General features: G+C 43.7%; 1 protein-coding gene across 2 annotated transcripts; it reads left to right on the top strand.

Moving 5' to 3' along the window:
- The first annotated feature begins 21,126 nt into the window (after positions 1 to 21,126).
- On the top strand, positions 21,127 to 115,019 carry LOC135248552 (noelin-2-like). Of its 2 annotated transcripts, none has more exons than XM_064323331.1 (6): positions 21,127 to 21,628; positions 74,617 to 74,766; positions 93,129 to 93,284; positions 100,169 to 100,388; positions 100,879 to 100,985; positions 114,003 to 115,017. In XM_064323331.1, the coding sequence occupies exons 1-6, from the start codon at positions 21,572 to 21,574 to the stop codon at positions 114,675 to 114,677; spliced, it is 1,365 nt and encodes a 454-aa protein (XP_064179401.1). In that variant the 5' UTR covers positions 21,127 to 21,571; the 3' UTR covers positions 114,678 to 115,017. The 2 variants fall into 2 exon arrangements, with proteins under 2 accessions (XP_064179401.1, XP_064179400.1); XM_064323330.1 differs by lacking the exon at positions 21,127 to 21,628 and adding an exon at positions 54,572 to 55,006 and having other exon boundaries at positions 114,003 to 115,019.
- Positions 115,020 to 142,054: the final 27,035 nt, after the last annotated feature.

Here is a 142,054-nt window from a genome sequence, read left to right as displayed (position 1 = left end):
CAGCATTAGAATGTTCAGTTCAGAACATTCTAATTGCAAATTGCTGATCTTCGGTCTACGGAAGTGTGTCCACACCTGCAGGTTCAAATCCACTGTGGGGTAGTGTTGATTGAAACAAGATGGGTAAAGCATGTCCAGAAAAAAAAAGCTTTGGGTAGGTCTTGATTAGCTTTCTGCTAATCAAATGTATAAACATTATGCATGCAAATCTTCCTTCCATCGCTCAACACTCATCCGTAGTGTGTCTTTGCTAACACGGGCACATGCTCATTTTCACCTTAAAGGTCCGGCTTTAACTTAATTCAGCAATACATTAAATCAAAACATCTGACGTTGCCTGCGAAGAATAAAAAGCAAAGTCTTGCATTTAAATTAAGGTCAAATGGTGTTTGACTCCAGGCTGTAGTCTCAGTTAATGCAACAGTGATTTAAATGTATGCAGTATCGGTGTGGATAATGCATATGTTTGTTTAAGGGCAGCACGGTGGTGCGGTGGATAGCACTGTCGCCTCACAGGAAGAAGGTTTGAGTTTGCATGTCTCCCCGTGTCTGCGTGGGTTTCCTCCGAGCACTCTGGTTTCCCCCACAGTTCAAAGACATGCAGGTAGGCTAATTGGAGACTATAAATTGCCCGTAGGTGTGAGCGTGTGAGTGAATGGTGTGTGAGCCCTGCGATAGACTGGCAGCCACACACACACACACACTCACACAGGGGAACCAGGATGGAAGTAAATGTCAGAGCAATTAGTCCCTTTCTGATAGATAAACTGGCTGGCTGAGGATTAAGAAGCAGGAAGAAACATAGAAAGAGCAGAGAGAGAAGAAGGGAGGGCAGAAGTCAGAAAGGAGGGAGGAAAGAGTGAGAGAGAGAGAGAGAACAGTAAGAGAGGAGTTAAAAGGAGAGGTTGTGTGTGTGTGAGACAGAAAGAGAGTAAGGTGGTTCAGTGGTTTAGTGGTTATGCAGTATTTTAGTGGTGGCAGAGGAGGCCAGTTCTCTCTCCTGTATTTTTAATAATTCAACAAATCTGCCTGAATCAGCCCCACTGAGCCTTCCACTCCACTGCTGCATATATACACCTCTACACACACACTGTGCACACACACACGCACACACACACACACACACACACACACACACACACACACATACACTCTCTCTCTCTCTCTCTCTCTCTCTCTCTCTCTGCAGAGAGATTCACAGTTTGGGAACAAAGGTTTAATGGAAAGAAAGGAGGAACTAATTGCAATTAGACACAAGAAGGTGAGCGTGCGGAGTGAAGGGGCGGAGTGACTCATCACAGAAAGAGAAGAGTTAATGAGAAACAGCACGTGAGGAAGGGGTTAATTATACCTAGGAAGCAGCAGGCAACAGCAGGGTTTGTGGTGGCCGTTGTACGCACAGACGCCCGACATCTGCTCATTAGTTGGGGCTCCTGCGCTCCTCCCTAGCTTCCCTCTCTTCAAAGAGTTCCAACCCTGACCTCCCCAAAATTACCACATGAAACAGGGCGCAGGTTTTTCAGGTTCCAAAAAACGCAAGCCCTCCATCACAGTTCCCCTGTCCCTTCCCCATCCTCCACCCCCTCCCTCGCTTCTTTTGATTCTAATCAAGCCCCCTGGCCTCATATTTTAATTACCTCCTCACCATGATTCTAATTAATTAATCCGTCTCTGATTTCAGTGAATTCCATGATTGACAAATGCACAATATTTTATCAACACCACCCCAAATCTTCAATTGGCCTAATGCAGGGGGTTTCCATGCACCCCGTCCCAGGCTCAAAGGCATCCAGGGGATCACCATCGTAAGTTAAAAAGGTCATATTTAAATAATATATATATATATATATATATACATTTTTTTTAAAAACTTTTTTACCCAAATTTATGTTTAGTAATTGCACATCAAGTCTGTCAGCGGACGCCCTGTTGAATCCATAACAGATCCAAAGTTAAAAGCAGGACTGATCTACCTATTGATTAAAACGTGATTACACTTTATTATGTATGTCGTCGCCTTCAGCCATACAAAGCATACAGACCGGTCAAGTTCCAGCTCAGTCAGGCTCAGGCAACACAGGTCTGGTAGCGGAGAAAGGGCTGCACCAAACGGCTTGACTGATGAAGCAGGAACGGGTGGTGGACCAAGTGAGCTGGACACATAGATGCAATTTCTCCACCGTACAACTGAGATGTTCAGTAAAGGAAAACAAAATCAAATCTTGGTCTTCTTCTTCTTCTTCTTCTTGTGTTTTTTCTTCTTCTTCTTTTTTAAGATTTAATTGGTCTCCTACCAATAACCTATTGACACTACAAAATAACCATTTGATAAATAAGCACATATATATATATAAACTGTATATACATTTATAAAGGTCTTCTTCGGCGGGCACTGGGGCGGGGCATTTTGTTGAGATCAAGTGCTAATTGTCTCCGGAATTTCCATAATGGAGCGGTGAAAAGATACCGGAAAATAAAGGCTAAGAGAGGGAATAATAATGGAGTTCCGCTGTCCTCCAGCCCCCCCCCCCCTCCCCACCCCTTACGCAATTTGCATTTAAATCCCACTTCCCCCTCCGTCTTGACGTGCTCCTTTTAGGCCTCGCCGTCTTTCGCTGTCATCGTCGCTACTCTCTCATCTCCCGACGGCGCAGCCCGCTGTCTGTTTTAGCGGCCGTCTGACAGGCCGCGCGCCGCTTAATGAACCGGTTCTGGTTGCCAGGAGCTCGCGGAATCGCGTTCCAGGTGGGGTCTTACCGCTTCGTCCGAGAGCGACGGGCTAAACTACGATCTCTTCAGCGGATGCTCCCTGCTCTATTAAAAGCAGACCGTGGCAAAGTATCAAAATTTCCCAACCTGTTAAACTGTTACAACGCAGCGCATATACATCAGATAGACACAAATAGCCTAAGGTACTCTTTTAATGCTTAAAATATTGTTTTCAAATACTATATTAGAAATAAATAAAAACATAAATACAGCAAAAACAAAAATAAAAGTTATAATAAGGAACACATTCAGAATGAGGGTATGAAATATGGAGATATTAATTGGTGTTAATAATAGATATAAATGGGCCCACTTCACTCCTCATTTATGGCTGATGTGACATGACTCAAAGCACACAGACAACATTGAGTGCAGTGGTGCTTACTACCAGATACCATGAATACAAAAACACAACATTGTGCACAAGAACATGCAAAAAGCCTGTCTGTCTGATTGACTTACTTGTCTGTATGATACTTTCACCTGTGTCTGATAGGTTTACCATTACCAGCTTAACCCATTTAGCCATCAGTTTAACACCGAAAACCTGTCGGTCTGACGCATTTACTCATCTATCTAGTAGCTTAACCTGTCTGACACATTATCCATCTGCGATAGCTTTACCTGTCTAGCATAGATACCATCTGTCTGATACCATTACTTGTCTGACACAGATATCTATTTGTCTGATAGCTTTACCTGTCTGACAAAGATACCCATCTGTCTGATAGCTTACCTGTCTGACACAGATACCCATCTGTCTGATAGCTTTACCTGTCTGACACAGATACCCATCTGTCAGATAGCTTTACCTGTCTGACACAGATACCTATTTGTCTGATAGCTTACCTGTCTGACACAGATACCCATCTGTCTGATACCTATTTGTCTGATAGCTTTACCTGTCTGACACAGATACCCATCTGTCTGATAGCTTTACCTGTCTGACACAGATACCTATTTGTCTGATAGCTTTACCTGTCTGACACAGATACCCATCTGTCTGATAGCTTACCTGTCTGACACAGATACCCATCTGTCTGATAGCTTTACCTGTCTGACAGATTTAACCATCTTTAGCTTAATCTGTCTGACATGTGCATTGTACACATTTTATATCTTTGCCCATCTGACACCTTATTCAGTCTGTAAATTACCTGTGCGCACTAAACTCCTTAACTGTGCCTTCCGGGTTTACAAAGAAGGTCTGAAGCGCCACTTAGACCAGGATTTTTGACATTAATATGTAGTTTTTTTTTCTTTTATTCCCACTTTTGAAAGAGCAAAGGCAATTTTGTCTGCCACCGGAGGAGACGCTTGGCTACACTACATAATTGCTGTGTAGCAGTGGAATCAGATACGTTCCTTTTCTAATGAAGGCCCGCGGAGACTGAAAGGAGGAGGGCGAGGGAGGGAGGGAGAGAAAGAGAGAGAGAGAAAGGGAGGCAGGGATAGAGAGAGAAAGAGAAAAAAATTATACATGCCACAGTAGAGAGGCAGCATAAAATCTCTTAACACCGGTTAATTGAAATGGATTTTTCCAGAATTCATTTCTATTAGTACCACATTATTACCTGCTAATATCTCTATTGGTATTTCTATTGTTGCTATAATTAGTCAAAAAATTTCAACAAACCATTCCAATGTCCATAAAATCAAAAACACAGGCCGAGCTAATAGGTATTGTAAAATATGCCCCATCAGAAAAGGACTTAAAAGTAGTGGAAATTGAGACGATGAGAAAGAGAGAGAAAGATAGTGTGTGTGAAGAAGAGAGAGGATGGTGTGTGTGTGAGGAAGAAAAAGGAACGTGTGTGTGTGTTTGTGGGTGTGTGTGTGTGTGCGTGGGTGTGTGTGGATGTTTGTGTGCGTGTGTGTGTGTGTGTTTGTGTTTGTGGGTGTGTGGATGTTTGTATGTGGGTGTGTGCGCGTGGTTGTGTGTGTGTTATTAATTGCACTTAAGTTGGTGATAATGACTTGCTTTTCGGCATTTACCCTGACGATTCCCAGGATGAATGCGCTGATGTGTAATTATTGTGTAATTAGTGTGTGGGGTGTGAAAAACTGCCTAATGGAACTGGAGAAATCTAAATACTAAATAAATTACAGAAAAACAGCCTAATGGGCAACTCTTTCATGATAGAGAGATTTTCTGACAAAGGGGCTTGCTATAATTTCCTCTCTCTCTATTTCTTCGTCTCCATCTCTCCTTCTCTCTCTCCCTGTCCCTGTTCATCTCTCTCTCTCTCCCTCTCCCTACCCATCTCTGTCTCTCTCCCTCTCCATCTCTCTCTCTCTCTCTTTCTCTTTCTGTGTTTCCGAGCATTAAGAACCAACAGCCACAGTGACCATCCAGAGCCAGAGGTTGAGTTCTCCGGTCTAAGGCTCGGGCCGACCTTGGGTTTCAGCTGGGTTTGTCCCAATGTGTTCTCTGTCGTGACTCTCAAACCCTCTCTGCCAGTCATTGTCTATTTGTATCCAGGTCTTCTTTTTTTTTTTTTTTTTACAGGAAGGATTTCGGATTCCTGTGAGGATTTATCCACAATAAACATTTTTGCTGTGGAGAGCCTGGTCTGTCTCCAGACTACACATGTAGTACAGTAAAGTGCCACAGGAAACAGAACATAAAATATCACTGATGCACTGCTATTAACCTTCGTGATGCAGAGAGAAACAGCAGTGAGAGTGTTATTAATGAGCATAGGGGGTTATTAAGGGTCGTAGGTGCAGGAGGTGCGGTGTGGGCTCTTAGGGCTCCAGCAGTTTGCTGTGTTCTGTGCAGGTGACACACTCCACTGAGCTCTGATTGAGCTGCTGGAGCAGAGAGTCCAGCTTTAGGTGTGGTGTAAGACCGCTATCTTCTATCTGAACCTACATGCCATATCAGACACTCACACATGTTCAGACACAACACACACACACACTCACTACACACATGTACAGACACACACCCCAACAATGTAATCAGACACACACACACACACACATACACACATGTAATCAGACACACACACACACACACACTCACATACACACATGTAATCAGACACACACACACACACACATACACACATGTAATCAGACACACACACACACACACACACACATACACACATGTAATCAGACACACACAGACACCCGCATGCACACACGCACACACACACTCACATACACATGTGTAATCACACGCACGCACATACGCACACACTCACATGCACACGTGTAATCACACACACAGACACACACATGCACGCACACACACACACACACACTCATACACACACGCACACACGCACACACGCACACGCTCCCTTCAGCGGACAGTGGACAGCACAGAAGATGCGGAAGGAGGAAGGGCACTGTATTCAGCTGACTGCAGCTCAGGAGTGGTTCAGCCAGCACTCTAAAGTACGTTGGTAGCACTGATTAAGGTCGCGAGGGTTCGGTGTTGACGATAATGACCAGCCACAATGGGCCAGACTGCCATAATCTCTCCAATCTGCCTCATTATGCAAAGCTGTGCATTACCCCTGCCCCACTCTCCCCTCTCTCTGTTTCCATGGGGAAATGTGCATTGGGGAGCAGAGGCACGGTCACACCACTAGTGTCCTTAAAGACACACCCACAGTGTTCCTATAGCACATATGTGTCCTAAACAACCCACGGCTAGTCACACACTAGCCTAAGACACACTTCCATGCACACAGTGTCTAAGCACACCCACAGTCCAAGTCACACTGGCCCCAAAACACACCACATCAAGTCACACCACATCCCTAAAGCACACACCACACGTGTTCACTAGTCAGACAGGGGCAGTGCCTAAAGGAAACAGGTAGCACCTGTAATTAGCCACATGCCTCCAGCCAGTGTTCTATGTTGTGCCCTAAAGGATGTTCTGTCACACTGTGTCCCTAGAACACGTTCTTGTTACTGGGCTAAGACACACACATAGTCCACTGATCTGCCCGTTAATGTCCTAACTGGCCTAAGCCAAAGTGTTTCCCTCCCATCCTGCGCCACCTCCCTGTGTTCCATAAGTACATATAGGTGCAAAAGCCACACACGTGTCACACCACTAGTGTCCTAAGACACACCACAGTTCCTATATCACATGGCCAAAGCACACCCACAGTGTTTTTCCACCACTAGTCCTAACGCCTTTATAGTCACAACCTAAAGACACACCCACAGTGTTCCTATAGTCACACCACTAGTGTCCCTAAAGACATACCCACAGTGTTCATGCATTCATATTGCGATTGTCCCTAAAGTCACTCTCCCACAGTCCCTGTTGTTACATCGCAATGGTCCTTGAAGACACATCAGCAGTGAAACAGCAAGAAGCATCTTCAGTCTCCCTAAACCCACATGTCTGGGACCATATAGACCTGCTCTAAAACAAACCTGCAGGCACCAGACACAGAGAAAGACCCCCCCCCCCCCACCAAAACCCAAGCTGTTCTTGAGCTCAGCTATGTAATCGTTTGTTGTGTGTTGCTGTTTGTAACTGTTGCTTTGGCAACACTGTCTACATTCAAGCCAGTGAAGAATCATTAAGCCAGAAATCGGTTTTCTCTTCCTCTCTGTCTCTGTCTCTTGCTTTCTCTTTCACACACACTCCCAGTCCATCTCATTCTATTTATCTCTCTCTCTCACTCTCTCTCTCTCTCTCTCAAATTTTAAATTTCTTCACTGACTTGACAAGTACACATACTTAACTTTTAATAAAATACTTTGATCATGAGCATTGCTTCCTGTCACTCTCTCTCTCTGTTACACCATCACTTACAGGACAGTGAGAGGCACTGTGTGTTTCTCCCAAAGGGATTGTTATTTTATCCCTTTTTGTCTAATTCTATAACAATAGTTTTATTGAAAAAAAAATGTTTTTAATGATCTTTTTCTCCACCAATCTCTCTCTGTTTCTTTATCTCTTTCTCTATCAGTTTACTTCTGCTTTGATCAACCTCCCTCCATGCCTTATGTTTCTCCAACTGAAACTGGATATTTGTATTCCTTTGAATGAAATAAAATGAACCTTGCTGGAGGCTGTATTCGGGGGATGTACAGAATCAGTGACCATGGAATGAACTTTTGGGTGGTGATTTTAAAAATGTGAACAGTGGGCGAGTCCATTATCCAGCTGATCTATTCGTGTATCTATATTTCGACCAGCCCCATCTGTAGATCATTGGGAAAGTGAAGGTATAGTTTTTTAGAAAGGCATCCTACAATTGGTTGGTGCTAATTGGTTTTAGCCAGTGTTAGCTTGTATGTCTACACCTGAGTTGGCTTGAATTACCAAATTAGACTGCACTGCATTTAGACAAAATTATGATTCATAAGAGATTATGATTCATAGCTACCTATTTTTTTATTAGCAAATCACATTTTTGAAAGTTGGGCACACTTACCTCTCACAGTTTGATCAGACTCAGCCATTTGGTTATGAGCAGTCTGGTCAAACTCATAGCGCTGTAAGGTTATGAGCAGCCTGGTCAGGCTCATAGTGCTGTAAGGTTATGAGCAGCCTGGTCAGGCTCATAGTGCTGTAAGGTTATGAGCAGCCTGGTCAGGCTCATAGTGCTGTAAGGTTATGAGCAGCCTGGTCAGGCTCATAGTGCTGTAAGGTTATGAGCAGCCTGGTCAGGCTCATAGTGCTGTAAGGTTATGAGCAGCCTGGTCAGGCTCATAGTGCTGTAAGGTTATGAGCAGCCTGGTCAGGCTCATAGTGCTAAAAGGTTATGAGCAGCCTGGTCAGGCTCATAGTGCTGTAAGGTTATGAGCAGCCTGGTCAGGCTCATAGTGCTATAAGGTTATGAGCAGCCTGGTCAGGCTCATAGTGCTGTAAGGTTATGAGCAGCCTGGTCAGGCTCATAGTGCTATAAGGCTATGAGAAGCCTGGTCACGCTCATAGTGCTGTAAGGTTATGAGCAGCTTGGTCAGGTTCATAGTGCTGTAAGGTTATGAGCAGCCTGGTCAGGCTCATAGTGCTATAAGGCTATGAGCAGCCTGGTCACGCTCATAGTGCTGTAAGGTTATGAGAGCCTGGTCAGCTCATAGTGCTGTAAGGTTATGAGCAGCTGGTCAGGTATAGGCTGTAAGGTTATGAGCAGCCTGGTCAGGCTCATAGTGCTGTAAGGTTATGGGCAGCCTGGTCAGGCTCATAGTGCTGTAAGGTTATGAGCAGCCTGGTCAGGCTCATAGTGCTGTAAGGTCATGAGCAGCCTGGTCAGGCTCATAGTGCTATAAGGCTATGAGCAGCCTGGTCAGGCTCATAGTGCTGTAAGGTCATGAGCAGCCTGGTCAGGCTCATAGTGCTATAAGGCTATGAGCAGCCTGGTCACGCTCATAGTGCTGTAAGGTTATGAGCAGCTTGGTCAGGTCCATAGTGCTGTAAGGTTATGAGCAGCCTGATCAGGGTCATAGTACAACATGGTTATTAACCTGAAAACTGAGGCTTTGAACAGTATACTACCAAAATGAAATTTGGCTATTTGAAGAGAGTAAAATGACATACCAAAGCTCCCTACACACGAGAGCTCCCTGCAGCATCTGCAGAGAATATAAAACTATATATATTAGGGAACTATCTGTGCCCAAATAACAGGCATATTTTTTTATAGGCATTTGAACGGAAAACAATTATGAAACTCTGACTCTAGCCATTTCACTCTGTTTCCAATTTCGAGCTGCTTTATTGATATCACATTACACTGCACTGCCAAAGCCAGCCAGCAAACCAGCGACTAAAAACAGCAGCAAAACAACCACACTTTTATTATTACTCAGAAACAGGTGAAAGACACTCCTTCAGTCAATTCTGCCACACCTATTATACATTACATTACAGGCATTTAGCAGACACTTTTATCCAGAGCAACTTATACAGCTTTTTACATAGCATTTACATTGCACCCATTTATGCAGCTGGATATATACTGGATATATCCTCTCACTCAAATTCAAATTCAAATGCTTTACTGGCATGACAAGACATTTCTTATATTGCCAAAGCACGAACATATACAAAGTAATGAACATATACAAGGAACACACAAACAAATCCAGACAAACGGTTTACAGACAAATAGAGGCCTATCCTAATATGCTCACTGGTTGTCCCTCTGTTTATGGCAAGCTGTTACGTAGTTTGCGACTAGTCCAATGCATTTTCTGTGATCGCCTAATAAATATGGTAGCTTTTGGAGGTCATTTAAAGTTTCAAATTCTGGGCATATTTTTATTCCCTCCCTCTTTTTCACTCTTTCCTTTCCGTACTTTCCTTTCTTTCTTAAAGCCCAATCCTCTCACCCTATCTTTTTATTTTATTCCCTCCCTCTTTCTCACTCTGTCCTCCTGTCCCTTTCTTTCCTTCTTACAGCCCCCTCCTCTTTCTCTCTCTCTCTCTCTCTCTCTCTCTCTCTCTCTCTCTCTTTCCCTCCAGCTCTCTCTCTCCCTCCCTCCCTCTCTCTCGTCTTTTAGGTAATTCAGCCCTATTGTGTTTGCCGTAGATTGGTTTCCCCTTTTCTTTCCTCTCCTCTTTTGACTCATTTCAGTCATGCCTTTCATCCCGGTTCCCTTTCTCCGGCGGCGGCGGCGGAGGCGCACACAAAAGGAGGGAGTGGAGGAGCGGTGGAGGAGGTGCGCCGCACGCCATTATCCCCCGCCCGCCATTACCGCAAACCTGAGCGTGATTGCTCTGCTGCTTTTCAGAGCGTTTCTTTTCTTTCGCCATTTTTCTCCCTCTTTTCGCCAGCCTGCGCTGCATTGTGGGAACATGGAGAAAGAACTATGGGGTCCGCAAACACACGGCTAAAGAACTCGTCCAGTTCAGCTTAATGCATGCTTTCATCTGGGTGCCCTAAAATGTCATACTGAGAGAAAATGTCTATATATATATAATTTTTTTTGACATGATCCTGAATCTCAGAATGTCTACAAGTCATTTCTTAAAAACACATTGTGTTGTGCTTTTTAAGACATTACATCTTGTATGCTTCTCTGTTGCCTCATAGGCAGAACAATTGTATGATATTTACATGATTGTTGTTCTATTGAAGAACTGTTCCTCAAAATGCATCCATCAATCGCTCTTTAAATTTAAGATGTACTCGTCACTAAATCTATTTCTGATACTGTCCTTCAGAGAATTTCAAATTTTATTTTGCCCAGTCATTCAAATATGGTGGACAGTGTGGGGCCGATGGATAGTGGATTCTCTGTGTGGAGTTTGCATGTTCTCTCCATGTGCACATGGATTTTCTCCAGGTACTCCTACTTCCTCCCACAGTTCAAAGACTTGCAGGCTTGGCTCTTGGACAGTCTAAATTGCAGGTATGAGTTTGTGAGTGAATGAGTGTATGTGTGAGTGGTGTGTGTGCCCTGTGATGGATTGGTGACCTGTTCAGGGTGTATACCTGCCTCTCACCCAATGCATGGTAAGATAGGCTCCAGCCCCCCCCCCCCCCCCCCCCCCCCCCCGTTGGTTAGATGGAAGGTTAGACTCAAATATGTCAAATGTGACATCTAATCTCTCTTGGCATTTCTTTAGAAAAAAGGTTTATTTAGTGATTTTTGGCTGTCCGTTGGTTCATTGTTCATTTTCTGACACAAACTGGGCAGCCATCTGTGGCACACACAGCCCAGACCGCGAGTGAAAAATAAGACCTGGAGATTACTTTACCGTACTTTCTGACTGCTTTACCACATGCTGAGACTACTTTACTACACTCTCAGATTACATTACCACATTCTGAGACTACTTACACTTAGATTAACCATCTAGACTACTTACCACTCTAGATTACATTACCACATTCTGAGACTACTTTACCACACTTTCAGATTATTTAACCACACTCTCAGACTACTTTACCACACTCTCAGATTACATTACCACATTCTGAGACTACTTTACCACACTTTCAGATTATTTAACCACACTCTCAGACTACTTTACCACACTCTCAGATTACTTTACCACATTTTCAGATTACTTTACCACACTCTCAGACTACTTTACCAGACTCACAGATTACTTTACCTCACTCTCAGATTATTTTACCACACTCTCAGATTATTTACCACACTCTCAGACTACTTTACCACACTCTCAGATTACTTTACCACACTCTCAGACTACTTTACCACTCACTCAGACTTCTCTGGGGGAGGAGGGGGTTCCAAATTCAGACCTGAACTGGACAGGACAGTACTGTCAGTCTGAGGGGGAGGGGGGGCATGTAGTAAGTGCTGGTACTCATCTTCCATATGTATTTGGATTTCGGGGGGTGGGAGGGAGAGTTTCTTACATGTACCCTGAGCATTCCAGCAGGGGGTAGAGGTTGTTCAAAACCAAATGTTCCTGGGCTACATCTCTGCTTGTTATGTTATTGTACGCATTTGAAATAAATGTATTACTTGCCTGTAAAGTACTACAAATGGAAACCTCTCAGGTTTATCTGCATGAATTTGAGGGGGAAAAAGATAAATTATAGGCCAAGAGAACACATTGGAACCATATGGTTTTTTTTTTCCTTTGATGAATATGTTTCCTGGAATATTTTTTTTTTCCATTGCGTTCAATCACCAGTCATGATTGTATTTGTGATGTCACACATTTAGGGTTAATCACTTGATCTTTGATGCTGAGGGCTGGACTGGTGATGAGGGGCTGTTGCTATGACAAATATTCTGGCTTTGATGATTAGTTTTGGTCTGCATTTTGCTTTAGGTTATTTGGGTGTGTGCCTGTGTTTGTGTGTGTGTGTGTGTGTATGTGAGTGAGTGTGTATTGGTTCTGAGGTGTTACTGAATGATGACAGTGCTGACTTGTGTATATTCAGTCCGTGTCTCTGGCCGTCCTCCAGAGATATGAGATATTATATATCATTCAGGCACATGAATATTTCATCTCTGCATGCAGGAGAGGCTGGAGTTTCCTCAGTGGAGGAAACACTTCCTTTATTAATCATTCACATAAATGCTGGCCTGAGTCTGGTTTGTCCGCAGGCCAGCCCCCTCCGCCCCCCCCCCCCCCCCCCCCGCCCCACACCCCCCTCTCCCCCGTGCACCCCTGAACAAGGACGTCGCACTCGATTCGGATGCCCATCCTCTCTCTCCTTGCCTCACAAACGCCCCGAACCAGTCGGCAATGGAGTGCCGTTGGCATGGCGATCGCGGCTGCAGGTACTGGTCTTTGCACCAGCCTTCCAGAAAAATGCATCTGACAGGCCCTGGGTTTCCAGGAGGGGGGCCCGCCTACCCTCTCCTGAGGGTGGCTTATCGCCGCAGTGACAGACCCCCCCTTCCCCCCTCCAGGTTGGGTACCGCCCACCCTCCTGCCCCCCTCCCCCCCTTGAGGTGAGGGTTTCAGTTTCTGCTGAATGCTGAATGAATCTGGAGCCAGCTCTTATTTTTCTCCGGCTGTCTGACAGCCATGCGCACCGCAGGCCCGCTCCAATCTGTTTTGTGCGCAGCGTGATTCGGCCCCACACTGTCCTGCCCAATGGGCTGCCAGTCCAGAAACGCTGGTCCAAAAAAAAACAAAAACAAACAAAAAAAACGATAGCAGACATCTGTGGCTCAGAAATACATATTTTCCGCATTTGAAAAATCCACCAATAACTGAAAGTGTGTTGCCACGATTGAGGAAAAAATTGGGATGGAGGTTGGGGTGGGGGTGGGGGGGGGGGGGTGATTATGGTTTTCCACCTCGTAAAAAGTATTTAACAAAAATGTTCCCACCCCCCCCCCTCTTTCTCAAGTGTCTAGTCTGATAGAAACAGCAGCCCATGGCTCTTCAAAAATAGTGCTCATGAGAAGACGGGGCTGGGGGGCATTTTGGGGATACTTGTGACCTCTGTCGATCAGGCCGCGGGAGCCCCCCCTCGGAGCCGAAAGTGCACTGCTTCAGTAGGCGACTGGTAGGTGTACCTGGCGAAATCTGGCAACGCAGCCGAACTGGGTGGGAGGAGCTGGCAGGGAGTGTCCACTGGGTGGGATCCCTCGAAAGAGGCGGCTCACTGGTCTCAGCCGGTCCTTCACGTCTGTATTCGGAGACTTTACTGGTGCACCATGGGACGCGGTCAGTCCCAGCAGCCATGCCAGCTGTGCGTGTTTGGGAAACACCGCTGTTGAGGGACAAAATAGTAGCCTTCAGTGTGAGTACATTCTTGCGTCTTTGCTATTCGTACCTCTGAAAGTACAATTATGTACCCAAAACTATGACTGAAATGTACCTTTTAGGTCAATAGAGTGCCTTCTTTGCATTTGTTAAAAGTGCAAAAGTGTGTACGGAAACATTCTTATACCATACCACAATTTCTGAGCGTGTATGATGTGGTAGAATGATGAACAGAGAACATGAGTTAATGAGTTTTATTCGTTGGAATCACACTCCGGCTCTGTTTGATCATTGCCCGCGGTTGCTATGGCTCCTTTGTCAACGCAATTTCCTCGACTCAATATCATCAATGAAATTTCATTATCTCTAAGCGACTTGCTTGAATAATCAACTCATACATTTTTTTTTTTTTTAAACAGTCGAGGGTTAACAGGATCCGTCTCTAGTCCGCACTTTGTGATTCTTCGCTGCTTTGAAGACAAAATAACCAGCTGCCCAGGTGGCAGTTTGATCTTCAGTGTGCCATTTTAATCTTCCCAGCTGAACGTACGCGGAATGTTCTGAGGCTGGCGTGCATCGCTTCATCTCTCTCTCAGACGAGTAGCTACTGTATTTTAACGCTGGATTCACTGAATCTGCGCTCCTGCGCTCAGACTGAAAGCTCCTTTCACACCAGCTGGGAAGGCCAGGATTTATTTGAACAAATATGTTGGCTGTACCTCAAAATTATTGCTTATATTGTCAAAAGCACAAAGTTTGTATGGATGTTTCGGGTCCCGCGTGCAGGCGAACGCTCATAAATCATCTCTGAGCTGATGACTGTGCAGTAAAGCCACTCTGCACCCTGATTTATCTCCGTGCTTGCCACAGACGGGGACAGAGAGAGGGAGGGAAGGAGTGAGAGAGAGAGAAAGGGAGGAGGGGAATGATAGAAGACGGGTGTGAGAAAAGGAAAGCAGAAAGCAGGGGGTAAGAGAGGGATGGAGTAAGAGAGAGAAGGAGGGAGCTGTGATCCTTACAGTACGATGTCACAGCTAAAGAACCGTGTGTGATTCAACATTCCGCCATTTCAGTTCAGTTATTCATCTCTCATTTCTCTCACCTGTATTGGCTAGTGCGACTGTGTGGACGGGAAAGGGACCAGTCCCATTAGATAAAGCACACGGCTATGCACGGTGACCTCAAAGGGAGACCGGCCAACCAATGAGCATTCAGATCTGAGTACATCTGACCAATCACAACGCCTGACTCGGAAAGCACACGCTGTCTACAGCGAAGCTTTGAGTGTGAGTGCCTGAGCTGCCTGTTTGAAGGTAAATGAAAACGATGTGCTGGAAAAAAACCGTGCATTCCACTCGTCCTGAGATACGTTTAGTGAAACTGGTGACGTGGCCCAAAAATGATAGTGTTTCAAATTGTTACACGTGTTGAAAGTTTTGTATAAACAAAAGGCAATGCTAAAAATACCAATTCAGTGCGTTCAGCATTAATGGCTGTAGGACTGAAAGCACACCACCTCCCAGTGCAAAACAACAGCCATTATATTGGCGGCACTTATTTTACTTACAGTATCTTACTCATTACTCCGGTCTCCTTTGAGACTAGAATCTCTTTTTCAATAGGGTGATTGTATCAGACCTGGGTCAAACACGTATTTGTTTTGGATTCAAACACTTTTATACGCTTTACTGATCTTGTCTGGAGTATACTCTCAAAAAGTGCAAACCCGGCCTTCTGGTAATATTGGCAGGCTCAATTGCACCAGGGAAGATCAATAGAGAAAAGAGCAGTATTGGAATCCAAAACAAATACGTATTTGACCCAGGTCTGGATTGCAATAATGTGCCTTCAAGAACATGTGATGACAACTCAGTGTTATTAACCAATCATAGGTTTTATCATGCAGAAAAAACTCTTCTGATTGGGTCTCACGGATCAGTGGTTGACATAATGAGGTATCATCAGCGATTTAGGGGTCCGTGAAGCCTGCCGCTTACATTCATACAGATACCTATTGCATCTGCCCACCGGTCAGACCCATTGTGTGACCGTCTCTGAGGGGATAAAAAAAAACACATCAAGAACGCAGAGAAAAATGTGGAAAAGCGGTGTAGTGAAGTATAACGGGCACGGGAAAATGGGCTTACAACTCAAACCCTGCTGGTCTGATTCCCAGCTGGGGTGCTGCCCTTGTACCCCTCGAGAAGGTACTTGACCTGATCTGGTCCAGTAAATCTCTGGCTGCATTAAGAGATCGCTTGTGGAAAAAAACGTATTCCGTGCCAGTCACTCTGGATGAGAGCGTCCGCTGAACGCACGGAGGAGATGATCTGAGACATGACGGCACAGGGCCGAGGCGTCTGACAGATAATTACCCAGTCCAGATTCTTTTCAGCGCGTTCTTATTTCGACTAATCTGGATTTATGAACGACCGGGGACTGCCGAGCACAGAAGGCTTGACGCCGCGCGGTTTGATCGTGCCGGAAGACGCGAGCTTTGTCATCTACGAGGCGCAGGACGGAGGGGGAGGAGAGAGAGAGGGCGGACGCTTCGCTGATGAGAGGAGGTGCTAATTAAACCTGTCCTGACACACTGTGGCCATGAGCGGTGGTGTGAAGAGAGTGTGGCAGGGGGAGGGAGGGGGGGGGCATCTCATGGGAGTGTGGTCTTTCAATTTCCTGGTCTGGGTTAACCGCCGCCACCCCCACACCCGCCCACCCCACCACCCCCCCCCCCCACCTGTGACCCAACACTGATGCGCCTTGAGCCTTCTGATAATAAATGGATGCCATGCATCACGCCCAACTGAGCATGACATTCTGGCAGTCTGGTGCTTTTTTAAGGGAATCCGGATCTTGAAATTAGTGAAATGTACTATATGAATGCAAAACATTTTTATTATGCTAATGATGATGATAATTATTTTTTTTAATTAATTTATCAATAATAATAATAATAATAATAATAATAATAATATATAACCTACAGGGTCCAAGTTAAACTACACGGTCATTTCCTGCACTTGGAACTGTACTTCCCTCTAGAGTTTCCAACACACTTCTTCCTGGTTTTAGTTATACACTTTATTGTATGTCACTCTGGATAAGAGCGTCTGCCAAATTCCTGTAATGTAATAATAATAATAATAATAATAATAATGCTCGAAAGAGATTCACACATTATTCTTTTACTTGCATCTCATATTTTTGTTCCATAATTTTCTGCATTATTATGCTAAATTAATTCAGATGAGCAAGTGCTTGAGGTGCCCACTGTTTCACCCATTATACATGAAGATCAAGTTGTCATGGAAAGGAGCTAAGAGGTAGCAGAATACAAAGGGACATTATCTCTTGCTGATGAAAAAAGAATAAAAGAAGCATCATTTCTGGTGAAGGGTGAAGCGAGCAGCTGGGGTCAGTATTTTTCATGTTTAGAATAGACTGGCCTATGGTTTAGTATGGGGGGTGCACTGTGGAGTCTTTTGTGTCTTAGTTAACAAAGAGGAAGAACAATAATCTGTGCTGCAGATTCAAAATGACCTGAGGCAATTAGAGCAGACAGTCAAAAACCCATGTACAGACATCTCTCTCTCTCTCTCTCTCTCTCTCTCACACACACACACACACACACACACACATGCATACATGCACACACACACAAACACTCATACACACACCCACATTTCCTCTCGCTCACAGGCACACACACGCACACACACACAAACACACACACACACCCACATTTCCTCTCGCTCACAGGCACACACACGCACACACACACAAACACACACACACACCCACATTTCCTCTCACTCACATGCACACACACGCACACACACACACAAACACACACAGACATATGTCTGAATGCAGAGTTAATGATCTTTCTCAGAGGAAAAGCTTGCCGTTCTCACCCCACACACATTCCATGACACTTCCACAGGACCAGGCTCACACACCCTCTCACACTTCTAATAGTGTGACTCACACTCCTGCCACCTTTAAGCGGCATTCACTTCCTGTGTGTTGTGTCTGATAAACAACAACTGAAGCCTTTAAGTGCTATCCACTTCCTGTATGCTGTATCTGATAAGTGACTGGAGCCTTTAAATGAGGTTCACTTCCTGTGTGTTGTGTCTGATAAATGACTGGAGCATATAAGCGAGGTTCACTTCCTGTGCGGTGTATCTGATAAATGACTGGAGCCTTTAAGTGAGGTTCACTTCCTGTGTGCTGTATCTGATAAATGACTGGAGCCTTTAAGTGAGGTTCACTTCCTGTGTGCTGTACGTGATAAATGACAACTGAAGCCTTTAAGTGGCATACACCTCCTGATAATTTACCACATTTTTCAGACATGTCACCCTGTAATAAATATAAACAGTAAAAAAAATATTTTATGAAGAATCACCAATTCTCCCACTTTGTGTTTAAAACAATAAAGTGATGAAAAAGATAGCAGAAATGTTACTCATTGTGAAGCCAAAGAAAAGATCTGCATATTTGCAAAAGTTAAACAAAAGCATTTCTTCCTTGCTTACCTGGTGCTGTGTGATGCATTTTAAATGTAGTCGCAAGTATGAAGTATTTGGCAGAGAGGCACTGATGCAATGGGGCCATGGTGGGAAGGGTCACAGAGGGCTCTTTCTCCCCAATGGATGCTGCCAGCTTTTCTACTTGGCATCCAAAACTGGGAAAGTATTCAGGACCTTGGACAGCGGACAGGCTCACCTTCCAGGTAATCAGCTCCTACCATACGAAAGGAAACTGGATTCCTTCAGTGCTGGGACAGCTTCAGCACCATGGACAGGGGGCAGCATCACTTTCCAGCTAATCTGCCCAGAGGGGATACAGTAAGGCCATCAGCACTGGGATGGCATCAGCACCCCGGATAGCGACAATTACACACTGCTTGGGTTGATTGGTAAGAATTGCAGGCGTCGTTTGTTCCCTCTGGCAAGCCTATTCAAATAAGCACAGCCTTCTCTGCCTGCCAACACATTATAACTACTGTCCCCCCCCCCTTCCCCAAAGAACAGTGAATACGACAGCTGAGGGTTGTCACATCCCTCTTCTTATCCAGTCCCAGCCTGTTCCCGTAACTACACTAGAGACTGTGCCACAAGTGGCTACATATTTCATTTAATAACCCTCCTGTACCGAAGGCAAATATCAAAAGTAGGGATTGAAAATAATAAAGCGACACTTTACTGGGATTAAAAGTAACATTCAGCAGACTTTCTTATCTAGAGCGATTTACACGGCTTATGTTTTCACATGTAATCCATTTACAGCGCTGGATGTGTACTGCAGAAATTCAGGTTAAGTCCCTTTTTCTCAAGGGTGCCACAGTAGCGGCCCCGTCTGGGAATGGAACCCGGGACCAATGAGTCACACGTTCAGTTCCCCAGTCACTGTACTACGCCGTAACACAGGTCACAGAATGTGCAGCCGGTCCGTTTGCAGCACAGAAGAAACAGACACATGCAGCTTGAGATCAACAGGGCGGCAGTGTAGCACAATGGTTCGGATCCCAGGTAAGACACTGCCGTCACACTTCTGATGCTCCTCCTGGCCTGGTTGCTGCTCTCTCCTCTTTTTCTTTCATTTGTAGGTGAATATGGGAGGGGTCGGCTTATGAGATGATGCAGTGCACCTGCGAGAGCTACCTGTGGCTATAAGCCCCCTTTTCTTCAGAACTGTGCTCTCTCTCTCCCGTTGAGCTGTTGGCCTGTGTGCTATGTGTTGCTGTATTCTGCTTGGTTTCTGGTAAATAAACATTATGATTTGAAACACAGTTGTACCTCTTGACTCCCTCCTTTGTTAAGGACTTATACGTTCCTAACAGTATCTTTGAGCAAGGTGCTCAGTATATATCCAGCTGTATAAATGGATACTATGTAAAAAGTTTAGTTGGTTTCTTTTCATAAGAGCATCTGCTAAATGTGTGTAATGCAATGTAATAAACAAACATACAACTGGGAGGTTGACTTTTATACAGAGCCATGATAAACCATATTCAGAGGACCTGCTGCCATGTCACGTGAGATATTTATGTGCTGAGATATGTCTGTGCTGCTGCCATATTTACACACGAGATATGTCTGTGCTGAGATATATCTGTGCGATGCCAGTGCTGGCCCTGGGTTAGAAGACGTCCTGTTGGGTTGGCCATTGCTGTCTGTAGCGCTGAAGCACACGCTGTGAGTTGTGTCTGCGCTGTCCATGGTGCTGAAGATGTTCTGCGACTTTTGGGGGCAGTGCTGTCTGCGGCGTCGTAGTAGTTGAGGCGTGAAGGGCTGGAATTCGGAACAGTCGGCGAGTGGGAACGTCTGTTAAAATGGCTGACATCATCCCCCGAAGCTTGAAGCAGGGTGCGGCTGGGTCTCTGGGCTGGTGACCTTGGTCTTTACCTCAGCAAGTTAAATATGTTTCTGCATCTGTTGGTTCCATCAGAGTTGTGAATGATATGTGTATTTCAATGTAACAGTAAACATTATTATTATTATTATTATTATTATTATTATTATTGTTGTTGTTGTTGTTGTTGTAGCCATTATGTTCAACATTCACCAGGATTTATGATTCTTTTATTCTTGTTTTTTTTTAAACCAAAAACAATAGATAATGTATTCTGCTACCTCTTAGCTCCTTCTCATGACAACTTAATCTTCATGTGTAATTGGTGAAACCATGGTCATTTGAATTCATTTAGCATAATAAGTCAGAAAATTATGGAAGAAAAATAAAATCTCAGATTACACTCACATTATTTTTAATCATAATTTAAATGAAAATGTCCAGTGGCATATCTTACATTGATAATAATAATAATAATAATAATAATAATAATAATAATAATAATAATAATAATAATAATAATAATGAACTGTTCAAGTAAGCGTAGGAAATGAACGAACGGAAAAATCTCGCCATCATTCTGACAATCAATCTCTCACGTCTCATGGTAATCAGGATTTCCGTACAAACCAAAGACAGGGCACAGCAAGCACTGTGTGATTACAATGCTCCACCACACTCACAGAGAGAGAGAGAGAGAGAGAGAGAGAGAGAGGGAGGGAGAGAGAGAGAGAGAGAGAGAGAGAGAGAGAGAGAGAGAGAGAGAGCTTCTGTTCTGCTTGAGTCGCCTACTGTATGTGCTGCCCCTAGCGCCGGAAACGGGCAAGTGCACCACCGAGACGTGCATGATCACCTTCCAACCTCTGCGATTGTCCCTCCCCCGCCCCCTCCCTTTTCTCCTTTCATCTATCGTTTAAATCCCACCTCTGGCGGTGGGTCCTCTGTGTCAACCTACGGTTTCTTGGAATAATCTTAAATTTCCCCAGATAACACTCTTCGAGTGAAGACCCTCTTGGCTCCGCGCCTCTTGGCAGCCTACGCTACGGTGGACATTCAGAGCACATGTAGCCTATCGGCGCACCGAGACATAGTCACAGTAGGCAGCGGCTGTAAATGGAATTATTGTAGTAGACCGTTGGGTTATGTCGTTCGTCGTGCACATCCGGCAGAGACTTCATAGAATCCCACTCGGATCTGCGGCTGCGGGACCGGAAAATTTGATTTAAGAAAACCCTCTCTTTACAGGGTTTTACTGACGGAGGATCCAAAGAGGCGCCGGGACAGGCTAAAGTGCTGTCATTTAGAAGAATGCATCTTTTTAGTGCCATCTTCCTCCTGCTAATGTTAGCTGTCGTCCCCTTTGAGGTAAGGCTTGCACACTCCGTTATTACAATGCTGAGACCGCGGAAAATCGCAAGGAGACCCACGCGGATTGCGTGACAACAGTCGCTGTCTATCAGAGGAGTAGAAAACACAATATGATGGCGCTCTTCTGGGGTTTGTCAATGCTAACGTTCTAACTACTCTGCAGTAGACTACGGGTTAAGAAATTATAGGCTGCATTGTATCTTGTGTGAACGTGTAATTGCGCTCGGGAGTCGCGACCTGACTCGTAATATGTGTGCCAATGCTGTCCTGCTCGCGAGAGAGCGATTGCCTAAACATGCAGATTTGATCACTCCGTGACGAGCGCGATCAGAGAGCGGGGATTCAGCAGACATGCAGCCGCTCCGGCGCTCGTGGGAGAGAAAGTTAAAAGGGAAAGCAAGGACAACCTCCTCGAGGCTTTAGCGGAAATATGGAGCAGAGGTAAACAAGCATGTCCTCGACCTCTTGCAGTGTAGCTACTGTAGTATTAGCTACACTGTACTGTAGCCTATTGTTGATTTCGGCAAGGGGCCAAGCTGGCAGCGCGTGTATAAAACATACTGAGCGCACGTGTTACGGCTAAAACAAGCATTTGATGCAGTTAAAGAGTGCTGCTAGAGCAAAAAAACAAAAACAAAAAAAAAACAAGCTGGAGGCACAGTTTTGAGGTTGTACTCCGCTGGGCTCTGGCCTTTTTTCAACAAAGAAAGGAATCATATTCCACTTCTAACCTGACCTGTGTGGAAATTCTTAAAACATGTTTCATGTGGCAGGAAACCATTCCATTTAGCATGAGTGACCCCCCCTCCCCCCATTTGGAGAAATCGCACATAGTCCTTTCAATTATTCATTGCCTCCATCGAGTAGCGGTCTCTGTCACGTTCTCTGTTTCTCCTCTCATCACACGTCTTCGTCCGTAATTGGCCTTGAGGGACAATTTGTCGTAAGTGCTGCCAAGTGAAATATTTATGCGAGATGTCGCAAACCCATCTCTGAACGTAACGCGGGAAGCATGAAGGATTAATGAATTCCATTTCTGCCCGTGAACTCAAACAACCAGTTGCAGCGAGTGTTTGTAGCACACGCATCTCTGGCGTGGCGTGTATTAAAAATTTACTCTCTCGAGGAGACGCCCGTGCACTTAAAACTTTCGTTGCCTGTTTGTCAAGTTGGTTGGTTTGTGGATACTCCCAGCATGGATGGACTCGACTCGTGCTCTCTCTCTCTCTCTCTCTCTCTCTCTCGCACTGTTTTGGCAGAGATGCACACGGGCACTGTGAAATACATTATACATCAGCAGATGTAGCGAGCGCAGGTGTCTCTTCCAGGCAGGCTGGGTTTTCAGCTGTGCTGTGGCTCTCTGCTCTTTTATTAGCAGGATAAGGCAGCTATATTTATTTATTTTATTTTTTTCTTCTTCTTAAAATCAAGCCACAGTCTTGCAGAACTTGTGTGGTATAGGTTTTTACCCCAGAGCCGTGTTCAAATACAGTTTGGCAGATATGACTTAAGATGCCAGGCGCCACAACCAGGGGTGCTGTGAGGGGTGGGGAGTTAAGATGATTCCTGACTGACAGGGGCCCTCAAAAAATATTAGAACACAAGGTTTTCTGGGGTGGTGGGGCCCAATGTGAGGCCTTTTCACAGTGATGCCTCTACCTTCTGTGTCATCTGTGTCAATAATAATAATGATAATGATAATAATAATAGCAGCAACAACCAAAAAACAATAATAATACATATAATAACACTACTACTACTACTACTACTACTACTAATAATAATAATAATAATAATAATAATAATAATAATAATAATGATAATAACTGTTAGAGTTGATAATAATAACAATAATCATAAAACCAAGCAATACAACAGTGTGCGTCACACCAGAGGTGCTTGGTCGCCTAATGATATGCAGATTTCTGGGGTTCATGGGAACTGGAGTCCTCTAATGCAGTGGCTCTTAATTCCTCAATTTAATGACTCACCTACCTGGAATAGCCCTGCCCTTGACCTTGGCCATGCCCCCTTTGCCCCAAATAGACCAATGAGTACCAAGGGGATTAGAAGGGCCTAAAAATTCTTGTTGCTTTTAAATTAATTTCATGAGTGTTTAATGACGTGATGGATAGACTTTTACTGTGTGAATGTTGAGCTGTGAAATGGAGCTTTCATTGATCTCTTGAGTGTTGATGGGGTGTGGTGGGGGGAATCTGTCGTCAAATCGCAGTTAATCGCATCATATCGTGATTGATCATTATTAACCGTATCATATCATTCTAAATTGAGAGAAATCATATCATATTACATCGCACAGGGGCAGCAGTGTTGGATAATGGGTAAGAAACTGGCATTGCAACCTAAAGTTCACAGGTGCGATTCCCAGGTGGGACACTGCTTTTGTACCCTTGAGCAAGGTACTTAACCTGCATTGCTTCTGTATACTGTATGAATGGGTGCAATGTAAATGCTATGTAAGTTGTGTAAGTCACTCTGGATAAGGTAAAATAACCAAATGGCAGTAATATAATGTAATGCGTTGTATCGGTCAGAGTATCACTATCGTGTTGTGTTAGTTGCACCCCTAGTTTTTGCACAGTTGAGATGTGCAACACCTAAAAGGGCAGCCGGAGCCCCTGGGTATCTGTGGAAAACCGGCAGGCCCTGGCATGCACTGGGTCACCTAGCACCGCCAAAGGGGCTAGTGTTCCAAGGGGCTATCAAACCGGCCGCGAGACCAGTCTTTTGTGTGTGTGTGTGTGCATGTGTGTGTGTGTGTATGTACGTGTGTGCGTGTGAGTGTATGTGAGTGCGTGTGTGCCAATTTCGTGTAACCAGCACTTGTTACAGGGCTGCTCATCCCTGTTCCTGGAGATCTACCGTCCTGTAGGTTTTCATTTCAGCTCATATTTTGGCACACCTGACTCTACTAATTAGCAGCTCAATGTGATCTCTAGCTGTTGAATGAGGTGTGTTGATGTGTTTCAGATTAGGGAGGGCTCCGAGTTTTACTCAGTGCAGTTATCTAGCCAACTCAATAATCCTGCATCGTGAATCAGGGTCCTGATTGGCTACAGCAGTAGATCTCAACCCTTGTCCTGACGGGCTTCAGGTCTGCTGGTTTTCATTGGTGCTCAGAATATAATTAATCAGTTGAAGGGTTTGACTGCGCAGGTAACTCACCTCACCTGGTTTTTTGTGTCTAAATCGGTTGCTTATTTTAAGCTGAAAAGGAAAGACCCCGAGACTCTGCAGGCTCTGAGAAACATTCACACCTCACCCCTTTTCCTCTGGGCCTAATTTGCCTGCTGACTGAAAGGAAAGGTACACAAAAGCCTGCAGACACTGTGTCCCTCCAGGACTGGAGTTAAACCTGCAGACGCTGTGGCCCTCCAGGACTGGAGTTAAACCTGCAGACACCGCGGCCCTCCAGGACTGGAGTTAAACCTGCAGACACTGCGGCCCTCCAGGACTAGAGTTAAACCCGCAGACACTGTGGCCCTCCAGGACTTGAGTTAAACCTGCAGACACTGTGGCCCTCCAGTACTGGAGTTATACCTATAGACACTGCGGGCCTCCAGGAGTGGAGTTAAATCTGCAGACACTGTGGCCCTCAGGACTGGAGTTAAAGCTGCAGACACTGTGGCCCTCAGGACTGAAGTTAAACCTGCAGACACTGCGGCCCTCCAGGACTGGAGTTAAACCTGCAGACACTGCGGCCCTCAGGACTGGAGTTAAACCTGCAGACACTGTGGCCCTCCAGGACTGGAGTTAAACCTGCAGACACTGTGGCCCTCCGGTACTGGAGTTATACCTATAGACACTGCCGGCCTCCAGGAGTGGAGTTAAACCTGCAGATGCTGTGGCCCTCCAGTACTGGAGTTAAACCCACAGACACTGCGGCCCTCCAGGACTGGAGTTAACCCTGCAGATGCTGTGGCCCTCCAGGACTGGAGTTAAACCCACAGACACTGCAGCCCTCCAGGACTGGAGTTAATCCTGCAGATGCTGTGGCCCTCCAGGACTGGAGTTAGAGATCACTGCTCTGTTTCCTGGTGTACAGCGGGTCCTGCACAGTGGTTTCAAATCCATTTCGCACATATAGGGTTTGGAGCTGGTGTTTGCTGTCGCCATGGTTCCCCACTCATAGCTTGGATGCTTGCACCTGTGGACTGCGTGTGTGTGTGTGTGTTGGTGTGTGTGTGTCTGTGTGTGTGAGAGAGAGAGAGAATGAGAGAGAGAGAGAGAGAGAGAGAGAGAGGGGAGAGAGAGAGAGAGATAATGTGTGCTGGTAATTGAGTATTTGTGTTTGAATGTGGTGTCTGTGTGCTTGTGTGCATATGTGAGTGTGTGTGTGTGTATGTGTCAGAGAGAGAGAGAGAGATAATGCTTGTAGGTAATTGAGTATTCATGTTTGAATGTGGTTTGTGTGTGTGTGTGCGTGATAATGTGTGCAGATAATTGCATATTTGTGTTTGCATGTAGTGCGCGTGCATGTGTGTGCATGCATGATATTGTGTGCAGATATTTGAGTATTTGTGTATGTGTGTGTGTGCGCGCTTATGTGTATGTGCGTGTTTGCACGTAGTGCGTGTGTGCATGCGTTTGTGTGTGTGCGTGATACTGTGTGCAGATGACTGAGTATTTGTGCATGTGTTTTTGTGCGTGTGTGCGCACGCGCGCGTGTGTGTGTGTGTCTGTGTGTGGACTGGGCGGGAAGGGGTGCTGTGTTCGTTGTGTTTTTATGAAACCAGCATAATTAGCGGCTTCGTCGTGAGCAGCTGCTGTGAGCCCTCTTGTTATTTGCGTGTGTACTGGTGCGTGGGCACTGAGCTAATGGGGAAAAATGGGCATCCGCTGCAGTCCAAACACAAGCAAGTTAGAAAGAGAGAGAGCTGTGTTTAGAGGAGAGGAGGAGAGGAAAGGAGAGGAGAGGTGGAGAAGGTAGAGGGGACAGCTGGACCAGTCTGGTTAAGACTGGTTGGGCAGTTACAGTTATCTTTTAAAGGCCTTCGTGCGAAACAGTCAGCGCTTTCAACCTGTGTGAGTGAAACAGGAAGTATGCGAGTACAGGACACTAAACAGGAAGTACGTGAGCAACACTGCACTGCTATCTTTCAACCTGTGTCAGTGAACAGGAAGTATGTGAGTACGGGACATTAAACAGGAAGTAAGTGAGCAGCACAGCCATAGACATGCATATATAACTAGACAGGAAAGCACGCCCTCAGCCAACCTATGTGGTCAAGCCCCGGAAGTAAGCTGGTACTGCACGTCTTAGTTGTTGAGCGCAAAACATTGAGCTCCCCGTTAAAATGAATGGGGAATATCAGCCTTTTGAAGGCAAAATAAAACTTCCCCAATGGTATTTTGAAACCCAATTAACGATTGTTACCTTACATATGAAAAGCAGATTGAAAAATATGCATTATGTAATAAAATATGGACATTTAAAAACATATTTTCCCAAGACTTCTGGGCCAAAACAACCATTGTTTCAGAAACTCCTGCACATAATGAAATTTATGATCACAAAAAATGGACCAATTAGGTTTTCTTTGGTTGTTAAATCGCCTTGGACTTCTACATTGAATTCAATGGGCAGCAAGCTCTTTTGCCTTCTACAGTTTATGAACATGCGCAGTAGAGGCCGTTTCCCTATACTTCCTTGGCTGCACTGACTGACCACTCCTACCCTCTCCAGTTCCTATGTATTCTCAATGAGTACTGCACTGCTCTCTTTCAATATGTGTGAGTGAAACAGGAAGTATATGAGCAGCACTGTACTGCTATCCATACGTCTGTGTGAGTGAAACAGGAATAATGCGAGTGTAGGACATTAAACAGGAAGTACAGTATGTGAGTAGCACTTCACTTATCTTTACGCATGTGTGAATGAAACAGGATGTATGTGAGTACAGGACACTAAACAGGAAGTATGTGAGCAGCACTGTACTGCTATCTTTATGCCTATGTGTGGCTGAGACAGGAAGTCCAAAGAGTTTTAAACCACTTTAAACCTGAGGAATGGATTGTCACAAGATCAGAGCAGAAGCCCCCCCCCCCCAAAAAAAACACACCAGCATCACAGCTGCAAAGAGAGAACAAACACACACATGGGCACACACACACATGCGCGCGTGCGCACACACACACACACATACACACACACAGTGTAGGCAGGATACAGTGCCCTTAAGTCAGTATGGAGTGTAAATTACTCTGTCTGCTGAGATCACAGAAAGCTTAATATTTTTACCCAGGCTAGAGCCATTCACACTTTGAATCAACAGTCTGGGCAATGAATAAGTGGAAAAGTATGGATTTTTAAAGCACTGTGTTTTCCATTACCCTGTTGTCAACACTGGCGGCTAAGGAGCATGGTTCAGGCCGATTCTTAAAAATAGCCACCTCTCCTCCTTTCAGCACCCCTTTTCATATTGGTGTTTTTTTTCTTTTTGCAATGTGTTGTAGACCATGTCTCACTAATAGCAGACTGCAGCTCTTTCTCCTCAGTACAACAAAAGCAGCTTCCAACAACGCCCGCTAAAAACCCTCTATGCACATCACCTCAGTCTTTCAGGAGAAAAGTAGCATCCTTTGTAACCTATACCTCAATGAAGGCAGTGACTGCAGTGTGTGGTTAATGCCTTAATGGGCAGTATTGGTAATGTGTGATTAATGCTGTAATGGGCAGTATCTGTAATGTGTGATTAATGCTGTAATGGGCAGTATCTGTAATGTGTGATTAATGCTGTAATGGGCAGTATCTGTAATGTGTGATTAATGCTGTAATGGGCAGTATCTGTAATGTGTGATTAATGCTGTAATGGGCAGTATCTGTAATGTGTGATTAAGGCTGTAATGGGCAGTATCTGTAATGTGTGATTAAGGCTGTAATGGGCAGTATTGGTAATGTGTGATTAATGCTGTAATGGGCAGTATCTGTATTGTGTGATTAATGCTGTAATGGGCAGTATCTGTAATATGTGATTAAGGCTGTAATGGGCAGTATCTGTAGTGTGTGATTAAGGCTGTAATGGGCAGTATCTGTAATGCCATGTGGTGTAAATGTGCAGTCTGTGTAATACATTAGTCTCGTAAATGATCTCTGTTTAACGGGCCCAGTCCATGTTTTTATTTTTTTCAGAAAAAGCACTGTCTGTCCACAAAAGAAAGTGTCTGCCTACATTCCACCCCCCAACCTCCCTGACACCACCTCCCCCAACCTCCAAACAACCAGCCCCCCCCACCCCCACCCCCCATTTGTTACGTCCAGTTCTTCTCAGTGGAGCTGTGTTAGAGGGCTTGAAGGCCGCGTTGGAAACTGCTCAGATTTACAGACGTGTGAATCATCCTGATGGCTCCTCGCACTCATTAACCCCAGCCTAACAGCCCATCTGCATGCAGGGAAGAAAGGCTGGCACGTCAGCCTGGCACGGCGTGGACAAACAGCAAAACCTCTCTCTCTCTCACCAGCTCCTATGGTGTTCCCAGGCTACAAAACACCGAGTTCAACTACCTTTAATTTTACGTGTATATGTACACTACATTCACAAAAGTATGTGGACATCTGTACATCACACCCATAGGTACTTGTTGAACATCTCATTCCAAATTCATGGGCATTAATATGGAGTTGGACCTCTCCCCCCCTTTGCTGCTGTAACAGGCTCCACTCTTCTGGGAAGGCTTTCCAGTAGATTTTGGAACATGGCTGCAGGGATTCTCGTCCAGCATTGCACATGGTGATCTTATGCTTGTGTATGGCCATGGAAAGCCATTTCACAAAGCTCTTGATCAGTTCTGGTGCTGATGTTATTTCTGGGATTCCAGAGTTTAGCGTTGCAGCCGATGATTTCCATGCGCTACACGCTTCAGCGCTCGGCGGTCCCATTTTGAGCGCTTGTGTGGCCTGCCGCTTCACGGCTGAGCGGTTGCTCCTATACTAGTCCTCTTCGCAATAGCAGCACTCGCACTTGACAGCTGTTGCCCTAGCAGGGCATAAATCTGATGAACTGACTTGCTGGAAAGGTGGCATCCTATGACAGTGCCACGTTGAAAGTCACTTGAACTCTTCAGTACAGTCCATTCTACTGCCAATGTTTGTCTATGGAGATTGCATCGACGTATGCTTGATTTTATGCACCTAATGTCAATGGGTATGGCTGAAATAGCTGAAACCACTAATTAGAAGTTGTGTCCACGTACTTTTGCAAATGTAGTATATATATATATATATATATATATATATATATATATATATTGTATTTCCAAAAGTATGTGGACACCCCTTCTAATTAATGGTTTCAGCTATATATATATATCAAAACAGAAAAGTCAAAACTACTGTGGTGACATGTAAAACTTGGGGATAGAATATCTATGACAAAGATAAGTCCTTTTTTACTTTATCGTTTTAATCACTTTGCAATCTCGTGTAGCTACACATTTTGTGGGTGGGAGATGCTCGAAAATAAGAATCTGAGTGGAGTGGCGTGATCTTCTCCTGTGGGTGCGTGGTCATTTCCGACTGAAGGTCAGGTGCTTTTTTAAGGCTTGGCGCACTCTAAATTCTCAACTGCTTTTTCAGGAGCTGTCAGAGCCTCTTCTTGGCCCAGTGATCAAAACATCCGTACCAAGGACAGTGTGTCGGAAGATGTAAAATTCAGTTTGAAAAATTGCAAAATGATTCGGCCTTGCATAGTAATGACTCAGTATTCCACAGAGAGGACAAGCAGAGGAGAGTGTTTGGTTTTTGCCTTTGTTAACCCTTTAATTTGTGAGGTCAAAAATATGTGGTTAGAATGTTCTTAACCTGAACATTCTAGTGCGGATACGACAATCACTGCTGGTAATTAAAAGCAATGGATGTCTAGAAAACTGACTTGTAATTTTGAAAAAGCAAACTAACAAAAAATACCATTCCATTATAAAAACATTCAAAGGGTTAAACCACACCTCCCCAAAGAACTGCACGTACTCACAGATTTTTTCTAAAGTGTGCAATTGCTGCAAATTTTTCTTCGTATAATTTCAGGTTTTGCATATGTTTTAGATTTGCCCAGACAGTCTTTGTGTGCTAGGAAGGAGCATTTACATAGCCCACTTACAGAAGTTTCTGAACAACAGCCGACTTTGCAATGGCTGGTACAGGGGCAGTCGGGGGTTTCTGGTTAAAAGCAAGCAAATTCACTTCAAGAACTCTAAAGTGAGGTGGAAAGACTCGGGTGCGGAGTGATGAATTGTTGACTTGGGGTGGGGAGCCGGGGTTCCGCAATGTATTTCCATTTTAAAAATATACCTATTTCACTGTCTAAGCCCACTGGAAAGATCGAACCATTCGGAACCTAAGACTGGTCCACAAAGTGTCACTCACACTGCTGTGTAGAGGGTAGAATCTCCATTCATTTCAATTCAGTTAAACTCCCTCCCGAAAAGCTCCCTCAGGGCCAATTTAAACAGGACAATAACGAGTCTGGACGAGCACATATGCTCCTGATAAGTCCAGCCCTCCATTGTAGTGCGTTACTCTGATGCAGAACTGGGAAGTTCAGATGAGGCCTGCCATGAACACACTCCTGGCCCCCTGACCATAGAGACTGAACAGAGAGTGCTATTCGGGTGCAGCAGAGTGTGTGGCTAGGTCCCAGGACTGTACCTGCAGAGCGTCAACATGCCACCCATTGGAGAATAGAGAATGATGTCTGTTGGATATGCATAGAATGACATCTGCTTTGTTTGCATGGAAACATTACTACATTTGTCTGGGAGTAGCATTTGGGAAGGAAAACAGCTTGACCGTATGCAACTTTTTTTGTTGAATATAAGTAGTATGGCCTTCTGGAAGACGTAGTTGAAGAAACCGTCCTTCACATTATGCGTAGATAGGTGTATGTTGATTCCTGGTCTTAGTGTGCTTGTCTTTGAAATGTCACGACAGAGAAGAGCATCTACTAAATGAAAAGTGGAGTAAAGCAAAGTTAAGTGAGGATAGGAGAGTGAAGTCTTTTGAATCCCTTAGTGGGCGGAGTTACAGTGATCCGTCCGTTTTTGACCCATGTGTAGACCAATAAAAATATTTGGCCCTCAGCAGGAGAACAAAATGGTTGGTTCCAAATCCAAAAGACACTGGTACAGTAGCATGTAGAGTAGATCCTCCCCAGTTTGGGCTCCAAGAAGCTTCCATGTGGAATAGCCTGCCAGGTCACGTAGTCAAGGCAGAAACTCTGGAGACTTGATACGGTGTTAGATACTATCTGGTCCGTAGATAGTCAGGACACCGGTTAGGATTTAGTCAGGAATATGGTGAGCATTTTGGGCTGAATCATTGTCTTATGTTATGTTAGGTTAAGCTTCATTCTTTCATAACTGCAGTTGACAAATGAGCTGGAGTGTCAACCTCTCCCCAGTCACTGCTACTGCTTCCCCCCAGCAGGAGTCGCTGTTTCTTCCATGAAGATTTACTTTTGGCAGTTGTTAAATGTGACGTTATTGAAACATGCTTTTTTTTTTCCTGGGACAGCTTTTGATTATTACCTCTCAGTAGGACTCACTGTACCCTCCAGCATGCTGAAAAGCATTCAAAGGCATTCCTCTCCAAAGAGAGGCATGTGGACAATCTTTCCCAGCTTGTCTTTTTTTTTTGGCTATTCACGTTTACCAGGCAAGAATTTCAAACGGTTACATCACCTTCACAGCTGTCCCAGAATTCCTTTCCTTGAGAAATCGGCATGTTTGCAGGCATTTACTTCCACTAATTAATCTTGCTCAATTAGCTAATTGCCTCTATGCTGCAATGCAAGTTCACTTAGATTAGACCGCACTTAAATGTTTCATGTACTGAGACAGAGTCTTAAGCTGTCATTTGCTAGCTTATCAAGAAAAGATAAAATGCAACACCACGCACATGGTCACTTTGGACTCATTGACTCTTTAAGGTGTGCGATCACAGATGTGTGATTAGGATGCTGTTAATGGAACATTCTGATTCTGATGTAACATTCAGTACTGGTTATTGAAAGCAATGGAGTTTGAGAACACAGACTTAGAACTTGCAGAAAGGCCCCTCTTCAAAGGATAAAACAAGAGTGAACAGAATCTGGCATGGAATGGAGGTGCTCCCCGGTTTCCTTGGTTAGGGCTGGTAACACAGTGCTTACCCAGCTGAACGTGCCTTCAGCATAACCAAGCCATTCACAAGTTATCAGTCAAGTTATACTGATGCCAAAGAAACATTTAATCAATAAGCCGGATGGATTGCTCACTCTATTTATGGTAGTTCTTAAGCAGGCCAGGAGCACTGTACTAACAGGAGAAGTCGGTGTGGTCGGCTTGATGTATGGACAGGGCGTAAGTGTTGAAATGCACGTTTGTAAATAAATTAGCATTCCAGCTGAAAGTCAACAGCTTGGACGGATCACAACGATCTGGCAGCGTCAAACTTTCTGAGGTCGGGGGAAAAAAGTCAATGGCAATGCAAAACGCACAATGCCTCCCAAGCATGTGTGCTTGTGAACTGGAGCCAAAATGGCGGAGCCGTAGTCTGTTTATCAGGTGGCACAGAGGAGTAAACTGTGCAAAAAAGAGCAGAGAAACCTGTATTACATGTGAATTGCACAAATTCAAATAGATGTGTGCTTGTAATTGCATGTGTGTAAAACACTGATCATTCGTATATGATCTGTAAATATGATCTTCTGTTATAGTGCTTCATCTTATGTGTCTAAGATCTGCTAGTACTTACACTAATCTGTCTGATCTAGTGCTTCTTGTGATCTGTCGATATGATCTGCTAGTTCTTATTCTCATTTGTTTATATAATCTGCTAGTTCTTGTTCTAATCTATGGGTATGATCTGCTAGTTCCTACTCTGATCTGTTTATATAATCTGCTATTTCTTACTCTGATCTTTTGATATGATGCTCAGATTGGTGGATATGATCTACTGATGCTTACTCTGATCTGCAGATAAGCTGTGAATGGGCCAGTGGTCATGTGTCAGTGTGTTTTATTTGCTGATGAAGAGCAGAAGAAGGGAGGGAGGGAGAGGAGGAAAAAGCGAGAGATGAGGCTGAGAAGGTGGATGGGTACAACTTGTTCCCTGACCTCTGACCCCTCTGCTTGCGGGGCCTCTAATTGGTCGTTCTCATGTTGTACCCACTCCTCATTATTCTGGCCTGATTGGTTGGATTGGATGCTTTGAATGTGCTGGGATGTTGTTGCGGGAGAATGCAAATGTATGCTAATTTACTGTGTGATGTGAGGAAGAGATTCGCATGTTAATGACCTTCTTAATGAGTGCAGACAGTTCCTGATATATCTTACGCAGCCGCGTCGCATTCTGGAGCCCAAAGTCCTGGGTGTGTGTGTGTGTGTGTGTGTGTGTGTGTGCGTACATGCACAGTCAACCATGCAAAGGTTTCTAATAGACCTGCTATATTTCTGTTGTATAATGAATTTAAATGAACTGTCTGATTGTTTGTGTGTTACAATCAGCACCCCCGCCCAGCCCGGCTATTTGATTTGCATGTGTAGGTTCCACCAATTCAGTCCCACCAAGGATTTGTAGGATGCTAAGAATTGTGGGTAGAACTATATAATTCCTGGGGTTAAATAGACAGAAGGGAGATAAGAAACCTGTCTTCTCAGGACATCATTGTATTCCTTTAACCCTTTGAAGAAATGTTTTTGCATCTATGATAACAAGAACAGAATTCTTCTTGTAGTCTTCTTCTTGATTGCTTGGAGATTTAGTGAAAAAAATTCTCAGGGGTCTGCAGGAGTTAATTAGAGATATTTACCAGCATCTAGGATCTAGAGTTAAAGTATATCAGCTAATTATTTGACTCCTAATTTGGATAGGACAAGCATGTAATGTAGGGTTTATATTGCAGATTGTGTGTGATTATAGGGTAAGAATGACTGCCTTTCCCGTGCTTTGTGTGTGTGTGTGACGGGCGGGCGTTTGTGTGTTCGTATCGCGTTGTGATCTGTGTGCGGTGAGTCCTACCGGCTGACATCCCGGCTCATTGGCTGCAGCCTCAGATGGAGCTGGTCGGTCACCTCTGACCCTGCAGGGGTTGACTTGTTGTCATGGAAACGGGGTGTGGGGGGGGGGGTGTATCCTGAGGGCACAGCTCAGCTTTAGTGAGATGATGGGGAGAAGGAGGGAGGCGGAGGTGGTGACTGAACGTTGCTGTACCCCCCAGGCCCCCACGGGCACTCCTGGGGACGACCTGATCGCTGGGACTTCCTCTGACCTTCTTTAGGACATGCCATGCTGTTGTCTTTGGAATGCAACATTCCACAATAGTTCTAATTGATTTTTATTTTCATTCATCCTCATAATAGCTTTCATGATTGTCATACTCAGTTTCCTGGCCCTCGTCTGCAGTTTTCTTGTCTTTTGGTCTTTTAGTTTATATATTAACTCTACAAACATTTCCAAATGATATAACCCATGCCCTGGCACTCACAGCTTTCCATTTATTAATAATAAATATAGACAGTAAATATAAATATAGACAGTAAATGTAGGGTAATATGGTGAACCTGTGAAATTTGAAACAGCTGACAGTCATTTGTCTCAGTACTTTTGCTTAGTACTTTCGGATGTTTTATAAAACAATTAAAATAAAAAATACGCATGAAATCAATGCCAGCATTGTGAATTTTTGCCTCATAGTTGTTATATGATTTGCAATACAAGTTTTATTAGTACAGAGGACAAACAACCAGTATGACATAACTGTCGCAAAATGATTTAGCGTTTAACTGTATAATTGTCCACACTTATAGTAATCATGACTGCATCACGAAAGCCAAACTGAAGTTCATCAGCCAAGCAGGTGCAGAAAGGAGGATCAGGAAGTGTAAGACGTGGCAAAGGCTCAGCTCAGAAGACAGAGCCAATTAGGCTGCGGACAGGCCAGACTCAGGCCAGACTCAGGCCAGACTCAGGCCAGCGTTTATGTGAATGATTAATAAGGGAAGTGTTTCCTCCACTGAGGAAACTCCAGCCTCTCCTGCATGCAGAGATGAAATATTCATGTGCCTGAATGATATATAATATCTCATATCTCTGGAGGACGGCCAGAGACACGGACTGAATATACACAAGTCAGCACTGTCATCATTCAGTAACACCTCAGAACCAATACACACACACACGCACGCACACACACATACACACACACACACGCACATACACGCACTCACACACACACACATATGCACATACCCACGCACACACACACACACACTCACACACAGGCATGTATGTACGCACACAGGCACGCACGCACACACAGACAAACACAGACACATACACACACACACACATGCTCACACACTCAAACACACGCACACATGCACACGTGCACACACGCACACACACACTCGCATGCACGCACACACACACGCACGCACTCACACAGACAAACACACACACATACACGCACACTCACACACACACGCATGCTCACACACATAAACACACACACGCATGCACGCGCACACACACACACACACACATATACACACCAGCAACACCGGCATACACACATCCACGACAGAGAGCCAGTCCAGAGCACCTGTGTATCACCTGTCTGAACGCTGTAAGCAAGGCTGCCGCTGTGCCGTGCAAACGCTCAGGAATCAGCCTTCCACCGGAAAATACGCAGCTCCTTCCTCTCCTCAGACCCCGATTGATTGGCTGGATTCGGCACAGCGGGGCCCGGCTATCACGTCAGTGATGTCGGCCAGTCGCCGGGAGCTTGAGTGCCTTTTTTGTCATCGTTGCCAGTAATTGGTCTGGCGAGTACAGGTGTGAAACAGATCTATTAGATGGAGTGCTCGCTCTACTTTCCCGGAAAAAAGCTGCTATTCAAATGAATGGTCTGACAAACTGTTTTTTGTTTTTTGTTTTGTAATTGGTGATTGGATTGTGAAGAACTAATAATAGTAAATGCTATTCTTAATTGAATGGTACACATAATTTGAACAGCAGGTTTTTTGGAATGTCTTTTCAAAATTCTGAGTCAGTGCTCTAGAACATTGCTTTAAAAATGTTTTTTGCTAAGTATAGTAACCCGATTTTGGCAGAGTAACTTTGATTTGCAGCAAACCTGTGTTGGAGTCTGAAATCTGACCTCTCAGTCATTATTAAACCTGGCCCCTCAGTCACATTATTAACCTGGGTCCCTCAGTCTCATTAATGAACCTGGCCCCTCAGTCTCATTATTAAACCTGGCCCCGCAGTCTCATTAATGAACCTGGCCCCTCAGTCTCATTATTAACCCTGGCCCCTCAGTCTCATTAATGAACCTGGCCCCTCAGTCTCATTAATGAATGTGGCCCCTCAATCTCATTATTAAATCTGGCCCCTCAGTCTGATTATTAAACCTGGCCACTCAGTCACATTATTAACCTGGATCCCTCAGTCATTATTAAACTTGGCCCCTCAGTCTCATTATTAAACCTGGCCCCTCAGTCTCATTAATGAACCTGGACCCTCAGTCTCATTAATGAACGTGGCCCCTCAATCTCATTATTAAATCTGGCCCCTCAGTCTGATTATTAAACCTGGCCACTCAGTCACATTATTAACCTGGCCCCTCAGTCTCATTAATGAACCTGGCCCCTCAGTCATAATTAAACCGGGCCCATCCGTCATTATTAAACCTGACCCCTCAATCATATTATTAACTCGGGCCCCTCAGTCTCATTAATGAACCTGGCCCCTCAGTCATTATTTAACCTGGCCCTTTCTGACTCATTTGCTTAGTGAACTCCAGAGCTCTGCAGGATGTGTCCCTTTTTGACATTTCCACCTCCCAGAATCCCGAGCGGCGGACGAGGCTCCCTGCGGCTAACTGCCGCCCACAGAGTAGTGCGCCGGCCTTTAATCAGGAGATCTAGAGAGAAAGAACCTGGAAGAAAAAGAAAAGGGAGCAGGTTTTATAGGTCAAACCAGGCCATAAGCCCTGCTTATCCCTTTGAACAGTAGGTTGGCTCTTTGGAATGTTTTTTTTTTCTTTCTTTCTTTTTTTTTTAAACTGGAAGTCAGTGTTCTAGATCTCCTTTGCTTTCAGCTACCAGTCCCGATTGTGACATCAGCATTAGAATGTTCAGTTGAGAACATATTTGCGATCACTCTTTGAAGGGTTAAAGGGTATATAATACATGTGAAGTGGGGTCTGGAGACGAGACGGTGTTATTTGGCATGGCGGAGGGCCGAAGGAATGACAGGCGGGAACGTGCCCCGGCGAGCTGAATGATCGATGGCCACCGGCCTTCTGGCTTGTCCTGGGAGTGGTTCAACAGACCGTAGTCGTGGGAACGGAGAATGTGCAATTTGAGCGGGATATGAGGTAGAACGAGATTAGACAAGCAGGACCGGCGGGAATATTGAAATGGGATGGGAGCCATGTCAGGGGCCTGACCTGACAGACCCTACTGCAGGGCTTAATGAGCCGTGCAGGGCTACAGAGAGCGTGACAGGGAGGCGCCCCCTAGTGGCTCATTCAGATCAGGCACTACCGCCATTGTGCAGCAATCTGCTCTGCGCCAACCTGGGTCAGACACCTAATGTAGAGAAACCCAGAGGCTGGCAAAAAAAAAAAAAAAACCTGAAAACACTCCTGGAGATTCCCGTGAACATTTTCCCTGAAATATTCTGCCGAGCCAAAGCTTCTAAGCATGCGACAGAAGAGATTTCTCTTCACCAATAATGGAGGGGGGAAAAAGATTTTTTTTTCAGCGCTGACAGAAACCTGCAGCATGTTTGCCGCTGTGTAAAAGGTTAATTGCCTGACGCAGTTCTGGCCTCGCCACACGGATGTAATCCGGCGAAATCTGAGAGGAGGAGTGGTGTGCCTTCCTCTCTAATTGGCTCTGGCAGAGCTGGAGACACCCGGATCCCAGGGAGCCGCGGGCTCTGCTGGTTTGTGTTGTTGCTCTTCGCTTAATTGATCTATTAAAGCGGTGGAGTGCAGAGGTGACCCATCTCACTCGGTCTCTCGAGTCTAAATTGGTCGCTAAATATAAAAGGGGGACAGGTGGGCCCTTAGGCTTCCCGGGACTTGGTTTGAGGGCCCCCTCGACTGCAGCGCTAATTTGGAACAGCCTAGTAGTAACTCCCTGCAAACACAGCCGCATTCATGTGTGTGAACACCACTGGCGATTGGGGAGAATATCTACGGTTCTCTAAAACACGTGTCATCACCAGTCTGCTTCCTTTCACACTGCAGACTTTAGACATTTAAAAAGAATTGGAGATGTGGAATACCAAAAATACCGACAACGGCGTCCCATGAGGCGTTGCCATCAGTGGCGGTGCCAAGCAGAGGAGGCGGTGATGTCATCAGTGGCAGCTCAGAGGAGGCAGTGATGTCATCAGTGGCAGCTCTGAGGAGGCAGTGATGTCATCAGTGGGGGGTCTGAGGAGGCAGTGATGTCATCAGTGGCGGCTCCGAGGAGGCGGTGATGTCATCAGTGGCGGCTCTGAGGAGGCAGTGATGTCAGCAGTGGCGCCTCTGAGGAGGCAGTGATGTCATCAGTGGCAGCTCTGAGGAGGCAGTGCTGTCATCAGTGGGGGGTCTGAAGAGGCAGTGCTGTCATCAGTGGAGGGTCTGAGCAGAGGAGGCAGTGATGTCATCAGTGGCGGCTCTGAGGAGGCAGTGATGTCATCAGTGGCGGGTCTGAGGAGGCAGTGGTGGTGTAGAGAGAGGGGGCGTTTGGCTGAAAATGCGCCATTACCGCTGAATGCCTCGCGTTCTCTTGCAGGCTAGTGACGTCTGACCCATTGAAAGAAAGTGAGCAGAGATTGTATTCAGCCAGTGACCGGGCTTTCAAAGGCACCTGCATTCACTTTTCACCCTTTTCCGCAGGAACACGTCCAAGACACAATGTCGCCAAGGCAACATAACAAATAGTACCTGTGCCTGACAAAATCATTTTCATTTTCACAGAGAGAGAAAAGCTATACAGGGCTAGAAAAGAGGCACTGGCTGAACCCCTATTGTGATAATCACAGCTTCCTGTAGCCCTTTCTCACCAATAGTCTTTCTCTTTTGACACAATAACATGATAAAGCTTTATTGTTTGTTTCCATGGAAATTCATCAAACAGCTGTCGTGTTTTGGGGTGAGTTCTATTTCAGCGTAGCCAATTAAGTAACTAAATTGAAATTCAGTTCATTGATGGAATAAAAAATTCTAATAGAACATTATGCACAGATTTTAGTTCATGACTTGAAATTCATGAATTGAATTTAATTCACTCAGTTGAAATGGAATTGACCTCTACCCTGGCAACAGCAAGACCATACCACCTGTATTCTCTCAACATTTAAAATGATACTGAAGGAAATGCACATTACTCATTCTGTTCTTGGACATCGATATCTTTATCTGTCCAATCATCACAACTGAAGTCTACTGAAGTCGGCCTACAATAACCCTGTGGTGACATCGCTATAACAGTGCAAGTGTGACTGTAATATAATGCTATGGTAACACTGAGAGTGCAGCTGTAGCACTTTAGTGATGTCATGATTCTAAATTGGATAGTGCAGCTGTAGGTCTTTTGTGATTCCATGATTCTAAATGGGATAGTGCAGCTGCAGGCCTTTTGTGATGTCATGATTTCAAATTGGGCTAGTGCAGCTATAGGCCCTTTGTGATGTCATGATTTCTTAAAGAACTAGTGCTGCTATGGATCTTTTGTGATGTCATGATTTCTAAATGGTCTAGTGCAGCTGTAAATCTTTTGTGATATCATTATTACTAAAAGAACTAGTGCAGCTATGGATCTTTGGTGATGTCATGATTTCTAAAAGGTCTAGTGCAGCTGTAAATCTTTTGTGATATAATTATTACTAAAATAACTAGTGCAGCTATGGATCTTTTGTGATGTCATGATTTCTAAAAGGGCTAGTCCAGCTGTAGATCTTTTGTGATATAATTATTACTAAAATAACTAGTGCAGCTATGGATCTTTTGTGATGTCATGATTTCTAAAAGGGCTAGTCCAGCTGTAGATCTTTTGTGATATCATTATTACTAAAAGAACTAGTGCAGCTATGGATCTTTTGTGATGTCATGATTTCTAAAAGCGCTAGTGTAGCTGTAGGTCATTTGTGATATCATTATTACTAATTACTGAACTAGAGTGCGACAGTAGCCCTTTAATGATGTCGGGATTTCTTAGAGTGAACTCTCACCGTGCAGCATAATATCTAAAGTGTCGCCAGTTGTTTTGTGTATATGAGACCATCTTAACTCTTGGTCTACAGGAAGCACTGAGCGCATCAGACACTGTATCAAGTTTGGTCTCAAAGGACCACAGGTCCTCCGATTCTATGACAAATGAAAAATGATTCCATGCATCTGTGCAGAGTCAGTGCAAAATTGAATTTGAACTCATTCCCACCTGTGCCCTCCCGTTCCAGTCGCTGTCAGAGCTGAAATTAGTTTCCGCGGTTTATCTTATTAATCCCCGCTAAGAACTGCCAGCGACGAAGACAAGCTGCTATTTAAGAGTTTTATTTTCACAGTGTTTGGGCTTTCTTCTTAAATGGTTTCAGATCTCCCTGGAAACTTACGAGGGGTGTAGCCACCAAACGTTTCCTCACATTTGAAAGTCTTATTTTTGGTCACGGTGGGGGTAGCCGTTGGGAACTCAACTTTCCGACACGTAAAACAGAGAAAGAAATTTTCAGAAGAGGTGTCAGGCTTAAGCCAATAAAAATTTGTTTGTGTTAAAAATGAAAGCAATAACCTGTTTAACTGAAAGACTAACGAATGAAGAGCTCAGACAAAAGGAAGATCCAGGCAAGCTGTTTGCACAGGCATGTTCACCCGCGCGGGTGCCCAGATGCACAGTGAAGCGAGTTCGTCCTGTCCATCCGGTCTCTTCACACAGCCCCGGGAACACACACCTGCATGCCGTTTCTCATATTAGAAATAGAACAGGAGAATTTCTACCCAAAAACGGGTGGAGCTACAATTAACAGCCAATCAATCTCATTTCAAATCAGGGAGTAGTTACACCCAGTTCGAGTGACATGCAAGGGCATTATTTATATTACAAAGCAGGCCAAATAACCCCCCACAATAATATAGCATGATAATGAGAAAAATGATTTTATGTAGTAAAGATGAAGATTACATGCTGTGATTGGGATATACTGACCAGCAAGGCTGGGTGTTTATCACAGATTCCTTGGCTTTCCCCATTGTTTGGCATCTCCACGACTTCCTCAGTTTTTAATGCTTTCTGTGATTTCTCGACAATTTTGGATTGTGACTGCCAATCTTAACATTAGCCTGCAACCTTACTATGCATTTTCACAGTGGCCTACTGCAAAATTCTGGGAGAAACGAAGTGCGACAACATATGCAGATTCTGGAATGTGCTGGAATCAAGATGCTTGTCCTTGCCAGTTGTCACTGTCAGATGTTTGACAGCCCCTGTCAACAGTGTTGATGCCAAGCACTCCTTTGCCCCGCTAAAGTAACATCAGTGACAACAGGCACTCATCAAAGACTCAAGCACGGGGGTATTATTGTCTCAAAAAGATAATAAATGAATAGCCTGATATCTCAAAATATTGTGGTGGAATAATATTGATGTCTTTTATGATTAATGTTTTTTTCGTAATTGCAAGAGAGAACTTATGCAGATTTACATGCCATATTAAAATGCGTGCACTTAGGCTCCTGAGGCCTGTCAACACATTTTTGTGCCCTGTAGCGGACATGAGTCTCTGGTGTTCATCTGAAGAAACAAGTATTCTACTACTATCCAAATGTACACTGCACGGGACATTCAATCAAAACAAAATAAGTAATATTTCTTAACAATATTTTCATTGCAGGGTGTGTTTGTCATCCATGACACTAGTATTATATCAAGAGAGAAAAAAATCTAAACATTTAAACTTTTTTTCTGCTGAGTTTCAGAAGGATATACAAGGATTCACAGTAGGTGTATAAAAAATAAAATCTTGTCTTTGGTTGATGTTTCTCTGGTCCTTCCTGACAGACGCGTACGTTTATGTGCTGTTTCTTCACTGCTATCCCAGTTCTTTTGACTCGGTCTCCCTGGCTAAAGCAGGGGTGTCCAAGGAACACCATATCAACTATTTCTGGATTTCATGCAAACATCTGCTCTTAATGACTTAATTACCCCAATTATTTACTAATTGATATTTTATCTACATTTCATGATAGGTTCATGACTGACAGCTGAAGACTGTTTCTGTGTCCCACAGTTCTTACTGTGGTCTAAACTACAGTTTTAACCAGCACACAGTCCTGTGAAATCTCTTTGGTATGAATGTGTGTGAATGGTTTCAGATCTTTAGGCAAATTCAAATATTTATACAAAGGGTAAGCACAAAACACATATTTCAAATGTATTTAATTTATTTAAATGGCCATCTACCGATGTTATTATAAATGTATATATATTATGAAACTGTTTATTAATGCATTTAGAAATGTTAGCACATACACTTACTAAAAACTTACTAAAAAGTAATAGAGACATTTATTGACCATTTACTAGCCATCTGTAATGTATTTTCAGGCTCATCTGAGGTGGGTGTTTCCAAAGCTTTATAAATGATCTATTACTCCCAAAAAGATGGCCCGGGAAACATTTCATAGGTACTGAGCTGAAATACGCCATCTTATGATTATGAGTATTTATAAATTTATTATTATTATTATTATTATTATTATTATTATTAATAATAATAATAATAATAATAATAATAATAACTATTTACTGGCAATTTACTGGTAATTATGTGTAACTACTTTCTAGCTTATTAACAGTATATTATTAAATATTAATTATCAATAAATGGTTTGCAAGCTATTTATTGACGGCTTATAGATGCTTTATTAATGACGGATTATTATAAAGCATTACCCGCACAAGCCCTGCAGGAATGGAATTGACCACCATTGCGTGTGTGTGTGTGTGTGTGTGTCTGTGTATGTGTGGGTGTGTGTGTGTGTGTGTGTGTGTGTGTGTCTGTGTGTGTCTGTGTATGTGCGGGTGCGTGTGTGCGTGTGTGTGTGTGTGTGTGTGTGCATGTGTGCGTGTACGTGTGTGTGTGTGCGTGTGTGCGTGTGTGTGTGTGTGCATGTGTGTGTAATGAAAAAACAGTGGTGTCAGCACACCTTGGCTGGCAGCAGGTCTCACACAGTCTGGTTTATATGTGGCCCTGCTCACTTCTCCTGTTCTATGCTGAAGGCTTTTTTTTATTATTGGAGTAGGTGTACACTTACATTGTTGCAGTTCCCTCTGGGAGCATTGCTCTTTCAAAGACAAGACTTACTACTACAAGCTCTATTTGTGTTATAGAAACTTCTGAAACAAAGACGGAATATCCAAGATAATTTTTTAAAGCAAGTTCCCTGTCTGCAGAATGTGGAACGTGGAGCCTCAGTACTGGACTGTAACATATTCTGTGCCCTTGCTGGAGATAGGTAGTGGGGCTAGTTGAGGTTATAGGTGATGTGTGATGTGTCGTCGTCCGATTGCCATGAACCTCTCCCACAAACCAAGCCCTGCCGCAATATATATATATATATATATATATATATATATTGCGGCAGGGCTTGGTTTGGCTTGGTTTGGCTTGGAACTGCAACAATGTAAGTGTACACCTACTCCAATAATAAAAAAAAGCCATATATATATATATATATATATATATATATTGTGGGCAGGGCTTGGTTTGTGGGAGAGGTTAAGGGCAATCGGAGGACGACGCCAACTGGTAAAGTTGTCACACGCATCTGTAGTCCATCAATAATTAGTTTTTAAAGTGTGCTTTCTTCCCAGTAGGGGTCTGTGACTGAGGGATTCACAACCCGAGAGAGAGGACGTTACTAGCAAGGAAAAAGCTGTGTTGTAGTTTTATTTTTGTCTTTGTTATTTTAGTTTGTTGTGTTGGTTTATTATTTTTTACTCGGATCCCGTGAGGGTGAAAGGCAAAGTCATTTTATGTAATTTTGTAATGATCATGCTCTCTTTCTCTCTTATAAAATAAATACCGAAACATTCTGGAAATCTTACATCTCCCTGTGTCCATATCTGCACACACATATATTATATATAAATTTAGGCTCACAGACACTTCTTGTTCATTGTTTTAATTCCAGTCCAATGTGCTGGAATAGAGAGCTTAAAACCATTTAAAATTGTGACACTATCTCAATATTCTTGTAGTTAACTACATACAGTATACCTGTTATGTGCTGGAGACTTGAATGCCCCCTGCTGGTCATCTGTGCTTCTCTCTCTCACTCCCTGGGATTTGGAGCTTGGCCTTAATGAGCTGCTGATTGGCTGATTACCCTCACCTGCCCTGGCTCTACATAAGGCTCCTGCAGCTGAAGCAGAAAAGAGTTTCTGGTGGGTTTTTGAAAAAGGAAAAAAAAGAAAGAAAAAAAAAAAACACCTCCAGAGAAATCAAGAGCAGAGAGATGAAAAGGTAGCCCAGTACTTCCTTATCCAGCAGTTCCTCCATGGGGGTTTTTCCCTGAGATTATGGCTGATTGTGAACGTTTTACAGAGAATAAGAGGGAATAATAGCGCTTTGAATATCGGTGCAAATTTAGTACACTCATTCGTAGAAAAGGAATATTGAGGATTTGTTCAAATTCATACAGATGCATCAAAAAACCAGCAATAATAGAGTTAAGGTATCATTTGTTGTTCCAGAATATAAAGTCAATATATATGAAAAGATGAAGTGATAGCCTGTTTAGTTTTTGCAGGGAAGATGACTGCCATTTTACTGGCTTAGCAGTGGGTAGAGGCCAAGTAAGGCCACCCAGGGTGGTTGTGTGTTCTGATTCCAGGTCAGTGCCAATGTATCTAAGGTATAGATATACATTCAGAATGTAGAGAAGACATCTTACAAACATTGAACAGAATTCAAATGATGCGGTTAATTGTTTCTTATGGATTCCAGCACATGTGAGAGTTGAAGGTGTAGTGATGTTGCAGATAAATATGCTAAAAAGGCAATGGAGAGAATTTAGATTTGAGTTAAAATTTTAATGCAGCAGAAATGAAGAATTTGATTAAAGTTAAATTGAGGAATAAATGGCAAAACCAACAGAACAACAAAAAACAGAACTACATTTTATTAAGATTAAATAAAGTGTGGGAATGATGAGAAAGTTAGGAAGGAGTGGGAGAAGAGGAAACAATTATATCAACAAGAATGATATTTGGACATACAGGCCTAAATGATTCACTTTATCTAATGAACAAACACAACAGTGGGAGCTGTGATTACTGCCTTAAAAAAGAGACTGCTGAGTGTGTAATATTATCTTGCCCAACGTATAATTTAGAGAGAGAATCTGGGAGATACGGTAAGGGGGTAAATTATGAATTGAGAGTTGCGAAGTGTTACAAAGAAATCCAGGGGATAAATGTTATTCATTTATGTCTGAGTACTTTCAGTGTGGAGAAACATCATCTTATGGCCTGTCTCTGCCCACTTAACAATTTTAAAAGATGTGAATTGGAGTACATTTAGTCAACAACAAAAAAAACATGGAAAAATATCTTAATTCTCAGAAAATCGGTTGAATGTATCTCTTTATATTTCAATTCCTGGGTTTTTAAAGGGAATTTGCACACACACACACACACACACACACACACACATACACACACAAAAAATAGGTTTATTATTATTATTTTTATATTTATTTCTTGTAGTCAATTAATTATAAGTGCTGTAACCATGCATGTGGACATTTACAGTCACACTCCAATTCAAAAGGTAGTGTGCAGTTCAAAGCGAAGAAAAAAAAATAGCTTTAGTCCTGATATGGCCAGGCTGAGCACTCCATAGTTCCATAATTTAGTGTAGAGGTCTGCACTAAAAAAAGACAGTTCATCCTTCCTTTTAGACAAGCTTTCAGGACACACACTAAGCCTTCGTCTGAAGCTCTGAGCTGTCTTCCGGGGACATGTGTGGCTGGTAGCTCAGAGAAAACTCTGATGGTAAATGCAACAGCAGCTGTGCGGAAGAAGGAAATGAAATTATCTTTGTAAAATTGGGGAACCGAAGGCAAATTAACGCTGTCCACACGCCCCTCATTAAGTCCGGCTTCTGCCTCCTCGTTGCCAGGATGTTGGCTGCTTGTTGCTGCAACTACTTAGCCAACTGACATTTGGACAGCTGTGTTTACAGAGGACGGTGTAGTAACTGTCAGAGCGTGATTTTGCCCTGATCTTCAGCTGTGGGAAGGAGCGTTGCTGCCACCTAGGGGGATAGTGAATTACTACAGGTCTCTGCTTCCCGCTGTGGGAGTTTTAGGGAGAGTAGGTTCAACAGTGACGCAGACACGCAGCATGATGAATGTGCGCATGTGTGCGCATGTGTATGTGTGTGTGTGTGTGTGTGCGTGTGTGTGCGTGTGCGTGTGCAGCCAGTGTGTTCCGCACATTAACTTGATCCTGTAGCTGAACAGTCATTCATTTGTGGTCTGTGGTCTGAGTGACTGAAATCTAGAGACTGTGATGACCAGTGCATTGCAGTATTTTTTGGATCAGTTATCCATTTCTCAGTTGATTTTGAGGCACGTTTTGGATTGTTGTCTTGCTAAAAGATTTATTTGCGGCCATGTCTTGGTGAAAACTACTACAAACAAGTGAAGGAAAGAAACCTAGGCTTTTTTTCTGGCTACCCTCCCAAAAACCTTTTGCCACGGAGGTGGTGGCTTTTGTGTCCCCAAGATGCAGCCAAGTTTCTGTAGATCTCTGACTGCGATGCTTGTGTTTTGAATTGGCTGGCAGACCGTATGTCTTATTGCATGGGCTGTCCTCAACCTGGCCGGTTTATCACTTTATGCCACTTTACTGCTGTGGTTTTAACCTTTAGAGACCCTGTGGAAAGTGCTTTTTTTAAATTTTATTAACTGGTTTGTAACCATCTCCTGACTGACCTTTGAATGTCAACAACCTTTTGTCTTGTTTCTTCTGTGTCTTATTTGTCAATGTTGCATGGATTTCACACCGGTATTACCTCACTTTCATCCCCACCCACCACCCACCCACCCACCCACCCACCCACCACCACCACCACCACCACCACAACCTTTTTGCTATTTATTTAAAATAACTATTTGTGGTTCCCATTTTTTGAGGGCACAGTATAGCTCATTAGCTGTATCATTCACTTCTATATTACCTTTTTGTCCAGGGTGAGAATTATTTTGGTGCCGTCCGTCACTATTCTCATTCTTGTTGCTCCTGCCTCTCCTTTTATCCCACCAATCTGAACTCTTAGAATAATGTGGCTGTCAGGATGTGAGGCAGGACTCAGACGCGGAGGTTTGATCGTAAGTGATATTTATTCACTTTCCGATAGTAGGCGCAACACACCAGGGCAAAGGTCTTTCAGAACAGAGGCAGAGTCAACACCAGGAACAGGCAGAGATTCGGTACACAGGAAGTCAAAAACCAGGCAAGAGTATTAGCAGGTACACACAGGTAGTTTTACAAAATCCAGTAAGACAGAGAAACTGTTACAAACTGAAAAACAATGCTTGAACAGGCAGGGTATAAATAGACAGGGTAAACTGGGAACAGGTGTGTAACATGTGGATAGAACAATAGGGAACAGGTGAAAACAATGAGGAAGGGGAACATAGCACATGCACAGGTAATTAAACAAAGTGACTGCAGGAACCCTGCAAAACCATACATGGCCAGCAGGGGCATAACAACAAAAGTTCATGCAGGAGTCCTGACAGTGGCACTTGGAGATAAATCTTACAGGTATAACGATGATGATGATGGTTATTTATTTATTTATTTATTTATTTATTTATTAGTGTGGTTGCCTTAGGCAATCACACTATTATTATCGCACATATTATTTATTTATTTATTTATTATTCCACCCATTTTTCGCACCACATACACGTGCCATATGTCAAATTGACCGGCTTCTTTGGGAATCGATTGCTATTACTTTGTGGAATGTTTCGCAGCACAGTTTTTGAGAAATATGACTTTTTTTGGCCAATTTTTCCCATTGAAAATGAATGGGGCTGTGACGTCATACAAATGTGAATTATGAAGTTACAGCATTGGTCGGCTTTGCACACGTGATGCGGTCCGCTCTACGGTCTCACCAGCCAGGATAGGATATAGCTGAATGCGGAAGTGAACGCGATAAAACGGTATTCCAAATGAAAAATTACAAATGAAAACGCTGTTAGCAAGGTATATCAACAAACATATGGCTCAAATGCTTTATACCACAATTTAGATAAGACCTTGACGAAGACGTACATGCACGGATTGTGTTGTTCAAACGAGGTTTCCTGGCGACTTAGCCACCAGAAAGGATATAGCTGAATGCGGAAGTGAACGCGATAAAACGGTATTCCAAATACAAAATTACAAATGAAAACGCTGTCAGCTAGGTATATCAACAAACATATGGCTTAGGCATACCCAGAAGTTCTCAATAATAATAGTATTTCACAAGATATTACGCAAATTCATTGACGACGTTTCGTCAGGTCCAGCGTCTTTGAATGCCAGTGCTAACAAAGAGCGAATGCATTTCATGCGATGATGAGAAAACTTTCGGTTGACCTAAAAAAACGATATTCCAAAACCAAAAATAGACGTGCTGTTATACCTGGTTAGAAAGCTTATGCTCTCGTCTACTGAATAAACGAATTCTCAAACAAGCCAGACGGTACTAAAAAGGGCAACAACGCCGTCAACAAAACGTGTGCAGCAGCTTCTGGTCCGGTCTTACTCCAGAAAAAGACGTCAGTAATACCACACATGTTGCTTTGGGTGTTCTCTAACTTTGTAGTACAAACTGGCTTGATCTACACATCATCGATCTAATAGGTGACAGAATAAGCTTTCTAACAATGTATAATATGTCAAATTTTACTTTTGTAAACTTTTTACTTTTTACTTTTATATTCCAGCGTGTTGGAAACTTTGGTCTCTTTATAACTGCATTATGCATTCAGCCAGTGAAAGCAATGCTTTCTCACCCCAACGCGTTTGCACCCCTTGTTGCTTGTTGATGCACCCCTCGTTATAACAGAAGTTACTAGTACTGGCTACCAGCCGATGCTTATTCACAGAAGCTGTATGCAACTATTTTAACACATATTTCTTGCCTCATTTTCTTTCTTAGAAATTTGGGTCGGCTAACACGTAATATGCTATCCTCTGTCTATGAGTTGGTATCAGTAAGGTAACAGATTAAACTCTGAATTGCAGCCCAGTTAAAAGTTTTTAGTTGAATGGTAAAAATGAGCTGAACTTAACATAAAACCAATCAAATTAATCTCCCTAGCCCTGTCTTGCTTTTTAAAATGGTGCGGTCGTGCAGTGTCCCTCTGAACTGGCCAGCTAGCTTTATGATTCGCCGTCACTCGTCACAGCATACCGTGAGTAAATCGCTGATCTCAAGTATTGATGAAGGGTTAATTTAGCTCTGAATACGTGTGTTGCAAATGAACTCGTTGCCGTGATGTTATAGCATGTATACCATACTCTGTCTCTGCTTATACTACAGAAACTGTTCACTCCGTTCAGCACAAAGTCGACTTTGCGTTGGCGGCAACCACACTTCACAATTTCTGCAGGAATTGTCTAGTTATTATTATTATTATTATTGTAGTAGTGGTAGTAGTAGTAGCTGTAGAAGCTGTAGGCAGTAGTAGTAGCAGTAATAATAATAATAGAGGTGGTGCTAATAGCAGTAGTAGTAGCAGTAGTAGTAGTAGCAGTAGCTGTAGCAGTAGTAGGAGCAGTAATAGTAATAGTGGTGGTAGTAGTTGCAGTAGAAGTAGTAGCAGCAGTAGCTATAGTAGCAGCAGGCAGTTGTAGTAGGCAGTAATAGTAATAGTGGTGGTGGTAGTAGCAGTAGTAGCAGCTGTAGCAGTAGCAGCAGTAGCTGTAGTAGTAGCAGTAGTAGTGTGAGTGTTTATGTTTAATTAACATATTCACACTGAAGCATGCTGCCAGTCACTGTAACCCCTGACTGGCTGTAGAGGGTGTGCCAGTGTCTCTGGGATGGGGTGGCAAACGGAGGTTGATCGAAATGTTAGGTTACAAAACCAGTTCCTTACCCATTATACTATACACTGGCTCCCTCAACAACAAACACTAGGAGGTTGATGTACATCGCAATCCAAATCCATACCCCACTCAGCCATTAATGTGATTTATTTAAAAACACAGGGAAATTCTAGAACACCTCACCGTCTGTGTCGTTGGAAAAGAGGAAAGTCTAACGGACGCTGCAGTATCAGGGCGACATTACTGGGAATGAGCAGAGCGGGTGTGAAGCAGAAGGACTTTATTATTAAGTGCTCCATTAATTAAAGCCTAATTTATGTGACTGGATGCTAGCAGGACACATCATACAGCGGTGTTTATGATGCGTATTGATCTAACTTTATTAGGTGAGGCGTAAACGAGACCCTGACAGGACATTAAACATTTTTAACGTATTAAAAACTGTGAACATGTGTACCGGGTGCGAAATCACATTAGCTTTGGTCTGTGGCTCCAGGAGGTCGAGGTGAAGTACTGAGGATGTTCTGTTAACCATTATTTCTGCTTAAGAAACTCCAGTGTCATTTCCAAAGATCACTATGCTAAGGTCTACACTGGGCTGTACAGGGATAGATTCAAGCTAAGCCAGGTCTAAATTGGGCTGTACTGGGATAGATTCAGTCTAAAACAGGTCTAAACTGGGCTGTACAGGGATAGATTCAGTCTAAAACAGGTCTAAACTGGGCTGTACAGGGATAGATTCAAGCTAAACCAGGTGTAATCTCGGTTGTACAGAGACAGATTCAGGGTAAAACAGGTCTAATCTGGGCCATATACTGACAGATTCAGACTAAAGCAGATCTAAACTGGACTGTACGGGGACAGATTAAAGCTAAACCAGGTCTAAACTGAGCTGTACAGGGATAGATTCAAGCTAAAGCAGATCTAAACTGGACTGTACAGGGACAGATTCAGACTAAAACAGATGGAATCTGGGCTACCATGGAGACATTTCCAGGCTGATAATGTCAGTGATTTTTCTCTGTGTGAAAAATAGCATCTTATTGGGGAAGTTGGTCTTTTATGAACTTCAGTATTTGGAGAGCACTAGAAAGAATGGATTCTACAGTATATTTGCGGTTCTATTTTCATGCAAATATTTCATTTGCATTCGGAGATCAGTTTAATGATGGAAGCACCTCTTAACCTTCTTGCAGCAACATTATGCAGGTTAGAAAAGCTGTTCATTTTCTGAAAGCCAAAAAAGACTATCATTTGAGCCCACAGTATGAGTCTGCATTATCTCTGTACCTAAGGATCATTTGAGCTGCTTCAATGTAATAAAGTAGTGTGGAAGCCATATAAATATATAGTGTGTTGGGTTATTACTCTGTAATGCTCATTGTCTCATTGTCAGTTAGATGAGGGCGTTGGGCTAACGATCTGAAATACAGCCAGTTAGATGTTGAGGATGTTGGGTTGATTATCTAAAATGCTCATTGTCAGTTAGATACTCAGGGTGTTGGGTTAATAATCTTAAATACTCATTATCAGTTAGATGTTTAGGGTTTTGGGTTAATGATGTGAAGGTGTTGGGTCATTCATTGGATGGACGCAAGTCAGTAGGGCACATGCAACTCTGAGCCAGATGACATCACTCCCTGACCTCTGACCTCTGAAGTGTCACTGCTCCACGGTCGTAGTCACCAGACGTAAGACACCAGCAGATGTTTCCGCCTGAAAACTGATCCCAGATCAGTCTCACCGTGGTTCCCAGGTAATTTGAGCACAGAGTCAGAGCTGGCTGAGCTGATCCAGGACCACCTGTTCGCGTGAGCAGGGGGTGGAAGTGGGTGGCGTTAAAGTGCAGACAGTGTATGCAACCTGCATTGCATATGAAACGCACAACCGAACGTGCGTAGCTGAGCTATGTGCGTGTGAGATGCTGCCCATCCCTGGTGATGCACTCATTCGTCTGCACACACAAGGGCCTGCTCATCTGCCACACTGACGCTCTTCCCTCCGTTTGACTCTGACCAGGGGAGTGCTGTTTTCTCCACAGGAGTGGATGTGTGTGGATGGATCCATCCATCCATCCGTTAGCCAACCCGCTTCTTCCCGGTCAGGGGTTGGGGCCTGTCCCAGCACGCATTGGGCGAGGGGCAGTACAGGTCACCAGTCCACTGCAGTGTATGCTTAGATCTAAATGAGAAAGCCTCTTTAATTTCTCGTGTCTCGTATGAAGTGGTTGTAATCGGTAGTGAATGTGTATTCACTTGAGCCAAGGTCAGTGTCAGTCTGACATTCGTCTGTGATCCCAGTGAGCTGATCTGGATGAAGTATATGGGTGAAATGATTAAACTATTTTGATGGGGGAAAAGTTTTAAAACACTTTCCCGGATCCCTGAAAGTGACATTACCATTCATTGGGCACACTCATTTAAAAAATAAAATAGATGTTCTGTCACTTTAAAATGATCAGTGACCTGCAGGGATTTCTTTGCCGTCAAAAGAGTGAGAGTATTTCAGATAATTACCCAAACCAGATCTTTCAGTGAGCGTCAGTCAGTTGCCAGGTATCGGATTGCCTGGCGCAGTGAATGCTGGCGGCCACACGGGGGCAGTGTTGCCTCAGCTATCGCTCAGCATTGCGACTGCTTGGCTGCGCTGTGGATTGCTGCGGAGAAACTTGGGACGCTGTGAATCCATGGCTGTGGTGCAGGCTTGCTGCACGCACATCTACAAAACTAACCCTAATGCTTTCATACCACGGATATCCGAATGACTGAGAAACGCGTGGTCATGCAGGTGTGATTGGCTATAGTCTTTATTTCCTTTCTGTTGTTATGTAATTCAGTATCTACATCTCATGAGTTCAAATTTGTTGTGAGCAGCATCTCAATCTGTTACATGTGTCCCTCAAGTCAACAGCATCCCAGCATGCTGACACTGATAACTGCCAGCACAGACTAACACTGACACTGCTAACTGCCAGCACAGACTAACACTGACACTGCTAACTGACAAGCATGGTCTTACACGGACACTGATAACTGAGTGCATGGACTACAGTGACACTGGTCACTGTCAGCACACTGATTTTGGCACTGATATCTTATTCTTCAGACACGCACTGACATCAAACAGACACACACAGACACTGAGACCCCCCCCCCCCAAAGAACAGATACTGGCTCCCAGTTTGAGTATTCAGGATTCTTAACTGTACTCTGATCATTAATCCTGTGTGTGTGTGCGCACATGTGTGTGTGTGTGTGTGTGTGTGTGCGCATGTGTGTCTGCATATGTATGTGCATGTGTGTGTGTGTGTGTGTGTGTGTGTGCATGTGTGTGTGTGTATGTGTGCATGTGTGTGTGTGTGTATGTGCATGTGTGTGTGTGTGTAAGTGTGTGTATATATGTGTGTGTCTGACTGTAGGTGACCTGCAATATTGTTCGCAGCTCTCTGGCCCCATGGTGCTCTGTCTCTCCCCTGAACAACCTTATATTGAGGGTGCCTCTTTTTCCCTGCTACATCACATACAGATACACACACACACACACACACACACACACACGCACACACCCACACACACACGCCATGCTGTTAGGGTATTCATAATCCGAAATGTCACAGAGAAGGGAGGGGGGGATCGAAGTGAGAGAAGGGGGGGTGGAAGACAGTGAGAGGAGGGAGTAGAATGGAGAGAGGGAGGGATGTGTTTGAAAGAGAGCAGGAGAGAGGGAGGGGCCAGAGAGAGGGAAACAGCCAATGCCGAACCGCTGTGTCTTGTGAAAGAGAGCGAGCGAGCGTGAGCGAGGTAGGGAGAGAGAGACAGAGAGAGAGAGAGAGGATGCTGGCCTCAGTCTCTTCCCTATAAGAGTCATTCTCTCTCAGTCTTCGGGCTGACACAGAGCGCACGGGACTTCCCTGGCGGATTACAGTCACACCTCTCCTCTCCTCTCTCTCGTTCACTCCGTCACTGACCCCCTCATCCCTCGGTCCTTCTCTTCGCCAGCGGAGGAGCTTTCCCCCCCCTCCTCCTCCATTCCCGTCCCTGTCCCGGTCGCGGGGGGTGTTTGTTCGGGGGGCCCGGCGGTCGCCCTGCGCGGTGGGGTGCAGGGGGGGCGCGTGCGGAGATGACCGTCCCGTTGCTGAAGATCGGTGCGGTGCTGAGCACCATGGCCATGGTCACGAACTGGATGTCCCAGACTCTGCCCTCTTTAGTGGGGCTCAACGGCACCACCCTATCCAGCGGGGGCACGTCCGAAAAGATCGTGAGCGTGCGTACCACTTTCCTGCTGTATTTGGGGGGGGGGTGGGGGGGGCGGGGGGGGGCGGGGGCGGGGGTGGGGAGGGGGGGTTTGGCTTTCCGAGAGTTTTCGGTTGCTGGTTTTCTCTGTGATAGTAGCGAGTGTGCATGTAAGAGAGACAGAGAGGAGAAGGAGAGTTGGGGTCTGTGCACAGATATGCTAGTTCATATTTGTGCTTTGTGTGTGTGTTGGGTGATTGGGTCTGTACGCATACGTGTTTGTGTATGTGTGTGTGTGTGTGTGTGCATATGTGAGTATGTGTATGTTTGTGTGTGCATGTGTGAGTGTGTGTGTGTATGTGTGTGCATATGTGAGTATATGTGTGTGTGTATGTGCGTGCATATGTGAGTGGGTGTGTGTGTGATTGTGTGTGTGCGCGTGCGTGTGTGTGTATGTGTGTGTGAGAGAAAGATAGAGACAAAGAGAGAGAGAATCTGCATGTGTGTGTGCATGCGTGCGTGTGTGTGAGAGAGAGAGCGAGAGAGAGAATCCATATGTGTGTGTCTGTGTGTTTGAGTGTATATTTTGTTGAATATTTTATGACATGAGTCACCATTTATTTGTTCCATGCAGAAGCAGATTAACGTGGGAGGTTCAGTTCAGGTGCGTGGGCGGGTCAGTGTGGATGTACAGGTGGAGAGGAGGGCGGGAGGGGGCGTGTAGGTGGGCTCTGGCATAGGTGGCACCTGTACTTGAGTCCTCTTTATCCCTTTCCCTGACATGTCCATCATTTACCCAGACCCTGGTGTAACTCCGCCCATTTACACAGTCATATAGTCATAAAGCTGGAGTGTCCAGTCTGCCTTATCCGAAATGGGTGCAGGTTTTTGTTTTCGCCCAGCTCTAAGACATCTGATTCTACTTACCATGCTCTTGATTGAAGACCATCGTTAGTTAAATGTTGGAATTCAGTGTAATAGTGCTGGGCTGCAACAAAAACCTGCACTCACACTGCCCCTTTTTGGATAGGATTGGGCATCCCTGTTATGCATTATATGAACAGTCATTTTCAAATCTTGACTAACTCCCATCCTCTCTGATTCATTCCCATACAATGCCAACTTTTCACAGCCCATTCGCTCCAGATACGGATTCATTTAGGCACAGTTCTGATTCATTTCACTGTCACTGAATCGTTTTTCTCCAGCATCTGTTTCATCTGAGCTTCAGAGAATCGGTTCAATCCAGCATTTCATTTATTTGAAAATGACTGATCTGATTCATTACACTTTCTGATTCATTTCAAAATCCTTTAAATCAATTTACTTCAGGCCCATGTCCGAATCAGTGCACTTGCCTACTATTGAGTAGGCTTGTTGAGTACAGTGGATGAGAAGGTTGTTAAGTAGGACTTTTTTCTAGATGTAGTGTACCTAAAATCACTTTAAAAATGAAGCGCATACTGCCCATCATGTGCTAAAAATATGCACTAAACAGTACACAGTATACTTGTGCATTTACTTTGAGGATGCAGTCGTTAGGAGGCTGATTAGGACACAGCCCAGTATTTGATTCATTTCAACTCCACAGTGTTGATTCAGGCATTTCCTCTATATTTGTCCAGTATAGCAAACACATTCAGAACCTTTGGTAGAATTTCTTTAATGCCAACTTAATACAGCTTGGCTTGTGTTTTCAGAATGATAAGTGCTTAACACTGGAGTGTTGAAAATAAGTGTTGTAAAAACACACATTCTGTTATTTGCGTGTTGATATTAAAACAGTGTCATGTAGTGGCATCCAATCATAATATGACCACAGACTCAGGTTGAAATAAAACAAATTGGGCGTACCTCATTTGCATAGTTAACCTGAAATTGCATTGTGTCTTAATGGTTTTCTTTTTACTCTAAAGACTAATGCTAATTCTTTATTTGATTAGCTAGGTGCCACTGCACAAGGGGATATAATCACACCGTTCCTGTTATCTGGAAATGAAATAATGAAATTTAGTTAAGCCCCATAGGCCATGACAGTGGGACATTAGCCAAAACAATTAGTCATTTTGGCCAAAAACAAGCACATATCTTGTGTTGTGTTGCTGACTGCTGACACAGAACAATGGACAGGTTTCTCTTGATAAAGACAATCAGGCAGCCTGTAGAAATAAAGAATAAATTAAAATGTATTTTATTTAATTATGGACTATAGTGCTGACATTTGGGTGCAACATTGATTTTACTGAAAATCTAATTTTGGCCAGAGTCGGCCACAGTTGGCCATAACCGTAACACGAACTAAAGTTATTAAAAACTCGATCACTGAGGAGTGCTCAACAACTACGGACTCCATAAACCACCAAAAATGTACCAACGGAAGCCTTTAATTAATATCCAGTGGAAAATAAAGACAGAGCATTGTTTCTTTCATGTAGCCTTTAGTTCTGAGGTTTGCTGATGTCTCTGTGTGGATTATGCCTGCCTCTGTGCTCCAGATTTCCTTCTGCTTAAATAAGGCAGCTTTCAATCATGCAGCCAATGTCAGCCATTAATAAATCAGTCAATTAGACACAATTATACTTTTTTAACTCCTCTTTAGAATATTCACAAGTTCATATATATTCTCCCATCACTATTTTTTTATATCTAATGAATAACAGAAAGGTTGTTTATGATACCAAAGACAAAACATTGTTAAAGCCTGTTGGCTCATTAATGTTCAGCTAATAGGCTTCTCTCCTATGACATCACCCCCCCAACCCCCGGGGGGCGGAGCCTGACATGTTCAATAGCTATGAAGTGCAATGTGGCCAGTGAGCTGAGCAAACATAATGGTAGTTATCAATTGTTCTTTCTTGGCAATGGCAATGTTTGAAAAAAAAACAACAGTTTAAATATAGATTCTTGGCACATGTACAAAAATGACAGAGATAGAACCTTAAGCATCTCTGATGGCTCAAAAATGATGCTTCTCTTTTCGGTGTGTGGACAAAAAGGTCACTCTTGACTTGTGAATTTGTCTCCGAGGCACATTTCTGTAAGTACTGTTATGGCAGGCGCAGACTCTGGATGCGCTATCAAATGAAAAAGGGACCCTGATTTATGATTCTGAGACCAGTACGCCCAAAATTCATCGTGCAGCTTTGAGCTAAAGCGTTCCACTGAGAGCCCATCGGAATGATGTGGCACTTAGGGAAAAGGCCTATTGATTTCCTATTGAGCGTACGCGTGGATTCACTGGCACAACGAGACCGCGCAAGCCCGCTGCGCTATACTCTCAGCCGCCACAGCGCGCTCGCGTTAGCTCTTCAGTTCCAGATGAAGAACTGAGAAAATTTGCTGTTGTATTGTCTTGCGAATTACATTGCAGCGTGCTTTTTCAAACTGAATTGCATCTTGTGAAATTCTGAGGGGAAGGTGGTGAGGCGACATCCATATAGAATAGAATATAATAGAATGGAATGGAATAGAATAGAATAGAATAGAATAGAATAGAATAGAATAGAATAGAATAGAATAGAATTGAATTGAATTGAATTGAATTGAATGTGCTTTTTTGATCACCAGTGGGGAAATTCACTATGTCATCAGGCAACAGCTAGTTAATGTTCACGCACAATACAAAATAATATGGGCGCCAGCTAAAGTTTAACATCTCTGCTGGTAAATACAAATAAAGAGCATATCCTGTAAGATGAATATATAATTAGCTCAATGAATCAGAGCTTAAAAACCATCTTACACATGGGCTGAAAAAACAGCTTTATAGTTGTTCTCTTGAAAAATATCGACCCAGGCTCATTAAAATACAGATTTGTTAGATAATCATCCAGAAACACAAGAGGGCAGAATTTAAATGGTAAAATATCTTCCAAGGGTCTCATGGTTAGCATATTGAATCAAGAGGTTTCTTTTATTTGCATGTCTTAATAATAATAAATGTATTCATTTATTTATTTTTTGTTTGTGTGGTTGGGGGCAAGGGGCGGGGGGGGTGTTCCAGCTTGCTATAGTTAATTTAGAGTGCTTATCAGAGCAGTTCAAACTTTTCCTTTTAGACCTGACAGCTACGACCAGTTCCTTTCTTTACTTCTCTTTATTCCGAATTTTCACTGCTTGAGCGCCTCTAAGGCAACAGGAAATACAGCACAGTGAAAATAATCATTTCCCTTTAATGTGCTGCTGGGAAGTCGAGCAATAAAGAGCCAAGAATTATAGGGTTCTGCACAGTAAAATGTTAAATGTTCAATAAACTCTGCCAGAGAATATTTCACCATGACAGAGTATGTGTGATTCTAATTGGGCTCACGTGTACCCTACCAGAGTTCCATTAAAACTAAACATTTTACTATGCATGCAATTTTATTTATTTATTGACAATACGCATGGGAATGCACTTTTATAATATCTTTTTTAAAACATTCATAAGCATTGGTGCTGTACACAGTGTTCTATGCCGATATGGGACTTCATATCTCAAAGCTATAACATCGAGGACTCCACCAGCCTGAGCTCCCGTGAGATTGCATCACCGAAATGTCACAGATTAAAATCGTGTGCGTGTACGGAGCCATGCTGAACATGTGCTGGGTGTTCATTGAGAATTCCTCCGCTCCCTTGTAGCGCTGGTAAATGTCAGAAACCGCGAAGAGGCGCGCTGTGCGTGTCGCCCCGGTAACGCCGTTCGCTGCCTCCGTCGTGATGCTGTGCGGCATTTAGTGCCACATCCCATAGGCGTTAGCGGTTATGTAGTTCAATGTAGTCCTTACTGTGTTACTGTGAAGTATGGTCACTGAGAGAAGCAGAGTTGTGAGTGTTCCTGTTGAAGAGGGCGGGGCCTTTGTGGGTGTACTTGTTGAAGAGGGTGGGGCCTTTGTGGGTGTACTTGTTGAAGAAGGCGGGGCCTTTGTGGGTGTACTTGTTGAAGAGGGCGGGGCCTTTGTGCGTGTACTTGTTGAAGAAGGCGGGGCCTTTGTGGGTGTACTTGTTGAAGAGGGTGGGGTTTCGTAGGTGTGCACATTTAAGTGGATGGGGCCTTTGTGGGTGTACTTGTTGAAGAGGACGGGGCCTTTGTGGGTGTACTTGTTGAAGAGGGTGGGGCTTTGGGTGTACTTGTTGAAGAGGGTGGGGTTTTGTAGGTGTGCATATTTAAGAGGGTGGGGCCTTTGTGGGTGTACTTGTTGAAGAGGACGGTGTCTTTGTGGGTGTATTTGTGGAAAAGGGCAGCGCCTTTATGGGTGTACTTGTTGAAGAGGGTGGGGCCTTTGTGGGTGTACTTGTTGAAGAGGGTGGGGTTTTGTAGGTGTGCATATTTAAGAGGGTGGGGCCTTTGTGGGTGTACTTGTTGAAGAGGACGGGGTCTTTGTGGGTGTACTTGTTGAAGAGGGTGGGGTTTTGTAGGTGTGCATATTTAAGAGGGTGGGGCCTTTGTGGGTGTACTTGTTGAAGAGGGCGGGGCCTTTGTGGGTGTACTTGTTGAAGAGGGTGGGGTTTTGTAGGTGTGCATATTTAAGAGGGTGGGGCCTTTGTGGGTGTACTTGTTGAAGAGGACGGGGTCTTTGTGGGTGTTCCGGATCAGGCTGGATGCAGTACAGAATATTCTAGAGAGAAGGTAAAATTCTGAGCTTGCGTGGATAATACCTGTTCTCATTCTACTTCTTCAGGAAGAAGAAGAATGTTAATATGTTAATATATGCGCTTCATTTTTTAACTAAAGCGTAGTGAAAAGGCCCTAAAGGGAAGTGTAAACACATGTCGAGCGCAGCTCATAAAAAGAGATTAAGGGGATTAAAGCTGTCATAAAGGAGCTAAGTACTGTGTGTAGCTGCTTGGCATGCCCTGTGTCAGAGCTGCAGTCAGCGGGGCAGTCAGAGCTGCAGTCAGCAGGGCAGTCTGTGGGGCAGTCAGAGCTGCAGTCAGCAGGGCAGTCTGTGGGGCAGTCAGAGCTGCAGTCAGCAGGGCAGTCTGTGGGGCAGTCAGAGCTGCAGTCAGCAGGGCAGTCTGTGGGGCAGTCAGAGCTGCAGTCAGCAGGGCAGTCTGTGGGGCAGTCAGAGCTGCATTCAAAAGGTCCCCAAAAAGATAAATATTCCTCATCTTGCTATCCTTGTGAGGACATTTGGTTCCCACAAAGATAGTATTACAAGTTCACAACTTACAAATTACAACACTCACACGCACACACACATTAACCTCATGAAAATGTGTGCACTACTGTTTAAAATCATTGAGGGCTTTCCCGGTCGATATCCAGTTAAGCCCTTGAAAGCTGCCACACAAACTCTCTATATCTGCTCTGCATGTCAGTGATTCTGTGTGACACATCAGAGACTCTCTATCTCTCTCTCTCTCTCTCTCACATATAACACGTGGACATGTTTTTCATGCCATAGGTGGACGACCGGTGAAATTCAACTAATGTTTAAAGAACTAACTTTTTCCTTCAAAAACAGTTCAGCAGTGAGTTCAGCAGTCACAAAAATTATCGTACCAAACTTGCCAAACAGGCTTGTGATGAAAAAGAGTAACACTTGCAGAGAACAATGGAGCAAATTAGTGTGACTCGTGTGCCATGCAGTGTTAGCTCCAAAGATCATGGTTTTTTTTAATGGATGCTACGTGAAAAGGGGTATAAAATAAACTGTCCATGGCCAGTGCTGTGCAGCTTTAGCACAAGTAACCTCCTAGTCTTTCCGTGCTGGACTGTTCCCACATTAGCAGGTGGCCATTGTTCCAGTGTCAGATTATTAAAGATCAGCTTTCAAGTCGGCTAACGATCTTTGGTTACCAGAACGTTCCCAACGATTAAGAGATAAACGTCCCCACAAGTATGCATCTTCGTTTCTGGATGTATCTTGAATATCACAGCAGTGGTGTTGGTCTTAACCCTGCACGCATTGGGCGAGAGGCAGGTATACACCATGCCCATCGCAGTAGCCGCATTTTACTGTTACTCGGTTACTTTCACACCCCTGTACTCAAACCGCAGCCCCCGAGGTCTGAGAACTGCTGGTTTTCCACCCGGCCTTCACCTGGGAGTCTGGTGTGAAGACAGTCTGGCCAATCAGCAGCACTAATTGTTCAGTTAATTACCTGAGTGGGGAAAAAATCAGCACCAGATTTGGATTTCCGGTCCAGATTTGAGTATCCGTGGCCCAGAGTATCCCTGGTTGGTCGGCCTGTCGTTTGCACACACTGGGGATCTTTGAACACACACACACACACACACACACACACAGGGGATCTTTGCACACACACACACACACTGGGGATCACACACACACACACACGCACACACACACACTGGGAACTTTTGAATACACACACACACTGTGGACCTTTGAATAAGACGCGGAAACACCTTTCCTTCCCTCCGTGCTGGCACTGTGCCCACCATCTGCAGTGAGACCAGGGGATTACTCTCATGGATGGCGGATTCTTAAAGCCCCGCACAATAACAGCTGCTTGGCGGCCGGATTCCCCAAGGACCAAAACTCGCCTTGATATCTCGTACAACACAGCAGGATTTAGCAAAAAAAATAAAAAATAAAAATGCAAGCTGGTTGTAGGTTTAAAACAGCACTTCCTATTGTTTAGGAGGGTTTAGGACACTGTCATGTTTTAACATGGTTTTGCATGAAGAAGAAGGCATCAGGAGTTCGACACTGCCTTGTATGGAGATGATATTATCACCACCTTGAATGATATTTCAAAGAACTGGGTTTTCCACATTGGAGAGAATGCCATTTGGGAAGGGTGTTAGGTCTCATGTGGATAATGTTTTAGCTTTTAGATGCTGTGATATGGAGAAGGTGTTGGGTTGTAGATGCTGTGATATGGAGGGGGTGCTGGGTTTCAGATGCTGTGATATGGAGAGGGTGTTGGGTTTTAGATGTTGTGATATGGAGAAGGTGTTGGGTTTTAGATGTTGTGATATGGAGAGGGTGTTGGGTTTTAGATGCTGTGATATGGAGAAGGTGTTGGGTTTTAGATGTTGTGATATGGAGAAGGTGTTGGGTTTTAGATGTTGTGATATGGAGAGGGTGTTGAGTTTTATATGCTGTGATATGGAGAGGGTGTTGGGTTTTAGATGATGTGATATGAAGAGGTGTTGAGTTTTATATGCTGTGATATGGAGAGGGTGTTGGGTTTTAGATGATGTGATATGAAGAGGGTGTTGAGTTTTATATGCTGTGATATGGAGAGGGTGTTGGGTTTTAGATGATGTGATATGAAGAGGGTGTTGGGTTTTAGATGATGTGATATGGAGAGGGTGTTGGGTTTTAGATGCTGTAATATGGAGACGGTGTTGAGTTTTATATGCTGTGATATGGAGAGGGTGTTGGGTTTTAGATGATGTGATATGAAGAGGGTGTTGAGTTTTATATGCTGTGATATGAAGAGGGTGTTTGGGTTTTGGTTGCTGTCTCACGTGGACAATGTTTTTAGCTTTTCAACACTGTGTCACAGAGAGGAGATATTAAGTTTTAGAGATGACTGCAGAGATTGCAGCCCTCTCACTGAGGTCTCCACCTCTCCTTGGAGACTTGTTTGCAATGAGTGCTCTCACATTTCACATATCTACTAAAGCACTTATAACAATATTCATTTCCATAAAACCTATTGCCTGTGACATTTTGTCTCTGACCCTGGGGTAGTGTGACAAGCAGATTGTGTTAACCGCTCAGAACTCATTTCATTTCCATGGTAACAGCCACTGCCCCTCAGCATGCATGTGCATCCTCTCTCTTTCTTGCTCTCTTTCAGTCTCTTCCTCTGTTTCCCTCTCTTACACTCCCTCTCTTTTACTCCTTCTCTCTTTGTGTGCGTGTGTCTCTCTCTCACTCTTTCTCTCTCTATGTGTGTGTGTGTGTGTGTTTTTGTGTGTGTAGCGTGTGTGTGGGTCTTTCATGGTTTAATGGAGAAAGGTTTGTTCAAATCTACTGCAAAAACATATTGATATTAAGGTGCATCTGTTTCTCTCTACCAAACGATCAATTCTTTGCGGGTCGATCAAGTAAATCTTTTCTTTCAGAACCATTTAGGGTTTTCTTATAAAAAAACAAAAAACAGATTTTGTTGAGGGGCGATTGAGCAGTTGAAAGGCATTAGCTAGCCGAAATACATCCTGGGGCTAGTTCCCCGCACACAGGTGCTGCGCTAAGTCTTGGCTTGCAGGATCACAGGCCTACTGTGGATTGGATAGCGGGATGGCGGGTTTTGACGGACGGAGCGATAAAAGGATGGAGGGTGTCACACCTGTTTGCTCGAGCCGCCAGATACCTCTAAAGCAGGCCTGACCTGTGAAGAATGAATTAAGCTCCTCTCATCCCTCTGATCTGGCATCAGAACAATGGTCAGATATCGTCCACCCCACAATCCCCTCTCATCTTCTCATTGATCTGAGAGGTGGGGGTATGGGGGGTGGGGGGTATTAAGGCTTAGGGAGAGACAGAGAGCGAGAGGGGGGAGAGGGAGACAGAGGGGGAGTGAGAGAGAGAGAGAGAGAAGGAAAGAGGCAGAGAGAGAGGGGGAGCTAGAGACAGGGGTGAGAGACGGAGAGAGAGGGGGAGCGAGAGGGAGAAGGAGAGCAGGGCAGAGACAGAGAGAGAGGGGAGCAGGTGACAGATGGGACAGAGGGAGAGAGAGGGGAGATGTGAGAGACAGATAGGGAGATGGGAAGAGAGAGAAAGAGAGAGAGAGAAGGAGAGGGCAGGGAGGGAGAGAGTAGAGAGAGAATGGGGGGGGAGGGTCTAATCCAGCGTGATTATGCTACTGGTTGCCGGTGTGTGAAGTGTTGAACACCAAAGCTCAGTTCTCCCAGAAAATGAGACCCGTTCCTCCTCCTCTCCCCCCCCCCCCCATAGGTTATAGAGCCTTCCGGAAAGAGACGGGGGTGGGGGGGGGGGGCAGTAGGGAGGGCATGCTGAGGGAATCGATGATTTAATAAAGGCAGGTGCGGAGGTGTGCACTCCACGGTCTGTGGGCGGCTGGTTTGCCGCTTGCGTATGGATTTTGTGTTTGCGGCCGCTATCTGTGAGTTTCGGGAGCGTGGCGGGAGAATCCATACGTCTGATCAGCACTGGAGAGGAAGAATACAAATGGACCCCAGTCATACCCTACAGTTCATTTTTTGCTTTACTAAATGTGTGGAACATTCTCCTATATGCTGCTGCACAGTATCAGTATTGTTCATGGAGTCAGCAGCTAGACTGCTGTTCTTCTGCCATGTCTAAAGAAAGAAAACATCAACTAGTGAACGACCCGTGTTTCCACGGAAAGGCAGAACGTGAGGGAGCACATTTAGAAATGTGCTGTAAATATTAAGGAGTGTGGGTACATGGTGAATTGTTAGAGAATATTTGGGAGTGTGTGGGAATATTTCAGTGAAATAAATGTGGGAATATTTGTGAATGTGCAGGACTATTGGGTGTGTGTGGGAATATTTGGGAATGTGCTGGCGTATTTGGGAGTGTATGGGAATCTTTGGGAGGAAGTGGGAACATTTGTGAGTGTGTGGGATATTTGGGAGTTTGAGGGAGTATTTTGGATTGTGTTGGAAGAGGGAATATTTGGGGAACATGGGGAATATTTGGTGAAAATGTGGGAATATTTTGGAGTATGTGGAAATAATTGGGATTGTATGGGAACTGAGAATATTGGCTGAAATTTGGAAATATTTGGGTAAAATGTGGAAATATTTGGGTGAATTATGGGAATATTTGGAGGAAATGTGGGAATACTTTGTGGACATGGGGGAATATATTTTTGGGAAATGTGGGAATGTTTCTGAGTGGGTGGGGCTATTTGGGCATGTGCAAATATTTGGGGAGGTGTGGAAATATTTGCGGGACATGGGGAATATTTGGTGAAGCTGTGGGAATATTTTGGAGTATGTAGGAATAATTGGGAGTGTGTGGGAACTGTGAATATTTGAGTACAATGTGAGAAATATTTAGTGTGTGGGACTATTGGGGGCATGTTAGCCTAAAACAGTAACGCACCATATTACAGATAGTGATGTAATATTTTGGAGCATAGGAGAGTGTTGTGTTCTGTTGCCACTGTCAGTTTTGGAGTCTGAGAGAGAGAAAGCAGGAGGCAGCGACCTCAGACAGGATTATAAAACACGTTCATTATTCACAAGGCCTCAGGAGACACCATGTGTCTCCTAAAATATTTACATCAATCGTGGGTGAGGGAGGAAGAGGGAGGGAAAAGGGGAGAGCTGGAGAGAGACAGCCCTATAAATTATCATAGATTTTATAGTTTTTTTATTGGTATTGTATTGTTACTATTATTGTTTTTGTCTTAGCTTTGTTATTATTGTTTATATGTAATTCATATTGTTATATTGTTATATGTAATTCATATTGTTCCTGAGCTTCACTATTTGCTATTACTGTTCTTTTAATTGTCATTACAATACAATTATGGGAAATATAAATGACATTTTTGTCAGTATGTTAAGTAAAATATGCAAATGAGGTATTAAAATGGTAAAAAGTCGTGCTCAGCAGGAGATGGAGAAGGATTATGAAGTCAGGATGGAGGGAGAGAGAGAGAGAGAGCGAGAGAGAATCGAGCAAAAACGAGGGGATCATGGGAAGGGGGGCACTTCCTGCGGCCATGGCGCATTCGAGTCGCGCTGTCAGTGCGGATCAGCTGGTGAGGGAGGCGAGCGGGAAAACACCGCTCTGGAGGGGAGAGCCCGCCCACAACGCCCTAATGTCCTGTCCCGCGGAGCACAGAGCCAAAGAGAAACGACGTGACTAAGCACAGAGAGAGAGAGAGAGAGAGAGAGAGAGAGAGAGAGAGAGAGAGAGAGAGAGAGGAGAGAGAGGGAGGAGAGAGGGAGGGAGGAGGGAGGAGGAGAGGAGAGAGGGAGAGGGAGGGAGAGAGAGAGGGAGGGAGGGAGGGGGAGAGAGAGGGAGGGAGGGAGGGGGAGAGAGAGGGAGAGAGGGAGAGGGAGAGGGAGAAAGAGAGGTGGCAAGCTCTGGGGGAGAGATTACTTGTGTATGGATATATGCATGCCTACATGTTACCAAGATACATACATTCATTTTATATCATTGTAACATTGTTGTGTTTGTCAACATTGATACTGTGCTTTTCCACCAAAGCTTCAGAACGAGAGAGAGAGAATAAATGAGGGAAGGAGGGGGTAGGGAGGAGAGAGAAAAAGAACAGAGATAGAAAACGGGAGGGAGAGAGCCTGAAGTGAGTTAGAAAGGAATAATGGAAATGTCCCTGCTGACTGAGCCAAACAAGGTCTTGAGTAAAGAGGCTTTTGTGAGGCCCCAGTGCACTAAGACCATGCTTTCTCATACAAATGGGAGCATAAATCTCATACCTTAAAATACAGTTAGAGTTATTGTGACCTGTACATGCAGTTAGAGTTACTGTTACTGTGACCTGTACATGCAGTTAGAGTTACTGTGACCTGAACATGCAGTTAGAGTTACTGTGACCTGAACATGCAGTTAGATTTACTGTGACCTGAACATGCAGTTAGAGTTACTGTGACCTGAACATGCAGTTATAGTTACTGTGACTGTGACCTGTACATGCCGTTAGAGTTAGTGTGACTGTGACCTGTACATGCCGTTAGAGTTACTGTGACTGTGACCTGAACATGCAGTTAGAGTTACTGTGACTGTGACCTGTACATGCCGTTAGAGTTAGTGTGACTGTGACCTGTACATGCCGTTAGAGTTACTGTGACTGTGACCTGAACATGCAGTTAGAGTTACTGTAACCTGAACATGCAGTTAGAGTTACTGTGACCTGTACATGCAGTTAGAGTTACTGTGACTGTGACCTGAACATGCAGTTAGAGTTACTGTAACCTGAACATGCAGTTAGAGTTACTGTGACCTGAACATGCAGTTATAGTTACTGTGACTGTGACCTGTACATGCAGTTATAGTTAGTGTGACTGTGACCTGAAAATGCAGTTAGAGTTACTGTGACTGTGACCTGAAAATGCAGTTAGAGTTACTGTGACCTGGACATGCAGTTAGAGTTACTGTAACTGTGACCTGGACATGCAGTTAGAGTTACTGTGACTGTGACCTGGACATGCAGTTAGAGTTAGTGTGACTGTGACCTGAAAATGCAGTTAGAGTTACTGTGACCTGGACATGCAGTTAGAGTTACTGTGACTGTGACCTGTACATTCTGTTATAGTGACTGTGACCTGTACATTCTGTTATAATGACTGCCCTGTACATTCTGTTATAATGACTGTGACTGTGACCTGAACATGCAGTTATAGTTACTGTGACTGTGACCTGAACATGCAGTTATAGTTACTGTGACTGTGACCTGAACATGCAGTTATAGTTACTGTGACTGTGACCTGAACATGCAGTTAGAGTTAGTGTGACTGTGACCTGAACATGCAGTTAGAGTTAGTGTGACTGTGACCTGAAAATGCAGTTAGAGTTAGTGTGACTGTGACCTGTACATGCAGTTAGAGATACTGCAACTGTGACCTGTACTGTACATAAAACTTTATCCTATATTGTTACAGTAGAATAACTGAAATGAAGCTTGAAGATACTGAAAAAAATAAGGAACAGACATTAAACACACACTAAAGATTTCTGTCTAATTATTAACTAGTGAGGGAACCACAGATGCCTGTGTTAATCGCCATGTGTATAATCATTGAGCATTGAAAGCATCATATTGTTTCGCCACAGTTCTCTGTGGAGTCCAGTGATGTCCATGGCGCACTTGTGAATGCCGGTTTTCCTTGCAACACTAACTGAATCTCCAGATTTGCAAGGAGCTGTTAATTGTTATTAAATAGACTCGTTCAACCCTCTTCTGGGAGATGATTTATCCTCTCGAGGCCCTGTTCTGTCGGAAATAGCTGAGCATACCGTGAAGAATAGATGCCCCACATTCAGATCCCAGGACTGTTAATTAGTTCTCAGGCTGCTAATTCTGTAATTTCCTATAATGTTCTACATGGAGAGAAAAAAATAAAACCTTCTGTTACAGACTGAAGAGGGGAAGTCATTATGGTCTTAAATGCTTAAGGTGTGGAACCCTGGCCAATGAAGTGAATTCTGTTGAGAATAAATGTAACAGAGCTGAACAACAGAGAGACCTTTTTTAGATTTAATAGCATGCAAGTGATACTGTACCACAGAAAAAAACTAGTGTGGACTGGCATTAAATAGAAGACCAGGCAGTATGCAGCCAAAAATAAGTTTTGTTTTGTGCTCATATTAAGCCCGTATGCCGAAATAAGGAGTGCATTTTGACCAGAAGGCTAATGTAACTTTTGCCTGCTCCATGCCAGGCTAGTTCATATTGATATGATCAGCGACGTTCCCCTAACGTTTCTTACGGTGGTGCCTCGTGAGTGACAAGAAATTTGAGGAAACTGCGACTCACGACATGGCATTCAGAGGCTGCTGTCATTTCAACGAGCTCAAGGGTTCAAGAGGATGTCTGTTGAGCCAAAATCCCTAAGGGTGCCTTGTTGCTTGTTTTACACACTACGGGCCTGATTTACAAAGACTTTTAGCACAAGGGAAACCAATAACAGAGCCAATGATTGGTCATGGTATTTGTCTTGCACCGATCATTGGCTGTTTTATTAGTTTTGTTAGCATATGCTAAAAGGTTCTGCTTGTTCTAAAAGCTCTTAGTAAATCAGGTCCCCGTAAAGCACATAAATATCAGAAAGCAGACAGTCATAGTTAGCCCCACCCTAATGGCCTTATTGGCAGTTGAGTGACAGGGTGAGTCTGGAGGGCGGGTGATTGGCTGAGTGTCTATTGGAAGCTAATGGAGCAGGGAACGTATTGGACATGAGGGTGACGGTGTGGAACAGGAGGTGGGACGCGGTCGGCCTCCACACCGCTCAGTGCAGCTGGATCTGATCGCAGGGACACTGCAGCGACAGAGTTGTGTCAGTGTGTGCTGTGTGCAGCTAGTGCTGTGCCAGTGTGCACTGTGTCAGTGCTGCATCAGTGTGCACTGTGTCAGTGCTTTGTCAGTGTGAACGGCGTAAGTGCTGTGTCAGTGTGTGCTGTGTCAGTGCCATGTCAGTGTGTGCTGTGTCAGTTCTGTGTCAGTGTGTGCTTTGACAGTGCTGTAAGAGGTTGGGTCAGTGTGCACTGTGTCAGTGCTTTGTCAGTGTGCACTGTGTCAGTGCTGTGTCTGTGTGTTCTGTGTCAGTGCTGTATGAGGTTGGGTCAGTGCGTGCTGTGTCAGTGCTTTGTCAGTGTGCACTGTGTCAGTGCTGTGTCTGTGTGCTCTGTGTCAGTGTCGTGTCAGTGTGTGTTTTGTCAGTACTGTAAGATGCTGTGTCAGTGTGTGCATTGTCAGTGCTGTAAGAGGTTGTGTTTTGTTTGTGTGTGCTTTGTCAGTGCTGTAAGAGGTTGTGTCAGTGTGTGCTTTGTCATTGCTGTATGAGGTTGTGTCAGTGTGTGCTTTGTCAGTGCTGTAAGAGGTTGTGTCAGTATGTGCTTTGTCAGTACTGTAAGAGGTTGTGTCAGTGTGTGCTTTGTCAGTGCTGTTAGAGGTTGTGTCAGTGTGTGGTTTGTCAGTACTGTAAGAGGTTTTGTCAGTATGTGCATTGTCAGTGCTGTAAGAGTTTGTGTCAGTGAGTGCTTTGTCAGTGTGCACTGTATAAGTGCTGTGTTTGTATGCTCTGTGTCAGTGCCGTGTCAGTGTGTGGTGTGTCAGTGTGTGCTTTGTCAGTACTATAAGATGCTGTGTCAGTGTTGTATCCATGCCATCAGTACAATATCAGTGTGTATCAGAATATAGTGTCAGTGCCATGGTAGTGCATGCTGTTTCAGTGAATGCTGTCAGTACTGTTGTGTGTGCTTACAGTATTATTGCATTGTGACTTTTAGGGAGGTATGTTTATAACCACTTTAGAAGTGTAAGTGTCTTAAGGATATTTATACCACTATCCAAGCTGTCAGACTGTATTTTAGCATTACAAAGCTTCTTTTCCCAAACAGAGGCTTCAGATACTATTGCGACTCACTCTATAAAACCGTCTCCTTGACTACTTAATGCTAAGAGGAATTTAGAGTTTTAGAGATGAGAGGAGAAGAAGGGTGCTTGGATGGAGTGGAGAATTAAAAGATCAAGGGTCAAACAGCAGTGTAGAACTGAATTTTTCCAGTATTGGAGGTTGAGAGTTTGGAAGAAATTAGATCACTGATTCTCTTTATTAAGGCATACATATGAGCAATACAAGTCTCATTTTTCTTACCCAAATTTTGATCAATTAAAAATTTTCAAAAACCTTTCGGAAAAATATGTACTACAATTCCCCTCTTGAGGGAAAAAATGATATTATATTTACACATTTTTCCTCAATGTTTTCACCAAGCTGGGAGTTGTGAAATGCAATAATGCTTTCATTTATAATTGGGAGTCGGAGTTAAGGGCTCCTTCAGGAATGGGAGCAGGCCTGTTGTACTGCAAGGCTGATAAGACCCTTGTGTTTAGTGGCTGAGGGGAATTAGGCTGAAATCCCTGATGTTTTATGGCTGCTGTTCTCACTGTTATGGCAGAAAGGGTCAATGCGTTCCGGCTCGCTACCATAAACTTCCCTATTACAGCTTCCTGTTGTCCTGCTGATGGATGCCTTGCTCATCTCTAACTGACACAATGCCGGTCTGTCCCGAACGGCAAGCTTATGTTACAATTAACATAGCGGACGAGATATCGCTCCACCCCTTTTTCTGTCCATCTCAAATGAGCTCCGTATGCCCCGAAAAACTGCCACCTCTACGTCTGTCTGTCTGCCTGCCTGCCTTCCGGCCTTCCTGTCTGTCTGTCTGTCCTGTACACAGATATGTCTGTCCCTATGTCCTGCGCACTATTCCCGTGCCCTATGCCCTATGTCCTATGCACTATTCCACTACCGTGTTCCCTATGCCCTGTGTCCAATGCCCTGTGTCCTATGCAGTACTCACAGTACAGGGATATGTTAGGAGGTGGTGTGACATCTTTGCCACTGCCATTTGCCATTATATTAATTATTCAGCATTAGGCAGATTCCTCTGTTGAATGCTAATGTGTGAGCGCCACGCCGGTGGAGCTGAACGAGCCGCAGGTAATTGAGGCAGCGGCGCGACACGGACCCGTTGGGCATCATCGGCACGCTCCCCGCAGCGCGGTTACACCAGATTTATCTGCCAGGTTGTTTCATAAAGGTCACAAACCTGCTCTGCTCAGACACACTGAAAAGGTGAGCAAAAAAAAAAAAAAAAAATTGGGAGGAATAACATCAGCGTCACACGGTTGATATAGCAATCACTGATCTCGGACCAGTCTGGTGCCACTGACTTTACTGTCTGTGTCGAGCGCTTCCATTGGCTAGTCTGCAGCAGATCTACTTGTGCCAGTGGTTCTCATTTGACAAGTTGTTCGAGGTCTGCTCGAATTGGCTACTCTTATTGGTCACTCTCTGCTACAGTCCAGGTTGGCTGGTCTAACTGGATAAGCTGTACCAAGTCTTTCTACCTTTGGTTTTAGCAGGGTTGAGCTAGAACCGAGTTTTCCATATGAAACTCGAAGCCTTGCAGTCCAACGTGGCTGGGCTGGCCAGCGGAGGATGGGCTCCCCCTCTATAGCTGAGTTCCTCCAGAGATTTCTTTCCATCATAATTCCATCAGAGTTTCCTTTTTACCTCACGTGCTATTTGTGGGTCTGGTCTGATTTTTGCTCTTTTTTGCCTTTTTTATGCTACTCTGTCCTGCATCTTTGTGACAGTTTATTGTAAAAAGCACTACACAAATAAAATTGATCTGATTTTGATCTCTTTCTCTCTCGCACTCATAATCTCACTTGCACTCTTTCTCTTTCCCTCCCTTTATCTTTCTCTCTCCCTCTGTCTCTCATCTATTTTATTTTCTTCATTTTTGTGCGCCACACACACATGCAGTGCACACATTATTACACACATACACATGAATCTGAATACATACCCACATTCCTCACACCTACATGTGCAGATAACTGCAGCTGGCATATGGATGAACAGGCAAACACACACATGCACACACACAGAAGAATACAGACAGGCACACACACATACGCACAGAAGAACACATGCAAACACATGCACACACGCAAACACACATGCAAACACACACACACACACACACACACACTTACACACAGGGACAGAGAGAATAGCACTAATTGGGTGATGTGCTGGCAGTAACTAATTATAGGTACAGCGCTGCAAGGCTTCTGCTCTACACTTAGGAAGGGAGAACACACACACACACTCACGCACTCACACACACAAACACTCACACTCACGGACACACACATACACTCACACACACACACAGATGCATACACAGAGCGAGACACACACGCACACACACATACTTACACATACACATACACACACACGTACACATTTAAATTTTATTTCCTCTTTATTTTACATGTGAATGTAGCAGAGCAGGATGTTTAACTGAAGCTGTTTTGATAATTATAAGTTCCACGCAGAGATTTTGAACCTGCAGCTCTTGAGTTACGTTACATTGCATTACAGGCAATCAGCAGAATGTTTTTACATGGCACAGCGTTCATTTAAACAGCTGGATAATTAGTGAAGGCATTCAGGTGAAGTAGGTATTCAGGTGAAGGGCACAGCGGCAACGGGTTACAAGCGCGGGTTCCTTAAACACCATAGTGCACTGCCTCCCTGTTCCTTAGGCCTTCAGACACGTGACTGTCCCTGTTTGCCCTGCTGAGATCACTACTCACTCTGCCCTTGGGGCTGACCTTGTTTTGGTTTTGATGTCTGTGTGTGAATTATGCAGGATTCTAAATCCAGTTCAGAATCTTGAAGAGTATGGATTTGATGGATTTCTACTGTAAACATGCACGCACACACGCGCGCACGCACACACACACACTGCATGGACTCATAGACGCATAAAGACACACTTCACTTATACATGAATACATAAGCAAACACACATATTCACAACCGTGTACACACATGAACGATCGAGGGAAGGAGTCCAAGTCTTTGAAACATTTATGTGTGACACAAGCTGCATTGATTCTCATCTGTGGTGTTAAAATGTGGTTTGTGCAAATCAATGAGTGTGGGGTGGGGGGGTGAGTGGGGTGGTGGGGGGTGAAAATAATTCCTTCTGGCGGAAGAGTGAGTCACAGCATGTGGGGGGGGGGGCATGAAGGAGAGAGCCCGATATCCACCCTGGAATACACCGGAAAAGCAATGATTCATCACCAATAAAAATAGGGCATTGTGAAGGAGCCTGTGCATGTGTGTTTGTGTGTGTGTGTGTGTGTGCTAGTTTGAGTGTTTACCTGTGTGCATATGTGTGTGTATTTCAGTGTGTAATTCTCACTGTGTGTTTGTATGAATACAGTATGTGTCCATGTCAGTGCTTGTCTGTGTTTGTGCATGCTTGTGTTTGTGTGTGTGTTTGTACTTGTGTGTGTGCGAGTGTGTGAGTGTGTCCATGTGTGCGTCTTTATTGAGCCTATGTATTTGCATATTGCATATGATTCTGTGTAGGAAGGTTTGGTCAGATCACTCAATGTTCAATTATCTCTCTCCCCCCCTCTCTCTCTATCTCTCTCTCTCTCTCTCTTTCCTTCTCTCTCCAGGCGCTGTATCCCAGTTCAGAGGAGGGCTGGCAGATCTATAGCTCTGCCCAGGATGTGGACGGGAAGTGCGTGTGCACTGTGGTGGCACCAGCGCAGAACATGTGTAACCGTGACGCCCGCAGCAAGCAGCTCCGCCTGCTCATGGAGAAGGTCAGTCACACCTGTCAATCACCGAGAGGGTGCCGTGTGCTTCTCTTTACAACCTGGAGGACAAATGTGAACCATAGAGTTTATAATCTTCAATGATTTACAATCATCACAGTGAGTGTATAATGTATCACCACAGTGTATGAAATTTAGTGCATCACAGATAGTGTATAATGTATACCACTCTACAGATAAATAAATATAATGTATAAATGAATCACCACAGACAGCATATAGTGTAAAGTGCACCAGAGTGTATAGTATTTGACATACCATTGACTGTGAGCACGACAACTTTAAATTTGCCAATTCAGTTCATTTTAAGCAAAAAACACAGAATATGCATTTTATCGCCTACGTATGTGTTCCTGTCATCTTCTTGAGTCATGTTCTATAAGTGAGACCAATGGCATGTGTTAGTGGTCAAAATGGTTTTATTTTTTTCAGTAACATTTATATTGTATAATGCATAGTGCACAGACAGTGAAGGATGTATACTATACCACAGGCAGTGTATACTGTATACTGAACCACTGACAGTGTATGATGTATACTGTACCACAGACAATGTAGGATGTATACTGAACCACAGATAGTGTTTGATGTATACCGAACCACAGACAGTGTATGATGTATACTGCACCACAGACAGTGTATGATGTATACTGAACCACAGATAGTGTTTGATGTATACCGAACCACAGACAGTGTATGATGTATACTGCACCACAGACAGTGTATGATGTATATTGTACCACAGACAGTGTATGATGTATATTGTACCACAGACAGTGTATGATGTATACTGAACCACAGACAGTGTATGATGTATTGAGAACCACAGACAGTGTATGATGTATTGAGAACCACAGACAGTGTATGATGTATTGAGAACCACAGACACAGGACTGTCCCCAGACTTACATGACTAACGTGTTACGTGTTACTGCAAAAACTTCATGAATCATCCTATCCAGAATGCATTTCTTTAGTTCTGTTCTGAGTGATTCATAAGACTGAGTCAGGATGAAAGAAAGTCAGAAGAAAAAAAAGGGTTTTCTTTTTCACCGGAAGCTGAGAGCTCTTCTCCCCAGTGCCCCTGATCAAGGTGGTGGGAGAGATATGAGGATCAGGCACAGTGATCAGTCTCAGCAGGAAGTGACATCAGGGGTCAGACCGTCAGGCTGGGTTTTGTGATCTCTCGAGAGCAGAGCTTCTCGGGAGGCCGTTGGGAAGTGAGATTATTAGCCTGCATAAACTGCGAAAGCGTGAGATTAGTGTGAAAGAGGACGAGGCTGGAATGAGATCTGGTGAGATCAATTTGAGAGAACGTGAGATTGTGGCGTCAACGGTGAGTTCCCGGTTGAGGGGGTGTAATTGGTGTAATTGGGGTGATGCAGTAAATTTAGGATGAACGGCGGCAGACTGCTGGGCTGATTGGGACTATGGCAGAGCTCACTGTACTGAGCGATGTATAGTTTAGCTTAGCAGAAAGCCTGTTAGTCCTGAATATATGTTTTGTGAAAGAGAGAGAGAGATTAATCTGCTAAAGAGAGAGAGTGATGGAGAAAGAGAAAGATGAGGAGAAAAGGATGAAGAAAAAAAGTTTGGAGGATGGGGAGAGAGCGATAAAAAGAGTGAGTGAGAGAGACATTGTGAGTGAGAGAGAGAAAGAGAGAGAGAGAACAAGCATTAATCAGATAAAAATGTTCTTACGCCAGCACTGGATGGCCCTGCAGAAAGAAAACAGAGTGATGAATGAGAATTGGAGAGCAGGAATGGGAGAGACCGACAAAACAGGAAAAAGGACAGAAAAAAAAGATTTATTTTGTGTCCTGTCAGCTGCTTCTGACAGCAGAGGCCAAAAGTAACAAAAAACACCTACAGCCCAAAAGTACTCACAGCCCAAAAGTACACACAGCCCAAAAGCACCTACAGCCCAAAAGTACCCACAACCCAAAAGTACCCACAGCCCAAAAGTACCCACAGCCCAAAAGTACCCACAGCCCAAAAGTACCCACAGCCCAAAAGCACCCACAGCCCAAAAGCACCCACAGCCCAAAAGTACCCACAGCCCAAAAGTACCCACAGCCCAAAAGTACCCACAGCCCAAAGTACCCACAGCCCAAAAGACCCACAGCCCAAAAGCACCCACAGCCAAAAAGCACCCACAGCCCAAAAGCACCCACAGCCCAAAAGTACCCACAGCCCAAAAGTACCCACAGCCAAAAGTACCCAAGCCAAAAGTACCCACAGCCCAAAAGCACCCACAGCCCAAAAGCACCCATAGCCCAAAAGCACCCATAGCCCAAAAGTACCCACAGCCCAAAAGCACCCACAGCCCAAAAGCACCCACAGCCCAAAAGTACCTACACCACACCAACACCATATAAATACAGAACTGCATTTTGGTTATAACTCATATAACAAAGTATTTTATAGAGAGGCAAACAGACAGGGAGAGGAGAACAGAGAGAATACGAAGGAGAAGAAGAGAGGCAGATAGACAGGGAGAGAAGAAGAGAGAAAACAGGAGCAGAAGAGAGGAGAGAAGTGGAGATAGAGCGGGCAGAGAGAGACAGGGAGCAGTGAGAGGTGGAGACAGTGACAGATGATACATGCTTTTTTTCATTCAGCTGTGAACACACGTGTAACATGGGGGACTCTCAGCAATGTCACTCCTCCTGCATCTGTCATGCGTGTAGTCTCCTACGTGTGCCTGTGCTTGTGCGCTGTAAGCGTGTCCGTGCGCTATATCGCTGTGAAGCTCACAGAGCTGACTTCACCCTTTGAAAGGTGTAAGATCGGTAACACTTTATAATAAGGTCGCATGGATTGTCGCTAACTAATGTAATTCTTAACTGCTAACTACTGAAAAGTTTGTCTGCACAACTTTGTTAATGTATTTGTATTTTATTAATTAATGATAACACCTACAATAATTAGTGCCAATTCATATTGGAATTAAAAAAACTGTATAATTACTGTATAAGTGCATCCTTTGTTTTGCTAATGTATACATATCATGTAACTAATATGTTAGTTAATGTACAGTATTTGTTAAGTATCAACAGTAATGAAAAGTTAATTTCATGCTTAATTAAGGCATTTGTGCATCATTAATTTACATTAACTACATTTGTTAATGCAATTTCATGTGACCTTTTTGTAAAGTATTATCATAAGATCACAAATATGTGATAAGAATGTTCTTAACGGAATATTCTAATACTGATGTCACAGTCGCTGCTGGTTATTGTAAGTAGTATTGTAATGGAGTTCTATAACACTGCACACCAAAGAGTTAGAAGCTCTTTTGTGCTTTAAAACCTGGACGGAAACCTGGACGACGCAGTCGAATGGTTTTATATCATGATTTAAATTAGGTGACCTTGTTGTAGAAGTTGAAAAACTAGTGAAAGCTCCTCTGACAATTAGGCTTAATTGCCTTCTTTTCAGTGTGAATTATGAACAGCATCAGGATAATTCCTCTCACCGCAGTGAATGGTTACAACTGAACAGTTGCTCTGCTTTGCAGTTTCCCAGATACATTATTGAATGAGCTTTATAGGTCATTTTGCCACATAGATCAAAGCTGTGTGCTTTCTCTCCGGGTGCTCACTTGTGACTCTCCTCACAGTGATTGGTTCAGAGAGTCTGCTTCACATGGATTGGTTCAGACAGTCTGTTTTCCAGGGATTGGTTCAGACAGTCTGCCTTGCAGTGATTGGCTCAAACAGTCTGCCTTGCAGTGATTGGTTCAGACAGACTGCCTCGCAGTGGTCAGCTCAGACAGTCTGTTTTGCAGGGATTGGCTCAGACAGTCTGCCTCGCAGTGATTGGCTCAGACAGACTGCTTCACAGGGATTGGCTCAGACAGTCTGCCTTGCAGTGATTGGCTCAGACAGTCTGCCTGACAGTGATTGGCTCGGACAGTCTGCCTCGCAGGGATTGGCTCAGACAGTCTGTCTCGCAATTATTGGCTTAGACAGTCTGCCTCGTAGTGATTGGCTCAGACAGTCTGCCTCGCAGTGATTGGCTCAGACAGTCTGTATTGCATTGACTGGCACAGTAACAGGGATCAGAATGGAGTTGTCCTGCTATCTCTGCAGATGGGCATATCAGAGGAGAGGGGCGGGCACTTTAAAGCCAGTAAAGCTTATTCAACTCAGAAGTGAAATTAACTCAAGGGGGGGAATTTGAGATTTGTACCACAGATTTATTGGCCACATCTCAAAACCTTTAAAATTTGACAAAGCGGAAAGAGAGCTTTAAAGAAGGATGACAGTTACTGTGAATATTTGGCTCTCACATCAAATGGATTTAGATGAGCTGTCATCCCACCGCTGCGATAAAATGGCTGCCAAACCCGTTTTAAACGCGAAACTGCAAACTCTCATCTACTGCGCACCAAGAAAGAGTATCTATCCTCGCTAATATCTCCTCAAAGCACTTCAAGTTCTCCATAAAAATGACATTCATTGCTGTTATTTCTTTTTATTTAATAGTGTAAACAAATATTTTCAGAACAACTTTGCAAAAACACATCTTTCAATCACAGGGGCCGTGTTCTGAAGATGCATGCAAATGTACTGGCATTCCTTAAAAGGTTCAATATTTTCGACATTTAAAATGCTCTTTTTAAAATTCTGGTTTTTTATTAATGAAAAAGGGAAGGATGAGGGTAAAAACAGGCATTGAGACCCACGCTCTGTGATGTAAATGGTACAGAAATGGTGGGTGGATCCCAGCCTTGGCCATCAAAGCGGTGTTAATCGGGAGCAATCAGGAGGAGGACTGGCAGTGCAAACCCCGCCGCCCCCCCCCCCACCCCCACCCCACCCCCAGCGCGTAAGGAAGAACACAGCCTGGCCGGCAGCAGATTAATTACTGATAAAAAGTCATTTACTGCCGAGACACTTTAGAGAGCAAAGGGAAAAGTGAGAGGGAGCAAAAGGGGAGAGAGAAGGGGAGAACGAGAGAAAGGACAGAGAGGGGGCAGAGGGAAAGACAGAGGGAGGGAGAAGGGGAGAGAGAAGGGGGAGGACAGAGGTCAAACTCAAACAAAATGACAGAGGGAGAGAGGGAGGGTAGAGGTGAGGAAAAAGGGACAACAAAGAGGGAGAAGAGAAGAGCAGGATAACGAGTTAAGGAGAGGGAGAGGGAAAAAAGAGAGATAGAGGGAAAGACACTGGGAGAGGGAGAAAGAGAAGGAGAAAAAAACAGAGTGAGGGGGAATGAAAAGCGAGTAAAAAATGAGCTGAACTGAAAGACAGATGAAGGGAAAGATAGCGGAAGAGAGATAGACCGCAAGAGAGTGAGTAGAGAAGAAGGGGGAAAGAGGGAAGGAGAAGAGGAAGGAGGGAGAAATTATGAGAGGAGGGATAGGTTAGAGTGGAGAAACAGAGAGAGAAAAAGAAGGAGAGAGAAAGAATATGATCTTGATTTACAATGCAGAAAAATTGTGTTCTTCCACCAAATATGGAATTCACTAGCTAATACATCAGCTTCTGGTGAGAGGTCTTTTTTGACTGATAGGTCCACTGCTGAATTGTATTCTTAAATGAGTTCCTGCAATGCTTTTTGAAGTTATGGATGTGCCTTGGCAACAAATATGTTTCATTGATATGCCAATACTGTTTAATGGAATTGAGTGGGAGAGTGTGTGTGTGTGTGTGTGCGTGTGTGTGAGTGTGCATGTGAAGTGAGAGAGAGGGAGAACAAGAAAGAGAAAAGACAAATCGAATGACGGCAATGGAGAGAAATGGAGGGGGAGCATGGAAAAGAGAGCGAGAGAGAGAGAGAGAGAGAGAGAGAGAACATGTTGCCTGTTGACTCACACATCAGAGGTGCAGAAAAATAGGGCCGCCCTCCATTATATTATCCAGTGGAGTGTTATTCTCAGCCCACTAATACCAGGAATGGGCATCATTCTCATACCACTAATACCATTAAAGAGTGTTATTCTAAAACCACTAATACCAGGAAAGGGTGTCATTCTCACAGCACTAATACCATTAAAGAGTGTTATTCTAAAACCACTAATACCAGGAAAGGGTGTCATTCTCACAGCACTAATACCATTAGTGTTATTCTAAAACTACTAATACCAGGAAAGGGTGTCATTCTCACACCACTAATACCATTAAAGAGTGTTATTCTAAAACCACTAATACCAGGAAAGGGTGTCATTCTCACAGCACTAATACCATTAAAGAGTGTTATTCTAAAACCACTAATACCAGGAAAGGGTGTCATTCTCACAGCACTAATATCATTAAAGAGTGTTGTTCTAAAACCACTAATACCAGGAAAGGGTGTCATTCTCATACCACTAATACCATTAAAGAGTGTTATTCTAAAACCACTAATACCAGGAAAGGGTGTCATTCTCACAACACTAATACCATTAAAGTGTGTCATTCCCAAACCAGTAATACCACTAATACTACAAATAATTGTCATTCTTCACCAAATCACACTGAAGTATGGTCATTTGCAGCTAATTTAAGTTGTTATGGTTGGTCATTCTCACCAAAAATACACTTTGATTAGACATTCTCATTCAAAGCAAAACTGTGAACTTTATAATTAAAATGTGGTTTATTAGCCCGAGAGAAATTGGTCCAGGCTACAAAGATAGCCAAACTGTTTCTACACAATGCTAGCTGTAACACCACCAACAGACTATTGACAAAAAAAATTTGATTTTTAAAAACATTTTATAATGGCTCCATGTCAACATTTTGGCATGCCCTTTATAATCATCTATTAATATTGCCCAGATTAGGGTTACGGTTCCGAATAAGGTTAGCATTAGGGTGATTGCAACACCTTTTTTTTTAAACTAATTTTATATATATATATATATATATATATATATATATATATATATATATAACCCATTCCCCTTTTTGGTAAAATACATTTTTCGTATAAATTACTTGAATACATTCTTGTAAATATTTTATTGGTTACAGTAAATCTAAATTGTTTCTCACCCATATTAATGTACAAATCACATATTTATCATGGCTCAATTTCCATTTTTTGGTAGTAAATTGCAAAAGCTGTACAGTATGTATTGATACAGCTGATGTTAGGATTGTAAATGAGCTAAGTGTTAGGGTGAAGACAGGATTTGGGTTATGTACAGGAAAAATCTTTTAATATTGGGGCTATGATTAGGTTTAGGAATACGATAAGTGTTAGGGTTGAAAATGAAACTAAAAAAGAAAGGTTGCACGCCCTTTTGCCTCCAATGCAGTTTTTAATAACCAACATTTCAGCAGAAAGCCATCTTTGTCAGGGCTTTAACACAACAATCACCTCACACATGCATATTAGATTACTGAATCTGAATTCATCTGTGAGACAGGCAGTCAAGATCATGTGATGTAACAAGCCTGGGTCCACTCATAGAATTTAGAAAAAGAACCAAAAAGCAATTACCTTATATTACACTCTACGGAAATACTGTAGATATCCAATATGTCTGGAATCTATTCAATAAGAATTAATTCAGAAGCAATATATATTCTGCCCATGCACCTTAGTAATGGCAGGTACCACTATATAATAAACTGCAAAATTACACAATGAGATGACATTAGAAGAATCATTACATGTTCAATTTCAAAAGGCCGTCTCATAAAAACTTACAACTTTTCTTGAAACAAGAACTTTTCAGTTATTTTTGTATTATTTTTGAGTGCAGCGCTATCTATCTATATTTCACTTAGACATCGCTTAGAGTTTATAATGACTGCATCCAACAGTAATTTAAAAAAGCAAAGTACATTGAAAACTGTATTAGAGGGTTAGGATGGAGACCAGATTTGGGGAATGTTTAAGAGCATTAGGGTCAGCACAACAATTTTTATTTTAAATAATAGCATTTTTTGCATAGACATTAATAGCCCTATGCCGTAAAATGCATGGAATTAGGGTTAGTGTTTAGAATTTAAGTGTTAGGGTTGAAAAATGATTTGGGTTATGTTTGGGTGCTAGTATTATGCTTAGTTTTTTAAAATTTATTTTTGGATAACATATTTTTATTTGTAATTTTTTGAGGTCCTACTATAGTCTATGAAGTATATAGTTTTTCAGTGAAATATATCTTCCATAAAAAATGATTTCAAATGTATTTCCTTGGAAAATGTTTTTATTGCGTTGAGTGTATTTAAATGGTTTCACATCCATCTTAATTCTGAAATCATATATTAAAGATGACTGTTATTTCCACCTTTTGGTGGCAAGTCTTGCAATCGCATATTCACTGAAATAAGAGGAATTTTAGGCTTCAGCGTGAACTTGAATAAGTGCTAACACAAAGTAATTTATCATTTCTGAATATTCTCTGTGTTACCCTGGTTTTTGAAATATAATTTTTACATCAGCAAATATGTTAAGACTCCTGTGTATGGATGGATCCCATGGTCTGGTATCTGTTAAGGCTCTGTTCCACTGTGTGGATGGACCCCACAGTCTGGTATCTGTTAAGGCTCTGTTCCAGTGTGTGGATGGGCCCCATGGTCTGGTATTTGTTAAGGCTCTGTTCCACTGTGTAGATGGACCCCACAGTCTGGTATCTGTTAAGGCTCTATTCCAGTGTGTTGATGGGCCCCATGGTCTGGTATCTGTTAAGGCTCCATTCCAGTGTGTGGATGGTCCCCACGGTTTGATATCTGTTAAGGCTGTGTTCCACTGTGTGGATGGACCCCATGGTCTGGTATCTGTTAAGGCTCTATTCCAGTGTGTTGATGGGCCCTATGGTCTGGTATCTGTTAAGGCTCTGTTCCAGTGTGTGGATGGGCCCCATGGTCTGGTATCTGTTAAGGCTCTGTTCCACTGTGTGGATGGACCCCACAGTCTGGTATCTGTTAAGGCTCTGTTCCAGTGTGTTGATGAGCCCCACAGTCTGGTATCTGTTAAGGTACTGTTCCAATGTGTGGATGGGCTGTATGGTCTGGTATCTGTTAAGGCACTGTTCCAATGTGTGGATGGGCTGTATGGTCTGGTATCTGTTAAGGCTCTGTTCCAGTGTGTTGATGGGCCCTATGGTCTGGTATCTGTTACGGCTGTGTTCCAGTGTGTTGATGGGCCCTATGGTCTGGTATATGTTAAGGCTCTGTTCCAGTGTTTTTACATGTAAAATGTTGGTTGTACAGGAAGTACCTGGAGATCAACTCTGTCCTCTCTGATCCAGTCTGAAGGCTAAACATCAGCAAGTTTTCTCACAGAAATGTCCATGTGTGAAACAGTTTACCAGGTGACTTAGCAGAAGTAGGCTTTCAGATAGGCTATAGATTAATGAGGAGCATAGTTTAGCTGAATAGCTGATTGGTTATGTATCCCCATTAACTTATGTTCATAAGGAAACATCCATTAATCCATTCCATTACCCAATCAGAAGTATCCTTTTAAGAAAAAACCAGCCATCCATTCCATTTACCCAATCAGAAATGTCTTTGTAAGGAAACATGCAGTGATCCATTCCATTTACCTAATCAGAAATGTCATTTAAGGAAACATACAGTGATCCATTCCATTACCCAGTCAGAAATGTCCATATAAGGAAACACCCAGTGATCTATTTTATTACCCAATCAGAAAAAAATAATAATAATAATCTCAAGGAAATATCCAGGGATACCCCGCAGAAGCTTCCTCATAAGGAACCTGCCAGTCAGTGCTTGTGAACTGGTATCTGGGGACATCAGTGGGAGCGCAGTCGGGGGCTTTATCTCTGACAGCGCGTGACTCTGAAGATGAATCGGCATCTGATTCGTCTGAAAGTTGAGCATCAGTATAATTGATCTGCGCTCCCTCCAGTGTTGTGCTGCTTTGAACAGGCAGAATGAGCGACTGTCTGTAAAAGCTCTGTGATGTGTGAGGATCGGAAAAAAAAAACCTGTTCGGTCCACCTCCGGAGTATGCAGGCGGAGTTGCACTGAAATAGTACTGCATAGGAGTAGTGTACTTAAACAGGATTTTAATGCTGTGCTGTGTAGATGTAGTGTATTTAGACAGGATTGATGCTGCATGATGCTGTCTGTGGCACTGAGGCATATTGCTATCCATGGTCCTGAAACACTGTGTTTTCTGTGGTACTGATATATATTGCTTTCCATGGTCCTGAAACATTGTGTTTTCCGTGGCACTGAGATGTATTGCTTTCCATGGTCTTGAAACAATGTGTTGTCCATGGGATTGGAACGTGTTGCTGTCCATGGTCCTGAAAGATAGCCCTGAAACATTGTGTTGTCCATGGACCTGAAACACAGTGCTGTCTATGGTCCTCAAACATGATGGTGTCCTTGGCACTGGAAACATACTGCTGTCTGTGACAGTGGAACATGGAGGAGTTTGCCAAGAGAGAAGACACTCCAACAGCATCTAATAGCAGACATAATGGGTCAGGAACCATATAGCTACTACAGGATCTGTGTTTGCTATATTGTTCTGTGTCAGTCTGAGTGTGTGCACTGGACAGCGTGTGCTTTGGTCTCAGAGTATAATTATGGCAGTAAAGGCACCTTGGAGTTGTGAGTGTGAGTAATAGTGGGGTAATAATCAGAGAGAGAGAGAGAGAGAGAGAGAGAGAGAGAGAGAGATAATTGAACATTGAGTGATCTGACCAAACCTTCCTACACAGAATCACATGCAATATGCAAATACATTCTCAATAAACACACACACATAGACACACACACACACTCGCACGCACACACACACACATACACACATAGACACATGTACACACATGCACGCACACACACACACACACACACAGGTGGGGAGAGAGATAATTTTTTAAAGATAGTGCCCATTCATATTAAATTTTCTCAGGTTTCTGCTTTTCTCTGATGTCAGATTTGTGCCTAATTCATAATTAATGTCTGGGCATTCGGAGAATTCACAGAGTTGGCATGAGCAGCTGTCTGTTGAGAGTGAGAGAGAGAGGGAAGGAGGCAGGGAGGGAGAGAGGGAGGTGGAATGAGGGAGTGGGAGTGGAAAGGAAAAAGATGGAACAAAAGAAAGATGGAGGGAGAATTTAAATTAATGTATGAGGAAAGAGACAGAAAGAGAGATGTTTTCTCATTTATTCATTGTTTTTTTTCCAGGGTGTGGCATGGGGTAGGTTTTTCATGCAAATGAAGCAGATAAAAGAGATGAAAAATGAAGGTAGAGAATGGCAGGAACAATGATGTGTTAGTGTGTCAGGGAAGAAGGGCCATGGATGGAGAGATACCTGTGAAATAATGGCCAAATTTGAGTGTGTGTGTGTGTGTGTGTGTGTGTGTGTAACCCCAACCCCAGCCCCCACACTGTTCAGCTACTACATTACCCATGTACCCCTGGGGATCCTCCCGATTTACCTCTCTAAGAGCCCAGCATGGATATTACACCAACTGTGGGAGAGAGGGAAAAGAGCGAGGGATGATAGGCAGACAGGAAAAAAGATGGAAAAGCTGAATAACGGTGGAGACAAGGTAGGAAGGAAGTTGGTGAGAAAAAAGGTGACAGAGGGAGAAGAAAGGATGAGGAAAGGATGTGAACAAGTGCAGAAGGTTGGAGGAGAAAGGGAGAGCAGAGGAGTGAAGGGAGAGAGGGAGAGAGAGACACAAGTGAAGAAGAGGGAGTCAGGCAGGAAGGAAGCATAGAGAGAGAAGAAGGAGGCTTCCCGAGGAGGAAGAAGAATGAGTCACACAAACTGATGGCCAACCTTTCAGGATTTTAGCAAATTAATCAGTTCACATTTTTTTATTCATCAGCTGTCCAAGTAATTAATTAGTAAACTGTCTACTTTGCATTGTTATGTTTAGCTTACTGCTGCATACAAATTTTCTTTTATTTATTTATTTATTTAGTTATTTATTTATTTTTTGCTTTTAATCAGCCTTGTTATGTTTGTTGTTGAAAATGTGACAGCAATTTGGCAAAATGATGACTTTGTTATGCCAATAATTGCACTTAAACTGAAATTGAAACTGAACTGAAACAGGGAGAGGGGGGATTGCTTCTGTTTTTTGTTTTTTGTTTTTGGTATTTGTTTTTCTGTTGCTCTGGTGTTTATGAATGTTTATCGGGCTTTAGAGTTGGTTTATAGCTGTGATGTTTATTTTCATTGGAAATGCTTTCTATATTAGCCTCTGCAAAACTCTACATTTGAAGCCATGCCAATAAAGCACATTCACCTCTGAGTTTAAGAGAGGGATAGAACAGGAGAGAGGGAGGGACAGAGGGGGAGAGGAAGAGAGGGAGAGAGGGAGAGAAAAGAGGAGGAGGAAAGGGCTACAGAAACAGATGAGTGCTTAATTCCCAGAAAAGTTCAGACAGTAAAGATCCCAATCCAGCTGCATCTACTAATCTATCTCTAACCCATCCCTCTTCCACCTACCCCACAAATCTATCTCTAACCCCTCCTCTCCTCCACCTTCTACCCCAAATCCATCTCATACCCCTCCCTCTTACACCCTTTTCTTCCAAATCCATCTCTAACCCCTCCCTACTCCACCTTCTCCCCCGAATCCATCTCTAACCCCTCCCTCATCCACCCTTTCCCCAAATCCATCTCTGACCCCTCCCCCTTCAGCCAGTCCTCCACATCCATTTCTAACCCCTCTCTCTACCACCTTCTCCCTAAATTCATCTCTAACCCCTCCCTCCTCCACCTTCTCCTCCAAATCCATTTCTAGCTTATCCCCTCTTACCCTCAGACATCGCACACATACTTGCATGTATATACACCCCCATATACCACACACACACACACACACACACACACACACACACACACATCCCTGCGGACAGTGTGTGTTTCTGGGTGCCTGGTCACTCCCGGAGCAGAGCTGTCAGTCAGAGTAATTGGATGCCGCTCACCTTGGTGAGGAAGGTTGCCACGGTGACAGCGAGACGTTCAGAGTGGGTGGGGGGCGCAGGCTGCTAGGGGGGTTAGAGACCCAATCAGGTCCCTGTCCTTCTAGCTGACAAAATAATCCCACCACAGCAAGCCCAAGAGCTGCCTCTTACTCCCCCTCCTGCTCACACATAAACAGTACAGAGCGCTTCCTCAGGTCATAAACAACATACACCGTCACCCACTACCACACTCACAGAATATACACCTTTAACAGAACCACTGACCTCTACCACACTCACAGACTATACACCTCTAACAGAACCACTGACCTCTACCACACTCACAGACTATACACCTCTAACAGAACCAATGACCTCTACCACACTCACAGACTATACACCTCTAACAGAACAACTGACCTCTACCACACTCACAGACTAATACACCTCTAACAGAACCACTGACCTCTACCCCACTCACAGACTATACACCTCTAACAGAACCACTGACCTCTACCACACTCACAGACTATACACCTCTAACAGAACCACTGACCTCTACCACACTCACAGACTATACACCTCTAACAGAACCACTGACCTCTACCACACTCACAGACTATACACCTCTAACAGAACCACTGACCTCTACCACACTCACAGACTATACACCTCTAATAGAACCACTGACCTCGACCACACTCACTCAGAATTACATCGTTAGTTGCACTACTGATCTAATCAGTTAAATGCAGCCAAACTAGAATTGATCTAATTAAATGACAAACTGTCCAAACCCACCCCCTCGTCCCCTTTTGCTGCGCATGAATGCGTCTGTCCAACTGAGACTAAAATTAGCATCACTCACTCCTCCCCCCACCATCCCCCCCTCCCCCCCACACACACTCACATGCACGCACACATACATACAGACACACACACATATTTTTGTTGGCTTTCTCTATTTTAGTTATTTTATTGCCATGAAACGGATACCCTGCTTTCGTCCGTGTGGTTTTATATGCTTCAGAAAAAACTTTGCATTTGAGGCCATTATTTTTTCACCAACATGGCCGTTTTTGTGTCCGTCGTGATAAACTTATGAATAGCATGGAGGATGCTGGGAGGTTTCTCGAGCCTTTATTTTGCTCTCGGTTTGGAGGAAAGAAGCTGTAATGAGCTGAACAAATAATTGTCCTGGGCAAAGTGCTGAAAACTATTTTTGTTTACTGCTGATAGTTATTGCGTCTCCCACACTGCAAAGATGAGGGTCGTTTCCTTTCCAAATGTTTTAATGCATTAATAAATACGTATGAGGAAGGCAACAGGAGTGGTGCACACACAGAAAGATGCTTGTGCTCATTCTCTGATTTATGTGTGTGTGTGTGTGTATAATTCATCATTTCCTCTGTCCTTCATGCTAGCAAAATCTTTATTCTATTTTGAAACTTTTTTTTATCCGGAAGGTATACACGCATGCATGCATACACACACACTCACAAACACACACAGCAGGATAGGCTGTCAGCTTAACACACAGGAGTCATAACACCAAAGAATGAGCCGTAAAAATCAAATAATGAAAGTTATCACTTATTCGTGCACACACACACGCACACAGAGGCACACTTTGAGCCAGCGCAATTTCTGGCTCTTTTGTTAGTGTTGAGACACAAATAATACTCTCCAACGCATCAGTAACAAACAGCAGGAGAAATCCTACCTCCATTTTGAAAGCTGCCTTGAACTTTAAAGATGGTCGCGCTTTCTTTACTGTGCTACTTAGTGACTTTCCAGCTGAAATAAAGAGATTTTATTTTTTTTAAAACGGGGATGAAAAGATAAGGCTTACTCATGCTCAGTTTCAGAATTAAGATACGTATTCACACAGGTCAGATTCTGGAATGTTCCAGGACTCTTCACCTGGGTTTCCTTCTGATGACTCACACAGACCCTTTGCTCTCAGGTAGTCCTCCTCCTGTCTGCCATCTGGGCCTTTTCTGTTGCCCCTAACGAGGGCAGATTGGCTGCAGGTTTCTGAGATTACATTACATTACATTACAGGCATTTAGCAGATGCTGTTATCCAGAGCGACTTACACAACTTTTACATAGCATTTTACATTGTATCCATTTATACAGCTGGATATACACTGAAGCAATTTCAGTTAAGTACCTTGCTCAAGGGTACAATGGCAGTGTCCTTACCCGGGAATCGAACCTGCGACCTTTCGTTTACAAGCCCAGTTCCTTACCCACTGTGCTACACTGAGATGAGACTGTCTGGCGGAGAGAGGGAAAACAAAATGGCTACCTGGGCAACATTGGCTGGTAGCCATGAAGGCACAGCTCATGACACTACATTAAACAGGGTGGTGTGTTGGGAGTGTGCTCACAGACATTGAAATGTCCTTTTAGCATTTGATTAGCGCCCATGTGACAAACACCACTAGGGATGACATCATTTCTTTTCAAGAGAGGCGAAACCCAAATCCCAGACTGGGAAGATGATGTTTAATGAGGGACTGTGTTTACACAGTGGGTGGCGAGGCCCAGCAAAGACATGCGAGGGATTTGCCAACCAGTCATAACGAGAGAAGCACACAGTTAGCATCGACACAGAAATAGCAGCACTGGGCATCTACGGCCGCAACACACACACACAGACATTAATTGATATGGATATAATTGTGTAACATGAGCTGAGTAAGTGTAGCTGTTTGTTATTGAATTGTTGTTGCCATATTGTGTGCAAGAGTGCCTTGTGCAAAAAACAAAAAAACAGTCATTATAAAATGTAGAGCATCTATATCAGGCATTAATATTTACTTGTGTTGCTTGCTGCATTAAACCAATGGGGTTATTCCCACCCAACTCCATATTACCAAATACTTTTTATTCTTTTCTACCGCCATGAAAATCCTCATTTATGTTGTGCTGTATTTTCTGTTTTGTCTAAGAAGTTTGTGTCTCAAACAAAGATGATTTTTAAGGAATAGAAAACTGTTTTTAATTTCATTTGCCAGCATTATGATATAGTCACATGGGGTTTTGAACAAGCTTTATTAGTCGTTGTGTCACGAGGCATTCGACAATACTTAGTGCTTGATGAGAACTTTAAAACTAGTGTAAAATAAAATGTATAATGCTGCCATTGGTGATGCCAGCGCATAAACTTTGAGTTAATATTTAACGCAGACACGCAGTTTTCTGAATTCAGCAATCCCTGAAATGTTTGTGCAGCAATAAAAAAGGCAATGTTTTTAAACGGACTGACTTATTGAATTCACAGGCAGAGGACAAATTTTGATTGAATCCTGGCCCCAGACTTAATGCGTTTTCCCCCGTCGAATGACAGGTATCAGCGATGCTGACGGAAAATGTTTCCCTTGCATTCAGAGCTTCTTCAACTTTGTTCTAAATTTTACTTATGAACTGTCAAGCAAGACAGAAGTAATGGCAGCGCAATATGCCGGCATGAAAAGAAAAGCAGAGCCGTAAATTGTGTAAAGCGATTTCGCTTCGGGGGTTCCGTCAGGTTTAATGTTGTCAGTACAGCAGGTACACCTGTTTCCTTCCTGTTTTGTATGCATGCTATTCACGACGTGACAGCGGCGTTTCCTCATCTGGTTATTCGCGGTTATTTCTGCCCGAGTTTTCTTTGCAGACATTTTATTTCTTCTCCCCCCGCACGATTTTTCTTTGCACCTGTTATTTTCCACCAATATTTTGTACGCATGATCGGATCCCACTGTCTGGTCATTATTCTCTGCTTTCTACATCACGTTAGACCCGGTGTGAAACGTCTTTCAGATTAAACTGGAAAACCGACGCTGTTGCATGTGTGAGGAATAGTGAGGACCACTATGTTCATGATGAATGTGTGTATGTGAATGTGTGTGTGTGTGTGTGTGTGTGTGTGTGGGAGTATGAGTGTATGTGTGTTGTTTGTGTATGCGTGTGTGTGTGTGTGTGTGTGTACCACTAGTTTCCACAATAGGGTGTTTCTTTGGAGTGACTGTATAATTGGCTACCTTCCTTAATTGTCTGACAGCTACTTTGTCATTAACTGCACAAAGACTGTGACTGCGTGGAACCCACACATTCCAACTCTGTGACCATCTACACCCAAACATTCTAACTCTGTGACCATCTAGACCCACACATTTTAGCACTGTGACCATCTACACCCAAACATTCTAACTCTGTGACCATCTAAGCCCAGACAGTTTAGCACTGTAACCATCTAAACACACATCTCATCTGGCCCATACGGACAAAGGTAAAGGCACTGACAGTGAATGCCTAGTTTTAACTTACTAGCATAAGACTATATAATGAAGAGAATGAGCCATCTGGACATGTCATTTACCTACAGCCCAGAGCAGGGATGGCCATTTCTTTTCAGTTTTTTTTTTTTTTTGGTCCCACCTGTCGTTCTGGGTTAGTGAGCTAATTAGCTATGCGCGACAATAATGGTTCACTTGTATATTAGACCACATTTCAAATTGCAATACAGAAACATTCATGAACTTGGAAAGAAACGTTGCTTGATCAGTTTATTAAGAGTAGGAATTATCATGAAATCCAGAAACGGACATTCCTCCTTGCCCAACCTTTACCTGTATAAGTACTCTGTCAAGCAGTAGACTCCCGGAGAACCCCTACCTCTTGGACATGACCTGAAACTCTTCCACGCATTGACAACTCTCTATATATATAAAAAAACTTGCAGAATTTACCTTTAGCTAATTTGCCCCTATGCCCCCATGTTCAACCAGAAAAAGCCATTTTTTAAAATTGACTTTCCTATTCAATGCTCATCCAACCAGTTAATTCCTTTTGAGATTTTAAAAAGCTTCATCCACATCAGCTTTTGTCTCCTTTATCTGAGCCTGAATAGGGAAAGTATCTTAAGTCTGTCCCTGTAAACTTTTACATTTCATATCTGGATCTAGTTTCATTGTCCTTCCTTTTCAAGGACTTCTATAGCTTTCTTATATGAGGTGCACAGAACTGCAAACGTACTCTATATTTTGTCTGACAAATACAGTGCCACCAATATGATGCTTAGGTCTTTGTAGAGTAGGTTCTGTGGAATGTTTTTTTTTCAAACTTCTTGAATTCCAGTACCCTGTTCTATAACTCTACCAGTAGTGATTGTTACATCAGAATTAGAATGTTCAGTTATGAACATTCTAATGACATATTTGTCACCGTAAAGCGTTCATTCAAACTTGTTTTTTTTATCTCTGAATGTTATAGCACATTGCTAAGATGCTGCTAGACCCGCTACTATTCGCGAGGCTAATTTCTCTGACTCACACAGATTATTGTATATATGAGACTGTAAGGGTCTAGTCTATATCTCTAACTGTGATAGTCGAGTGCATATTCCTGACTGTGATAGACTAGTATATGTCACTAACTGTGATAGACGTGCGTACATCTGTAACTGTGGGAGACCCAGTGCTGATTGGTTGGCTGCTCTGTGATTGACAGGTCCAGAACATAACTCAGTCCATGGAGGTGCTGGACCTGAGGACGTACAGGGACCTGCAGTACGTCCGCAACACAGAGTCCCTCATGAAGACCGTGGACAGCAGACTGAAAATGGCCTCGGACAACCCCAGATCCCTCAACCCCAAGAGCTTTCAGGTGCCCCCGCCCCCCAGCTGTCACCTGTCACCTGTGCTGAATCTCAGAATGCTCTCAGTCACTTTCCCTCGCCCATGTCTGTTCTGACTCCGCCCCTTCTCTCTGTGCTTGGAGGGTATGGCTGGGAGAAATGTTCTCTGCTGAATTGTTGCCTTGGAGATGATACCCTTGCCCATGTGATGTTCATTGTACAGGAGGAAATGGAGTCCAGGCTAGTTACAGTTAATCTTTGCATTGGAGGCCGAGTCGTTCTAGCCAAGGTTTACCTTCGATACAGAAACAGCTATTTTACAGGCTGCGAGGTCTTTATCCGGACTACCTCATCACCACTATTTAAAACTGCCTTTAAATTGATTATCAAACAAAAAATGAGTCGTCAGGATATGGAGACCATGGCCTGGATTAAAAAAATAAATAAATGCTAAATAATAAATAACTGTTAAATAATTAAGATGTCTAGGTCTCAAGGCGTATTGATACTTGTGTTTATTTGTAAGCCAAAATTAAGGAGGACAAATGTTGACTAAATTCAGGCCCTCATGTTCCTTGCATTTGTACAGTGAATACATGCATTTGTAATAACTAAGGATCTCTAACATGAGTCTGTGCTACATCTGTGTGCCCAGTTTGTGCGGACATCTACTGCATGTAAAATGGCAATTAGGAGGAGCAAATGCTCTCTCTGGCTTTCACACGAACACAAACACACACACACAACCTCTCTTTGGCTTTCACACTGACTCATTGGGATGGCAGGTATGCCATCCCGCCAAGTTACGCCTTGGCGGGGGCATGCCCCATATATACACACACACAGAGACACACATGCAAAAAGAACACTTTTATATCAATCCATTTTCAAGGGGGAAAGCAATGATAGTCTTCTGAAGCCCTTTGCTGGTAGTAGCTTTGTTATGCAGCAATTGATGTGGTTTTGAGATAATTTTTCCCCAGTAATTTTTCAGTTCAGCAGTTCCATCACAGCTTACGTTCGTTTCAGTGATGGAAGATGTGATTTAAGAATGGCTGTCAAAAGTCCATTTTCAAAAGACCCGATTATCAAAGTTTCTTTCCTCACTATATAAGGTTCAAGGTGAGACTTCACCCTCAATTCAATTTTTGATGATAAATGTTTGTGCCTACTGATAATATGTTGAAGAAATAACCCAATTTTGACATGCTAAGCTTTTTGATGCCAGAGTTCTCCCATCCTGCAAAAAATCTCCAGGAACACAGGGACACCTCACCCAATCAATAAAGCAGTACACCAAAAGTAATACATCCAAGTAATTGTAAATTAGGAAAATAGCTCACCTTCTAACAGTGGAGGTATCGATAGACTCCAGTAACATTAAATTGGGGTTTAATTCCCTTTTGCATTATAAGAAGAAGGGGAGGCATTACATCCCACTGACATCATCACTTAAAATTGAATTGTACAGGTGAAAGACCAAAGATGCCATTTTAATACATCAGATAAAGGTCATTGTAATTATTCTGAGGGGGAGACGGAACGTACCAAATTATAGTTTGTGGTTGAAGGTTCCCCTTAACAGCAGCAGACTTAGAGTCGGGTTCTCATTATATTTTTCTGGAAATTTAACATTTTAAGCATTCAAGCAGAGGGACAAGGTTAGTCACCCTAACTAATTAAATTTGCTGCAGCTGTAGTGATAGGAGCAGGCATTTTGAGAGCCCACTTTGAAAGTGGATCAAGGCCAGCAGAAGGGAGGGTTCCAGGCAAAGGGCTCAGCTTCCTTGCTCCAAGTCTGAATTATGAGTTTGGGCCTTGAGCTGCAGCAAGGCCCGGGGTGGGAGAATTATGAGTCCAAGACTACATGGAGGAGGAGAAGGAGGAGGAGGAGGAAGAGGAGGAGGAGGAGGAGAAGGAGGGAGGGATGAGGTGTAGGGGGAGTTCCAGTGTATGTGTGTGTTTATGGGATAGTGTGATTGTGTGTGTGAGTGTGTCAGAGAGAGAGAAAGAGCATGTGTGTGTCTATGTGTGTGAGAAATAGAGTGCGTCCATCCACTAACTATATGTGATTTATACGGTTGAGCCTATCCCAGCATGCATTGGGCAATGGGCAGGAATACACACTGGACAGTTTGCCAGTCCATCTGAGGGCACACAACATTCATTCACTCACACACTCATACATAGGGGCAATTTGGACTCTCCAATTAACCTGAATTTTTTTTGGACTCTGGGAGAAAACCGGAGTACCCGGAGGAAACACATGCGGACACGAGGAGAAGGTGTGTGTGTGAGAGAGAGAATGTGTGTAACGTGTGTGGGAGAGGATTTGTGTTTGTGATGATATGGGTATTTGAGAGAAAGAGAGAGAGAACAAGTGAAAGAATGAGCATGTGTGTGTGTGTGTGTGTCTACCCGAATCTCCCCTGGTGCCAAAACTCCTCAAGGACAGCATGCAAGATGTCTGTCATTTTTTACCACCGCTCTACGTTTTTATGACAGCTTCTCCAATCACACACATATCTATTTTCATGCTCCAAGCCTCACACACCAATTCTCAGTTTCACACACACAAATAAACCTTGTGAGTCACACACACACACACACACACCCCGATTCTCAGTCTCACATACATAAACCCTGTGAGTCACACACACACACACACACACACACCCCGGTTCTCAGTCTCACATACATAAACCCTGTGAGTCACACACAAACACACACGCAGATAGTGTCGCCCGTCGAGTCTCACACACACTCAGACTCACAGAGGGCATCTCTCAAGCACAGGGTGTGCCATCATTAATCTTCTCCAGTCAGCTTTGGCTGTGGAAGCAGCCCTGATTCATATCTCACAGAGTGAGATTGCTCACGCTGCAGCCCATGTCAAAGTGTCCCAGAGATATTACTCAGTTTCTGGGTCAGATAATCACAAACCCTGTCTCCCTCTCTCTTTCTCTCTCTCTTTTTCTCCCTCTCTCTAACACACTCTCACACAGACACACACATAAACACACATACATCTCTCTCTGTCACACTCATACACATACACACACACACGGCATGTGGGGAACTAGTGGGGACCACAGCTGTCCTTGGACTAGAATCTTCTGCTGTGTTCTAACTGTGTAAGACCCAGAATAATTATTTTCACAGGCAGGTCCCTAATAAATCTGCAAGTTCTTATGTCATTATTATGTACTGTGTGTCTCTACTGTTTATGCTTCCTCTACTAAAGAATTTGAAATGTGAAGAAACTCATTTAATTTAGCCTGGAACTGTTTGAGCACTTCAGCTGCCCTGGATGAACAGATTAAAAATAACTTTGATGAATAATTGGGTGAGATGAATGAAGCCGATCCAGTCCTGTTATACGCAGGGCTCGTACCCCAGATATTTCACACCCTCTGGGTCCAGGCTTAGAAATGACCCGGGGGGGGGGGGGGGGGGGCGGGGGGAGGGGATTGGGGGGGGATTAAAGATATCTCATGTGTAATAATGAAGTGGGAGGGGCCAAATTAGCATAAATATGAGCATCATCATCGCATGAGTATAAATACAAGGGTCATCATGTGTCAGTCGCATTGTTCTTCGCTGGAGTTTAAACCTGAAGACCACAGAACTGCATTATATCTGGAGCAACCATCCAAATCTGTGGAATGAGGATTGGCTGTTCCAGTTGTAATTCAGCTCTGTGGTCTAGAGTTTTACACATGCAGCTACCATGCTCTGTTTCAAATGAAACCATCTAAAAGCAGAAAGTATTTTATGTTTGTATTTGCAAACAAAGCATACAATTTTTGTCATATGTGGATTTATAAGTGGCTGTGGTACAGTGAGAGAAATTTGACATTGAGCTGGATAACTTCAACTATAAACATAAGTCTAAAAATATTGACTGGACATCTTTGCATCCTTGCATCCTCCAGTGATGTGGAGCTAAGAAGCAAGGAAAGGATGCATGGAGGTAAAAATGAGCGATTGGAAGGAGTCCCTGGTTTTAGTGATATTTTCATTATTTGTATTTCCTCTTATTAATCATCCTGTTATGTGCCCCCCCACTGTCTGCTAATCTTGGTTTAGCTCTTTAGTTTTAGTTTTCCCAAAAAAAACAGAAAACTGAACTGGTAAGACATTCCAAGTCACTGTTGCCAAAGAGCATTATAAGCCATCAATTATGAATTGGTCATTCATTAGCGGTTGACTGCTAGTCATTAGTTAGGAGACCGCTAGGGACCGTAGTGGGAGCGTAAATCACGACCGGGGCGTTCTTCACATCATACGCGGCTAGAAAAATTGATCGAAGATCATCAAAAATTAATAGTGTTTATCGATTTAGGGATGGAGGATTTGGAGCATGAAGAAGATATGGGGGTGCCCCCGAGGTTAAATCGGATTTAACCCCCCCCCCTCGTGGAACCAGCTGCCTATAATGGCTCCGCTCTCTGGCACACTGCCATTGCACTCGATGGTGGCGGTGTAGCTCAGTGGTTAGGAAACTGGGCTTGTAGCCTAAAGGCTGCAGGCTTTATTCGCCGTGAGGGCGCTGCAGTTGTACTGTTGAGCGGGGTGCTTCACCTAAGTTGCTTCCGTATGCATCCGGCTTCAATAGAGGCTAAACTGCAGAAGCTGTTTAATTATCTCTGGGTAAGGTGTCTCTGCTAAATGTCAGTGATGTAATGACACTGCACCAATAAGGCTCTGTTTTTTTTGTTTGTTTTGTTTTTGTTTTCGACATGCTCTTCTGATTTGTGTGTTTCTCTTGCATATTCCTTTCATTTCTGCAGTGAAATGATGACTAAAGTCAGCATGGAGTGTCAAAATAGGCATTTGAGAGAGTAAATAAATACATACATACATACATAAATAAATAAATAAATAAATAAATAATAAATAAATAAATAAATAAAATTGCTTATGCAAGTTATCAGTTGGGTATCAGATATGTGTAGGATTTGGCACCACATGCAAAGGTGATGTAAATGGGAACTGAAGACGCACGTGATTGTTGTTTATACATGAAGATGAAGATCAGATGTGTATTGTATAGGATATGTGGGGGGGGGGGATATCAGTCATCCAACATGATCGGATTTCAAAAACAAATTGAATTTAAGCGTGAAGGCCTGCCGAGTAAAGCAAGCCTACAGAATGTGCCCCAGTAGTTCCTCTGACTCCTCCTTCCTGTCTGCGAATGTACGAAAAACTGCTTCCAGTTCTCCGAGTCTTCTCAAGATTTTATCAACGTGTCTCAAGTATTTTTAGGACCCTTGGGTATAGGCCACCAGTACCTGGCTTTCTTTTCCATTTTTTCTTCTGATTTTATTTAAATTTTTTTGCTTAGTTGTTTGGTTTTATTTTATTTTTGTAGTTAACTCTAACACTTCTCATGTTTGGTTTATCTCCCCTTAATTAACTGTGGGCATTGAGTGCATCTGCACTGGCTTTCTCAAAAAGCCATAAGAACTCCATATTTTAATTAATCTAATTGTCTTCAACTTTAATTGCCTTCTTCTCACCAGGATACTGGAGAAATTTTTTTTTTTTTTTTTTTGCATGTTCAGCAATTTTCTGTTGCTAAGGCAATATTGTCTTAATCTCAAACTGCTTTTATAATGGGATAACATTAGTCTGTCCCCCGTGCTTTTCTCTCTGTCGCCTCTGAGAGTGCGCCGTTTTTAATGTGCTGTGTACCCCGCGTGCTGAGAGCAATTACTTTTACCTCAGCAGCACATTCTCATTTACCACTGCTGTGTTTAAAAGTCATTCCTCATCCGTGATTCACAGATGCTCTCATCTTCCTAAAATTTACCGCCTTTATTCCACCCCCACCCCCCCCCCCCATCTTTTTTTCTCTGTTTGTCTGTTTTTGCTCAATCATTGTGACTGCCACTGTTGGCACGCCAAAGCTTGTGCTCTTCTCTTCGGCTGTCACTCAGAAGCCAGTTAGTTTATTACAAGCATTAAATCCCACACAGTACTGCAGCTGAGCTTGCACCGGTGTTGGAAGTTGAAAACCAACTATTCACCAATTTATTTATGAGTAACAGACTATATTTCTACATAGTTGGTTTACTGTAGGAACTAAAATTCAGTATAGAGGCTCTATATCCAGGGGTCCAACGAGGGTGGGTCATTTTTGATCCATTAACCATGGGGTTTAGGGAATTGGCAATGACCTTGCCCCCTGAGGTGCATCCAAATCATGCCAGGAGAACATGCTCCACACCACTGAGAAGCCGCCAGAACCCTTCGCTGGCGATCCAATGTCACGCGCGTTTATGCATTCGCCACCTGCATCTCAAACATCACTGCGCTCTGCTCTGCTCAACTTTGTTCTGATGATTCAGCTGCTGTTAGGTTTAAGTGCTACAACAGGACCAAGCCACTGGGGAGCCACTTCCTGTGTTATTACAAAAATATATATGAGGTTGTTTTGTTTTTTTTTTGCTAACAGGGGAAGTGGAGATCAAAAGAAAGATCAAAACAAAGACAGCTGCTGCATCTCATGATTCAGTGTTCAAAATTTCCCATGTGTGTCTCAGTGCGTTTGAAATTCCTTATAGATATTTTCGGCTTCCTCTGTTTTTGTTTTCATCAGCGTCTGAGCTTTTTCTTGACATGAATGCATTTCCTGTCAGTATATTTCTTAAATTTCTTCATCGGTTTTGTGTTTGAAATTTCTTAATATGGAGAATTTTGATATTTTGGACTGACTGCTCTCTTTCTCTCGCTCCCTGTCTTTCAATTTCAGTTCAGTTCAGTGTACTTTATTGATATGAAATACACATAGCGCACATTGCCAAAGCAAACACGATGAAGCACACGGAACAAGTTGTACAACGGTGGAAGTACAACAGTTAATACCTCTCTCTCTCTTTCTCTCTCTCTGATTCTGTGCTCTCAGGAGCTGAAGGACAAGGTGACTCAGCTGCTCCCCCTGCTGCCTGTGTTGGAGCAATACAAGTCGGACGCGCGCATGCTTGGGAGGCTGAAGGAGGAGGTGCGAAACCTGTCCCTGGTACTGATGGCCATTCAGGAGGAGATGGGGGCATACGACTACGAGGAACTGAGACAAAGAGTCCTGCTGCTGGAGACCAGACTGCACTCCTGCATGCAGAAGCTGGGTATGAGAGAGGGGGCAACTACAGGGGGCAGGGAGGGGGAACTGGGCATGAGAGGGGGTAACTGGACGGGGGCAGGAAGGGGTAACTGAATATGAGAGAGGGGACAACTGCAGAGGGCAGGGAAGAGTAACTGGGTATCAGAGGGGCCATCTGCAGGGAGGGGTAACTTGGAATGAGAGAGGGGTTATCTGCAGGCAAGGGTACCAGGGTATGAGAGAGGGGGCACCTGCACGGGGGCTGGGAGGGGTAACTGGGTATGAGAAGGGAAATGGTGAGGGTAGGTGTAGTACAGAAGGGATGAAGCAGAGATAGAGACATAGAGAAAGATAAAAGAAGGGCATGAATTAGAGGAAGGCAGCACAGTTACTTATGAATCACTAATTAGGGATGGATATTTATAGATCTGACTGCTTGGATATAATGAACCGTGTGTGTGTGTGTGTGTGTGTGTGTGTGTGTGTGTGTGTGTGTATGTATTTGTGTGTCCCAGGCTGTGGGAAGCTGACTGGAGTGAGTAATCCTATCACCATTCGCGCATCGGGGTCAAGATTTGGCTCCTGGATGACTGACACCATGATCCCCAGCTCCGACAACAGGGTAAGCCTGCTACCTGCCACCTGTATCTACCCCCACACAGGGACCCCAAATACACTCCTGCCACCTGTATCTACCCCCACACAGGGACCCCAAATACACTCCTGCCACCTGTATCTACCCCCACACAGGGACCCCAAATACACTCCTGCCACTGACAGACAGGGAAAGTACACCCTGTGTATCAAGCCCACGCAGGGACCGGAATAACTCTTGATCTACAGAAGGGTTATCCTGCGCAGGGTACCCCCGCAGGGACCAGATCACTCCTGCCACCTGGAGGTACCCGAGAGAGGACAAAATGGCAGCTGTAGTCCCCCAGAAAATGACAGCCACTGATTTCACAAGAGGATCCAAAACATCGCCATGTATCTAGAGCAAGGCAGCACCAAACACAATTAGGTGTATCTACCTGACTGCTTGGATAAATAACCCTGCGCTGTGTGTCTTTAGCCCCAGGCCCGAAACACTGAGTAGTATCCCATCCCCCCCACGGGACCCAAATCTGCCACCTGATCTGACCCAACCCCAGACCCACAAAAACACTCCTGCCACCTGTATCTACCCTCACACAGGGACCCCAAATACACCCCTGCCACCTGTATCTACCCCCACACAGGGACCCCAAAAACACTCCTGCCACTGATACCTCCCCCTACACATGTACCCCAAAAACACCCTCACCTTGATCATCCTCACAAGCCCTACAGCTAACTAGAGGTGACGCCCAACAGGAACAGCCTAGCCAAACCGTACTACCACACTAGCACAAGGTGACCAACACACCCTGCCACTGTTACTCACACCTAACAGTGTGACTACAACACACACACACACACACCTGAACAGTGTACAAAGCACCACCACTAGCACAAACTAGTAGGTGTTACATACAAACATGAGCATGCAACACAGACACACACACACTGACACAGTGTGACATACACACACCTGCCACAGGTGTTACATACAAACACCTGACACAGGTGTAACATACAAACACATACACCTGACACAGGTCTGACATGCAGACAGACCTGACAGGTACTCCACTCCCGGGGACTCCCAGAGGACCTGAAACACACAAGCTCCACTGCATAGCATTCTGCATTAAGCCATTTTGAAAGTGCTTCCCCTTGTTAATTGCACAGAACTAATGGAAAGAACAACTGTGCACTGACAGAGAACAAAGACAAAGTGAATCAGTAACAGTATTAAAAAACAATCATAATTCAAATGATGCTTGTGCTTGATTCACATTATGCAAATAAAGATCCCCTTCGTTTGAAACTGAGCAGTAAATGACTCAGACAGGCTGTGGTATTGGTATTATCTGTGATTCTCAGATGAAGCAGAACACTACACAGAGACTAGCAGTGGGACCAGGGGGGGGTTCGTGTTCATGAAGGTGCGGTGGCGGTGGCTCATCTGTGCCTTATGATCATGTGATTTCTGAATACTTCAAGAGGCTTTTAATCTAGGGCTGCTGGATGGCACATTTAATCATGTAAGGCTCTGTTCGAGTGTGTGGATGGTCCCCACAGTCTGTTATCTATTAAGGCTCTGTTCCAATGTGCGTATGGCCCCCATGGTCTGGTATAAAATTCAGGGGAATTGTGGCTGGTAGTCCCATCTCCCAGGGAGAGGGGGATACAGTCACCCTGGATGATCGTGTTTAAGGGCTCACCTGTGACCCCTGCTGGTCAACCAGGTGCCCCACGGCCTGTGCCAGCTCAACTTGGGGACTGCGCTGTTAAAAGAGGCACCTGCTTGTCGTAACGTGTTGTGCGTGCTCGTCCACACATGCAGTTGACAACAAAGGTGGCGGTTAATTTAACCTCTCGTTAATTCAAATGGACATTCCAGTCTGAGAGAAAAGGGGGTATGAAGCCATAAAAATGAGCGTTTTCTGCGATTCTAGCATGTGATGAGGCGTGTCATCGCTGAGCTTCAGGATTTCGCAAATAAAGGCTCTGCCACCCTATTTAACTTTGAGCATTTCGGGGGAAAAAAAACAGGTAACCAGTTGACTGAGAGCATAAGGGTCTAGCAGGATTATATGAAACAATGAGCTTATTGTGGCGTAATGGAGCAAGCCCAATTCCTGTTTTTGTAGTTATGGAGCAGAATTTTGTGAAATGGAAACATTTGCACACTCGAAACTTCCTTTGATCGCAGACGGGCATATTAAAGAAAGCGAAGTGCTCTGTGTTCAAAGTGGTGACAGTGAATCTGATCTTTGTTTTAGCTGAAAGCAATGCGCAACCAATGGGGACTAATTGGTGTCTCCGAACAACACAATTTGGGTTATCAGACAGTTTACAAGTGCACCCTTTGGGACATGTTCTGTATTTTTATTTATTTATTTTTGATGAATTGGAACCAAATCGTTTAGATTTTTTTTTGTTCTTTTTAAGTGAAACATTAGCATGCATTTTTTTTTTTTACATTTCTTAATTGAACACGGCGGTATTTTTGATGCACTCACTCGACGTTCAGCGGGAGAACAGAGTGCGATATCGCGGTGAATGCTGAAACCGTCGACTTCAGAAATAAATGAAACATCGCTGCACGTTTTCATAGGTTTGACATCTGGGACCCAGAGGCATCCTTTCTGTTTCTTAGCAACATAACATCTGCCGCCGTGCAATCTCATTAAGGCATGCTGTCAGAGTGTTGTGTGTTTGTGTGTGTGCGTGTGTGTGACTCTGTGTGTGTGTGTGTGTGTGTGTGTGTGTGTGTGTGTTTGTGTGTGTGCGTGTGTGTGTCTGTGTATGTGTGTGTGTGAGTGTGTCTGTGTGTGCGTGTGCATGTGTGTGTGTGTGTGTGTGTGTCTGTGTATGTGTGTGTGTAGTGTGTCTGTGTGTGCGTGTGTGTGTGTGTGTGTGTGTGTGTCTGTGCCTGATAGCACTCCCTTTTGTCTCATTCAGACCTGACTCGGTGTACTACTCACACAGTTGTATAAACTGATACTCTGGTTTTCTTATCGTATCTCCTGGTGGGTGCGGGGTGGGGAGGGCGGTGTTCGGAGGAGGAAGCGAAGGCTACGCTAGCGTTCCCCTCACGGACACTGCGGTGGTAACACCCTCACCCCAGCGCGCACTCCCCGGTGCCGCGTCAGACCCTTCTGGTCGCGTACCCGGCCGGTTGCCAGGGTGACCAGGGCAGCCGGGGCCACCGGTCTCCTGGGTACAGAGACAGGAGATGCCGAGGCCGCCCAGTTGACCCACATATCTGCCTCTCATTATGGTCGCCCCGGAGGTGCGTCTAAATTTCACCACTTTAACCGAGTTAGCATTGCGCGGCGCGGCAGTCACGACTGGGCGAGTGAGGGAAGGAGGGAGCAGATGGACAAGCGAGGATGGGAGGGAGCGGATGGGCGAGCGAGCAAGGGAGGAAGGGAGAGAGTGAGTGGGTGAGTGAGCAAGGGAGGGAGGGAGGGAGGGAGAGAGGCAAAGGGGCGATTAATGAGACAGAAGGAAAAGGAATGCCAAGCTCTGTAGTCACTCACACTCTTTCAGGGGAAGGAATCGTGATGTGGTTTTAAGGATTTTAATAGTTTCGCAGATTGCTCTCTCTCTCTGTCTCTCTCTCTATCTTTCTTTCTCGCTTACTGTGCCATGGTATCGATTATAAACAGATTAACACCCAACAAATATATGAACTAATAATTATTTGATGAAGAATAATGTTAATAAAACAACAGATGGCAATGCATCATCATTTATCTCAGGAGCTTTATATTTGAAATATGTTCAAGGTTCATATGGCTAATAATGGCAACAGAAAAATAGAACAGGTTCATATAAAAGACAACTATTAAAAGAAGGAAATAATTGTCTCTCTTTCACTCTTGCAAACACACAGTCACACACACACACATGCACATAGTTTCCGTTTTCAATTTAAAATGCTTTGCAGGCAAGACATATTTAAAAATACACATTGCCAAAACAATATCACAATATCTTCCCCAGAGCTCGCTGCCTCCCTCTCTCTCTGTATCTCTCTTTCTCTCTCTCCCTCACTGATGTCTTCACATCTCTCTGACGAGAAGGAGAGAGGTGTGACCCAAGAACTAGAGGCACAAATTGTAAAACAGTCAGACAGACAATACCAGCGTGGTTTGACAGCTCTATAGAGCATTCTCTATAGTAATACCCACCCTCGTCCTGTTTGTACTTCTCTCTCTCCCCCTCTCTCTCTCTCGTCTTTTCCTTCAAATTCAAATTTATAGTGCTTCACTGGCATCACAGGATAGATATCATATTGCCATTCACAGGTAAATGTGCAGCTACAGCCTATAATCAACAGAAAAGATGGAGAACAACAAAATGAAAGATTTGATTCAATAATGTAACAGTAGGTAACTAATAACACAGTGGAGGGAAAGAAACAGATATTTATTATTAATATGGCGTCACTCGCTGACATTCAGTTTGGTGCATGAGATTGCATATTGCCGTGCTCTACATCTTCCAGCTGTCCATTTCTCTCTTTCTCTCTCTCCTGAACACTCTCCATTTCTCTCTCTTTTTTTTCTCTCTCTCTTTCCTGAACACTCTCATCTCTCTCTCCTGCACACTATCCATTTCTCTCTCTCTCTCTCTCTCTCTCTCTCCTTCATTTCTCACCTCAGTCATTCATTTACATCTGTGATAAAGGATCAGCCATCCAGCCCTATGTTTTGCAGAGGCTGTTTTACGTGCATATATATATATATTTTTTTTTTTTTTTTTTTTAAAAAGGAAAAGTGCACTGGTGCTTTTGGAGTCAGTGAGATGTGTCATTTTGGTCTACAGGCAGGATGGTCCTAACAGCACTAACCGATTGTCACATACAATTTTACACTCTGCAGTATCGTCTTTTAGCCAAAGCATAAGTTTAATTTCACATGATGGACAAACACCACAGTAATAATAATAATAATAATAATATATAATTACTTGCATTTATATAGTGCTTTTCTCCCACTGAACGCACTTTACAGTGATGTGGGGAACTCCTCAACCACCAGCAGTCTGTAGCACCCACCTGGATGATGCATGGCAGCCATTTTGCGCCACAACGCTCACCAGTTGGAGAGGGAGAGAACGATGTTTTTTTAGCCAATTAAATTTGGGGGATGACTAGGTGGCAGGTTGAGAGAGCCAGGTTAGGAGTGTAGCCCAGACACTGGGGAACCGCCTGCTCTTTGCAATGTCACAAGAAGAAGAGACGAGCAGCATATCAATCATGTGAGCACCACCGTCAAGGCACATCGGCCGAAGACCTGTGGAGAAAAGGAGGAAGATGAACTGAGATGTCGGAGCGTATGTGCATGTTGTGATACCTCTGTGAAGATAGGAAAGGGCAGTAGCATTCTCAGCTTGCTATGCCAGTGTGAGAGAATTTAATTGAACCCAGGCAGCCGCTGGATGCCAGGGAAAGGTGTTTGAAAGGCGGGGGTGCGGGGGGGGGGAGGGGGGGCGGTACATGAGTGAATTTAGGCGGGTAGAAGACCAGCGTTCTGCGGCATTATGGACCGGTTGCAGTGGACGGCTAAACATAGCAAGGAATTGTGAAACCGACTGTCTTGCAGAGGCGCACAAACACACACACACAAGAAAAACTATTAGTAATACTGATACACTCATCTATCTGCGTATCCTTGAAATAGCAGGCAAAGATAGGCTTTTAGGAGGAACTGTGTCTTTTTTTGTGGAACAGAAAAGTGAGCTGGACTGATAAAATAAGCAGCACATTACAGGTGCACAGAATCCACAGGGTTGTGTTATTCATGACCTTTATTTAAGCAGGCTGTCCCACTGAGACCGGGGGTCTCTTTGCAGACTTAACTATGGCCTGATCTTAACTACTGTACTGATCTCTCTCTCTCTGTCTCTGTCTGTCTCTGACTGTCTCTCTCCACTCCCTCTGACAAGGACTTCAAACGTGTAACTACAGTTAACAATTAGTGATGGTTAAAAAAAAGCTTAACATACGGTTAAAGAATACATTTTTAAAAATTAAATAAATAAAATTGAAATAACATCAAGTGACGGATGGTTTTAGACGTGAGGTGTTTGTGTGGATGTGTGTTTTGCTTGCTGTCCCTCTGGCTGTGACAGGCCATCATAAAGAGCTTTACCGGAGCTGTTCAGCTGTCTGTGGGTAAAGTTTCGGTCCCTCACAACTTTATTGAGTGCATTTCTGTTCTCTCTCTCTCTTTTTTGGGGGCTTTCTCACATTTTGTTGTCAGGCACGGCTCTGTCTTGATCTTTTGAAGACAGTGTGGGTGCGGCCTGACCTCCCGGTAGGGGCCATGTCTATCTCTGACTGCCTGTCTCTGTTGCTAGGCTGCCCTCTCCGAGTCTATATCTTTTCAAAATCAGGCTCGGTGTTTTTCTCCGTTGACAAGAGGTCTGTTTCGGTGTAGTGGCTTTAAAGGTCAGGTAACGGTCAGGTTTGTTTTGTGTGTTCTTTTAAAAAAAAGTTTGTTTCTCTGTCATTTCGTTTGGCTTCACATCTAGGCAGTGCTGTCTGGAGGCTGTTTGTTTTGAGCAGGGATGTACAGGGGGGATGAAAGCTACGAGCCGCGAGAGAGGGAGGAATGAGAGATAATGAGATGGAGGGATGGAGGCAGAGAGAGAGATAGAGATGAAAGGGAGGAGGGAAGATGTTGTGGGGGTTTTAAAAAGTCTCAGACCCTTAGAGCTCGTTGACCTTTCCTTAGTTACGGCATAGTTACTGTTTTCTGGATACAGCACATCCATCCATCCATCCATTATCTATACCCGCTTATCCTGGGCAGGATCGCAGGGGGTACTGGAGCCTATCCCAGCATGCAATGGGCGAGAGGCAAGCAAACCCTGGACAGTTTGTCAATCTACATCAGGGCACACACACCATTCACTCACACACTCACACCTATGGGCAATTTAGAGTCTCCAATTTAGAGTCACCTGCATGTCACGTAGACACAGGTAAACTGCACACTGAAAGGCCCAGACCTTCACCTTTGAAGGTCCAGGACCTTCTTTCTGTGAGGAAACAGTGCTATCCACTATTTATTTATTTATTTATTTATTTATCCTGTAACCTGGTTACCAAAAAGTCAGTTTTTTCAATTTTTTCCAATTTGGTTCACTGTTCGCTGGTTTCAGAGTGGTCCGTTGTTACCGTTTTTTACAGTTTGGTTCACTGTTTCTTGGTTACAGCAGGACTACTTCTTCTTGGTTAAGGGTCAGTCTCTGTCCCCAGCTAACAGCAGTACTGGGAGTGTGATGTGTTATAAATCTGAAAATGGGTGTGGCTACAGTGACCTGTCAGTCATTGACAGTGCACTCTAAACCACAGATCTCTCTGCCCATTATTGGTTTTATGAAGCCTCATTGGCATTACTTGGCTGTGGTTTGGTCTCTCTATTTTGAGCTATGGTCTCAGTATGTATTTGCAGAGGTGGAATGTCCAGGGGTCAGAAAGTAAAACTCAGACAGCTGATTTCACTGATTCTTTCTACCTCCTGGCTGAAGAATTCCATATCAGCAAATCCAAGTGTTTGGAATAAAATTCTGGGGAGGATTTTTACTTTCTGATTCTGGATTTTCGGTGTCTTGTGGTAACAGGGTCCAGACATGGAGGGGCTCTAAACTTCTTCCGGAGACCGGCTGGGCATTCCACCCATTCCGTTTTTACTGTCCCACATCATTGCTGTAGGATTCTGACAATGGAATATTGCATTCCCACTCTGAAAAATGTGAATAAAGTCCACACATCATGCATTTATGCTCCCACAAAAACTTTATTCACTGCAAGACAATGAAATGTTGTTATCCACACTGGGAAAACTCGACAGAGGTCAAGATGTTGATTTTCATTTTTTCCGGTAGAGGTAGTCACAATGTATGAACTTTATATCTGTTTTTCACCTGTTACCTCTGTCTCGCACCAGCATTTTTTCTTTGGAGGTGTGTATAGTTGCTTTTTACATTGTTTTTAATTCAGTGCCTCTCTGTTAGAGTCTTAAAAGAGCATGTTATTAACACAGTGGACAGCTTCCCTTCATGAGGCAAAGAAAGGCTAGCGCTCACAGAACACTTTGTACATCAATTAGTCAATCAAATCAATTGAATGCTGTTTGTGCAGCGAATTCTAACGAAGGATTTTCCACAATAACGCTTCACAGTTCACCCTGGCCTAAACTCCCACAGAGCCAGCCAGAGTGCAACAAGGGCTGGGGAAAACTCCACAAACCTAGGAATAAACCCGACTAAGTGGGGGAGCAAGACCAAGACCAAGGCATTTTGGCCTTTTAGCACTTTCTAAAGTTGGCGTCTCACTTTCACACCTCCAAGAACATTTTTAAGACTCATTTGAAATGATCAGGGCTAATATTTTTTTCTAATGCGTATTTGGCTCAGTAAATATAAACTTTATTGTCATGCTCTCTCTCGTTCCCCCGTTCCTCTGTTTTTCTCCGTTTTATTTTCAGATTCTTTTGATCCAATTCCATTCGCTTTATCAGGGTGGCAAACCTTTATTTGTGTGATCAAAAGCATGAAGGTAGCTGACAAACTGATTAATAACAATATTACGGTAAGAAAAAGCTGCCTGCAGCAAATGCTCTCTCTCACTCCCTTCCTGCCGCTCTCCTCCTCCCTCCTACCCCTATCTCTTTTTTCTCAATTCCCTGCTCTCTCTCTACCTCCCTCCCTCCTTCCTTCCTTCCCTCTCTCCACTCATCTCCAGCCTTCACCGTAAAGCACAATGGGGGGAGTGAGGCCGAGTGTGCAGACATCTTTCATATCAAACTGTCATCCTTCTTTTTTTGGGTCTCAGACATTTTCTTTGAGACTCAAGTTAAAGAATTCTGAGGAAGGGGAAGGAGATGTGAGAGAATGTGTGTGTGTGTGAGAGAGAGAGGGAGAGAGAGACTGAGGGAGAGAAGAAAAAAGGTGAGCGATAGAGAAGAGAAAAGGAAACAGAAAGACAGCACCGGGGAAAGGAGGGGAGGGGAAGAAGGTGATCAAAAGAGAAACGGAAAAGTAATAAGGAGGAAGAGAATGAAAAGAATGAAAGAGGAAGGTGTTCAGGGAGGAAAGGAAAGGTAAGAAATATTTAAAACTCGACGATCAAGAGAATGAGAGACTGTTTCTGAGTAAGATAAAAGGGGAATTATTATATTAGTAATCTTCACCTGGGGAGGATAAGGAGTACATTGTATACATTTTGTGTGTGTGTGTGTGTGTCTGTGTGTGTGTGTGTATGTGTGAACGTGTGTGTGTGTGTGTTTGTTTGTGTGTGTGGATAAACTTAATATTTTTACTTCAATTTGTTACACCTACATTTTTTAGGTTTTCTCATTTCATTACATTACATTTATTTGGCAGACGCTTTTATGCGAAGTGACGTACAATAGTGCATTTCATGGTCATGGACAACTACAAAACACAGGTTCATATATATATAATATCATATAATAAGAAAATACTTATTTTGTACAGCTATTTCTAGCCAAGAACACAGTTTAGTTCATACAGTGAACACTATTCAGACCTAACCTCTGCAAAGCCAACTAGGCAGAAGAATAAACTACAGGATTAGGACAAATACAGATTACCAAAAAGTGCTGGGATGGGGCATTTCTCCATTGAAAAGTTTTAGGTTTATTTGAATAATAGCATTTTAGAGCAAGATAGGTCTGTAGCCTCAGTCAAACATGTTTCAATATTTATATGAAGTAGGCATCAGTGGTAGATATGTCTGCAACACCTGGTCTCGCTGTAAATGACACCCTGAAATGAAATCCCTGCTCGATGCTGATAAATGCATGCAGAGTCTGGACTGCCGGAGAACCTGGCTCTGCTAGAGCAGTGCTGTGGGAAACGGGCCCTGGCTATTAATCCAGAGTTATGGTGTTATGCCTTACCGCAGGCCTCGTGTTATTAATGCATTGCACCATCTGTAGCTACCTGCACATAGTCGTCAGCTCTTTGGGCTGTGTCAGCCTGACCGTATATCCATTACAGAGGAAAAATCATAGAACTTGTTGTCCCATCCTCAATGTTTGCTCTGGCAAAACGATAACACATTTAAAACCGGATTCAAGATATTAAAATAAAACTGATGGACCTGGTTGAAAAGAACATGAGAATGTTCAACTTATGAGAACAGATGGATTGCTGTCTTCAAGCGTCATTCTGGCCAGACTGGGTGAAACGTGTTAGTGCACAACAGACTGGGTTCATGTAGCTGTGACCATTGATTGTTTTCTCATTTGTCTGTCCATCTGTTTAACTCATGCACTCAGTATCATGCCAAGCACTGTTTGGGGTTGGCAGTGTAGTTTAACTCATTAAGGGTACAATATATGAGCTGCGGGCTCCCGATTGTTTTGGAAAGAAAGAAATACGTTGGGTCGTAACGTCACAACTCACAAGGTGTGAGATACCATTCCGAACCGATCCAACTGGTTTATGGGTTCCCAATCATTTTTGACACGTCAAAAAAAAATTCTGGCACAGTGGGCTTGAATTTGTCAGCTGTGAGAAGCCATGCAAGCCGATTCTGTGTTTTAATTCCTGTTGACCAATCAGGAGGTGGCTCCGTGTATGGCATTTTTCCCACTGTGCTGTGCCTACTGTAACGTCATCAGATTTCTTTGGGAGCTCATAATATCCTATCGTCCAACCGGTTGTCACAGTCTGAACCTCGTTAAGTATGAGAGGGCATCCAAACTCCCAAAGTCGTAACCTGTGAGAAAATAATGTAATGTACACCCACCCTCAGGCGTAGGTTTAATTCACATCACAAATATGTGAATTAGAATCACTACTGGCGATTGAAAGCAATGGAGTTCTAGAAGACTGACTTTGAATTCTGAAACAAACGTTCCAGAAAAAAAGACTCTTAGAATGGTTAATGGTTCGGGAGCTGGTTCTGTAACTGCTGGTCCAGTTCCCAGCAGGAACACTGCAGTTGTACCCTTAAGGCTGGCGTGCACAGCTTCGGTCCTGGAGGGCCAGTCTGCATGCTGGTTTTTGTTCCAACCAATTACCTCTGTTATACATTTCTGACAGCTCTATAAACTACCCTGTTTCACTCCTGTACTCGAGCACAGTAAACTTTAGGATGCACTTGCAGTCTGCGGCTGTAGCTGGTGATTGTACTAGTGGCAGCTCAAGATATGATCGAGCTAATGAAATGATTAGGAGCAGGAGCTGTCGCAAAGTCCTTGGCCCTTGTTGTGCACCCCTGCCTTACGGGGTTTATCCAGAATTACTTCCATAAATATTTAGCAGTGTAAATGGAATGTATGTAAGCGAGCCTGGATAAAAACATATGCTAAGTGCCTAAAAATGTATAAATGATGGAAAATGTTGATGCCAATCCTCGTTTCACCCAATTCAGTGGGTGTACTCAGAACTGGCCCTCAAGGTCAGCAGTATTGGATATTGGATACTGGATTTCTCTTTTGCCTGATACTCCAGAGTCATATAATGTCACTGATTGGCCAGAGATTACACTCACCTGGTGCATCAGGTTTAAATCAGTCCCTGAGGACTAGATATGAGCATACCTGAAACACAGTGAGGATGGGTTATGGGCTCTGTGCTATATTTTTGCACAAAAATATTGTGCAGAGCCATAAATGCAATCAGACCGAACATAAGATTGCACTGCACACTTTGATTGTACCTTCCTCATGTACTGTTTGAGTTCAGTCAAATTCCAAACAGTATTCAGACACAGGGTGCATGCCAGATTGACCAAATTTGAGGGAGGTTTAATCATTAATATTTTTATGCAAACTTAATCACAGACGCGTGCTGAAGGGGGGGTCAGAGGCTGGATCGTTCCATGTGTAAATGATTAGGACAAAATTAAAGACGAGGCATAATTGTGTGGTTCACATTTTCCATGAATGGAAATCTGGATTCTCCAGAGGATGAGCCTCATAGCGTGTACGTAAAGCACCTCGTATTTTTGTGCCGTCCAACTGGGTGAAGTGTAAAAATAAATAAATGAAAGGGAAGGCTGCACTTTCTTACGTCACTTTGTATAAAAGCGTCTGCTAAATAATGTAATGCAATGAAAGAATAGCTCCTGTTCCTGTGGTGATTTGAACACTGAAAAAAAGTCCAAAGTCCAAAAAGCCTACTCTTCAAAGGATTAAGATCAATTTAAACTGTAAAACACCAGACGAAAACAAGTGCTCGTCCATTTCAGTACCCAGGTCCTGGCTCTAGAAATGTGTTCGATGCTTTTATTACTCTTTTCTGTGATCTTATTTGAAAAACGCCATTTAACCCCAATCCTGCCCTCATGTAATGAAGCACAGCCTGTTCCACAAACTCAATTTCCAAGCTCTATAGAATCGCTAATATTAGAATTGGACAAAAAAAATCATCTTGAAGGACCAAGCGAGCATTGTCCAAAAGATCTGCAGTATTGAACTATGTCAGACCCCCTATATCCCCTTGACATCCAAATAATAATAGGACATGTTTGTCTTAGATTTGGTGCAGTTAAACCAGGCAGCTCAAGACTATAAGTACAAAGCCTGACTTTGAAACCACATCTCCCCAGACAACAACCATCTGGGCCAGCCTGTTCTGAGGCTGAAAGAGCAAACACTGGAGCTTCCCGAGAACTCACAGAGCCAGAACAAAGAAAAACAACAAGTAAAAGAAGGCACACACACACACACACACACACACTCACATAAACACACACACCATAGTACTATTCACAAGTAAGTTGTCATAGTTCTCCATAAGGGAAATTTCCTAGAGTGACACCATAGACAGGAAGGAACCCGATTCACTGAATCCGCCAATACTGTTTGCTGTAAGAGAAGTAAAAAGTACCTCTTTCTTCTTCTCTCTCCCTCCCACTCTCTCTAACACTCACTTCTGTTCACTCTTTCTCTCTCTTTCTCCCTGTTTCCCTCTCTCAATCGCTCCATCCCTGTCTCTTTCTCCCTCTCTCTCTCCCTCTCTGTTTCTCCCTCTCTCTCGTCCCGGGACCCCCGTCCAGGTGTGGTCGATGGACGGGTACCTGAAGGGCCGCCGGGTGCTGGAGTACCGCACGATGGGCGACTTCACGAAGGGCCAGAACTTCGTGCAGCACCTGCTGCCCCACCCGTGGGCGGGGACGGGCCACGTGGTCTACAACGGCTCGCTGTACTACAACAAGTACCAGAGCAACGTGGTGGTCAAGTACCACTTCCGGTCCCGCAGCGTCCTGCTGCAGCGGAGCCTGCCCTCGGCCGGCTACAACAACACCTTCCCGTACTCCTGGGGCGGCTCGTCCGACATCGACCTGATGGCCGACGAGAACGGCCTGTGGGCCGTCTACACCACCATCCCCAACGCCGGCAACATCGTCATCAGCCGGCTGGAGCCGCAGAGCCTGGAGGTGCTGCAGACCTGGGACACGGGCTTCCCGAAACGCAGCGCCGGCGAGGCCTTCATGATCTGCGGCACGCTCTACGTCACCAACTCCCACCTGGCCGGCGCCAAGATCTACTTCGCCTACTACACAAACTCGTCCAGCTACGAGTACACGGACATCCCCTTCCACAACCAGTACTCGCACATCTCCATGCTGGACTACAACCCCCGCGAGAGGGTGCTGTACACCTGGAACAACGGGCACCAGGTGCTCTACAACGTCACCCTGTTCCACGTCATCAAGACCTCCGGAGATTAGCCTAAAAGGAAAGAGGAACGCCATTAAAAAATTATTATTATAATAAAAAAAGAAAGAAAATAAATGGACACTGTGGAGATTTTGGGGGGGGGGGGAAACGGGATTTTTTTTCTTGTTTTTTTTGTTTTGTTTTTTTTACGTTGGGAATCTTCATAGAGTGCTACATTATGATTATATGTTATTTTACAGAGATTATTGATACCCCACGATGAGGTCGGGAGAGGCAAAAAAAAATCAAGATGTTAAGGTTGATCTTTTTAGTTTACTTTCTGTGGTGAGTGAGCATGGTGATTTTTATTCGTGATAAGAAATAAATGTAAAACTTTACCATTTAAAAAAACAACTCTGCTGTTTGTGTTCTTATATTGTTTTGTTTTTTTAACTTAATAATCCATAAAAAAGGGGGGGGGGGGGGAGTGAGACCTAAAATAAGCCCCCTCAGGGAGATTAAGGCTTCTGTCATTAATCACATGTTGAGCGATAGTGGCAAGATGTGATTATGGACGATATATACAGTGCCCAGCTGTCCATTCCAACTCACTGTTTATGATATACACCTTGCGCATATACATACATAATGTGCTGACTGGACGCTCATATAACACTTTGTACAAAATGAGGGGGAAAAAATGCCACTATTTCTCCTCTTCCCTTGGGCTCCTGGCTTTTAGAAGAGTCTTCATAAAGACGCTGGTCACATTTGTGTGCATCAAGATGGAGAATGTTCATCAATGCGATTTGGGTTAATATTCAACACAAACAGAACACAGAACATCAACCTAAGCAAATAGATACAGATCATTACCCAGTGTGTTAATACAGTATAAACCTTAGCTAATGAATATATTTATTAACTGAGGTCTATGTGATTGCGGTGGGTATACATAGACTATATGCATGTGTACTATGAACCCTCATGCATTACCAATCTCAGTGCATTTAAATAAGCCTCATAGACTAATATTGGTCCAGTTCATTAGAATAGACATCATAAATTCATATGCATGTTTTCTTACTGATCCAAGTAGCACCAGTGCAGTAATAAAGATTCCAAGTAATATTATAAACCTAGTGATGGTTTCTGCGTTCATACTGTACATGATAGTGACATGCCCAAGTTACAAACTCATTAATAAGCAGCACAAGAACATTATTACTATTGAATTAATTTTATTTTATTTGCACAAAGGTTCTGTGTGTCTTACAGTTTCTTTGGCAGTGCATAGCAGGAAGTTACAGTGAGTCAGGGGTGAAGTGTCAGTCACAGCCCATTCAACTCGGGTGAACCCAGCAGATCTGAGAACAGCCAGATGGATCCAGGTGCAGTCCGATCAGGTGAGTTTCCCGATGGTGACTGTAGGTGATGTGCGATTCTACTGATCCAGGTGCAGTCCGATCAGGTGAGTTTCCCGATGGTGACTGTAGGTGATGTGTGATTCTACTGATCCAGGTACAGTCCGATCAGGTGAGTTTCCCGATGGTGACTGTAGGTGGTGTGATTCTACTGATCCAGGTACAATCCGACCACATGAGTTTCCTGCTGGTGACTGTAGGTGATGTGTGATTCTACTGATCCAGGTACAGTCCGACCACATGAGTTTCCTGATGGTGACTGTAGGCAATGTGTGATTCTACTGATCCAGGTAGAGTTCGATTAGGTGAGTGTCCTGATGGATACAGAGGGTGATGAAGGACCACTGATCCAGGTACAATCTAAAGATGTGAGTGACTGTTCATTCCTGATGTGGGTACATACCTGAAGGACAAAAGATATGAATGCCTACCATCTAGCACAGCAGGGTAGAAATAAAATTGACTGCAGTCTCATAAGACTGCAATGCCTTTTTTGTGGTTTTCATTCAATCTCTGGCCAGTTTCGACCTTAGAAACCAAGGTGTGTGGATTCTTTAGCCAATCGGTGACTTAAATCAATAGCTTAAATGTGAAAACACACCAAAAGCTGGCAGGCGCCGTCTCCCCCTGCTCTTGCACGATATCAGAGACTGTGAGTGAAGAAACTGAAGGTGTTTCAAAACCAGGGCATTTCAATTCTGCCGCAAGTCAGTCCGTTCAGTTAATGAATTGAAATTAAAGTAATGAATTGAAAAATGGCCCCATGAACCGAATTTCAACACATATCCTGAGCTGCCTGAATGAAAAATAGAGCTCATTCGAACCCTGACAGGAATTCTCAAACCCTGCTGAGGCTTTACAGAGGCCTGTGAAGTCCAAACAGTCACTGGAGAGAGGTGAGAACATCTGTTTTGGCCAATATTCAGGACAACATTCTTTTTCCCATCAATACGTACCTTTCTGTTAGAATCAAGTTCCACCGAAGGGGTGTTTTCACAATTTCTGGCCACCCATCCATTATCTATACTGCTTATTCCTGGTCAGGGTCACAGAAAGTGCTGGAGCCTATTCCCGCACGCATTGAGCAAAAGGCAGGAATACACCCTGGACAGTTTGTCAATCTATCGCAGGGCACACACACCATTTTAGTCACACATTCACAGCAGGTTACGTTAACTCTCCAATTAGCCTAGCATGCATGTCTTCGGACTGTAGGAGGAAACCGGAGTACCCGAAGGAAATCCTTGTGGACACGGGGAGAACACACACACTCCCCATCAAATAAAAGCTTGATTAGCATATAAAGATATATTTATTGGATAACAGAGAGCATGTGTGGCTCCAAACATAAACAATAATGTTGATGTTCAATACGGTACTGTATTGCACTGTAGTAACACTTCCTAACAGTTGTATACTTACACTGCGGCAGGCTGTGGGTGGGGGTGTCGGTAGATCTGTGATGTGTCACCCGCTTCTCAGCTTGCCACAATTCACACTGAGAACAATTGTATGCTTCCACTAAAAAAGGTAGTCTGTCAATCAACTGAAGCACCGAATGGCTGGCAATGGGCCGGTGGAAAATAGCGAAAATGAACGTTTCCCTCCTTCAGGCTATGCACCCGTTACCCTGAGGAAGGTCCTTTTATGGGCGTTTCAAGGTTAGTTTGTGTGGCCCCATTCGACTGCATCACAAAGCAGAGTGGAACGGCACTCAGGCCGACCAACGCTTCACAAAGAAAGATGGAATTATTGCACGGTGTACGGTGGAATTCTTTCAGAAAAATGGGTTCAAGCTGACAAATAAAAACAATTCTGTACCTTTAAGAACTTGAAAAATGCTTAAGCCAAAAACCTTGGAAAATATATTGGACAAATATATGCTTAGCTAATTGTAATTCTTCAGACCTTATTTTTTATGTTTTTTTTTTTTTACTGGCATTTACTGATATAAAGTACAATTCCCTTAGTGCAGTATGATGTTCTAATGTACTGTTTGTTCATTATTAATGTACCAATGCATGGTTGAAAATCCCAAAATAAATAAATAAATAAATAAATGAAAACCTCTCGAGTTCATTTGGAGATCGATAAACTGTGATGAAACAAAGAAACAATTTTTTTCAAAAAGGAAAAAAAGACCTTTTTTTTATTCGTAAGTAACAGTTGATTGAGCAATGGTGATCCTGGCCATTGGACACATTTTGACTGAATCCAGCCCATAAAAGCACAGAAAGCATCAAGCTGAAGCTCAAGTATTGAGTTGAATGCACCCAAAATGAAAAGGATTCCGATGATTTTCTGTTGCAAAGTGTCTGTTCACTGATGGTCCAAATGGGATGAAGTTCAATATGAATGACATAGATTAGGTAGATAGGGATTAACCACTGATACAGAATGACCAGAAACTCTGGGGATTTTCATGACTAGACATGCAGGTAATCAGACCACTGGGTACAATTTAGTCAGGAAAATGATGTGCATTGTTGGGCTGAATGGCCTATTCTTGTCATTATGTTATGTAACAGTGTGTTATGTATTAAGTCAAGTCACTGATTGGCTAAAAATACAGCATGCCTTACTTAATAGGCTGAAATTGGTTGCCGATTTACAGGAAATTGCAAAAACCTGCAGACATTGTAACCCTGCAGGACCAGGGATTGAGACCCCTAAATCTGTGGCACCCAACCCTGTTCCTGGTGATATACCATTCAGTAGGTTTTCATTTCGAACCTAATTTGGCTCACCTAATTCTACTAATTAGCAGCTCAATGGGATCTCTGGCTGTTGAATAAGGGGTCCTTTGTTAGGGTTGGAGTGAAAGCCTACAGAACGATAGATCTCCAGTAACAGGGTTGGGAACCACTGGTCCACAAGATGGCCTGCTCCTATTGTCCATCTGTCCTTCCTTTTCCTACCTACAGGGGGTCCTGGGTAGCAACAGGAGGTCCAGTCATTCTGAATGTCCATTAAAACTGTATTGTGTTTGGTCAACACATTTTCAGATGATTTATCAAACTGGACTGTTTCAGCATCAACAGAAGGGAGATAGAATGCCTATTAGAGTCAACCATCTGGATAGTCCCTGATAAATATCTGTGGGTATTCTTGCTTGTGGTATCATTGTCATGAACAGTCAATTTCAGTAAAAGCGTAAATATAGACTGCCTTGTAGGTCTTCTAAATGTGTGGCTTTTGAACAGTGCTGCCATTTTCCAGATCTCACGCTTGGTGTGGGGAAATTGTTCAGCCGTACTAAATTGCGTTTTGCTTTTCCCCCGTGGGTATTTTGATGTTTTTAACAAGCTGTGAAAAGAATTTCCTTGCGTCCGAGAAACAGAAGATGAAAAGCGACGTCTGGAATCTGAACTCAAGGCCCATTCGTCTGACGGTGTGCCACGACAAAGATTTGAGATGTCACAGGAGGACAAGGGAGAGCCACAGCAGGGTACCCACAGAGGGGTAAGATCACAAAAATACGTGATTAGAACGTTCTAAACTGAACATTCTGGTGCTGATGACAACAACCGCTGCTGGTGACTGACAGCAGTGGAGTTCTAGAACATGGACTCAGACAGAACTTTGAAAAAAAAAAAAAAAACTTTACCGGGAATAAAAAAAACGAACTGCTCTTCAAAGGGCCCGTGCGGCGCTCAGAAGCCGTTACCGCTGAGCGTTCTGCAACGAGCGCTCCACACGAGCGTTCCAGGGCAGAGCTGAGGAGACACGGAGCAGGCGAGGAGAGCAGAACACGTTAGCAGCACAAAAAAAGAAAATCACCTGGAGCGTCACAGCACTGCATGAAATGAGATTAGAAAACTGCTGGGTTTTGCGGACAAAAAAACGGTGACTTTAATAAAACCTTTTTCCGGTTACACTTTGCACGGCTTCGTGCATAACGTTATGCTCCTCGTGAGGGCAGAAAATGGGACTGACATGCAGCTCAAATGCTCTTTGATTACCCGAAGAAGACCAGACTGGAGAAAACTTTCCTCCTGTAATCCATGAGTGCAAATATCTAGAGACTTGTCTTGTTCATTGTCCGCTAGTATAGTGCTTTTTTTCTCATACCTACCACTGGCTTGGCAGCATTAAAAATAAAAATGCCCCACTGGGGGCCTGATTCTTTTTAAACCTGCTGTGTACAGGCCAAGCATATTCCAGGGACTATTTATAAAACAGAATGTGAATATGTAGGCTATTGTACAATAAAGCAGATGTTTTCTCTCTGATAGGAGTTATGCTGAGACTGCACATGCCTGATCTGGTTGATGCATCTGAATTGACTTTTTTTTACAGTTAATTTTTAATTTAATGACCCAGGGCCAAAAAATATGTGTAAGTTTGCAAGTCCAAAATTGGCACTGTGTTGGCAGCTGAAAGGTTCTGGAATATATTTTCACCTGATACAGGTGAACATATGGTTCATTTTTTCTGTATCGCATTGCAAAGCACTGTTTTGTTTAAACTGAGAAAAAAATTCTCGCGTATTTTTAGGCAAAAATGCGAATTCTTTTTTTATTAATTTGTGATGTCCTCTTCCTGCCATGCACAGCCAGACCCAAGAAATCTGTATATAGCTTGGCCAATTTAACCTATCCGGCACTGTTTCAGCACTCAACTCAGTCAATTTAACCAATCAGCATGACTCTCGGTGGCGTGCGTTCTCACCACTAAAAAAAGCCATCTCTGTTTCAGCTGGGAATCTTTTGGCAATTTTGTGTGGCTTTTGAAACAGATGGATCACACCGAGTCTTTTTTTTCCCCAAGTCAGTTTTGATCAGCTGTCAATTTGTGTGAGAGTGTCCATCTTTTTTTTCTGACACTAACTGAATTTTAAGCTTTCAAACAGCAGGCATCAGCCATATCGATCTAGTAAATTCCACATTCAACATGAGCCGCCAGGTCGGGGGGAATATTTTAAAAGTGCGCAGGGGTGGCGGGTGAATTAAAGGCATCCAGCTGTGCGCGTTGTTTTCTTCAGCCTTCGCAGTGTGTGACGCCCAGTGAGCGAGAAAAAAAAAAAAAAAAAAAGGCTAATCTAAACCTAAACACACCGGTTCATGGATCTGGAGATGAGACTACAGTCGGGAGGAGAGTGGTAGATTTAATCAGTCGAGCTGTGAGCAGCAGGAGTCGGGGAATAAACCCAAATGTTTATCATTTATTAAATACGTTTTTTATGAGATTCTGCCGCAGAACAAATTACCCACAGGAGCAATGAAAGGCGGCCAGGAGTGTGTAATTGAATTGATTTAATTGGCTGATTCTCGTCTGATAGCTGCCAGCGGGGGTAAATGAAGAGGTGCCTTAGAATGCCGTGTTAAGGATCATCATCATGGCTGAAGCCAAAAAAAGTATAGAGAATGTACAAATTAAAATTATCAGCATGCAAAAAAAAACAAAAAAAAAACGGAAAATCACTTCAAATCGCAGAATCTCTGTGATGACTGTAATCTGAGATGCTTGTCACAGATGCCTTTTTTTGGAGAGCGGTATTTGTATTTGCCTGAAAAGAAGATGCTAGGTGGAGTCTCCTGTAATTTCAGACAAATGCACGTTACGTGAAGATGCTGGCCAGCTGGCTCCTGTGTCCTGCTTAGTTTATTTGTGCATTTAACATTTAAACTTAAATTCCACACCGTCATATTAGTTTATATATCTTTCCCCAAAATTATATTTCTGCAAAGACCTACAAAATTCTTCCATAACAACAAATAATGTGGTTCCTTGAAACATTTTAATGTGCATTGAACTGTCACACGCACACGCATACACATACAAGGTACACACTTGTTTGTTTGTGTTCAGGGAAAATCTCAGAAGTTATTAATCCACAAATGAGAACAATATTTTCACAGACGATAGCAACATTTTCACAAATGAGAGCAACATTTTCACAGATCAGAGCAACATTTTCACAGATCAGAGCAACATTTTCACAGATGACAGCATGGTTCATGTAGCTGAAGCTTAGAGCTGGGCCTCAGACAAACCCACGTGACGTTTACCCGCGAAGCAACGGCAAACTCGACGCGTCTGAAGAAGAAGAAAAGCTGTGAAAGGCATAGAGAGAGAGAGAGCGAGGGGGGGGGGGAGGGAGATAATCAGACGCTGATGTGGAAATGTGTAATTAGAGCGCAGAAGTGGTTGTGGAATGTGCCGGAAACAGGCTGGAGAGGGAATGAGAGCCTGCATCAGAGAGGAGGTCCAAGGTGAGCAGGCTTTACTCGAGTGCGAGTCTGTTTGAGGCTGCTGTTTTCATTACTGTTTCTTTGCATCGCCCTTGCTCTTTTCTCCTCTGTACATCTTCTCTCTCTCTCGCTCCCTCTTTTTTCTCTATCTGTTCTTCTGGCCAGCTTTCTCTATTTCTCTGAATCACTCTTTTTTTCACTCTGTTGTTCTTGCTGTCCATATTCCTGTCTGCCACACTTGTGTCCCCCAGTTTCACAGTGTGATGATGACAATGATGATGATGATGGTGGTGGTGGTGGTGGTGCTGCCACTGTGAATGATAATGATGATGATAATGATGATGGTGGTGAGGATTATGATGATGATTGGATGATGAAGGTGAGGATGATGATGATAACAATGAGGATGAAGATGATAATTGGTTACATTTTTATAGTGCCTTTCATCACATTTTACAATGAAGGAGAGGGATCCACTCTAATAGCAATCACACCCCAATGTGTAGCATCCACTTAGGTGAGTCACCGCAGCCATTCTGTACCAGGACACTCACCACACATAGAGAGCTGGGCGAATTATGACATCTTCTGATGGGGGAAATACCTGGAAAAAAAAATTAAGAGCTTGAATATTGATATTGGTGTTATAAAGATGTAAATATAGAGATAGGCCCAAATTTGTGTGAGGTCATATGTCAGTCAGTCTCCTGTGCTTTTGTTGCATTGCACAAAGCCGAGGGTCATCAAACCCCTCTGCTCTCCAATCAATCCAGGGTGAACAGCAATTGATTCCCATTTTAGCTTTATTGGGTCTGCATCCTGATTAGTGTTCTATCCAGCACCTACGATATCAGTCCCCACAGAACCTCAATCAAGCTAATATGAGACCCAAATAGTTCTCTTTCTAGCATAAGCAACTCGGTCTATCCACTTAATCCCCTATGTATCCCAAGCAATCCCCATTGAAAGCAATCAGTCCTCACAAGAACCCAATAATCCACATTGTAGCCTCATCAGTCCCGAAATGAAAGAGATCTATATTCACTACAAACCTATCAATCCCCACAGTAGCACAAATTCATTTTAGCACAGAGCAATCAATCACTGCGGTCAAAGTCCACTCTGCAGGCCTGAATATCCCTACTACCAATACCTTATCAATCCCTCCCCAATGACCTCCAGCTGACCTACACTGCACCTTAATCAATCCCAGTGGCAACCAAATCAATCCCAAACCCAATCTATTCATTCAAACTTCACTGCAAACCCAATTCTGTGAGACAGGGTGTGTGCTAGACAACTGTAAAAGCCCACTTTGCCTCCAGAGATAGTGGCAGCACATTTAGATGAGAGAGAGAGAGAGAGAGAGAAACCCTATTGGTTTTGTTCTGATTTTTTAAATCATTTTTTGTTATTTTTTAAATTTATTTTTACAGCAGAAGTTGACAGTGGAGAGGGAAACAGACAGGGAGGGGATCACTGCGCTGTCGAAGGCAGGGAGGGGAACTGAAGCTCAGAACAATACAGACCCAATCGATGTGCCCTTACTGAGGCGTATAAAAACCCAAACAGACACAATCAATGGCTGTTACAGGGCTGTATGAAACACAGAACAGACCCAATCAATGGCGGTTACAGGAGTGTATGAAACACAGAACAGACCCAATCAATGGCGGTTACAGGAGTGTATGAAACACAGAACAGACCCAATCAATGGCAGTTACAGGGGCATATGAAAACCCAAACATACCCAATCGATGTGCCCTTACAGGGGCGTATGAAACACAAAACAGACTCAATCGATGGCCATTACAGTGGTGTATGAAACACAAAACAGTCCCAAAGCATATGGAACACAGAACATCTGTTCTGATAGTACTGTGTGACTCTATTTGAGTTTAAGGGAAGAAGTTTATAAGAAGAAAGAGAAAGAAAGAGAGAAAGACAGGGAGAGAGAGAAGGAGAGAGAGCGGGGGGGGGGTTGAGGAGAAATCGAGGGAGAGTTAAAACGTCAGTCAAAGGCACCATCATGTTTTTTTTCCTGTGACACATGCAGAGTGAAAATTTCTATCATTAATATTTCAGTCCAGTCAAGTGTTGAAACAGGACTATGAATACTCAACATGGGGAAAGAGGGGGAGAGGGACAGAGGCCCGGAACACACACACACACACACACAGTAATGCATATATACATAAACACACACGCAAATTCTCTCACACACACACATACAAACACACACACAGAAGGGGCTGTGGGTTTGAGTCTTCAGGAGGGGAGGAATGAGAAAGAGTGCAAAGTTAAAAGTGCCCCTCTCCCCCCCGACCGGGTCAGGGGGATGGCAACTGTTGATACACAAATTGAAATGTCAGTTACCCACCATTCTGAAGGCTGCAAGAACTGATTACTCCCGCTATACTTAACCACAACAGAGACAACCAGAGAGAGAAAGAGAGAGAGAGCGAAAGACGGAGAGAGCAAGATAGAGGCAGCAGAAGAGTAGAGGAGAGGAGTAAAGTTAGCTTTTTAGTATGTTACCTTTTTAAGGCCCTTTTTTTATAAGTTAGTCACTTCAGGATAGAGAAAGAGAGGAGCTGCTATTAAAAACAAGGGGTGGGGGAGAGACGAAAAAAATTCAAGAACAGGAGCAAAGAGGAAGAGGAGAGGAAGGGAGAGGAATGGTGGTGAGGATGGGAAAAGAAAGGAGAGAAGAAGGAGAGCTTAGAAGAGCAGGTTGGAGTTGGTTCAGTAACTACAGTTTTACAAATATGTAAATGTTGATACTTTGGCTTCAGATTCTTTTAATTAAGTGCTTAAAGTTCCAGTCGCATTGAGCTATGATTTGTGAGGGACAGTAAAGTTTAAAGTCCAAGTGTTTGTAGGTGTGGCTCGCTCGTTAAACACTCGTGATTGTGACACGTCACACTTCAGTGAGACAGTAAAAATCAGAGCATAAATCAACCTGTGTCTCAGGGGGATACTAGCGTGTGTGTGTGTGTGTGTGTATGTGTGCATACTGTATGAGTGTGTGTGCATGTATGATTGTGTCAGTGACAGTGTGTGTGTGCGTGTGTGTCTGTGTGTGCATGCAAGTGAAGTGTGCCTGTGTGTCTATGTGCATATTTGCTGAATATTTAACAATAGTTACTTCACAATAATTGTGTAGACTATATTTTACCATAAAGTGCTAGACTGTACAAAGCAGGTGAATAAATTAAATACTGCTGCATTAATGTTTCACTAAGGGGGGGGAGGGGAGAGTGGGTGCATACACTTCCCACAAAGACAGCCAGACAATTCACCTGTATGCAAAAGTGTGTAATTCATTAATATTCATGAGCTGGTTCCTCATTAACATACCAGATCAAAGCCACTACAATATGGGCCCTTCACATCTCCTCAATCAGGCCAAGCTCACATACACAGCAAAATATGCTCTCCTGAAAATCACAGATGGTCCGAACATGTTCAGAGCAAACAAATGCAAGCCTGTGTCATCATCATCATAATCATCATCATCATCCTCAGCATCATTATCATCATCACCCTCATTTTGCTATCATCATTGTCATTATTATTGCCTTCATGAGTGTAGAGAAAATTTGAAAGTTAGACAAAGGGACATTTAACAGCAAACATAGTCACAGACACACTCACATACACATACACTCAAACACACAGACATGTACACACACACACACACACACACAGGAGCAGAGTGATGTACAGTATCACAGCATAAGGGATAGTAACTCCCTTCAGAGTGAATGGGGTGTGTGAATGAAACAATGTTTCCATTCGAGCCTCATATCCCAAAACTCCCATCAGGCCCTGGGGCTGAGGCAGAACTCATTAATATGCAGACTAGGTCTGGCATTCTGCACTTTTAGTGATGTGCTGATTAAATGAATTAACCAAAAAACGAGCTTCCAGGCAGTCAATGGGACCCTCCCGCCCGCTCCTGTTAACCAGTCATTTTCAATTTGCAACCAATCAGAGTGGAGAGAACCCAGGGGACAGGACACGAGTCAGAGGGTGGAGCGGGATGACGGGCAGACAAGGGGGAGGAGCTTGTGAGAGGGAACACAGGTAAGTTTATGGAAGATTAGCATGTAGCCACCAGCTCCAAACAAGAAAAAAAATAATAAGCATACAATATTATAACTAATACAATAACTATAATTATATAACAATAGGAGGAACCAGCCAATAGTTGTGTTTCCCTGGCAAATGCAGTGAAACTGTGAAACAAACTAACTGTCTGCTGTTATCATCCATCGTTATTTAGTCCAAAGGAGAAAAAACAAAAATGTCAGGAAGGAGGCAGTTTGTGCTTAAATCAAAAAGACTCTTGGGACGAGAGAAGCTATATAAGAGTGTGAGAGTGGCCTCGCAGGAGAGAGAGAGCTGAGCTGGTCAGGAACATGGCCGCAGCGAACAGCGCCGTAACACCACGAAAAATGGGGCTGAACCTCAGGTCAAATAACAGGAGGAAAAACTTGCTTTAAAAAAAAAGCATGACAAACAGGAAATCATGAAACTGAGGAGAGCAGGGGTGTCAAAAAAAACAAAAGAACAGACCTGAGTTCAGAACGGCACAACATGATGTGAGGCTCGCTCTCATTCTCAGGACATAGCTCAGGAGGTAAGACCGATTGTCTGGCAGTCGGAGGGTTGCCGGTTCAAACCCCGCCCTGGGCATGTCGAAGTGTCCTTGAGCAAGACACCTAACCCCTAACTGCTCTGGCGAATGAGAGGCATCAATTGTAAAGCGCTTTGGATAAAAGCGCTATATAAATGCAGTCCATTTACCATTCATTCTGCATGCTCCTTTTGAAAAAAAAAAAGAAGAAGTAAGATGAAAGCTGAATGGTTGAGCGCACTCTTTGAACCGAAAAGAAGCTGAAAAAAGAGGTTTGGGTTGACGGTGCCGTGGCGAATAAATCAAGCCGCACGGACGGATACCGGACACTGCCAGATTCAAGCAAACCGCAGAGCTGAGCTTAAACCGGTACATGGGAGCGTCAGTCAGTGTGGTCTCCAGGAGACAACTGCAGCAAACACTGGTACACTAGAAGCGGCCAAAGATAATACAACTGGCAATGCTGGGGCATCAATACCATCTGTAGTATGTTTCTGATGTGGTCATTACAAGGGTGTTATTCATGGGGAGGGGGGAGGGGTGAGGATGGAGGGATGGGGGGTAGAGATAACCCCTCCAATATTACAAAACAGGCCTAATACCCCCATCCCCCCTTCAGAAATATGGCACAATGATGAGAAATTATAGTTCACTGGTCACTGGACAATGTTATGATTAGAATATTTAAACACTGATCAGCAGCCTGAAGTATTTTCCAACATAGAATTCACCAGAAATTATTTCACAGCTGTTCTTCTTAAAAAAAAATACTTCAATAGGGTTTTTAAACCAATAAGGTTTAACCTAACCCCACTAGAAGGTTGCAATTCTCAGGCTCAAAGCATTACTAACGGCACAGCGGCTGTGTCCTGCTGATGATTTGAACCCGCAGCTCCTGGGCTCCAACTCATCCTTAATTGAAGTATTGTGTAGAAGAGCTTCAAGGCACTCTAGTCAAATCTCGAGCATCTAACTGACACTGCCAGGGTGGAACCAATGTCTTTCAATGGTTCCATAATTGCTTAGGCAATTACAGTTTCTCATTTTGATTTCTTCTGAGGCTGGCATTACAGGCCAATTTTGTTTGAAACCACACGCCACTTATCGGCCTGACAGAAAGCACAGACATATTTCTTTACTTTTGAGGATTACGTCAGAGGCTGCAAGATCGCGGGAGCCCTGAGCACCTGTTCGTCTGGAGTCAACCAATATTCTCCCTTAACTTTGACTCCGTACTTAATGAAAGTCTTAATTATATTATTCATATAGCTCAACAAACACTGCAAGTAACTTGCCACTCTCTTTGTGAAGGAAGTACTGTAGATAGCATTTGCATTTATAAGTTAGTTAAGGATAGCTGTTGATTTGCATCCAGGTCATTGTCAATCAGTCTACTGGAACCATGGGAGGCTGTAGCGATCTGCATTAAATAATTAATGTGATCATATCAGATCAAATTCACTTCAGATCAAATCACAGCAGGGCGCTTTCACAGACCATTTGTCACGATACGATTCATGGAAGACCCCATACAGACAGTAAGTCAATTTTTTTAGTAATATTTTTTTTACATAGGAAGCCACACTATGGTTTGCGTGTGTGTGCATGCGCGAGTGTATTTGCATATGTGTGTGTGTGTGTGGTTAAACACTGAATGTATAATCAGAACACCTTTCCTCTTTCAAAGAAAAAAAAAGGCTAATCAAGTATGAGACACATCAATCAGTGACATCATTGCTTGGGGGGAAATAACAACAGACATGAGGCAAGGATTAAGAAAGCAAGGCGAGTTACTGAGAAATACATACCTGGGAATGGAAGAGAGACAGGAGCGAGAGAGAGAAAAAAAGAGAAAAAGAGAGAGAAAGTGCGAGATCCAGAGGAAAGGGAAAGAGAGAGAGAGAGAGAGAGAGAGAGATGTAAAAAGAAAGAGAGGGAGAGACATGGAGCCTTCATTAGGGGTCCAAACACTGCAAGTGCTAGAATACGATTGTTTTTTGTTTTACAGCAGGAGCTGAGAGTGGAGAGGGCGACAGACAGGGAGGGGATCACAGCACAGCCGGTGGCGGGGAGGGGAACTGAAGCTCCAGCAGGGCACTGGGTGAATTAGCGTACGGCCCTAAAAACAGAGCCACGCATCCCACCTTCCTTACCTTCATTTTCCCAGTGATTCATCTACACTAGTGGGGGAAGGAGAGAGAGAGAGAAAAAAAAACAATCATCCAATTGAACAAAGAAAAATATCAGAAAAGTATAAAGTGTCAACAAGCACATCCTAGCTGCAGATATGAGAGAGAGAATAAGAGATAGAGAGAGAGATAGAGGGAGAGGGAGAGGTAAGACAGAAAGACAACAATAAAATGGAGGGAGAGTGGAGAGAGAAGTGCACATGCCAATCCAGTGGAGGAGAGGGCAGATTTGGGGAGGAATGAGATGGACAGAGAGAAAACATGATGGTGAGAGGAAGGAAGAGAAAGAGAGAAATGAGGAGATGGGGACAGGGGAGGGAGACAGGAACGGGAGAAAGAGGGAGAAAAATGGAGAGGGGGAGGCGAGCAATAGAAAGAAGGAAAAGGAGAAGAACAGGTGGAGAGGAGAGAAAGAAAGTACCATATTGGTTGGGGGACTGGGCTTTTAACTGAATGGCTGTGTGTTCGAATCTGAGTCACAATGCTGCTGTTGTACCGTAGAGCAAAGTGCTTAACCTGAATTGCTTCAGCAAGAAAAATCTTGCTGTGAAAATGGATTGCATGAAAAGAAATTTTAAAAAAAGAAACTAAAATTGCTTCTGGTAAATGCTGAAATGTACTGCAGAGTAATGATGGTGAAAGAAGGAGAAAGGGAAGGCAAGGAAGAGGACTTACAGGACTTACTTGCTTCTGCAGAAAGGCCAGGCCAATGAAGTCCTGCTTCCCAGCAGAAACGGCGCTGGACTGCAGCGACGATTTCTCCAAGGAGAAGAGAAAGAAGGAAAATAACGGAAAGCAATTTGGTGAAGAGCGCTGTTGTTGCTGCTGTCCTGTGATTTTCTCTGTAATTATTGTGAGCGCAGCGCCCACGGCGGGCTGTGAGCGCAGGGCCGCTGACGGCAGGGCGGCGTGTGTTTGTGGAGTCACTCCGGCCCACGATCGGCCCGACCGCTTCGCTCGCCTCGTCCGAGCCGCCGAGATCTTCTGCCGTAATCCCTCAAGAGCAGGAGAGGGGCGATTAGCATCCAGTTCACAAAAAATGATGCTTCACTTCGATCTCCAGAAAATGGAATCCTCGGAAACTGCAAACAACACATATTTATTCCATTGGTAAAAGGCCAGTGTATAATAAAAAAAAATTTCTTTTTCGGTAAATCTTTTGTTCCTGAGAATTCCATTTCCTGGACCGGCAAGTTTTTTTTCTAGTTTTTTTTTTTGTGTGGTGCTGAAAGAATGTTTAAACACTGCTGTGGCCCATCCATTCACTCAAGGCTGTGGTTTATTTATAAAAGAGTTTAAAACCAGGTTTGAAACATTGACAGCAAGCTTTTATGTTCAGAGAACTGACACTTACACAGAAATATTTATTTTTATGATTTATAGTTCATGTTTGCCTATTAGAATGGTATTTCTTCTTTACTCTCTCCTTTTCTTCCTTTCTAATATTTGGCTGTAATTTTGCAGTTTTGTGCTTGATCTGATTTCCTGTGTGAAAATGAAATAAAGCATCTAAATGAGTGGTATGGGCCAGGTTTCAATTTAAAAATACAAAATACAGGATGTGAAAAAAACAAGAACAAAGACGTACACACAAGAATCTGAGAACGGAATTCTGCTTGCACCATAAGGACCTCGTGGGTCTTTAACGCTTTGAGGTGTATGATCACAAATTATGTGATTAGAATGTTCTCAACCAAACATTCGAATGCTGACGTCACAATCACTACTGGTAACTGAAAGTTCTAGAACACTGACTTCAACATTTTAAAAACCTACTCTTCTAAGGGTTAAAGCAGAGTGAACCTGGACAAGATCAGCAACCTGAACGTGAGCGGAACAGGAGGATCTCTTGGTGCCTGAACACGATAGTCAGCAGCAAATATTTTTGCGGTGGCAATAAGAGAGACCCTCATTCTCAGTGCACATTAATGTTTCTGGTCCATGCTTAGGCCTGAGCCCTGAGGATATCTGAACTTTGCGGCAGGATGACTTATTACACTCTAAAGTTCAATGAACAGATATTATCGTTTCAAAATCACCACCTGGGAGTCGTTTAACTACTCGTAGTTCAACTACGTTTTGCAGCAGTTTGCTGGTAGTTCAGCGACATTCAAATGTGCGTAATGGTTGTAGCTGTTAATCACATTTTGAGGTGAAGTTAACGACAGGAACTATCAACTAGTTTTGGCCGTAATTTTTTTTTTCAAGCCCCTTTGTCCAAATAACACCTCCTCTCTCTCATTTCCCTCGAATCCTGATTGTTGAGAAGTACTCCTCTCCACTATAGTTGTCAGCGATCAACCACACATGGCTGGTTCTGCCCACTAAGTTGTACAGTGACTCTCCATGTGTCGAAAAAGTAGACATTGGTAACATACGCGCCATGCCAGCAGAACACAAGTCATTTTAGTTTCGCAAGCAGCATTTTTCTTTAGGGTAGCTTGGCTGTAGCTGAGCTATTTTTAGTGGGAAGTAATTGGCAGTTTGTGCAACTATGCTTCCACAGTAGATTCCCCAACACTGTTAAAAATAATGTTCAAACAAAGTTGTACTTTAAAACATGGCTATCACTGCCCTAGTTTTTTTTTTTTTTAACTAACCAGGGGTGAACTCTGCTCACAAAGAGGCAGCATTTTTATTATTATAAAAAGTCCCGCACAGAGACATAAACCATCATTGTTTTCAAGACAGTGCGAGAGACCACACAGGCGTTCCACAGCCCAGGGGGGCTCTGTTGATAACAGCCGTATCCATGGCGAACGGCGTTTAATGAGTGATAAACAAGCACCAGCGTCTGAGCGCCTGGCAGCCGGCCTCTCCTCCCGGCCGCGGCACACGCGCTTCCGAGAGCGCCGCTGGCGTCGGCGGCGTCCAGGGGAAGCGTGGCGTAGCGCCAGCGCCCGCGCAGCACACGCGCGGGATTTCCGCTGAGAGCGGGGCGAGCGCGTCTGTCTCTCGGAAGAGAGCCGGCGGAGGCGGGGGCTGGAAAAAAAGGGGCGAGTCGGTGATGCGTTTGTGGCGAGTCGCGCGCCTGTGGAGAAACCTGCGGCGGCTTCTCGTCGCGCAGACAGAGCGCTTCTCCACAGGTTCCGTCGCGCGGTTTGAGTGGGGTTCCGTACACCTGGCCTGACGCATAATGACATCAAGCCTGGAAATAGCCTGGTGCAGGTGTGTAGGGACTGCAAATAAGGGTGGAGCTTTGAAAAGAGACACTGCACCCCAAACCCCACCCCACCGTACCACAAACACCACTGCACCCCAAACCCAACCCCACAGTACCCCAATCTCCACTGCATTCCAAACCCCACTGTACCCCCAAACCCCACCTCACTATACCCCAACTCCACTGCACCCCAATCCCTTCTGTACCCCAAACCCCACCCTACTGTATCTCAAACCCCACCCCTGCTGTACCCCAAACCCAACCCCTTTGCACCCCCTTCATTTCCATCCTGTTTCTCAGTCCCTGCGGTTCCCAGAGTCCGTCATGCGGTGGGCACGCTGGCGTGGGTCAGCGCCCCCGCTTACGTCAGCGTTACACCCGCTCCACGGCGCGGTGCTCGCCGCAGCCGCCGAACCGCAGCGAGAGGTAAGAGCGCAATCCGTTTTTATTAAAAATTTATATTTCACCGTCTGGCTTCTCCGCCCGGGCGCGAGCGGGTCTTAATAACCGGGGAGGCGGCGCTAATGCAGTCCGAGCTACGGCTCGGTCGTCCGGCGTGTGAGGCGTGCCTGGCGCCGTGTGAGCGCCCGCACCGGGCAGGACGCCTCGTCTGCAGACCTGGCGCGCCGCAGCGGGAACCAGCGCAGTCCGCCGTCATTAAAAATGTACATCATCATTCGGATCTTCTCCCGTAACTTAAGTCCTCATTAACCGCCCGTGTGAAATCCAAGGCTTCTGATTGGCGTTCCCTCTCTAATTAGGCTGCGCACCTGTGGTGAAGTGCTGTATGCCACCAGCATGTAGCAAGCATTCCACTGATGAAGGCGACGCGCCGGGACATTCTGTATTATGGAGCCGCATCTTAACTGACTGTGAATCTTTTTTCATGCATCATGGATGCGTTGCGCATTTATGTGCTTTGTACTTTATGTATTTTAGATCCAGAGACATTAGTTCAGGGGCAGTGCTGCGCAGGTCCTAATGGATATGACGATCAGGCATTCTGCTGTTAATGCCTGACGCAACACGGACAACAACAACCAAAATAATTGCAATAAATATTGATATTTTCTCCCAATTTGTAAGACCAATAACGTTTGTAAGCCCAAGCCTTTGCTGAAATGTGCATTCACACTGCGTCAGTCTGCAATGCACATTCACACTGCAACATTCTGCAATGTGCATTCACACTGCAACATTCTGCAATGTGCATTCACACCGCAACATTCTGCAATGTGCATTCACACTGCAACATTCTGCAATGTGCATTCACACTGCATCAGTCTGCAATGTGCATTCACACTGCATCAGTCTGCAATGTGCATTCACACTGCATCAGTCTGCAATGTGCATTCACACTGCAACATTCTGCAATGTGCAATCACACTGTATCAGTCTGCAATGTGCATTCACACTGTATCAGTCTGCAATGTGCATTCATACTGCCTCTGTTTGGAATGTGCATTCATGCTGCATCAGTTTGGAATGTTCATTCATGCTGCGTCAGTTTGGGATGTGCATTCATGCACGTGCATTCATGCTGCATCAGTTGCAATGTGCTAGCAATGTGAATTCATACTGTGCATTTACATTGTATCATTCTGCAATGCACATTCAAGCTACATCATTCCACAGTTTGTATTAACACTGCATTGGTTCTGGAGAGTGCAGGCAGAAATTCTTCTCCACTAGAGGGCCAGCTGGCACCTGCAGCTTGTTGGTCTGCAGTCCATCAGCTCATTGTGCTGGAACAGTGCGTTTCATGTACAGCTGCCTCTGGGTGACAGCAAGCTCCAGGACTACCAGAGAGGGGGTCACTTCTGTGTGCCTCTTTGAGTGACCAAATATCTGACTACATGCCACACCATGGGCTGCCAGGACGAGCAGGCCCTGGCACAGTCCGAATAGCAGACCAGACGGCAGGGTCCATCCACACCGAACAACAACTTTTTCAGGACAGGCCACCTGGCATCTCTTCCAGCACCTCATTTGAATATTCGAGCAATTACATTCTCGAAGATGGGGAGAGCTGGATCAATAGGAAGAGATTCTGTGCAAGCTTTTACCTCGCAGGACAGAAATAGAACTCATTTATATGCATGTGGAGCATAGCCAGATGGCATGGGGCAGATTTGTAACTGTCAAATATAACAAAAGACAAGGTTAAAAGTTTTATAATTATTAGTCCCATTTGCCCTGGACCAAGCACAAATATATTGTTACATGAGCCACACCCGGATGTGGACCTTTATGTGGAATTTATATTTCAGCTACAAAAAAAAGAAACCACTCTGTTGTCAGGGGAAAGCCCGGTTCACTTCCAGATCTGATTAAAATCAGTGTGCCTCTGTTTGTGAAAAATGTGAACTGAAGGCAGACCAATGTTTTGCGGACATTAAAAGCGCACTGGAACTTTTGTGGGGGGATGTCTTTAATTACTGTTTGGGAACTACAGCTTGGAGCCAAGAAATTACATGTTTTTATTATTTTTTTAAACAATATCACAGAATAAATGATGCATTTCTAATTTGATTGTTTACCATTTTGTTTATTATTATTATTATTATTATCATTATTATTATTATTATTATTATTATTATTATTATTATTATTATTAAGCTTCAAACATGAATTAGCCCAAAATGCTTTATAAGCATTATATGCAAAATATTACAGGAAGATAAAACATTGAAAGATGATGATGATGATGATGATGATGATGATGATGATGATGATTTGAAATTTCCTTCAGCTGAGACAGGTGAAATTCATATTCACGAGACAGGTAGGATAAGGTTTTGGGACAGGCGTGGCTGAGCCCTCTTACCCTAGTACACTGAGAAATGGGGCAGCATAAGATTTGCACAGGATTTTTTTCAATAAGTCATCCCAGAATTCAAGGGTTGCAACTCGGGACACGGACAACAGACTCAACTTCAAGACCCGATTAATCTTTCCGGAAAAATATTTCTGATCCCTGAAGGGCTCCAGAGGAGATTCTCACTGACTCAAACTCAGAACACATTTCTCTGCATGTTCAAGACAGTGGGAGAAATTCTCTGAACCAAACAATCAAATCACTCAAAACCCCTGCTGCTTTTTCATCACGTTCATGACAGCGTGGATCCAGTCCCTCAGATCGCTCAGAATCATGGTTCGTTTTAGAGAGCACGTGGAAAATTGTGCATGCTGTCAGCTTTGTCAATATAAAGACTGGGTGGCTGCTATCGGTGGTTACCCATTCTGTATTATTTAGGAGCCCATGGTTCAGACAAGATGTTTGTTGCAGTCTTACCACATCATGTATTCAATTGTTCTGCCTCCCACCTCACATCTCCCAGCATGCAATCACCATCGACAATGCCGTTACCATGACAATTAAGAGTACACCTTGAATCCTAAATCAAGCAGTGACACAAACAACAGCTGTGCATTTCCAGCTACATGGTAGGTTTTAGCAGACATGAATAATGGATAACTGTTCAAAAATTGAATTTGCTTGCTTGCTTGTCGGATGCGTAATCAAATAGCAGTAACTGCTCTTAAAATACGAGTTACATATTATTCATTCTTTGATATGAGTCTTTCTGTTATGACATATTGACCCTTTTCACCACACCTGTCCATACTAGCTTGCTTTAATTTCTTTCTAAAGTGCAAAACTTTATCATGAAATGAGACAGGAATACAAATGGAGAAGGCATAGAGAAGAGATTCTGGGCCTGACGTTCTGACAGAGGGTCAGAATGATAGTGACTGTAGAAACAAACTTGTCAACAGAACTGTCGCCATTTGGAAATCTCAAGATATGCTGTCACACGTCTGCTTTGAGGGTCCCGACACCAGGTTCAGTGTTAAACCTTGGTTTTACCACTGATCCTGTCTAAATGTGGCATTGCAAAGACCAGGCTGTGCTTTTTACACACAGTCATACGGGGACCTGTGGTAGTCTTTGTATTTTACACACAGTCAGACGGGAACCTGTGTTAGTCTTTGTATTTTACATACTGTCAGACTGGAACCTGTCATATTCGTTGTATTTTATACACATCTGCACTGGTACCTGTGTTAGCCTTCACATTTTACACACAATCACACTCGGACCTCTGATGGTCTTTGTCATTTACACACAGCCATATGTTAGTCTTCGCATTTAAGTAAAATCAACATGGTGAAGGTTTTGGGTTTCCTTTCAAAGTGGTATAAAGTTATGAGTCATACAAAAGCCAATATTAGCCCATAGGAGTAAGATGCCTGTCTCTTATTTTCAGTTATGAGCAAAAAAAAAAAACAGTGATTAGTGCTCTTTACAGACAGTCCATTAATAAACAGCAATGGCTATAGGTACTTGCACTCAGCTTGATTTGTAGCAATGTTTCTGCTGATCTGGTCTGCAGACAGAGGCAGAGCCTTCAGATTTCAATCACAACTGCACTGAGACTATTGATAGCCTTCAGATCTCAATCACAACTGCACTGAGACTCCTGATAGCCTTCAGATCATAATCACAGCTGCACTGAGACTCCTGATAGCCTTCAGATTTCAATCACAACTGCACAGAGACTACTGATAGCCTTCAGATCTCAATCACAACTGCACTGAGACTCCTGATAGCCTTCAGATCACAATCACAACTGCACTGAGAGTCATGATAGCCTTCAGATCACAATCACAACTGCACTGACACTCCTGATAGCCTTCAGAGCACAATCACAGCTGCACTGAGACTCCTGATAGCCTTCAGATTTTGCTCAAAGCTGTCCTGAATCCCGCATTAGCCCTCAGGTTTGGCCTTAGTGCAGCATTTAGCAGGTCAGTTAGAGGCTAAACTCCTGTTTGCTGCAGGGAAGCCGCTGTGTTATCTCGGCGACCTTACTGAGAGAGGTTAACGTGTGCCTGTGAGAGGTCAGCCATTTTTAGGCTAATTGCACAGAATAGCAGTGAGTCTAGGGCGAGAAATCACACGCTGTCTGTCTCCACCCTCCCACCTGAACCCTGGAGTTTACTGAGAAACTTTTAAATAAAGATACTGAAAGAACCGAGAGATGAGAGGCAGAGAAACAGGAGTGAAAGAGAGAGAATTGGGAAGAGAGGGAGAGGATGGGCAATGGGAGAGAATAAGAAAGAGGGGAATAGAGAGGAGAGAGTAAGGGAAAGGAGTTGGGGTGGGAGAAAAAGAGGGAGGAGTTAGGAGAGGAGCGAAAAGAGAGAGAGGAAAAGAGTTGTAGAAGTTGGGTGAACACAAAGAGAAAGAAGAGAGGGAGGAGGACAGAGGAAAAGAGAGAAGAAGAAAGAGGATGGAGGTGAGAAGAGATGGGATAGGAAAAAAAGGTGATGAGAGGATGGGGAGAGAGAAGAATAAGAAGAGCAGAAAGGAAAGGACAGAAGAAAAGAGGAGAAAGAGGAAGAAGAGATAAAGAGAAGGGGGGTCAGGAGAGGAGAAGGAGGAGGAGAGAGAAAGAGAGAGGAGAGTCGTGTCTCTGTTTAGGCCACAGTGCTCAGCTTGGTGCTTCTGGGCCAGAGGGCCGGTAGACTGGATAAATGTGGAGTAAAAGACACCCATAAATAAACAAGCAAAAAAACAACACTGGTAAACACATACATAAATTAGCATAAAATCGCATGCATAAACAAACGCAGCAGCTTTATAAATAAACACAGGGCCTCAATGCAGCCCCCGTTCATTAGCCTGACGCCGTCGTACTCCATTCCCGCTATCAGACACCCGGGAGAGATGCCTAATAAAATAAACATTAGCTAACTCAGCAATGCCTTCAGACTGTTAGCTCACACACTGATATAGGCTGGGGAACACAGGTCTGGGGCAATAAATTTCACTCATCTGAAAATGGCGACCGTCAGCTGATCCCTTTTCAAATTCGCCGCAGAACATCTTGAAGAAGACGTTTTGCGAAAAACAACCCAGACCCCATGTACCCTAAACCGGAGTGCCACTTTTATTCACATGACGAAGATGTATGTTGAGGACATGGGCCTCGTTTATAAAATGGTCTTCCGATCAAATTGATCAAATCTTAAATAGTGGCTTATGAGGAAAACCTTGACAAAGTAGTTATTTATCAAATTCCGCTTTGACGTGTACATGATTGTATGTCTACACAAAATTTACATGAGATGCAACTTAATTCCCTGCTGGTCACGTGGAGGTACTGCATGTTTGAGGGCTGCATGGGAATCCCTAAAGCATACTGTGTTAGCGTAGCGGGTGTAGCTTGGCTAGTTCGCTAGTGAAGCACAGCAAAGGTGTGGTAAAGCGAAGGTCTCTTAGCAGGTTACCGTGACAACACTCCCTGATAACGCAACCCTGAAATAAAAAAATAACAACATTGTCCCAACACCTTTAGCTAGGTGTGATTTTGCCTTTAAGCTGACTGGTAACGTTTGCCTAAGAAATCTTTGGATGAGGCCCAGGTTCAAATCCCACCTCAGACTCACACAAATCTCTAACTCCTTCCTTATTTTTGCATGTTAAAAATAACATTTCATTGGTAAATATGATTAAGAATGGAAAAAATGTTGTCTCTGTTATTTTTATAAATCAAGTCTAAGCACAACCTGGGGAATGAACTAAAGATTACATTCAAGTTTAAATCCAAGAACATTTTTTATAAATGAGACTTCACAACTTTTGAAGAAGAGTTTCAAAGACTATTTTAGACATTATCGACAAAGCAATTCCGTTTGATCCAATTGTTCAGCAGAAATGGTGGCGAAAAGGTTAATTGTATGAAGACGAATTCCACCTCATACTTAGATAAAATGGTTGGCATTCTTATAAGACAGATATTGAGTTATCAACCCATATACTGTAATATAGTGAGTCAGAAAACAAACATTAGAAATGCAGAGAAAAGCCAAACATAAGATTGCTGACCTACTTTGGATTACTTTTTTAGTTCAATTTTACAGAGACACTGTCACAAAACTCTTTATAGAAAAACACGAAATAGGAAAAATGAGGAAAGCCAGAGCATCGACCCCAAAAAAAATCTAACAAGTGAAAAAAAAACTCCCCAACGGAAGGAACAAATATAGATGGCAACAACTTGATATTGCGTATTATTTTCACTTTTTGTTGTACCTTCTTTTTTTAATCATGACCGATACATATAAAATAATTGCTTTTTGACCGGAACCGAGTCTGAGGGGAATAAGACTTGCCAGGGCGGAGAAGGGAAGGATGGGGGTAGGAGGGGTTAGGAAAACCAGAAAAATACATTTTAAAAAGTTGAAGGTTAAAAAAAAATAAAAAAAAAAAAGAACCTGGGGCGATGCGTGGTGTGGCGAAAACCGCCGTCATCTCACGGCGAGAAGGAGCGGAGTTCAAACCCCGGCTGAGGGCTGCTGCGAGTGGAGTTAGCATGTTCTCCCCGTGTCCGCATGGGTTTCCTCCCACAGTCCAAAGACATGCAGGTCAGACTAACTGGAGAGTCTAAATCGTCCTTGGGGGTACGAGCGTGTGAGTGATATGGTGGTGTGGGTGTCCTGTGAGGGATCGGTGACCTGTCAAGGGTGTATTACTGCCTCTCATGCAGTGTATGCAGAGATTGCCTGCAGCCCCACTGCTACCCAGACAAGGAGAAAGTGGTTTAGAAAATGGATGGATGGCTGGAAAAAGAAAACCTTCTAATACAGTGCCGGTCTGTCTCGAGTCCCCTTTGCTTTCAGTTTGCTTTCCTACTTCTCATTTTCCACAAGAGGTTTAGTCTGACCGACCGGCTGTCCTCACCTTCAGCTACTACGTCTGCGAATTAAACCTGATCCTCTTTCCAGTGGAATCATTCACCACGTACAACGCTAAATGAAACCGTTAATTGACCTGACATTATAAAGTCCAGGGTTTGCGAACGCGAGCGGCTATTTCTGACATAGCATGAGCTCAAACGGATAAATCGCCCCTTTAAAAGTGTCTTAATTGCACGCAATTTACACCGCGTTACAATCCAAGGGTTGCAAATGTGGCTCTGAGGGAAGATGTTCAGTTGCATGAAAGCGCCAGGACCGAGCGAGAGAAACCGCCACTGCATTTAACGGCAAAAAGCAGACTTGCTAATTAGGTAAAACTTCTTCACATATTTAATAGTCGCATTTGCATTTTTTACCTTCGGCGGAATATTTAGTCCCAGCTAACCTTACCAGATACTCACACACACACGCACACACACATACAAGAACATCATTTTCAGTAGGTCGTTTGGTTAAAATAAGCTACATTTACTTAGCCGGTGGCTGAATAACGGACTCGTTGTCATTCATTACACATGCAGGAAGTCTGGCTTTCGGCTGTACGTAATCATGTTTTCCAGTTCAGCTACTAACCCTGGATCTATATGGATCATACTGCAGAAAATGACACATAATGATAGTATTCGGTTTCATGTTTGAAGTTCTCGCTCTTTCCTCCGAAATTCTAGCTTTTAAGCCCATTTTTGCCCCCTTTGTCTCATTATTTTGTTCCCTACGTGGGGTTCTCGTTTCCCAGTACCTCTGCCTGAGCCATCACCCCATTCTCTGTCAGCATGTGCGTCTGCTCCTCGTCAGGTTGTTACTGAAGCACACAACACTCTTCAGGGCTGCCTGCCGACTCAACACCTTTAACCCTTCTTGAAGAGTTGTTTTTTTGGAATGTTCTAGACAGTCAGTGTTCAGTAGACTGCTTTCAGTCACCGGTGGTGATTGTTACACCAGCATTAGAATGTTCGGTTAAGAACATTCTAACATTCTGATTGCAATCATATATTTGTGATCTTACACTTTAAAGACCCCTATACACACAGAGCTTTTTCGGAGCATTCTTGTTTTGGGAGCATTCTAAAATGTGTTGGCAATAAAACGGTTGTAATCTGTGTGTACACACACCAGTAGGAACCATTCGCTAGCTACCTTATATCTTACCTACAAGTGTTTAACGATTAGCCTAATTATGGTTTTCATTGGGCCCAGGTTCATACACTGATGTTTTGGAGGAGACTGTCATTCAACCATGGCAGAAATCGCCTTGTTGTCACAAAGACGTGTCAGGCTTCTAAGGCTGTTCTTGATCTTAGTTAAAAAGGATTTCCTCACCATTCCAACTCTGTTCAACATTACCATTACTGTCTTTCATATTTAATAAAATTTCCGTTAACGTGGGGTAGCTGGCTAACAGTTATGCTTAAAAAACTACACAACGCGCACGCTCTAATTACATGATTACACTGCCAAAACACTTTGGGTGGACACACGCAACTGGAGATGTGTTGCACACTACCTCCTGAATGTGTTTTTCAATGATTCTGGAAACCCTTTGAGGCATACACATGCATAATTAAATTCCGCTGTACCACAACGGTTGAATTTGTTGTACAACGGATTTGAAAGCTCCGACTGTACAGGGTCAAAGGGTTAATGTAGAACCAAAATGACCCTTTCATGCAGTAGCTGAATCTTAACCCTACAATTACCCTCCGGTGGGATGTACCAATACTCTGGTAAACATGGGGAGGAATTTACTGTACCATCCGCTAGTTCTATATGCCACATTCCAAAGCCAGCACTGCCCGATGCCACCTAATTTCACCCTGCAGTTCGCCAGCCGAGCTGCGCAGCTGGGGCACGCAACCGCTTTCGGAAATGGGCTTTGAAGAATATGTTCAAATTACAGATTTGAACAATAACATGAACATAAGTAATCCATAATGAGAACAGCCCATCTATTACCCACAACTGGAATGTGCCCAGTGCTGCATCAAGCCTGGACTTGTGCACCCTCTAAAAACAACTTCCTGATTTTCAGTGTGATTAGTTCTACCAGGAACTCATTTTCCATCTTTGCC

Source organism: Anguilla rostrata, chromosome 2 (assembly GCF_018555375.3).
Source record: "Anguilla rostrata isolate EN2019 chromosome 2, ASM1855537v3, whole genome shotgun sequence".
In the NCBI taxonomy this organism is placed as follows: Eukaryota; Metazoa; Chordata; class Actinopteri; order Anguilliformes; family Anguillidae; genus Anguilla; species Anguilla rostrata.
This window is presented reverse-complemented; position numbering and strand designations above follow the sequence as displayed.

Coding starts and splice junctions, on each gene's coding strand:
- LOC135248552 (XM_064323330.1), top strand. CDS start 54,863: ATGACCGTCCCGTTGCTGAAGATCGGTGCGGTGCTGAGCACCATGGCC. Junction 93,285..100,168: donor TCAACCCCAAGAGCTTTCAG/GTGCCCCCGCCC, acceptor CTGTGCTCTCAG/GAGCTGAAGGACAAGGTGAC. Junction 100,986..114,002: donor TCCCCAGCTCCGACAACAGG/GTAAGCCTGCTA, acceptor ACCCCCGTCCAG/GTGTGGTCGATGGACGGGTA.